The sequence below is a fragment of the Lytechinus pictus genome, chromosome 6, assembly GCF_037042905.1.
Source record: "Lytechinus pictus isolate F3 Inbred chromosome 6, Lp3.0, whole genome shotgun sequence".
Classification (NCBI taxonomy): Eukaryota; Metazoa; Echinodermata; class Echinoidea; order Temnopleuroida; family Toxopneustidae; genus Lytechinus; species Lytechinus pictus.
Window position 1 is genome coordinate 17,482,722 of NC_087250.1, and position 129,504 is coordinate 17,612,225.

Sequence of the window (129,504 nt, forward strand, 5' to 3'; positions counted from 1 at the left end):
TTATGAAATCATAATTCTTTAATTGTTTCATACATGTGTAAATGATGTGCCTCCATTATGACGAAATAAGTTGCAGCTATAAATAACTAATGCACTTAATTATTTGTCAATCGCATTGTATTAGTTCTGTAGAAAATTTTGAATAAACCTAATTTCATAAAATACAAAAGAACAAGTGGGATATGACATCAACAGCCCACCTAAATATTCACGAATATGTGCCTGGAATTGTTTCACCACACTGCAAAAACTCCGGTGTTGATTTAACACCAGCCCGGAATCTATATATGTCCAAACCAGAGAAGTATTGAAACAACACCAGTTTGGAATCAAGCCGATGCTGTTTTAATACTAATGGGTGTTGTACAAACACCTACCTGGCAAAACAAAACTGGTGTTGTTTGGCACTTCTCCGTTGTGGACATAATAAATTCCGGGCTGGTGTTAAATCGTCACCAGAGTTTTTGCAGTGCGGGAAATTGCAAATTTTTTAAATTCAATAACTTTGTTATTTATCCGATTTTGATCAAATTTTCAGCATTTTGCTCTGTGAATTTTATATTTATTTGAGATATAAATATCTCTATCCTGGACCATCCCTTTCAAAAGCGTTAGTTGGCGTACGTTGGGTCGATCTCCGTAGGGGGCCACAGCATGACTTGTGGGAAAATTTTCTAAAACGACGTGAAGTGATCAAGCAATTTTTTGTTAACTAAAATTTTATTTTACGTTTGTGATAGATCAGTATTATAAAGCATTCACTCCTTTTCCGCCCCCCCCCCTTTCTTTCCCTCAGTTCTGGAAGTTCATTTTCTCTTAATTTTGGGGGTCGTATGTATAGGATTGTGCCGTCACGTTTAGAGGGAATTCCACCCAAATAAAAAGTTGAATTTCAATAAAAAGAAAAATGCAAAATAGGATAAAGTGAGGATTGAAGTTACGTCATTTTAAAATGTGCATGTATTCATTCATAATATTTTACATATTATCATGTCACCGTGGTTGCATTTGCTGCCCCACGGAAAGTCAGTTAATTCCATCGACTTCTAACTCATCTGCCAGGGGGGGGGGGGCTAGAGAATTTCTATAATTTCTCTTCGCACTGCGGTTTTATGTAGTTTTACTTATTGTTTTTTTTTTTCATTTTAATTATGTATGTTATTTGTTGTATTATCTATTTTTTGAGGGGCCCACATTGTACAAGCATTGCTTTTTAGTGGGTCCCCCCCCCCCCCATTTCCATCTTAATTTAATTTCTATTGAAAAATAGTATACATATTTAAAACCTACAATGTGTTGCCCAAATTGTCTAAGTGTTTTTTCACAACATATGTATCATTAATTTTTTTTTTTTGCAACGGATACAAATATTTATGTTTATATATGGTATACAATTTGTTTTTGTTTGATGGAAGTGAAATAAATAAATTTGAATTTGAAATTTGAATTTGAATGTTTTATTTTATGTGTTACTGTAATTCTTTTAAATATTTTCATATTGTCTCACTTTAAATGTTTTTTGGTTGTTTTTTTATGTTCACGGACTTGCTGAAAAGCAGTCTGTTATGACTGAATGTAAGTTTTACCGTGATTAAATAAATACAATACATACATACATACATACATACATACATACATACATACATACATACATACATACATACATACATACAATTTTAGCGACCATCCCATAGTCTATACGTAAGAGCAAATCGATAGGGAACATGGCATACAAATCTGAGAAACTTGCATCATTATTGTAGCGAGAAATGAATTGCACTAATTGTAATAAATACAGATCTTTGACTTTCAACACTTTTCTTCCGAGAAAAAGTGGTTAATAATTCATACAATGAATAATTAATACGATTTGTTTGTTTGTATTATTCATACAATTAAACACTAATAGATATAGTGAGTGAGCGACATTAACTCTCCCATTTCCATATCACTAAGCTATGCATAACTAAGTTAACAAAATAAGCGAAAATTTCACCCCAAAAATCGTTACATAGCTTTTTTTATGTTACGATTATGATGAAAATTTCCAGCATTGTTTGATTTTTCTGAATTGGTTCAAATCAACGTGTAGATGGTGATCTTGACCTTTAAGTCAGCAATTAGCTCTTTTCTCAAACTTTCAATGAATTTGTTTCTGGATTTGTCTGTTTTCACCTAAGCTATTATTTGTTTCCTTAGTTTCATTTTCCTTAAAAAATATGCGAGCATTTTATGATTGTTTGCAGGAATTCAGGACGAGGATTCCTATCTCACTATTCAAATAAAGCGAGAAACACGAGCTGATATAAAATACAGACCTGAAAACAAAGCATATGATCCATATCTCACTAAATAGGTAATACGAGCTCGAAGTACGAGCTTATTTATTAGAAAATGAGCGTTTATGCACTGTTTTTATCATCATAATTATGGTCATCATCATTATTATCATTATTATCATAATTACTATTATCATTGATTATTACCATTAAAAGATACATAGTACGAGCACGAAGCGCGAGCTGATTTGACCTGAAAACAGGCAAGTATTCTTTATTCATCATGAACTTAATGTATATATCTCACTCAGCAAAATAACGATTAAACTCGAAGCTCGAGCAGAAGTATTTCTGTATATATATATATCTACATGTATATTGGCCCATTGACTTGAAAGCGGGATGTTTTAAACGCCATTTCAAATCTTCATGAACATGATATGAATCTCATATATGTATTATATTTTTTTTATATGATGACCTGAACGGTTTTCAGTTTTGATATTAAAATTCTCCCTTTTTCATGTTCTTCCTTCCCTTAATATTATTTTTCGATCCTCGGACCCCCCCCCCCCCCCCATCAGCACTGGCCGGGTGCGTGACCTTAAGTGCAACTTTCTGAAAATCAGAGCGCAATTATTATTTCTTTCCTTTTGGTAGTTGTTTACGTAGGAAAGTTACCCGGGGGGAGGGCAGTCAAATATATTGCTGTACACATGTGTGACAACAACAAAAAAACGCGTTTAAAGGGGTTGGGTATTTTTTCAGTTTTGGACGCTGGCCGCGCGTGCACTCGTTAAGGGAATAAAAAAACACCGATATTAAAAAAAGGGGTGTTCTTGAAAGCCTGCATGGTCAATTGTCAATTAAGGACTCAAACGTATCTTAGGGTATGGTTTTTTCCAAAGCTATTTTTTTTAAAACGTACTATAGCCAAACGTGTTTAGGATATGTTTTTCCCCCAAGCTTTTCCCCGGGGCTTTTTCCTCCTCGTTTCTGAAAAGTGTTCGGGCCGAAACAAAAATTACTTTAATGTTTGGGGCTCTACAACTTGTTTAGGGGCCAAAATTTTGAAGCCCGCGAAAACTTGTTTAGGGGGTTATCTTGCACACAGAGAAAAAAGTGTTTGGAAATAATTTGGTCACGCATGTGTACAGCAATACATTTGATAGTTGGAGGTGGCGTAATGAGCCAAAAATGTTGAGGGGCCAGATATGGCGTATCGGGTAAAATTTACGAGCGAGCAAAATTTTTTTTTTTTCAAAATCCAATTTTGAGATACTTCAGTAAATAATATCATATTTTCCCTCCTCTCTTTCCTTTCCTTTCCTTTTCTTTTCTTCTTTTATTTTTCTTGGTCATCGAAAATTTGGGGAGATCAGTGAGCCCAAGCCCACCCCTCCCCTCATTTGTAGTACATGTAATGTATTCATTTCCCTATTATGGCTATGGAGGGATATATCTCTTCACACAATACCGTAGTATTACAAAAACCACCTGCCGATCATGATAAATGACAAGGTGCCGCTAATTGATCTACGCATGCGCACTTCCTTAGCAACCTCCAACGGTATCTCGTTGTTATTATGAATGGCGTTTTTTCACACGTGAAATCCCGTGGTCATCAGCATACACATAAAACCATCGCTTACGATTATAAAAATCAACTTTGTGGCCAGTTTATTGGATTTTGGATAGGATATATTACAGCTATATACTCTGAGGATACGTAGGACAATTTTTGGTGAGTTTCAAATTGCATTTTGTGGCACAAAATGAATTGTTGATGTGTTTTTGCTTCTTTTTCCGGTGGCGGTGGGTTTGTGCGGAGATATAATTATAACTCCGTGGAATGCACTGTGTGTATTTGTAACGCCCAGCTGAGCTGAGCTGTGCTCTGTGAATTGAGGTGGGGTGATCGGTCATGCATGCATTTCGAGACGGGAGAGTTCTGGCTCCAATTCTTGTGGGCTACCGCTAAACTCCTCAGCAGGGATGTACAAGTAGGTATTGTTAAAATTGTTTAAAGACGAAGTTGTTAAAATTGAACTTTATATAAAGCCAGACACATACCGTAGATCTTTTCAGATAATTTATGCCCAACTGTTATGATGACTGTGATGGGGTAACCATAATTTGCACACATTTAATGTGAAATTATCATGAAGTTGATTTTCAATAAAAATATTCTCACACAAGCAGGCACACAAGTCACAGACACATTCACACAACATGCACAAAATTAATAAAATCATAAATATGGCAGTGAGTCCAAACTTCGCGCGTGTCCATACTTCGCGGACGGTCATTATCTAAAAAACTAGCCAATATCCTTAAAATCTGACATCATCAACGTGAAAAGCGACCTAAAATTACCCTTTGGTGTAAGTTTCTTTAGGATGAGTTCAGTATTCATGAAAATATTGGCAAAAGATCGGCAAATTTGTCACCGTTAGCGCCCGTTTTGAAGAAATCTGATATTCTCAACAAGCATTACGATATCACCATTTTGCAAGCAGAAATCATCAAAAATGTGAGTTAAATGTGGTACTAACCGATTCTATAGCATTTTGCCATCAATCTGATATAAATATTTCACTTTTTGAGCTTGGGCTTTTGTTTAAATGTCCACAAAAATTTTGGTCCGCGAAGTTAGGTCACACTTTTTCTGAACGCTTTTCCAGCACAGCGCGCATTCGCCGATAGAATAGAATTTTGAGATCGCGATACCGGCGAATCCCCTTGACCTACTTTACATTTTCGTCCATGATTTTATAGTTTACGATCTTGCCGTCAATGTGGTAACTATATTTTGACTTGGTTTTGTATATATTGTGAATATTTTTTGAAAAAATTTAAGCCTGATGAATATTTTTGAAAAGTGCGCGAAGTTTGGACACCCCATCATACCAAACAGAAGGCAAGATCCCAAAGTCGAATTAGCTTGATCAAGTTGATGGAATTATAAAGTAGGCAAAGGCAAGAGTTTCGCCGGTATCGCGATCTCAAAATTCCATGACGATCGACTAGTGCGCGCTCGGCTGAAAAAGTGTCATAAAAAATTGTGACCTTAATTTTAATTGCGCACGATCGTTTTGCAAAGCTTCAAATTTAAATCAAGAAGACAAAGGTACAGTGTAATATTGTAGCAGATGGAGGTTAAAATGCCATAAATTTGGTAAGTAAATCATTTTACTTACATGTACTTGTTTGGAGCCCTTTGCTTCCATACTGGCGATTTCTTAAAGCTTGTCATCTATGTCGAGAAGTTTGGATTTTCTCGAAGCGGACGCAAAGGTAACAAAATTTGCCAATATTTTCACAAATTGAGACCTTACCTTCAAGAAAATTACCATACATGTAGGCCTAGGCTACTAAGTAATTTTGGGTTGCTTTTTCTGTTGGTGATATACATGTAAGTTTTTCAATATTTTGATCGATATTGGGATGAACTGTGCGCAAAATTACATGTAGGTAAAGCGCAAATTTAGGTCACACCACCATATCTCTAACGCTTCTCTAACCCAGGGAGCTCCGGCCCGCAAAGAAGGAAAAAAAACATTTGAAGCAATTTTTTTATTTAGAAGAGACAACAAAAGAAGAAGTTAAAAATAGACAATTTAAGTTGAAGAAATGAAGCTCAAAGAAATACAGAACAATCGATAGAAGAAAAGATGAAAATCAAAGAATATAAAATGAAAAGGAATTGAATTGAAGTTAATAAAAGAGGATAAATTAAGGAAAAACAATTCAAATTAAAACAAATAGATCTAACATTGAATACCTGTACCAGGCCTCCTCTATCAAGAAAGCCATTAAACTTTAAAGATATACCAGTTGTGGTATTTAATGTTAGATCTATTTGTTTTAATTTGAATTGTTTTTCCTTGATTCATCCTCTTTTGGTGGTAATACCGGAATGAGTTCAAACAGAATTAGATTCCGGAATTACCACCAAAAGTATTTGTAATGTAGACCTATGAATAAATAAAAAATATGTGCCAATTAGCTCTGGAAGAAAGTACAGACCTACTTGCTGAGAAATTTGCAAAATAAGCATGGAATTCCATCAAATGTCTGGTATTTTTCGAAGCAATATTACATATATGTATAAATACAGTGTCCCACTGCCGCATGCTTTTCTGTGTTAGTCATTGATCATCAGAACTATCGAGTTTGAGCTAAGATTTTATGATTTTACTATTTTTACAAAGATTACTGCCAGATCGAGATAATATTTTGACAATTAACCTTGATGTATTCAAAGACTTGCTCATGAAATAATTGGTTGCTGCAATGACTGTCTTTTACCTTATAATCCCATCGGTTTTGCTGAGAGCACAGCAGATTGCTTGGACCATGTATTAAAGCTGATCATGAATTCTGAAGTGTTTAATTATTGTTAATGGAGAATGAAACCCTTGAAACCAGCTGAATCCATATCAAAGAGAAAAATCAAAGAAACATATTGTTAAAAGTTTGAGGAAGATTAAATGAATAATAAGAAAGTTATGAGCATTTGAATATTGAGATCACTAATGCCATGTAGATCCTCCCATTGGCAATGTGAACAAGATCTGTGATGTCACACACGTACATGTACAACTCCCTCATTACTTTAGTACTTATTTCACTTATATTCTCACTTTTATAGAGTCTATCACAAGGTGAGGTGTTCTCTTTATGAGAGGACAGGTACAGAGGTTTCACAACATTATATCATTGATGAATCGTTTGTCATATGATTAGAATGAGCAAAAAGAGATGTTTTGGGGTATATTTCAGTGTCCAAAAGGGGAGAGTTGTTCATCTGTGACATCATAGATCTTGGTCGCATTGCCAATGGGAGGATCTCCATAGCATTAGTGATCTCGACATTCAAATGCTCATAACTTTTCTATTGCTAGTCCTATTTTACTCAAACTTTTGTTGATCTTATTCTTTGATTTTTCTGCTTTTACAAAAGCTAACTTGCTCCAAGAGTTTCATTCTCCTTTAATAGTGGCCCAAAGATGAAGTTGTGTGTGACTGTGTGTGCAGCGCTTTGAATTAAACCGAAAGGAAAAAGCGCTACACCTGTATCAAATGACTATTGGATTTGAATGGATTATAACAAATGATATAAAAGAAGAATAAATAAAGAAAAGAAAACATAGGAATCCATATCGAGGATGAAAGAAAGACAAAAATAAGAATTAGTGGAAGCTCTGTTTGTTATCATTTCTTTACTGGATTGTTGTCAAGATTCGTACTGTATTCAGTATTCTGTCCTTTTCATTTAGTTTGTTGCTTTTAAATGCCAGACTCAATATCAGGCTTTGACTTCTCCTTTAAGTTCCATCTCTCGATTCCTTTCCTCCCTGGGCATACTAATTTGGGGAAATGGTGAGATAAATTGTTTTGGGGATCAGGTTTCTCTTCCTCTTCAGGGAATGATTTCTTTTCCATGACTGCTGTGGCAAATCGATTGGGAAATGAGGGCTACGTGTACAAAAACAGGTTTTCTTATCACAATGATCATCACTCTAGGAGAATCAATCTGTGAAACCATTTTATTTTTATTCATATGATGGGACTAAAGTTTTATTCCTCCTTGAATATGTGGAACTGCCATTGAGGATTCAATTAAAGAGCCTCGTTACTGTCAAATTGCACCAAAAAATAAATAATCCATGCAATAAAACTGAAATATTGCGGGTGACTGTGACACCATAGACTTTATTCCTTTGCACTGTTTTTCGAAGTGAAACCTGAAAATGTCCATTTATAAATATGATTTTGATGAATTTTACTTCATCAGGATTGTTTTATTTTCCCCTTTAGTTCAAATTCACTTTCTGTTGGTTGACATTCCCATTTCAGTCATCTCATTAATTATGCAATCCTGAAATTTCTCTTATCGCTCTTCCTCTAGTCTCATTAAAATATTCTAATTGTTCCTTTTCTTTTTATTGTTTTCATTTTATCATCTCTTGTTGAAACTATTTATACAAAATTGTATTTGTTTTTCCGCTTTAAGTTTAATTCAAATTAACTTTCTGTTGGTTGACATCCCCATTTCAGTCATCTCTTTATATGCAATCCTGAAATTCTGCCCTTTGGCTCTTCATCTATATATTCTCATTCTTCCTTTTCATTTTGTTGTTTTCATAAACTGTTTTTAAAATGACAAAATTGTAGATGTGAATCTCATTTGTCTCCATTCTCTTCTTGGACTCCTTCTCTGTCCAGAATGCCGACTCCATTCTTTTTTTTTCTTGTTATCTTTCTCTTTTTTTCTTTTTTTTATAGTGTTATTTTTCCCTCCACAGGGATTTTATTAATCGTTCAACATAACCAAAGACCTGTTCAATGACAAGTCACATTTATTGCAATAAAATTTGATACAACAGTCAGCGCGCGACACTGTCCGACGTTCCAAGACCAGTAAATATTGCTGTTAGGCCAGTATTAAACTTTTCACAAAATAGCCAGATTTACGTGTCTGACGTGACCACTGACCAGTAATAAATCAAACTGATACAAATGTGTGGAGTCTCGCAACAGTGATTTGACATTTTTTTTATTGAACTGTCAAGTTCATGTAATAATTGTAAAGAAAAAAAATAAGTTGCACAGGGTCCACAATTGACAGTTTGCTTGCAGGTGATAATGATAAAGGTTTATTTACCCAGGGAAGCCACTTCAGTTCTGAAAACTGTTCTCCATGCGGGCCCTGCTATTATTATTACCCCGGCTTTAGCTGGGCTGCCTAGGCGCTCAAAGCATTCAAGGAATAAATTCCTGCCAGGTACCCATTCACCTTACCTGGGTTGAGTGCAGCACACTGGATCAATTTCTTGCTGAAGGAAATTACGCCATGGCTGGGATTCGAACCCACGACCCTCTGTTTCAAAGTCAGAAGACTAATCCACTGGGCCACAACGCTCCACTGTCATGTGATGATTATGTAAATGGTCATGTATGTACTGGAGTCAGGGCTATCTCCCCTTTTAAGCACAAAACAAATTACTGTACACTGTACTCTTGTAACCAACATTGGATTTTGAATAAATCGGATGGATCTTTTCTTTTTCATACTTTATGTAGGCCCTACATGTAGATGTTGAAAGGGTACCAGTTTGGAGGATCATTTCTAATGCACATGTATTTGGAGTGAGCGTGTTCATCGGATCTACAGTGTAATTGCGGTGACCATTTTTCATAATCCTCAATATCTTGCGTCTCATTACGTGAACAACGAGTGTAGCGCACATCATTGATTAATTGCCAATGGCATTCTAAATTGCGTGTGTCCTCTGTAACCATGGTGATTGATTAGTAAATTGAAGCGCTGGTTTTGTCTGGGTCTGTTGTTATTGTAAATGTAAACTACATACTGTACATGTAGGTTGTTTAATACCCAGTCAGAGAAATAAGGATGTACATGTAGACATGCAGTACTGTGGTTAATGACATTTGTCTTTACTGTTATATTATTAAGGACAAGTCCACCCCAACAAAAAGTTGATTTGAAAAATCCAACAAACTGAAAATTTCATCAAAATCGGATGTGAAATAAGAAAGTTACGAAATTTTAAAGTTTCACTTAATTTCACAAAACAGTTATATGCACATCCTGGTCAGTATGCAAATGAGGGAACTGATTACATCACTCACTATTTCTTTTGTATTTTATTATATGAAATATGAAATATTCAAATTTTCTCATTGTCCTGTGAAACAAAGTCTTATTTCTCCCTGAACTTGTGGAATTACATGTTGTTTAACATTTTATGGTTCAGTCAAGTTGGTCATTACTGTCAATTCTGTAAAAAATAGAACTACAGTATTGTATATAAATTCAAACAATAAAAAACAAAAGAAATAGTGGGTGAGGGACATCACCGATTCTCTCATTTGCATGTGACTAAATTGTGCGTATACATAACTATTTTGTGAAAAATATGCGAAACTTTAGAATGTCATAACTTTCTTATTTTAGATCCGATTTTGATGAAATTTTCAGCAATATGCTTGTCTGATTTTTCTCTACTGATCCAAATCAACATTTTTCTGAGGTGGACTTGACCTTTAAGAATATCTTTTAGTCATTGATCAACTTCGTTTTCTCCAGTTTGTCTACACATGTATGTCACAGAAACAAAGGCTGATATTGGAATGATGTTGTACATACATGTATGACAACAATTGCAATAATGATGATGGAGATGATGATATACTGTACATGATGAAGTGGTAGTGGTGGTGATGATGATGATGGTGATTTTTTTTTCAAGTCTTTTTATTTCCCTCGGATAGGGAATATATTTGCATAAACATTTTAACAGTGATATAATTGAAATAAATACCAAGCATATCTAACACACATAGTATAATTTTGAACAAAGTATAGGCCAACGGGGCGTTTCAAACAAAAGGCAACCGATCCCTATAGAGTGGCCATGCCCTACGCCCATCCGTTCCGCCGCCGACACATGCAGCAGCAAAAACAAATGAGCACCGAACAAGGCCCCTCCAACAATAATTGATCACCTCTCACCCGAAACACACTGCATATTCATCATGAAAATATGTTTACATAACTATGGACGGCCAGCAATGTCAACATAATATGCAAGTTTGTTCAAAATATTTTCTAGCTGTGATGTATATTCATGCATTCATTGTTTTCTTAAAAATTCACTGTGCTTCTCTTTGCATACAAAGGATATTGTGCAAATTTTCGTAGAAAACAATTATGACACTGATGGATTTCCATAGAATTACGATTGATCGTATCAATTGTAACTCTTTGTATAACGGGGGCCCTGGGGCCCGTCTTACAAAGAGTTGCGATTGATCCGATCAATCACAACTATGGAAAGCCAGCAAAGTCATAATATATAAAATGCATGTTTGTTTTAAAAAAATTCTAGATATGAATGTATACATGTATATCCATAAATTCATTGATTTCTTGACAATTTGGTGTGTTCTCCTTTGTTTACAAAGGACATTTTGCAAATATCCTGTAGAAAAAATTATGACAATGATGGATTTCCATAGAGTTATGATTGATTGGATCAATCGCAACTCTTTGTATAATTATTAGATGGGACCCAGATTGTCCATCTTGATTGTATGATACAGTATGTACAATGTACATGTAGTTGCACAATAGTACAGTATAGCTCTTGTATTACATGTCATTGTCAGTATCATTATTAGATTAAAAAAGCATTGATGGTTTATGAAGGAGGTGTAAAGATATCAAGATACTTATCCCATCACTTACGTACATATCTCATTCATCCTGAGCCCGATTTGGGCATCTGCCGTCTCTTATCGCCATGGCAACAGAGCATGGGCTAGGGATGACTCGGAATTGAAGTGATGATGTTTTGATGGTTGTCAGTGAGGCCTGTAGGATTCATGGCACTGTTGTGTTTGGACAGGCGTCTGCTGGGGATGTGGCTTGGTTGAGGTTAATTGAATGGAGGATTAGAGAAGAAGTGGAGGAGAGAATGTGAAGAAGAGAGAATGGGGGAGGAGGGGTGATGCAGATTGAAAGAGGGGAGGAGAAGAAGAAGGAGGAAGAGAAGAGGAAGAAAAAGGGGAAGAGAAGGAGGAGGAGAAGACAGAAAAGAAGGAGGAAGAGAATGCGAAGAAGAAGAAGGAGGAAGAAGAAGATGAAAAGAAGGAGGAGGAACAAAATACAAAAAAAAGAGGAAAAGAAGGAGAAAGAGGAGGAGTAGAAAAGGAGAATGAGGAGAAGAGGAAGACAAATGAGAAGGAAAAGGAGGGGGAGAAGAGGAAGAAGAAGAAGGAGGAAGACAAAAATGAAAGAGGGAAGAGGAGAAGACAAAAAAGGAGAAGGAGAAATAGAAGGAAAAGGAGAAGAAGACAAAAAAGAAGGAGGGGGAGAAGAAGGAGAAGGAGGAGGAGAAGAATAAAAATGCTGAAGGAGAAAGAGAAGGAGGGCAGGAGGAAAAGGAGAATGAATGCAGAATGAATGAGGAGTAGGGGAGATGGAAGAGGAAGGAGAAAAAGAAGGCAGCGGCAGAGGAAAAATCTGATACAGTGTACCGGTATTGTATTAAATGTACCGGTAATGTAATGTAATTTTGTGACTTTTCATCACAATGCCCAGTTTCTCTCTTTAAACATGTACAGTACTTCATCATTTTAATTTTACCATTCTACCAATTTTTCTTTGGTTATAGGGCTGGAGAGGGGCGGGACCAGGCCAACATGCATAACTCAGAGGCCGTCCGGTCCAGTATGGTCCACAACCCTACTTGGGCTAGGCCTGTTCCAACGAGAGAACCACATCCCCCTTTTGCTGTGGATAGACCAAGACCACATTCAGGTAATTACAGTGAAGATCATGGTAGCAATGATGGAAATGCTTCTGATGATGTGGAGGGGAATGATGATTACGATGATGATGATGATGATGATGCTGATGCTGATGATGATGCTGATTATGATGATGATGATGTTGATGATGCTGATGATGGTGATTATGATGATGATGATGATGATGGTGATGATGGTGATTATGATGATGATGATCAATGATAATGATGAGGAGGAGGATTGTGGAATTAATGATGATAAGGGTGATGATGAAGATGATGATGAAGGAGATGGTTACATGTACATGTATAAGGGTGTTGAAGGTGATGAAAGTCTAAATAAGGTTGTGGAGGGGATGCTGGTGAGGAAGAGGATGTTGAGGCTGGCATTGATTATGACGAGGAGGATGAGGATGATGCATAGTCTACATGTAGATAATCAAAAATGAAGATGTTGATGATGACCATGATAATGTTGTTGATGTTGATCTTTTTCTGGAAAAAATAACAAGTTGTTTCATGAGGCATACACTACAATGGGTAAATTGCCTATTCATCCACTGCCAACTCGTCCACTCGCCTCATGATCTACCTTCATGTAGTCTAAAGCCATTTTGTCCATCAACATTTCGTCTAACAACTATTTGGTCCAATCATCACTTTGTCTAATCACCAGTTCGTCTATTACCATTTCGTCTAATAAGTACTTGGACTATATAATACCCATTTTCTTTTCACTCATTTTGCACAATTAACACTTTAGTTTAATTAGACCAAATGGTATATGGACTAAATGGCTATTGGACCAACTGGTTATTAGATGGAACATTGGCATAAGACTAAATGAAAGAAGACCATGTGGTGAGTGGATGAACTGATGATAGACCAAATAGTGGACGAGTTTGCAATTGGACGAATTGGTATTAGACGAATTGGAAATAAACCAGTACAGTGTACAGTACATGCCCATCTCCCCATACTGTACCCACTTTGAACAGTCTACATGCAACTCATGAACATTTTTCATGATGATTTTTTTACAGCTCCCATGAAGAGAGCTGCAGTAGCTGGCAAGCCTAATTGGCGGGATGCCCGATCCAATGATTTCACCAAGCAACAACGAAAGTTTAATCTCTCCTTACGACACACCAGCAACGATAGCCACATGAGTCGAATTGCTCCCTATGCAGGTAAGTAATGATTGTTTCATTTGGGAAATTCCATATTATAAAATGATCAACCTTTTTGTGCGTCCAACCCCCATTTTTCTCAAGTCTTACTTTACTTTATAAACTAACCAAGTCATGGTTCTTTGAGAACATTGCAGATTGTCAAAAGAACAAGAAATCAGAGATCAGAAAATTTCATGAAGTTCCTACACTGTACATATAGGGGGTCAGATGTATATATTTTATGGAATTGCCCATTTGCGTATTGTAGTGCGCCATCTTGTGGCCACAGGGAATAATTTTGCTTTTTAAAATTTGATATTGGTCGTAAGGGAAAAGAAGTTCTGCACAGAGACATAGGCCCGAATTCACAAAGGTGGTTTGGAAAACCCACGGTTGAGTCCATGGTTTATGCAGATTTCCTGTATAAATTATGCTTAATTTAGCGCGTATCGGGCGCGTGTATAAAAAATGTCCAATGCTGATATGCGCTTTTGTCACATTGCGCCATATTGACGCCTGTTGCCATGGTTAGATACGCTATTTTATTCATGAGTCCACTCATGAATATAAAGAAATATAAACAATGGACTCATGAATAAAATAGCGTGGATAACCACGGCAACAGGCATCATTTTGGCGCAACGTGACAAAAGCGCGCATCAGCGCTGGACATTTTTTCATACACGCGCCCGATGCGCGCTAAATTAAGCGTAATTTATATAGGAAATCTGCATAAACCATGGACTCAACCGTGGGTTATCAAAACCACCTTTGTGAATTCGGGCCATAAAGTCTTGAAAAAAATAGGGAGCAAATTGCAATGTGGTACCAGGAAAATTAATCCCTGACCCAAATCATAGCATACAGTTCATTTCTATTAATACAAAAAAAATATTCTGTTTCGCTTTTTAGTATACCGGTACTGTTCATCCTGACGTCAATCTACATATAGTTTTCATGATCATTTCTATTGATGTGTTGAAAGCCAATTATGCATGCTGTCATGCTGTGGTTTTGTGGTATTACTTTACAGTGCCCCTTCTCGTAGCCAAAGTGCATATTAATAAATACTCTAGTTCAATCTACTTGCATCTCAATGAAATTCCTTTAATCTTTTATTGCCACAGATTCAATCTGGTTTTGACGAATACATGTACATGTAGAAGCTTTGAATATGATTATGCTGACATAGTTCGTAGAATTTCTGCAATTGTTTTTAGATTCAAGATTTTTATGCGGATATTGAGAAAGTTTTTTCATATAGAAATAACATCTACATTGTACATGTATAATACCTGCCAACCAGGTTGCCATGATCGTCTGACTCTGATTACGTGTATTATGTTTTGCATCACAGCTCGACGATTGGATACACTGAGTGCCGATGCCAGGATGCGAGCTGCCATCTACCCCCGTGTAGAGAACGGCCGTAAAGTAGCGCTGCCCGAATACAACTCGTTTAGTGATCCCCACCTCACGGAGTACTATGCAAGAAAGTTTGGTGTCCAGCTACCGAAACCTCCTTCAGGAATGGTGTGTAATGCTCATATTGTTTTGATATTATTTCTTAGGTATAGCAATTAAAAACATTGGCATGTATTCTGAAGTCTGGCATAACCTTGGATGTGTTTGCAAGATCAACTGCAAATATTATGTTGCAGTTTTATAAATTGATAGATCAATTTTAACTATAGAAAATCAGATTACACTGCCTGTTTCAAGGAGCAGATTAGCAATTAATCGCAAATTCACAATTGATTTCAAAACTTATGATTGATTTAAAGACCGAAAATAGACTTGCAATTGATCACTATTTTCTTGAAACGCCCCATTTATAGACCATGGTCTAAAAAGTCAGTGCGAAGATTATGAGAAGCTAAAAATGTCAAGATTCTGTTTACATTGTATTCTTTGTGTGGTTATTGCATTCGTTTCCATGCATTAATGGCATATAGGAAACTGGTTTTATTCTCATACAGTTGTGAATGATTGGAGTGGAGAATAAGGTGATGAATTCAACTACTACATGTACTTTCAGATACTTGGGTCACGTTTGGCTATCCATAGTTAAATCACAACTTTAGACCAAGTTTTAAATCAAACTTGAGTTCAGAATTCACATTGTGTTCATTTCATTCTGATACACTTATGATGGATACAGTGTACATGTAGCTACAGTATCAAATTGGAGTGCATTCTTCATCAAAACATCAATGAGCAGAGCATTTTTTCACCAAAATGTCTTCTAAAACTCACACAGAAAGAAGGAAGACATTGGTGGTGTTTTTTTTTTTACCTGATTGCTAAGAAAGCATGAATGCTTGTAAGCAAGCAACCAGAGGACCGACGGCTTAAGGTCCCCTCCGAAGGACATGACAGGATACCTCATTTACCATGAACCACTATTTCTTAGAAAGATACATACGCTCATGAAATATGAGAGGTGTACTCACTTCTGTTGGATACTTTTTTTTAAGTGTATGAAAATTTTGCCTGGTAGGCCTATTGTTTGTATGTGGTCTTCATTTCACTTTTTTCTTCACCCAATTTCAACTTTTGCTGATTGGAATAAAAATGAGTATCTTGGGGCTATTTCCTATTAAAAGCTGTTTCATAAGTCTCGCATGACTTTCACGAATGACCGGTGAACCTTTTTTTGTGCTAAATGATAAATCTCTATGAAGCTGATTTAGCACCTAAGAACATGTTCCAGTCTTGCGTAAATTTGCGTATAAAGGCCCTGTCACATCGTTCCGTGCATTTTGCGGGTAATCACCCGCAACAGAGTTGTTAGCATGCTCAAAAATTTTTGCATGGAAATCAGACTTGCCTGCGCTTCTGCAGGCAACAAATAGTCACCCGCAAGTCACATGCAATGCTTGCAGGGAACAATGTGACAGGTTCTTAAATTTCCGAACAGCTTCATAAAATAGGTCCCTGATGTATTACCCAAGAATACATGTAGGTCACAAGTGTTGCATAAAGTCATAAACGGCTTTAAAGGAACAGCCTCCTTGAAGATTATTTTTTATTTACTTATTTATTTCTGATATTTTGACAGGGTAGCCCATTCACCAATAAGTAGTGGTCTTCCATGGGGCCCTGAATAACAATAAACATATTTACAAAATGCATAACGTATGTACAGAATGTTACGGCATTAAGATTCACATTAGGATTTGAATGTAAAACGAAACATTAACAAACTTAGCAGCAAACAAAACGCAGACGGGCACTCGTTTGACGTATAATCAAATATCAATAAATCAAATAACTAAGAATGACATCTTGAAAATAATGATAATATACAACAAATCATCAAGGTCATGCTAACACAAAATACGCACAACAGTGGATGTTCCTCAAGTTATTTATAAATTACAAGTTCTTCTAAACATTCTCTTAAATGAAATGACAGAAGGAGCTGTTCTAATTGAATTATCAAGCTTATTCCATTCAAACATTGAAGATACAATTGGACTACACTTATAACAATCAGTGCGAAAATTGGGCACGCGTAAATATCCACTGTCTCTCTGTCTGGTATGATGTTCATGTACATCATTTGGATTGGTTAAGTTTACCTGAAGGTAAGAAGGTGCTAAATTATGAACACATTTATATATCATCAAAACGCGAATGAGCTCAAATCGTTTGTCTAGAGTCATCCATTTAAGACTTGCGAACAAATCAGCCGACCGTGTTTCGTATGTCTTGCTCAATATTATTCTTGCAGCCCTCTTCTGAATTTTTTGCAGCTTGTGTGGGATTGAAATCTATTCGACCATACAGCAGAACAGTAATCAAATCTTGGCAACACTAAACTGTTATAAAGCAACTTTAAGGACTGCACAGGCAAAGAACTTTTCGCTCTCTTTATCAAGACACTGTATGTAAAACAATGTTCCATTTTTTGTTTCTTCAGAGGAAAAGACCACAGAGTGCAAGCAGTCGTCTTGGCAATGGGAGGCCCAAAGGATCAGGACCAGACGTGACCTACCAGGTCAAAGTTCAAACGGGTGATAAGAAGAACTGTGGCACCACAGCAACTGTGAGTCATTGGTTTGTTCGGATTAGCACAAATGTGTATTACAGTTTATATGTGTCCCATTTGCCATGCCTGATAGTGGTAACAAAATATCTCAGAATGAAATGATAATTAAAAGAAAACAAGGTTCATTATGCCTAAAATATCTTATGCAAATGCTTTATCAAACAAAGGAGCTAAATGTCTCCTTTCTGTATGATTCGTATTAAGGGTAAATGAAAAGTATGAACAGTTTGCCTATGTATTTTGTTGGTAATAAAATTTCATATGGGGGTGTCATGGTCTAGTGGTTGGGATTTGAACCCACGACTCTCATCTTTCAATCAGACATTCGTGGGTTCATATCCCATTTTTGTCTCACCTGCATAGCAGAGTGAGACTATAGGCGCCGCTTTTCCGACGGCGACGGCGGCGGCGGCGTCAACACCAAATCTTAACCTGAGGTTAAGTTTTTGAAATGACAGCATAACTTAGAAAGTATATGGACCTAGTTCATGAAACTTGTCCATAAGGTTAATCAAGTATTACTGAACATCCTGCCTGAGTTTCATGTCACATGACCAAGGTCAAAGGTCATTTAGGGTCAATGAACTTAGACCATGTTGGGGGAATCAACATCAAAATCTTAACCTAAGGTTAAGTTTTTGAAATGTCATCATAACTTAGAAAATATATGGACCTAGTTCATGAAACTTATACATAAGGTTAATCAAGTATCACTGAACATCCTGCATGAGTTTCACATCACATGACCAAGGTCAAAGGTCATTTAGGGTCAATGAACTTTGGCCGAATTGGGGGTATCTGTTGAATTACCATCATAACTTTGAAAGTTTATGGATCTGATTCATGAAACTTGGACATAATAGTAATCAAGTATTACTGAACATCCTGTGCAAGTTTCAGGTCACATGATCAAGGTCAAAGGTCATTTAGGGTCAATGAACTTTGGCCAAATTGGGGTATTTGTTGAATTACAGCCATAAATTTGAAAGTGTGTTGGTCTAGTTCATAAAACTTGGACATAATAGTAATCAAGTATCACTGAACATCCTGTGCGAGTTTCAGGTCACATGATCAAGGTCAAAGGTCATGTAAGGTCAAAGAACTTTGGCCACGTTGGGGGTATTTGTTGAATTGCCATCATATCTCTATAAGTGTATTGGTCTAGTTCATAAAACGTGGAAATAAGAGTAACCAAGTATCACTGAACATCTTGTGCGAGTTATAGTAGTTTTCAAAATCAGCACTGCTGCTATATTGAATCGCGTGATGCAGGTGAGACGGCCAGAGGCATTCCACTTGTTTGTTTTGGTTGGACTTTTGATTATTTTGAGTTGTTATTAATGAGTTTGTCATTGACATTGTCATTCACAGGTCAGCATACAGCTCAAAGGAAGCAAGGGTAAAACACCAAAGAGAAAGCTAACCAACACGCCAAAGAACAAGCAGTCCAAGACAAACTCTGGCCTACCATCCGTCAAATTCAGCCGCAACTCCACCAAAACTTTCAAGCTAAAGGGCCAGGATTTAGGAGAATTGAAATCACTGACGATTGAGGTAAGCAAGCAACAGGACATTCCTCATGCAAGGCCTTCATCTTGACTCTAAACTTAGTTGGGATTTGTTATTTTTTGAAAATGATTTTACATACCATTTTATTACACAAAAATCTACTCCGCAAAGTATTCTAGGTTCCATGTACATGTAATAAAGAGACAGAAGGAAAGAAAAAATACAGTTATGCAAGAAGAATAAAATGGTATAGGTATCAAGATGTACCCTATGGAAAATGATAATAGCATGAGTTTCTTTGTAGTCACAGAGGGCATAAGCTGAACCTTATTAAACTGTTTATCCTAATTTCCCTGTAATTTAAAGTGATCATTTCACTTTGTTCTGATTTAAAAAATTCTCCTTTTGGTTCCTGAAAATGGGCTAAACATTAGGCTTATAGTGTAAAAATACCATCCCAAAAGTTTCAAAGTATTATATTTACAGGATCAATTTTAAAACCTTGGAGATGTAAACCAAAGTTTGAAATAATTGGGAGTTGGTTTCAATGACTATGTGTATACAGGGAATCTGTGCACCACAACACATTAATTCTAGATGAACACAGCATGACCTACATACAGTGTGTACAAGGTATACACTGAATGTACAGTGCAGCTAATAGTGTGTGTATAGGAGATACACACAACAGAAGGCAGTCAAAATAGCCAACGGACTTTTTGAATTGGAGAAAACTGGTCATAAGCTGAACCCGTCTACTAGACGGTTCTCAAAATCAGGCTAATAAATTGCTACTTGTATCTAAATTAGAGTTTTTCATCCTATATTGTGGTTTGTTTCATGGTTTTTGAGGACAAATACAGGCACTCATACGCACGTTTCAACTCAGTTTGAGAATTTTTTTAATCAGCTGCTCACAAAGTTAAACGATCCCTTTAAGCATTGTTTATCAATGTCATTTTTTTTTAGCATGATGGTCTAGAGAAGAAGCAAGGTTGGTTCCTAGAGTCTATTGAAGTCACGCAGCTGACGAGCAAGAAGACGTGGATCTTTCCATGTAGTCAGTGGCTTTCGTTGTTTGAGAGCGATTGCCAACTGAGTAGAGAATTAAAGGCGTTGGATGCCAAGAAATATGGCAAGACTGGTAAGTTGATCGTTGGTGGAACTGAGCTTCATTATCAAGTTTTTAGTGTCGGTCAATGTTCCAATTCATTACATATTATGAAAGCGTATGACCATAAACAGTTATATCGCCCGATCCATATTACTTGTTATAATAATAAATTCGCAATAACAGCTTAAAGCTACTGAAATTATTTGGCTTATAGTAGATTTGTTAAAGAAACTATAAACATTTGTTGTAATGACAAGTAGTTGTGAAATCTCTATTTGTCAGGGTGGACTTGACTTTTAAGCCCCCATCACACTTATTCGGAATCAGCAGGAATCAAGCAGAAGTTGGACGAAAAAAATATTTAAAAAATCTAAGAATTTTTGGGAGGAACCTATGAATTCACCAAACTGGAGTTGAAATTCAGTAAATTGACCAGGTGAATCATCATACACTAGTCAAAATGAACTGCAATGGAGTCAGATTGATAATTCGTGCTACATTCTTGGACATTCTAGGCGCATTCTAAATATTCTGACTGCATTCTGAGTGCATTCGAAATATTTTTGTCATTTCTTTTGGCTGTCCCGAAGGTTTTGGTCATGTTCAAAACATTCGAGGGGTATTTTCGAATGGTGTTCGAAGTAGATTTAAATGACCAACTGGTGGTCAAACAATTGTCCTTTCATTCAGGCCAATTCTGCTTGATTCGGAATAAGTGTGATGGGGGCTTTAAATTGCATGTTGTCTGGAAACGCCAAATATACTGCATAATTGGTGTTTATAGTTTTGAATGACTCTGCCACTCAATAGCATAATAACACATGCCAAGAAACATAGGACACATTCCTACCAAACTGTATTCATTCACTGCCATGCGTAGGTCAGTTTATGAGGTTGTCACCATGATTTGAAATTAGAAAGGGACGGGGACTGACTCCAATGTTTACATAACGCTGTTTGGTATCCATGGCAATACAAAATTAAGGTCTAATTCATTCATATTTCAGGTTATGAGGTTGTCATGGTGACTGGAGACAGGAAAGGGAATGATTCCAATGTTTACATCACTGTTTGGTATCCATGGCAATAAAAATCTGGGTCTAATACATGTTAATTTGTATTTCAGTTTACGAGGTTGTCACGGTGACTGGAGACCGGAAAGGGTCGGGGACTGACTCCAATGTTTACATTACGCTGTTTGGTATACGTGGGACCAGTAAGAAGATGCAGCTTCCCACGAAACCCGGGTCCAATCCGTTTGAACGAGGAACCAGCGATATCTTCCAATTGAAATGCAACAATGTGGGACCCCTCAAGAGAATAAGGTACGGTTAATATTTTTATTTTATTTGTATAATGATGATAGTAATAATAAGAATGGAAATAATAATAATGATGATAATAATAATATATCCATTTATATATGCAGTCACTATATGGATATACTCTACTGCGCTTGATAATTGGTATCATAATACCTGCTGAGCCACCATATAGGCGTTAAAGCATTCAAGGAATTAATCCTGCCGGGTTCCCATTGACCTCACCTGGGTCGAGTGCGGCACATTGCAGATCAGTTTCTTGCAGAAGAAAATATACGCCATGATAACAGATAGTATTCCAGAGCAATTAACCATTACGTTGTTTCCAATACATTTTTTTATCAACAATGTTTTTTGTAGAAAATCATGTTATTCAAACTTCTCAATGGTCCCTTTCACACTTGAATCTTGAATCATCATTGTAATGATGATTGCAATTCGTCTTTAGAATCTGCGGAAAAATTTGTAAAACTTAATTGGAATTCACCTCCAAATTAGCGTTTGTGATTCTAGTTTGGTTTCACACGTGCTAAAAATTCGTCATTAGCCTTATTTTTCACTGGAATCATCATGCAAATAACAAATTTTTTACTGTGTGAAAGGGCCGTATGTGATTTCTGATGATTTTATAAAATTGCACCGAGATGGTGTTGATTACTAGTTTCTGGTTATTTTTCAAAGCGTCAACCTTCATACACCTACATGTAAGTATTGATGAAAAATGTATTAATGGTAAGAATTAATTTTTTTGGACATAGATTCCCTGTACAGAGTGTAAGAACAACTTCAGTCTAAACTGGACCTGTGATATGAAATGTGTTTTGTTTGCCTCATTTTCTTTCTAGAATTGAGCATGACAACACTGGGTTTGGTCCTGGCTGGTTCCTTGAGCGTGTGGTCGTGACCGACTCCAACAACCCGAAGAGAGGCAAGTTCTACTTTCCGTGCAATCAGTGGCTTGCGAAGGATGAAGCGGATGGGAAGATCTGCAGGGATCTCATCGGAAGCAGGGATCCTCTAGCTGTCAGGAAAAGTAAGTGTGATCAAGTTCCCTGTGATGTGACAATGATGGTGGTGGTGGTGGTGGTGATGATGATGATATTGATGATGGTGGTGATGGTGATGGTGATGGTGATGATGATGATGATGATGGTGATGATGATGGTGATGATGGTGATGATGATGATGATGATGATGGTGGTGATGGTGATGGTGGTGATAGTGATGATGGTGGTGGTGGTGGTGGTGATGGTGGTGATAGTGATGATGGTGGTGGTGGTGGTGGTGATGATGATGATGATGATGGTGATGATGATGATGATGATGATGATAATCAACAATGATGATCACTGATGATGATCAATGATGATGATGATGATGTTAATGATGATGATGATGATGATGATAATGATATTGGTGTTGGTGGTGGTGGTGGTGATAATGATGAATGAAGCGGGTGGGAAGATCCGTAGGGACCTCATCTGAAGCAGGGATCCTCTTGCTGTCAGAAAAAGTAAGATTTTGATTTGTCTGTTAGTTGAATATCGGTACCCTACGATGTTATAATGATGATGATACATGATTAAAAAAAGCAGAAAATGTAGTATTGAAAGAAAGATACTGATAGAGATCTTGCTAATTATGAAGAATTAAAGCTAGTCAAAAAGGGGCTCCTAATTATTAATTGTTATAATTTAGGGAATTTATACTCATTAAAGTTTGATGTATGTATTTCCACTTTTTTTTACCAGCTCACAAGTACAAGGTCCATGTATTCACTGCCAACAAGCGTAACGCTGGCACAGATGCAAATGTATTCATCACTGTCTTCGGTGAAGGTGGGGATTCCGGGGAGCATAAGCTGGACAACTCCAAGAATAACTTTGAAAGGGGAAGGTGAGTGAAGGTGTTCAAAAGTTTCCTTTATTTACCCATGAATGTTTAAAAATATTTGTTATGGCATCTTTCGCACAATTTATTGATTACTTTTATTCCGAAGGTTCGTTATTCAAAAGGTTTTGAATGCTATAAAGGTTCATTCTTCTGAAAGACACAAACTGCATATTTATACATGTATACCAAGATATTTGTTATTTCATTAATTAAAAAGTTTTATTTTCTATCAGGAGCGTTTTATTAAAGGACTTACCGGACATTTCATCCGACAAACCCTGTTTTATCTGACGATTACCATAGTATCAGTGCATCAAACCCAAGGAACTGACTACTTTTCAGCTGAAAACTGTTAATAAAATCCACCCCAGAACACATGTCTAAATATTTGTTGCATTATTCCTAATACTCTCAAGGTTTGTAAATCATGCAAAAATAAAGGTTATATTATTCTGAAGGTTTGTTTATCTGACAGCAAAATTAGGTTTGTTATTCCGAGATGCTATAGTCCAAAAATTAATTCAGGTTCATTAGAATAGAAATAAAACTTTATTTTTGTTATCTTTATTTTTGGACTACTTAACCTTCACAATTGCAAACCTAGTTTTATTTTCAGATTAACTTACCAAAACAATGTAGAACCTTATGTTGTTTATGACTTTTCGATTCCCATTGGTTTACAGGGAAGATGAGTTTGTGATAGACTCCATAGCTCTGGGACCATTACAGAAGGTCAGGATAGGCCATGACAACACTGGACCTGGTCCTGCTTGGTTTCTGGATAAGGTTAGGACCTGGACCCATATTTTTCATAAAAACTTGTAAAAATAACTAATGCATAATTTATCTAACTATTAGCCAATCAAATTGAATGATTTTATTTATAGTTTTAGATTGTTATTGCAAATGTATTTTTATAACAAGTCTTTGTGAAATGAGTCCAGATCAAAATTAAATGAATCCAGGGGTCTGTTTCATAAGACTTGTTCTAATAACAAATACATAATTTCTATAACAAGTTCACTATCTGCCAATCAGATTGCATGATTTCAGTAGCTTTTAACTGTTGTGATATTTTTAATTATATAATCTTTATGAAACAGTTTCAAAAGATCACAATTTCACAATGTTACATCCATCAACCGACACAATCAGCACATTTTTTGGTGGCGATATCTACAATATCAATAATTTTGTTGAAATTGATTTGATTTCTTGATGGAATCTTTTTTATTATAGATTATCATAGATGACTTAGAGCTGAATGCTACCTATGAATTCTCTTGTGGACGATGGCTAGCAAGGGATGAAGACGATGATCTTATCACGAGGGAACTATACACCGGAGGTCAAGGGTCAAAAGGTAAGATCAATTTGCCATTTTGAGGAGGATTAATGATCAACTTGTGTTGACTTTCACAATGTCATTGTGATATTTAGTTCAACATCAGAGCACGCAGTTAACATTGTAAATTTTTAAGATTATTATGAAGATATAAACATTGTGGTAACAGATATTGGAATGAATTCAATTGTATGAAATGCTAATTGTTTGTTTGCAAACTATCTTATTCCTTTAAAAAAAACTTATTGAGAGTGCAGATGAGTATAAATAAACAGGGAATGCCCTTCACAAAATTTTATTTTTCAAATGGGTAATAATACGCTAAGTTTTGAGTCTCTTGGGAAAGTGCTTTTTTAAAATAAGCTGTTTTTAAATATGCTCTACTTTATCTTTGTCGCAGGCATTCCGTATGAAATAAGGGTGACCACTAGTGACAAGAGACAAGCCGGCACCGATGCCCGCGTTTACATCGTCATGTACGGCGGAAAGGACGGAGAGGAGACGAGCGGCAAGATCTGGCTGGACGGGAACTTTGATAGAGGGCGCACTGCGATCTGTTCTGCGGAGATCGGATCAATGTTGAGCCCCTTATCAAGGATCGATGTCGGCCACGATAACTCGGGTCCGGGGGCTGGATGGCATTTAGATAGGGTAAGACTATTAGAAACTTTAAGTTGGAGAGTTTCCTCAAAGTGCCCTCAAAATGTCAAACCATAACTTCATAAATTTTTACAAGAGCCATTGTAGCCATTAGGCGCAATATTAATTCACTACCTCTAATACCATAAATTTTAAATTTTTACCTTGTAGGATTTCTGCTATATATTTAGTTTAATTTTTGTTGTGACCACTGCGGATTCAAATTCAAATTTATTTATTTCACTTCCATCAAACAAAAACAAATTGTATACCATATATAAACATAAATATTTGTATCCGTTGCAAAAAAAAAAACATATGTTGTGAAAAAAAACACTTAGACAATTTGAGCAACACATTGTAGGTTTTAAATATGTATACTATTTTTCAATAGAAATTAAATTAAGATGGAAATGGAGGGACCCACTAAAAAGCAATGCTTTTACAATGTGGGCCCCTCAAATGATAGATAACACAATAAATAACAAAATAACAAAGTACAAATACAGATATATGTAATCAAATGAGAAAAAAAAATGATTTTTTTTATATCAATAAAATTCATTTTTTAAATGTATTGATTGAAACCATTTCTTATGCATTTGATTATTTCTACAGTTAAAAATATCTACTATACGCTTTTTATATTAGCAGAATTTATTGTTGAAATGATGCTATCATTGGTTTTATACTTCAAGATTGATATTTGTTTTTCATTCATACTTCCAGGTTGTATTAGACTTGTATCTGTCATTAGAAAGTTTTGTGAATTAAAACACTGCAGAGAATATCTCTTTATAGTTTTCCCCTTGCAAATTCTAATATCTTTTCATATTGTTTAGATACATCTTCAAGAATATCTTCATGAGTTTCCCCTGTAAAATCTCATTTTCTTATAGGTCGTCATAGACTGCCCTGCAGCTGGTATTGAACAGACCTTCTTGTGCAATCAGTGGCTGGCGGACGACGAAGGAGACGGGAGAATAGAGAGAACCTTGCAAGAAACTAAATCAATGAGAAAAACTAAGGGAAAACGTAAGTGCTAGATTGTTTTTAATGTACTTTTTACCGATGCAATTACATCATTGAATTGAATTGTTGTTTATTTCTCCATTTGGAAATTCCTCTTGTTTTCATAAACATATCATCAAAATAAATATACATTAATCATCATTCATAAATCAATATTATTTCACAAATATAGTGAAAAATGGGGTTATATCCAAAGTAATAAGTGATTGAAATGAATTATTTAGAAACATTGAAAAGAGGCATCAGAATCATATTCAAATCATAAAAATCATGTAGATATGAGCGGTTCCATAGAATTATCACCCTCTTGTATGTCTGAAACCGTTTGAACATGTATCTCTAATTTTTACTTCACCTCAAGGACTGTTAAACCGGGATTTTTGTCGAGTAATCACCGGATCGTCTTCCAACAATGGGGAGTTTTCATCATCCATGATGCAAAACGGATTCAAGAACATACTTAGAAAATATATTATCAAATGCCCTCCATGACAATGAACAACCAAGAATTCTTAGTCGATAATTGGTGAATCAACACGGCAGTTTCGTCCTGGACTTTGGACAAACAGCATATTCACAATTTTTCGTCAGTTCTAAAATTTAGGATGAAACTGTGGTTCCGGTTTGGGAATTTTTCGACAAAGACCTTCCAGGTGTTCATTGTTATTTGACGGGCATTTCTAATTCATTTACTGTGTTCTTGAATCTGTCATGCGTTGCAGAGCAAAAACTTCCTACCATTCAAACCACTGATGAAAGAGCCCTTAATTTGCTTTATAGTAAAGATTTATCAACTTTGTTTTATACATGTATATCCTTCTAGGTGCTGTGTGGAACGTAACTGTGCACACCAGTGACACTTCCAACGCCGGGACGGATGCCAAGGTTTCAATCTGTCTCTACGGTGACAAGGGCAAGTCTGATGAGGTGGAGTTGGAGAGCCAGAGCGATACCTTTGAGAGGGGCGAGAGCGACACCTTCAAAATGGAGCTCGCACCCGTCGGGAAACCGTATAAGCTTCGGGTGTGGCACGATAACGGGGGCAGGGGACCTGGCTGGCATTTGGATAAGGTTGGTTCTGTTTGAGATGATGATAATGACAATGATGGTGATAATGATGGTGATGACGATGATGATAGGATGATGATGATAATGATGATGATGATTGACGATGATGATGATGATTGATGATCATGGTGATGATGAATTTATGGTGATGATGATGATTATGATTATGATCGTGATGATGGTGCAACCTTCCAGAAATTTCAATTCAGCTACTCCCTTTTCCTACATGTATGTAAGCAGATATTTACATTATATTTATGATGTCTTGGACTCTGTTTTACTTTTAGATTGTGATGGAGAACGTTGCCACAGGGAAGACGTACACGTTCCCATGCCAACGGTGGTTAGCTAAGGATGAGGATGAAGGTGAGATTATCAGAGAGTTACCGGCAACAGCAGACAATATCAAGAGGCCGTTACCAGGTAAGAGATTGGGGCCCCATCTTACAAAGAGTTGAGACTGATTCGGTCAACCACAACTATGGAAAGCCAGCAAAGTCAACAGATAAAATGCATGTTTGTTCAAAATATTTTCTAGATATGTTAATTCATACATTCTTTCTTTCCTTGACAATTCATTGTGCTTCTCTTTCTTTACAAAGGAAAGGACATTGTAAAACTTTCTTGTAAAAAATATCATGACACATATGGATTTTCATACATTTGAGGTTGATCAGATCAATCATACTTGTAACTCTTTACAAGAGGGCCCCTTCTTACAAAGAGTTACGATTGATCCAATCAATTGTAAACCTGTGGAAATCCATCCGAAGATGTTGATGTTGATGATAATGATGATGATGGTGATGATTATAATTTTGATTATGATAGTGATGATAATTATGTTACCCTTTCACAATGTCTTATCTCTCCTATCAGTTGTGAAATACCAAGTCAGCGTCCACACTGGTGATAAGTTTGGAGCCGGTACCGATGCGAACGTCTTTTGTATGCTGTTTGGCGAACTGGGAGACACAGGTGAAAGGCCCCTCGCGAAGTCTTCAACCAATCGCAATAAATTTGAGCGTCGAGCTGTAAGTTTTTACCTTATCAAATATCGATCTAGACCCAGATCCAATCTTTTACCACCTTAATGTAACTACTGTACAGGGTTTCCAGCACATCAGGGAAATAAGAGAAAATTATTTTACTTTTTTCCCAGTAAGGAAAAATCAGGGAATTGTGAATTTGACAAAAAAATACCTCAGATGAGGGGAAAATGCATCAAATGAGGGAAAAATCAGAATTTTGATCAGCCCAAAAGTCGAAAGCATGGTAGTCAGTCAGACTCTGTTATATATTGTTGCATATCAAAACAACATCCATTGAAAGACTGGTTATGGTGGTACTAATTAGTTTTACATTATTGTTTTTATACTGAAAATACATGTAATTCACTGCAACAACTTAGAAAACATGCAAAACTGGGAATGGGTTTGAATAATTATCAGGGAATTTTTAAACTTCATCAGGGAAAAATCAGGGAATTTTTTATTTTTTTTATGCTGGGAACCCTGAACTACAAGTATTTATTATTATGAAGCATTTCTGTCTTTGTTTTTCTCTCTTTTTATCATCTATTCTCTCAGTATCTTCCCTTTTTATAAAACCATGTGCAATGTTCTTTTCAGAAAATCATTATCGTATAAAAATGAATTAATTTGAATAAAATGCACACACTTTAGGTTACAACAAGTAAACAGAGCATTTTCTCATTCAATGCAAATCATTGAATCGTAAACATAGACTACATATACATGTTCCCAATATATAATTGTTCTTCTCCTTTTCAATTGTTACTTCTTTAATGCTTTCAAAATCATTGTATACCAAACAGGCGGTGAGTATAGAGTATAGTATGCCATATTGTACATGTATATTGCTGCATTGGTTTTTATTTAGCTAACCAACCAGTGTATTGGAGATACATGTAAAACAAGTGTTCTTATGTACAGATTGTGATTATCATTATTATCAATGTAATTATTTTTTGCTAATAATCCAATTATATGCAGCATTTCAATAAAACAGCTCAGAAGTAAAGGGGAAGATAAAAAGGGCACCGAAATTGATCAAAATTGATTTTTAAAAGTGTATGTCTGTTGATTGAGAATGGCAAAATGCACTGCATAGGAAATGAATGCACAAAGTCGTAGCATTCCTTAGCAAAAAGAAATTAAAATACTGCGAAATGTCACTATATAAATAAAGTTAGTAGTGGACCTGTGATATGCTGGGCAATGTGCTTTAAAAGTTGCAGAAATTGATAGCCTTGTAAATTTTATCTTGGCTGTGAATATAATTTTTTTTAAATCCGTTTTTTTTTTAAATTCTGGGTGACAAGAAATTTGGTAATTATTTTCATTATTATTTAAATAAATGTAGTATCTGTATGAGTGAAAAACCAGGTGAACAAAATTAATATACAGTATGTCTGAAAAAAGTAGGATGTTTTTGGCTTTCCATAATTTTGGCACAGATTTAGACCATGGCTTTATAGTTACACTTGAGGTTAGAATACAGAGGCCTGTTTAATAACAGATTTGCACTAAAAGTTTAAAAGTACTGAAATCATTCAAATTTGATTGGCTGATAGTGCACTTGTTATAGAAATGATGAATTTGTTATTTTAACAAGTCTTTATGAAATTAGACCCAGGTGTCTGTTTCATGAATGCTTGGTAATTCAAGCTCAAAGTCATCTCTAAGAAAAGCCAAGCTGTTCATTAATCTTCTGTGAACAGGCGTTATGCCTTTCACATGCAAATGCCATGCGTTTGAATTTTGACCACTGAAGCGTATTGTCAAGCTTGGCTTTCCATAGAGCTGGCATTGTGCTAGAATTACATGTATGGTGCTTTCATGAAGCGCACACCAGCTATTAAGTTTAGCTGTATTTATACAAAGAGAAGACAGTCTTGGAATTTTGGGGCCAACTAACATTAGACCTTACGGCTCTTTAATACTGACTTGATATAGATTGCTATTAACTTAACCTCATATCTTTCGCTGTGATCTGTGTGGTACTGAGACTAATTAAATCTTTACTCTGTAGGATATAGACATTCCAATGGAAATAGATCTAGATGTATATTTACGAGACGGCGAAGAAGAAGGGATGAAGGTGACCAAAAAAAAATAGAGATCCACGAATTATTCCACTCTCATTAAATCTTCATCTTCATCCGTTTGCATTCATTTTAGAGGAATCATTTTTGTCTCACCTGCATAGCAGAGTGAGACTATAGGCGCCGCTTTTCCGACGGCGGCGGCGGCGTCAACACCAAATCTTAACCTGAGGTTAAGTTTTTGAAATGACAGCATAACTTAGAAAGTATATGGACCTAGTTCATGAAACTTGGCCATAAGGTTAATCAAGTATTACTGAACATCCTGCCTGAGTTTCATGTCACATGACCAAGGTCAAAGGTCATTTAGGGTCAATGAACTTAGACCATGTTGGGGGAATCAACACCAAATCTTAACCTGAGGTTAAGTTTTTGAAATGACAGCATAACTTAGAAAGTATATGGACCTAGTTCATGAAACTTATACATAAGGTTAATCAAGTATCACTGAACATCCTGCATGAGTTTCACGTCACATGACCAAGGTCAAAGGTCATTTAGGGTCAATGAACTTTGGCCGAATTGGGGGTATCTGTTGAATTACCATCATAACTTTGAAAGTTTATGGATCTGATTCATGAAACTTGGACATAATAGTAATCAAGTATTACTGAACATCCTGTGCAAGTTTCAGGTCACATGATCAAGGTCAAAGGTCATTTAGGGTCAATGAACTTTGGCCAAATTGGGGTATTTGTTGAATTACAGCCATAAATTTGAAAGTGTGTTGGTCTAGTTCATAAAACTTGGACATAATAGTAATCAAGTATCACTGAACATCCTGTGCGAGTTTCAGGTCACATGATCAAGGTCACATGATCAAGGTCAAAGGTCATGTAAGGTCAAAGAACTTTGGCCACGTTGGGGGTATTTGTTGAATTGCCATCATATCTCTATAAGTGTATTGGTCTCGTTCATAAAACGTGGAAATAAGAGTAACCAAGTATCACTGAACATCTTGTGCGAGTTATAGTAGTTTTCAAAATCAGCACTGCTGCTATATTGAATCGCGTGATGCAGGTGAGACGGCCAGAGGCATTCCACTTGTTTTAAAATGCACCTGCATTGCATGGGATAATCTGGCTGTGCGGCAGAGGATTTTTTTTTTCTCTCTCAAAATCAGGTCTGGATTGTATAGACCACTCCCTTAACCCTAAACTGACCGGGGGGGGGGGTTGAATCAACCCCCCCCCCCTCAACATTTTCTGCCATAATTTCGCCGTGCGAAATTTTTTTACTGCGCCACTCACAGAGATTATACTTTTAAGTCTCGCGCATCTTTTGAGACCAAATTTGCGACGCCCGGGCACGCGGTTCCGAAATTACGCAACATTTCGAAAGTGCATGTCAGACCAAAAATTGTTCCAAAACGTGATTTTGTGTACAAAGTCAATGCAAATTGAGTTTTCTCATCTTATTCATAAAGATATGATTATTTTTGCTTTAAACTGCTGATATCAATTGATTTTAGCATAATTATGCTTCAAAAAGGTTGTGCAATAAATCTGGTGAAAAAAATCAAAGAAAAACAAAAGGTTGAAAAACAAGGAAATACATAAGAAATTCATAAAACAATAAAATACATAAGAAATTGATTTTCAAACCGAAGTTTTTTTCAATTGTGATTGTTAAGAATGCTACAAAGAATATTTTCACAAAAAATTAGCATTCTAGGAGCTTTATTTAGTGAATTAGAGCAAAAAGTATGTTTTATGCATAAATTAGCATAATTAATTCATATAAAATAAAATCTCATTATTTTGGAAAATTTTACCATACAGCCTTGTAGATTACATCGCACTCTACCAGCGTGCAAATTTTTGCGGCGCTCGCGCGATCGGCGACCGAAAAGCCAAAAAAGCCCGGTCTAGTTTATAGGGTTAATCCCAAGTAAAAGGGGACAGTATTATGTCTCCTGTCAGACCATCTACAATTTAACATACTTGGGACTATTTCTAACTAATTTTCTTCTGCGAAAAATTGAGTCCTCTGCTGTGATGACAGGCTATTTCCAAAATGCACATGTAAATAAAATTCACCCTCAGCAATACCATGTTCCACCAAAACTGCATGTACTAGATAAATTTCACTACTTACTGTATGAAAGTAAGTTTGACATGATTGCTAGCACAACTTATAGACTGGTTCTATAACACATATTCCTTTCAAGTGGGAGACACTGGGTGATTTTAAGTACAGTGTTGGCCTTGGTGTTGATGTTGGAATTTGGATTGCTTCCCCTAGCTCCAAAACCTATTTAGAGTCTGTAAAACCGAACCAGATCACACATTATTGACATCTCAACAGCTAGTGAGTGCTTCATTTTATGTTTGGTGTTATAATCGTGTAAAAATTGACCTAACATTAACACCAAAAGGTCAACACTGAACTTGAAATCACCCATTTTGGTGGCTACTAAAGACAGGTTAATTTCCACCATAAAAAAAGACAGGTGGCCGCCAGAACGGTTTGACTGTAGTAGATTTCCAGCAGGATGCACCGTTTCATTATCGTGTGTGATATTTCATTATTGACCTGGCTGGGGCCTGAACCTGTGATCCTCAGACTACATTATATGACACCTAGATAGATCCTTGTCATTTGATTGGTTGTTTGATATCGATCATCCAGCCCATTTTACAATGATCCATGCAATCCATGCAATTTTGGATACATCCATCGTGCAATTTTGGATCCATATACGATTTGTCCATTGCACGCGCGCACCGAGACAGCAGGCGCCACAAACCACCCGTGTTTGAACTGCACATGTTGTATGTACGCGATAATCAGCAGACTGAGCTTGCACCGCATGACCATATTTCGCATCGATATTCATAAATTTCATATGAAAAAGAAAAAAATTTTAGGTGTCATATAAACCACATAATGAACGTTCTTTTCATCCGTGCAATGGACAGAATACTTCATTCTGTGAAAGATTAAATGATCCATTCAACTCAGCTACGCCTTGTTGAATGGATCATTTCATCTTTCACCTCATGAAGTGTTCTGTCCATTGCACTCATGAATATTCATTATTTGTATATTGTAAGTGCCAGTTAGTGAACCACAATCCACCACACCCGTTAACTTTATATATATATATATATATGTGTGTATATAATCATGTACATTATATTACAGACCCTAGTTTTCTGGTTCCTAATGTATTTAAAAAATGCTAATTCTCACATCCCAAAACATAACCTGGATTCAGCAACTGTTAATGACGAAAATTTGAGAGAAAAAAAATCAAATTTCCATAAGCACAATTTTAAAACAGGGAAACAGTTTGATGGGCCAACTTTTCCCTTTAATGCACAGTCTTGTTTTCTTTAATTTTTCTTTGGTTTTCATGATTTTCACTGCAATTTGTTGCCATTCAAATTGTTTTGCTTGAAAAACGTTTACTGTGAAGTGTGTGATTCTTTTCTGTTTTCTGGATCAGAAGAAAACTAGGGAATTTAATGTATTCATAGACAAACAAACAAATTTTGTTATCATACCTCCATGACATAGATTGTTCCATAGGAGTAAACCGAGAACCCTTTGTAACATTTACGGATTTTACTTTCACCTGAATGAAGTCATCTACATGTACAAGTCACTTTATAGTTTCAAGGACAGTTCACTCCAATTTGCACTTTATTGAAATCATATCATACAACGTGATATACATGTATGGGTTAGCTGCTTGCATGTGTCTTCAAAATACTAATATTAAAAAATTTTAAGTTTCCGTAACTTTATTATTCATCAATGAATTTTTGCCAAACCTCAAGGTGTTTTTATAATTTTTCTGATTTTTGTAAAAGTCTTTCAATTACCAACATATGCATACTATGTTTTACAAAGTGATTGCAAGGTACTTTTATCACGAAAGAAATGGTAGCACTCAAATGTCATCCAAATAATAGATTTTTTACAGTTTGAATTTTTTATGACAATTTCTGTGGCCTGTGGCATAGAGTTACTATTGATATACTTTCCAATTTCATGGAATGCTTTATTTTGATTGGCATCTTACATTGTAGGTATCATAGTAACCATCATGATGGTAGTTACCATTGGATGGCAAAGTTACTCCATGATGTGTAAAAATAGCTTTTATGCAACAGGGTTTGTTAACTGTAAAGTTACGAGTCAGATATTCTAAAGATTTTATGGCTGATTTTATGTAATTGTAACTATAAACATGCAAATGTAATTTGTTTACACCATTTGCGAATTTTTTCCCTGAAGTTGCATGGTAAAAAGAGTTTTTTGATTTATGGTTTCACATTCCACAAAAACATACATCTTGAACATAATTATGAGAAGATGACAACAAATACATAGCTCTAGTGTTTTACAAAGAAATACAATATCGTGAAATATGAGGAACCTATTAAAAAGCAAAGCTTGTAGACATATAGGTTCCCAGAAGAAAATAATCAAGGATTAAAAACTCCTAACGCAATGAAGCGAGATAAATCAAATGTAGAAAAATGATACATTATAAAGAGTTCTACATGATGGTAGTTACTATTGGATGGCAAAGTTACTCCATGATGTGTAAAAATAGCTTTTATGCAACAGGGTTTGTTAACTGTAAAGTTACGAATCAGATATTCTAAAGATTTTATGGCTGATTTTATGGTAATTGTAACTAACATGCAAATGTAATTTGTTTACACCATTTGCGAATTTTTTCACTGAAGTTGCATGGTAAAAAGAGTTTTTTGATTTATTGTTTCACATTCCACAAAAACATACATCTTGAACATAATTATGAGAAGATGACAAAAAATACATAGTTGTAGTGTTTTACAAAGAAATACAATATCGTGAAATATGAGGAACCTATTAAAAAGCAAAGCTTGTAGACATATAGGTTCCCAGAAGAAAATAACCAAGGATTAAAAACTCCTAACGCAATGAAGCGAGATAAATCAAATGTAGAAAAATGATACATTATAAAGAGTGATGGTAGTTACTATTGGATGGCAAAGTTACTCCATGATGTGTAAAAATAGCTTTTATGCAACAGGGTTTGTTAACTGTAAAGTTAATAGTCAGATATTCTAAAGATTTTATGGTTGATTATGGTAATTGTAACTAACATGTAAATGTTATTTGTTTACACCATTTGCAAATTTTTTCACTGAAGTTGCATGGTAAAAAGAGTTTTTTGATTTATTGTTTCACATTCCACAAAAACATACATCTTGAACATAATTATGAGAAGATGACAAAAAATACATAGTTGTAGTGTTTTACAAAGAAATACAATATCGTGAAATATGAGGAACCTATTAAAAAGCAAAGCTTGTAGACATATAGGTTCCCAGAAGAAAATAACCAAGGATTAAAAACTCCTAACGCAATGAAGCGAGATAAATCAAATGTAGAAAAATAATACATTATAAAGAGTTCTACATGATGGTAGTTACTATTGGATGGCAAAGTTACTCCATGATGTGTCAAAGTAGCTTTTATGCAACAGGGTTTGTTATCTGTAAAGTTACGAGTCAGATATTCTAAAGATATTATGGTTGATTATGGTAATTGTAACTAACAATTATCATTTATGGCTGAAAATATGTGTGATTTTTCATTACTATGCAAGAGTTCATTTCATTTCACTCCACACATGTGACGATACCCAACATTTCTGCTCGAGTTGTATTGATTTGTTTTTTTAATACATTATGCATGCTGCTACATGTACATATTCAAAGGCATATTGACTGTATGATTTTTTTTTTATTAAATCATTTGAAATAAAATATGTGTATACAATATGCATGCTAGCTTTGAAAAGCATACATGTATTTTTATTATTATTTGCTATGATATAAAACTAAAAATGTATGAATCTTTGTAAAAATTAAGCATTTCAAACTCGCGTTTCACTTGAGTAATTCATATGTACATGTATTTTGTACAGCTTTATTATGTTCGTTCATTTTCTTAAAAGACATACATGTACATGTATCTCATTGATTCTTTCAATTATCATTTATGGCTGAAATATGTGTGATTTTTCATTACTATGCAAGAGCTTTCATTTTGCTATTGTATAACATGATTTTAAAAAAAAATTTATATGCTCATTGGTTGTATAATTTGTAAATGAGGAGCAAGTCATGAAAGGACTCTTCGGACATTTTATCCCTCGAGGCCCAATTTATCCAACAGACTTGACCGTAGAAATAACGCTTACATTCTCAGCCAATCAAAAACAAGGAAAGTTGTCAGTTGTGGAGCGCGTTTCATCAAAACTATTGCCCAGCAGGTATTCAGATCTGACAAGTTTCCTTGATTTTGATTAGCTGAGAAGCACTCATGGTAACTGTCGAATGAAACAGGACTTGTAGTATAAAACTGTTATCCTACAAGTCCTTTTCATAAAACGCTCCCCAGTTTATCCGACAGACTTTATCTTAGTAACATAGCTTCTCAGCTAATCAAAATCAGGGAAAGTTGTCTGACGAGAAATGCTGATGAAACTCCCCCAGGCAGCTTGCCATAGACAAATATTGATAAAAAAACACCTATGTTATCATTATCCTTTACTCCATGTGGTGTTCAGGCGGACGTGTTTACAGTAGAAGCAGTGACGTTGAGGCAGCTTGCCATAGACAAATGTTGATGAAACTCCTAGTTATCATTTTTCTTTACTCCATGTTACAATCAGGTGGACGTGTTTACGGTAGAAGCAGTGACGTTGAGACAGCTGAAGCGGATCAGGATCGGTCACGACGGGACCGGGGCCGGAGCAGGTTGGTTCCTTGATAAGGTGGTGGTCATAGAGGAAGGCAAGAGTAAATCCCAGGTGGTATTCCCATGCCAAAGGTAAGATCAACATTTAAAGGTCAACCCCAGTAAAAAGTGAATTTCAATAAAAAGAGAAAAATCATGCAAGCAAAATGCTGATGTTTTCATCTAAATTGGATGTTTAATAAGAAAGTTATGACATTTGAAAGTTTCCCTTATTCTTCACAAAACATTTACATATTACGCACAACATAGCTGATATGCAAATGGGGGAACAATGATGTCACCTATTCGCTATTTTATTTTATTTTTATCTAATGTTGTGACTTTGAAACATGATTTGCATACAAAAACAATTATGTTCAGGACTTGTAGGATATATAGTTCATTTATATGATTTTCATGGTTGGCAATTTCATCATTTACCGTAATAGTTATGTTCTGGATTTCTAAATACTTCCATTCGAAGGTTTGCATTTTCATAACTGAATTGTTTTCTTCATTTTATTTTCCTTGAATTTGTCAGATGGCTTGATAGAGATGAAGATGATGGCCTGATCGTCAGGGAGCTTGTTCCTGAGGGAACCTCACAACTATTAAGCAGTAAGTTATGTTTTCATGATAATAATGATTATTTTATTTTTGTTATACTGCATTAGCAGCAAAGATCTAAACTCATACAAGCAATAGTATGAGGCAATAGTTTTTTGTTTTTATGAAAATAGATATTTCTTTTATATTGTATTCAGCATAATCAGCAAAGATATGAAGAAGAGATACAAGCAAAAAGATGAGGCGAATGGTTTGCTTGAGGAAAAAACTCAAATTAGCAGATTTCGTAAATAGGAAACATTTTACGTCTATAGAGTAAATCAGATTTATATTATTTCTTAAAAATCAAAGATAATTCATGGAGCTAATCTCTCTTCTTTTTCCACTCAGCTACCTCCTACCACATATCCGTCAAGACCGGTGACGAGCGTGCTGCTGGCACCGATGCCAATGTCTATGTGAAACTCTTCGGTGAAGATGGCGACACCGGTCTGATACCCCTCAAGCAGTCAGAAAATACTAGAAATAAGTTTGAGAGAGGCAGAGTGGACAAGTTCACACTAGAAGGGATGGATATTGGAAAGGTAATTCAGATTATCTTTATAGTATGAACATGTCTTTTGTATAGTCCTCTTTACTCGCACATATCATGTATTACCATCCACTTGGAACTCCACCAGTAGTCGCCAAAAGTAAGATTTGATGAGGTCTTGAATAAGTTTAAAAGTCATATGGGCGATAGCTTTCATGGGAAGTGCATTATTATTTGATGACCCTACACTTTGTTCGAAGCATTGGGAAGAACTTGTAGCAGAAACTTCTTTGAGAGAGGCAAACTTGATGCACCGGCAAGAAATTCTCCAGCTCACCTTGGCCTCGGGATATTGTCAGGCTAGTATATATGAAATAATGAATTTGCCATAAGCCAATTTCCAGTGGCATCACATTACATACAATGGTCATAAATATGCATAATTGGCATCCAAATGGTTTCAAATCCCTCCATGAAAGCTGAGACTCATAGGCCCGAATTCACAAAGGTGGTTTTGAAAACCCACGGTTGAATCCATGGTTCATGCAGATTTCCTGTATAAATTACTCTCGTTTTACCGCATATATTAACAAATTTCCAATGCTGATGTGCGCTTTTGTCACAGTGCGCCAAATTGATGCCTGTTGCTGTGGTTATCCACGCTATTTCATTCATGAGTCCACTGTTTTGAATAATGAGTCCTTTCTTCAAACAGTGAACTCATGAATAAAATAGCGTATCTAACCATTGTAACAGGCGTCAGTTTGGCGCACTGTGACAAAAGCGCGCATCAGCATTGGACATTTATTTTACACGTGCCCGATACACTCTAAATTAAGCGTAATTTATACAGGAATTCTGCATAAACCGTGGGTTTACAAAACCACCTTTGTGAATTCAGGCCATTTGGCTTTAAAAAGGCAGATCCTAAGATTGAAATGAAATATAGCTCGTCAAAATTGATCAACCATTAACCACACAAGTATTTGATAGAATGAAGGAGAATTCTAGTGAGAGCTTCAACGAGTATGGAGAAAAGAAGGTTTGAAGGTTGTGTTTACTCAAGCATTGAACGTATATACTGCGCAAGCTGGGCTAAACTTTCATCAATCCGGAAAAAATGATGTAAAAACAACCCTTGCATTTTGTTTTTTGGTTAAACTTAACGAATTACAGGTAACGTAAGATAGGCTTATGGTTTACCATGTGGTGAGTTAGGATGGTGGAAGTCTTTTAGGGATTAATCTAATCACGGTGATGTCAACATATCCATTGATATATTTCATCAGATTGACTACATGCGGATCGGACACGACGGATCTGGACCAGGAGCCGGTTGGTTCTTGGACCACGTTGAGATCGACATCCCGTCCCGCGGTGAGAACTACATGTTTGCCGCCCATCGTTGGCTGGCCGAGGATGAGGAGGACGGCGAACTGGAGATCGAACTCCAACCATCCAACTTCAAGAAGACTAAGCCTCGTAAGTCATTTGTGTATCTTCAACGATAATTTCTTGTGATCTGTTTCCACTTCTGTTGATCAAGACAAGCCCAAAGCCTGGAATACTCTCTCTTCCTCAAATTGGGTGACCTACTTTATCAACTAGTACTGCTCCATCTATCAATTTGTCGGGGTTTTTTTTTGCTTGTCAGGTTTTTACAGAGATAAAAAAACCTCAAACTTTGATCGCTGATACTTTCTTTCCCTTATTTTTTTTGGTTTTACTTGTGAAGCTTTTTGGGGGACAAGACGCACCCTCCGTGGGTGCAATAAATGAAATGTTTCTGTTTCAATGCGTTTTGTAGAAAAATTAATATTCCCTGGTTGCCTGTAAAGATATGCAGTATTTGTGTATCTTTTTTTTTATAGTGTTTTCCTAGTTTATCCTAATGCCCTATTATGCACAGTTGAGTATATCCATTTCGAGATTACACAATATATTGTTATTACAAATGGAAAGCACCACAATTTGGGAGCTAATACGTCCGTATATAATAATAATAATTAAGACGATACCATAGTGGAAATTGGATGACCACTTTTATCCCATTGTTTATACATAACACCTCTCATAATATTATCTGTACATTTCAAGTTATATGCAATAATTAATTAATTCCATTTATATATCCAATTCTAATTAGAAAATTGATTAAGTGGGGTTTTTTTTCAACGTGATATCAAAGACAGCTTTAACTGATTATTTTCCTGCATTTATGTTACTCTAAATAATTTTCTATATTGGTATGTGTTATTTGTTTTGTAATCCATGTATTGACCTGCCATTTGTTTGGAATGGAAACGGTGGACTTGGTCTCTTTATGACTGTATATACATGTATATAGTATATCATTGTCTTTGAACTTGAATAAAGTCATGATGAAACAACACTAACTCTCAGGAACATTTGCCCATGACTTTGAGGTATTGATTATAATCCTAAGATTTTTTTCTCGATGTATTTCCATTCTAGGCATCCCTTACGAGATCACCATCATAACAGGGGACAAGTCAGGGGCTGGCACCGATGCCAACGTCTTTCTGAGGATGTACGGTGACGACGGCGCCAAGACTGAGGAGTTCTCCCTCAGAAACAGGACTGATAACTTTGAGAAGAGCATGACAGATAAGTTCAAGGTTAGCATCTCAAAAATATCTCTTTTCCTGCAAAATTGAATTTAAATTTTTCTTTAATATAATAATGATAATAATTATAATGGCACATTTACCCAGGGTAGCCACTTCAGTACCAAAAACTGTTCTCCCAGTTATTATTATTACCTGGCTAATGATAAAGTTTATTTTCCAATTAATCCTGCTAAGATTTGCTGATTTTTCTAGATTGCTTTTAAATACCCATTTGGTGAAATAGTTTGGTGTTATGTATATGGTATCTTGCATTTTAGTCTAATACTAACTCAAATAAGGGTTTGCAGGTTGATTATTGGCTTTCTATAGAAACATCCACCACTATTTTTGTTACACAAGAATCTACTGTATTTAGTTTGTTCACCTGTCCCAAGCAGGTGTGTCTTTCATGCATTTTTTCCCGGGGTAGAATGCATTAAAAACATGTATCTTTCAACTTTTTTTTGTAAAAGGAAAAAAAAAGACTTCATATTATGAAGAGAGATAAGTTGAATTTTTTTTTTTTTTTTTTTGGGGGGGGAAGTGACACTAAATATGACTTTTGAAACTTGTAAGTATGATGATGGGGGGGGGGGTTATTTAAAAAATAATCGGATTTGATATTTCAAAATAGGATAAAAAGAAATAAAGAATAGGATTTTTTCACAAGTAAGGTTGCCAGCTCTGTTACAGTTTTAATCTGATGGTTTCTTTCAGGACAACTCGCAATAAATAAGATAGAAATAGATTGGAGTGGAACCCAAATTTGATCAAAACCACTGGGTGATGTGTAAATTGTTCATTCTAAGTTTCGACAGCGCTTTTCTTTACTGTAAGTGCACATTTATGACTTTTATTTTTTCAGATTGAAGCTGAAGATGTTGGACCTCTTTCAAAGATTCGAATCGGCCATGACGGAGCTGGGCGGTTTGCCGGATGGTTTCTAGATAGGGTGAGTATTCATTAATCTGTGTATGTTCCTCAAATTGGCAACTCCTGTTATTTTTAATAAAGAGCTGATATGGCTATATCACCATTTAAAATGAATCATAAAAGCAAAATTACAACATAAAGATGCCAATTTGCATTTTTGGTCAATTAAAATGAATGAAAAAGCAAAATATCAATAGAAAAATGTCAATTTGCCATTTTGACCGATTGGGGTACATCTTTTTTAAGAATAAGATTATTCTATTTCTGCTACTCAATTGGCAACAACCAGTAATGTGTTATTCATTTTCATACTGTTAGAAAGTTGAACATGAATGTGAAATAAGATAAAGATAGTTATAATAGAAAAAAAAATTAAAAAATTGCTAATTTGCATATTTCTTGTACTAGTGTATATATATATATAAACAAGCTACAAATATAAGCAAATCTACTTATAATCATTATTAGGATGGCATAAACTTTGATTTGAAATCCGTACCTAACATTGCAGAAGGCCAAAATGTGCATTTAACTCTCCCTCTCTTTTTTTCTTCAATTTGTAGGTAATCATTGACAGGTTCCCGCCCAAAAAGAAGAAGAAAAAGCACTCGAAATCCAAACCCAAGTCCAAATCAAAACGGAGAGAGCGCTGGAGCGATGAAGAAGAAGACGACAACAGCTATGACAAGGATGACAAAAGTTCGGTTTCTGACGGATCGAACGATCCACCGGAAACGGACAAGTGCATCTTTATTTGTAATCGTTGGCTGGCAAGGAGTGAGGATGATGGGCAGATTGTTAGAGAGTTGGTACCGACGGATGAACACGGCAAGTTGCTCAGGAGAAACTCACTTTCATGTAAGTATGGATAGATGGATGGAGGTATGGATGGATGGAGGTATGGATGGGTGGATGGATGGATGGATGGAGGTATGGATGGATGGATGGAAGGAAGGATTGTTGGATGGATAGAGGGAAGAAGGATGGATGGATCGATGAATGGATGGATGGAAGGATTGTTGAATGGATAGAGGGAGGAAGGATGGATGGATGGATGGATGGATGGATGGATGGATGGATGGATGGATGGATGGATGGATGGATGGATGGATGGATGGATGGATGGATGGATGGATGGATTGTTGGATGGATGGAGTGAGGAAGGATGGATGGATGGATGGATGGATGGATGGATGGATGGATGGATGGATGGATGGATTGTTGGATGGATGGATTGTTGGATAGATGGATGGATAGAGGGAGGAAGGAAGGATGGATGGATGGATTGTTGGATGGATGGAGGGAGGGAGGGAGGGATGGATTGATGGATAGATACAATAAGTTATAAAATAAGAAAATAAGTAAAAAGTAGATCATGTTAATTGGTACATAGATGGAACGAAAGACGGCCATGTGTATGTATGTGTGTTATTGGATTTTTACAGACATGTAGCAATCACAAGTGATTATTAACGTCTGCGACCAACCTGCACATCACCATTCAAAAACGTGACCAGGGCTCGAACTTCGAATGAAAATACCTTTAGTACCAACATGTGCATGTTTCTTAAACATGTATTAGAAAATTATTAAGAATGATGAAAACTAAAAAAAAATCACTTGCATTTGTTTTTGTTGCAGTGAGTACGTACAAAGTACACATCTACACTGGTGATATATTCCAGGCCGGTACTGATGCTAACGTTTTTATTAATGTATACGGTGAGAAGGGAGACACGGGAGAGAGGAGTATGAAGGACTCAGAGACTAATATGAACAAATTTGAACGTGGTCAGGTAAGTTTCTGTATAAAAATATGAAATGTCGCTGCCATGATATTTGACGATTAGAATTTTGTCATAGTAAGATTGGTGTATGTATTAACCAATGATTGTGACCTGATGAGTGTTTCATAAAGCTGTTTGTAAGTTAAGAGCGACTTTAAGAACGACTGGTGATCCTTTCCTTTGGTAAATGGTATATTCATTGGCGATGGTTTAGCGCGCAAGAAGGATCACCAGACGTTCTTAAAGTCGCTCTTAACTTACGAACAGCTTTATGAAACGACCCCCTATCGATCCATTTGTCGACAATAATTCGCACAAGAAGGCCTACTGGATTGAATGTAGAAGGCACTGAGATATTCAAACAGTGTGAAGAAAACAAGGTTTGAAGTTTGAGTTTTGGGGTTCAAACCCCAGCCATGGCGTTGTTTCCTTCAGCAAGAAATTAATCCACATTGTGCTGCACTCAACCCAGGTGAGGTGAATGGGTACCTGGCAGGAATTTATTCCTTGAAATGCCGAGCGCGTGAAAGCTGCTTGAGCTACAGCAGGGGTAATAATATCCAAGTCCTTTGGAAGGGCATAGAGATGCTATTCATAATGTGTTATGCGCTATACAAGAACTGACTATTATTATTTTGAAATTTTGGATCCCCCCTCCTCCCTCGGATCGTCCACGACAAAAATCAACATGCACATTTATAAAATTATGCTGATTAATGCATGATGTAAACTGTGAAAAGAGAATGAAATCCTGAGAACAAGTTAGCTTGTGTGAAAACAGACCCATACTTCATCTCTGTGTGGAGGCGTCGTGGTCTAGTGGTTATGACTCTTGTCTTTCAATCAGAGGGACGTGGGTTCGATTCCCAGGCATGGCGTGTTTTCTTTCAGCAAGAAAATTAACCCACATCGTACTGAGGTGAATGGGTGCCCGATAGGAAGAAATTCCTTGAATGCTTCAGCGCATACCAGCACAGCTAAAGTTAATAAGAGCAGCTGTTTGTATCCTCGGGCAAAAAGCGCTTTATAAATCCAGCTATTATTAATATTATTATCTGACCCATATTTCATCCTTCTCTCGTACTATATCAGGAGGATGTCTTCTCAATAGAAGCCGCCGATCTCGGAGCTTTGAAGAAGATGAAGATTCGCCATGACAACGCCAACGTTGGCTCTGATTGGTTCCTTGATAGAGTGGAAGTAGAAGATCCAAAGAAAAATACAAGGTAAAAACAATAAACAGGTTGTGATTGGGAATTCCTGTGCCTTATACACATAATTTATATGGAATTGGCTCTTTGGAAATACACTGGTCAGTAATCTGGAGTTCAGTTTATTTAGATCATGGTCTAACTCTCTGCCAAAGTTATTGGAAGCCAAAAATGTCTTCATTTTGTTTACATTTTTTTTCTTATGTTTACTGTGGTCTTTCCTCATTCTTTAAAGGTGAAGACAACTGTCTTGTATTTTGTAGAAAGTTGAATGATTTGAACACACCCTATGATCACTCATGTCTCTATTCACACTTGATTTTAATCCTGTATAGATACTTCTTCCCATGCCAGTGACAGCTAGCTACATGTAGCTAGCTACAAAACATACTACAATTATACTATGATTACACATCCTATGTACAGTATTTATGTCTCTGTTCACACTTTATTTTAATCCTGATCTATTCCCCTGCCCATGAAGGTTAGTTACAAACTGTGATATACATTATGTATATATTTGAACACATCCTATGATTATTCATTTCTCTATGCACACTTGATTGTAATCCTGCACAGATACTACTTTCCCTGTCAGCGATGGCTAGCTACAAACCGTGATGACGGCCAAATCGCTCGTGAGTTGATCCCCGTCGATAAAGACGTGATAAACAGAGCTCTGCAGAGGAAGAAATCATCAACATCAATCAGAGAAGATATTGGTCTGGAACTCAAATGTAAGTGATAAACATGAATACCAGTGATGGTAGCAATTTAAAAAATAACGTTTGAACAAAATCCTATATAGCGACCACCCAAGCATTTGTATGTACACCTGTACATACATACATTTTGACATTCATTGCGCTTTCTAATTTAATATGCTCAAAGCGTTTAAAAATGTAAAATACCAATCGATGATTCTACTCTCCAAGTGCTTACGATATGAAAAGTTGATATAGATTAAGTAAAAAGGATGTTCACTTGTTTTTCAATAATTATACTAACTAGCATGAACATATACTGCGTTGGAACCTATTCCAAATACTAGGATCAGTGGAAGATTTGTATTGTTAACCTTTCTTAGAGTTCATTTTAGGAACTCACACTTGTGTAAGTGTAAAATATGTTCCAAATGATTCCGGTTGAACATATGTAATTACTGAGAAATTAACAAAATATGCATTATATTGTAACCAGATGTAAGGCTATTTTCAAGCAATAATGATACACATTTCCGCTTGTGCTTTTCTGTGTTGGATATCTTCAGTGTGATTCTTTTTCCATCTTGAATTAGATTAAAGATTAAATTAGTTTAAGATTAATTTATTTTATCACAAATCAATTCTAAACATTTTATTTTAAAAAAAGTCTTTCATTATATCACAAAGATGATGATATGGGACAATTAAACTTGATCTAAAAAGCTTACTCACGAAATCATTGTTTGCTGCCAAGACTGAGTAGTATCATGTTTATCATCAAGTACGTGTATATGACTGTTTTCTCTTTGTTTTCCGTAGCTACAATGCAAACGTTCAACATCTCAGTAACGACTTGTGACGAGCGCGGCGCGGGAACGGACGCCAACGTCTACATCACCCTCTACGGGGAGAACGGCGATACCGGTAAAAACTTCCTGAAATCATCCAAGACGTACCGTGACAAATTTGAGAGGGGGCATACGGATGAGTTTGTCGTTGAGGCCGTGGATATTGGGGAGCTGGAGAAGATAAGGTAGATATCGCTTTCAGTGTCCTTAAACGCAAAGTTGGCGATTGATCGTACAACTGATTTTCACGATTGATAGTGCATAGTTTTCAATGCTATCAATCATAAAAAAATTGGTCTGTGATCAGTCGCTGTGTGCTGTGTTACGGTGCCCTGGTCTAGTCTTTAAGTACTAAAATAGTTCATTTTTTACCAAGAATGCAACATTTTAATATCTGATCTAATAAGACATGCTTGTGAAAATGGTTACATGTACTGTAACTAGATATGTTTTTTGTACTCTTTGCAAAGTCCGTACTTGATTCTTAAGTAAAGATCAAATTTATACCAGAATTCATATTCCCTTTACCAGTTGTTGTATGAAAGGGTATTTCAAGACTATTGATAAAGCACTGCACTTTGATTTTGCTTATCCTGGCAAAAGTTATGGAATTTGTGTAATTATTTTCAGAAGTAGAGATTTAAGGTAGATTTAAGGTAAATCCAAGCTGGAAACTAACCACACTGAAGGTCACCACCACAGATAAGCTTATGTGGGATAGTGTGTTATTAAGGGCAAACATCAGGAAAAACTTTCTGTGGCTTTGCATTTGACTACGCTAATAGTACAAACTTCATCCAGACTCGAAATGGCTCTTAATCCTGCTGTTATTTCTGTTAACCATTGTAGAATTGGTCATGACAACAAGGGAGGCTTCGCCGGCTGGAAACTAGAGAAGGTAGAAATAGATGCCCCCTCGCTTGGTAAGCGTTGGTGTTTCCCTTGCGGTCGTTGGCTTGACAAGTCATCGGACGATGGCCAGATAGAGAGAGAGCTCTTGCCGGTTGAATCAAGGATGGAGGAATATGAAAAACGTAAGTTAACTGATACAATTTTGATAAAAAAAATTGTTTTGATTTACTGGAGGGAGGGTAGTACTCGGTGTTCAGGTGCGATCTCTGTGGAATGTGTCTTGAAATTACTTGTTGGATATTTAATCCGACAAAATCATTATTATTATTGTTACTTGTTTGGTGTCACCTGTGCCTGGGAGATGAAAAGCGAACTGAATCACTATGACCCGCCGATCTCTCCTGATGTAAGTGTATAAGTGATTGGGGGAGTGCATGTGGACCAATTCTGCAGTGGGTCCTTAATGTGCATAGCTGGTGACTCTCCTCTACTCGGGACCTTCATTTAACATCCTCTCCAAGGGGGAGAATGTTTTCCTCTGTAACATAGCCTGCATCTATGGAACAGAGGAGAGACGTTTACACACAATGCAGGCTTCAGTCAGCCGCCTTGGTTGGACTTGAACCCACGATCCTTGGTGCGACAGGCAGACGCTTTACTGACTGAGTCATAAAGTATGTTTTATCCGACAAGATACCGCAAGAACTGTGCTTCCCAGTCTGTCAAATTTGACAAAATTTGTCGGATTTAAAACTTGTTAGACAAAAGATGCTTAGGTTGTCAAAATCATCACTTGATATATCTGATTTTGATTGGTCAAAGTTGCTTACCTAATTTTCAGATTCTTTCTTTGCTAATTTTAACCCCTAGATGCAGACAGAGTACACGATAAGAGTGTGTACAATGTTCTTCATGTTGGTGTAAACCTGCAGATATCAAATTCAAGAATGAATGTCCAGGGCTCCGTAACACAAAGGTTTGCGATGAATCGCAAATATGAAAGAACCGCACTGATTGGTCCCTGGTCAGTATTTTAAACCTAATGCGCGTGTAACATTGATATTGATTGGTCAGTCCATTTAGCGATTGATCGTTAATCTTTGTGTTACAGAGCCCAGAATACTCTTTATGATATGGGAAAATTAAATCAAATATGTTTATCGTAGGATTGTAGTCCAAAGTTAACTACATTCAAATCATAATTAAATCTTTCTCCTTTCTTTCAGATGTCCCTTATGAGGTAACAGTCTTCACCAGTGATGTGAGCGGAGCCGGGACAGACGCTGATGTTTTTATTGTCCTGTATGGACGAGAGGTTGTTACAACTCAGAAGAGTCTCTGTGACAATAAGAAGAAACGGAAGGAGTGCTTCGAGAGGAATTGTGAAGACATGTTTGTTGTGGAGGTGAGGTTATCTATTTTATGATTACAATAATTATACTTGCTTATAGAGCACTTAACAATTACTTTATCAGAAGTCCCTAAGTGCTTTATAGTAATGTAGAATGATTACTCTGGATTTAGTAGAGCAGCTGTTCACAAATAAGTGCTGAAGGAAATTGACACCCGGGGTATGTTTTGAATCCGCAAACCATTGATTAATAAACAGGAGTCAGAACCACTACACCATGATGTTACCTTATGGAATAGGAATATACCATTCTTAGTCAAACTGTGAAATTAAAAATAAAGTAATATTCTCATCGTGAATTAAATTGAGGAAGAATTTATCTAAATGTGGTTGGAAAATGATGTCAATCAGTGTATGCTGTAAAATTTTGGAATCGCCTAAATGATCAGTAATTAATTGTATTTCACTTTGAGTCACATTTTCCATCTTAAATCGTGTATTGCTTCCCCTTTTTCTTTCCTGCACCATATAATTCATAGACAGAATTTTCTTTAATCACTTCTTGTTTTCTCTTTTCCTCCACCATAGCTTGAAGATGTTGGCGATACCATTGAGAAGCTGAGGATTGGGCATGACAATGCTGGTTTCGGGGCTGCTTGGCATCTTAACAAAGTAGAGATCAGGAAGCTCCTTGATGGCAAAAGGGTAAGTTATACTCATCCACCTTAGCTTGAAGATGTTGGCGATACTATTGAGAGGTTTAGGATAGGGCATGATAATACTTTGTTGTAAAACGTCTATTACATGTCTTCCTATGCAAATGATAATATTAATAAGAATGGAAAAAATAATCATTATATTAATAATAAAATAAACCCCTGTTCTATGGATAGACTTGATGAAAGTGGCAATTTAAGTAAAATATGTTATGAATTTGGGAGTTGCACAAGTGTGACATCACTCATGTTCGTCACATTGTCAATTTGAGGATTCCCCCATCATTCAGGATCCCAACATTCTAATGCTCATAACTTTCTATGATTCTTCAATTTTTCTCAAACTTTCATTGATTTGATTCTCTGATTTTACTGTTTTTGCACAAGTTATCTTTATTTCCAGGGCTGCATTCTCCTTTAATATACTTTATTTTTCCATTATTGTTCTGAGCAGGGTTCTAGGACCTACGTCTTCCCGTGCAACCGCTGGTTCTCAAGGAAGGAAGATGACGGGGAGATCATCAGGGAGCTGGTCCCGGACCAGGTCACGGAGGAGAAGACCAAGAAAGATGGAACAACCAAGACCAAAGAGATCAAACAAAATACACTCACAAGTAAGATTGTTATTTTTTAAGTCTTTTCATGATATGACTTAAGGTGTGCAATATTTGCTCATGTGACTTTGAGTACACAAACCCAAACAGGTACAGCCAAGAGTAAACAAATGTGAGCAAAACAATTGTCAATTGTGGTAGCTTCAAAAGAACAATGTAGCTTTAAATGTCTTTGAATAAATGTATATTTGTGTTTGTGAATTTTTAGTATCCTTTAAAAAAACAAATTTCTGTACTGTGATTATATTCTATTCAATTTAATTATGTAGCTATCAGACTTTCTCAGAAATCAACAATGGTAATTTCTTATTTTCTATTTCAGAGCGTCAGTACAGATTGCTTGTGTATACGGGGGATACGTTCCGTGCTGGGACTGACGCAAACGTTTTCATCACGGTCTTTGGTGAGAACGGGGATAGCGGAGAGAGACAACTCAGAAACTCAGAGAGTTACAGCGACAAGTTTGAAAGAGGACATGTAAGTCGGTTTAACTGTTCCATTTTAGAAGGATTTGAAGGAAAAAAATGGATTGAGTACACTGGAATACACCCCAGGGAGTGGAGAAAGTGCATACATTATGTGCATTCAAGCAAGAATTTAATGATTGAGAGAAATAATGTATTTTTCAAATCTTTAATAGAGAGATCATCTGACTTATTGAGTATTTGGGACATTATTGAAAGGGAGCTTTCGCAGCAGCTACACAGACGCCTTCTGGAAGGAAGAAAGTCTATTGTCAATTGCCCTTCACGACAATCAATAAAGTCTTTGTCGAGGGTCTGTGAATTGAAACAGCAGTTTTTGTCAGGGACTTTGGACAAACAACATTTGAGATCTTTTGTCTGCTCTGAAACGTCGATTCACCGACCCTCAACAAAGACGTCATTGTGATTTGATTTGCATTTTCAATGCATTAGCTGCTATGGAGGATTCATTCCGTGTCACTGAGAGATAACGCGCTAATATTGTTTGTTACTACTGCATTTGTGTGAAATTAATGTTATGAAAATGCTGTTGTTTGCAAATGAATATGAATAATGAAGATTTATTGACGATTGAATCTTTCAGTGTGATAAGTTCACCATCGAAGCTGTCGACCTCGGCAAACCCTTCAAGGTCAAGATTCGTCATGACAACTCGGGGTTCAACGCAGCCTGGTTCTTGGATAGGGTGGAGGTGATCGATGATGATAACGAGACTTATCAATTCCACTGCGAGAGATGGCTTAGTAAGAAGAAGGATGATGGGAAATTGGAGAGGTCATTGTATGTCAAGGTGAGAGGTCAAAAGTCATTGAATTTCACACTTCTGTGATGTGTCAATTATACATGCTAATGTTACTTTGGTGAAGATCTGTGTGTATGCGAGGTGTTACAGTTGTTCTTCAAATATCTGAGGCAGGAAGAGAAATAGGATGAGAATTGAGGTGAATGTGGGGGTGCATCAAGGTTCTGTACTGTCACCATTCTTATTTGCAGTAATGGTTATGAGGTTATAAAGAGTACAGGGGGCAATTGATGGGGGAGATGTTCAGGAACCTATCAGAAATCATATTAACTTTCAATCGTAAATCTTTCTTTATGGGGCCCTATTCCTTCTTGTGTTGGTTATTTTAAAAAGGAAGGAGGAAGAGAGGGAGAAAAAAGAAAGAAAGGAAGAAAGAAAAAAAGAACAAATTAATGATTGGCGAGTGAATCAATATTTTTGACTGATGGTTGCATTGACTAACTAACTACCTTACTGACTAATATATGATGAACTAATTGACTAACCAGCTGACTGATTGAATGAGCGAATCATTATAAGAAAATCATAAAAATTTTCATCTACGTTTTAGGGATATGATGGGGACATGTCCAGTACCAGTACCCTAAACACCCTTCACAGAAGCAAATCATCAAGTTCGTTGAAATCAAACTCCTCTGACAGCCCTCGACAGCTCACCAGGAAGAAATCAATGCTGGAAATGCCCGAGTTCGATGGACCTAGTAAGTTCAAGTGATTTCATTTGAATCATCAATAATAATAACAAAGATGATATTGATAATAACTGGATGTACATAGGCCCATATTCTGAACTCGGGTTTAAAGTTGTGGTTTAACTATGGAGAGCCAATTGGGGTTCAAAACCCAAAGAGTACACATCCAATTAATTCATATGATGCCCAAATTGTCTGGGAATGATAACTGAAGTATTTTGAAGTATTTTTCATCATTATGAAAGCAAAAGGAAAAAAAAATAGTAAACATAAGAAATACACAATATAAACAGAATTTTGAATTTTTGGCTCCCCATAATTTTAGCACAGAGTTAGACCATGGTCTAAGTTAAACCTGACTTCAGAATACGGGCCAAAGAGTTCTTTTTGCCTGAGGATTCAAAGCGCAACTATTATTACCCTGGGTTAAGCTTGAGCTATGGCTTTTTTAGCAGTGCCCAGTGCATTCAAGGAATTAATACAACCAGGGACCTGTTGCGTAAAACTTTTGCTATAAACAAAAACTCTGGCAAACAAAACTATGACATTGACACTTGACACATTGAAAATCTCTGGCACAAAATTGCCAGTTTTTCTTTTATGCAACAGGTAGCAGGTACCCATTCAACTCACCTTGATAGAGCACAGCATAGTGAATGAATATTTTGCTGAAGGAAAACACGCAATAGCTAGGATTTGAACCCTAGACCCTCTGAAAGATGAGAGTGAGAACCACTAGACCACAATGCTATCACTGTGTTGTGGAGTAATGTAGCCCTGTGAATTATTCTCTGGACTAAAAAATAGAATTGTGGGTTTGAATCCAAGTCATAGCATTTAAAGTTCAATATTGGATAATAATAATAACTCAAGCTCATATAGTGCCTGAATTAAAATGCATTAATCTCTCGGTGCTTTACAGAAAACAGGTAGGTACAAATAGATATAACATAATAAAATACTGTGTAGAGTTTCTGGCCAAAAAATAAGCAGTTTAAGACCTTTGATTAAAGATTTGCAGTCAAAAGTCTTTTCAAGCATAAATTAGTGTAATTAACTAGTTAAGAATAAAATTATATTTTTATATTTACTTTTATTTATATTTATTTATTTTATTTTTATATATATGATTATATTTTTCTTGTGATCTTTGCAGCTATCCCATATACCATCAAACTTACGACAGGGTCTGAGGTGGACATGGGTACAGAAGCTAACATTTTTGTTACCATCATCGGCTCAAAGAAGAAGAAGACAACAGGTAAGATGTACATCATTCATTCTATAACCCCGTATTCTGAAACGCTAGTCTCAGGTTGTGGTTTTAAATGTTTTAAGTCTTAAAACACAGTGAAGATATACATATACATACATACATATCATCTGTTAATTTCAGGTTGTTACTGTAGGTTTATGGAATGTGTATTTTAAAACAATAATTTTTTAAATCATCGACTGAACTACCATGCCTGTACACAGCGGGGGTCAGGTTTTAAAACTTAACATATTTCTACTGAAAATTCTCACAAAATTCACCAATAGTGTGTGCAAAATTCCTTCAATTTCACTTTATAGCCCCCCAATGACAAGCGAGGTCACTTCGCTCCGTCGCTTTTTAGTTTTTTTCGGAAAAGTTTACACGTCCTGCCCCCTCCCCAGCAAAAAGTTCTGTGTACGGGCCTGTGAACCACGCAGTAATCTTGCCAAGATACAAAGAGGATAAATATCCAGTTATAATAGATGGAGATTTTAATATGATTAGAGAAACTGAGTTTGATTATAACAGACAGTCTCTAAATAGGGTTTTGAAGAGATGTAACAAAAAGATTGACAAATTAATGAATCGATTGGAAATTTGGAGATTAGACTCCTATTAATAAGACAATATACTTATGCAAAAGAACCCTTTGTGCAAAGTAGACTTGAAGGGATTGACTTTTTAAAACAGCGATAGATAAAAACACCAAATTGCAAATACATGTACTTCAGAAAAATTGAAAAATACTTGATCAATTAAAAGCACAGTTGTGTATTATATGAAAGCAAAAAGGAAAACACCTAACAAATTTGATTCAATTTTATCTTTCTTTCTTTTAGGTAAGGTTCCTCTTCAGTTGGTTGGTAAGAAGTCACTGGAGCCATCATCCATAGAGACGTTCTCATTAGAAGCCCCTGACGTTGGAGAGGTCCACAAAGTTGAGGTATGTATTGGTCATGGATCATATCAAACATCACAAATTGGCAACTCAAAACTGAAATATAAAAATGTTCATAGAAGTTTTTAGAGCCATCATCCTTTGAGATGTTTGCATTAGAAACCCCTCATGTCGGAGAGGTCCATAAATTTGAGGTATGTATTAGTCATGGGTCCTATCAGTATTGCAAATTGGCAACTCGAAACAAATTTTTTTTCAAAAAATCCATAGAAATGGATGATGCATTTTGAAATCTATGTTTTTATAAATGATCTTTAAATTGACCATGATGACATCATGTATTTTTTTTTTTTCAAATTTGCTCAATCTCTGATTTCCCGACTCCTCCTTAGATTGGCCACGATGGCGTCACCCCTCAGGAAGGCTGGTTTCTCGAGCAGATGGAGATAGACACGCCCACCCTCGGCAAACACTACCTGTTGCCATGCCGACGGTGGTTGTCACGTGACAAAGATGATGGCCAGACTTCCCGTATGCTGATTGTTGAAGACGGCCAGAAGGTTGAATATAAACCGAGTAAGTTTTGATTTCTCATTCCTTTGCCTTCCTTGCAAATAAAGAAAAATAAAATGTTTTTCAATTCTCAGTAGTGCTTAGAGCAGTCGGGTTTGAGGTCAAATGAGTTGATACATTGAACCTCTACTGCTACAGATTTATGTCACAATTACTATTCATAGTTAAACCAAAGCTGTATACCAGAGTTTAGATTAAACTCAACTTCAGAGATAAATGGCCAATGTAATTTCTTATATTTAAATATATGTAATCCTTGTATTTTCTTTGAATCAAGATTTCCATATTGCACCATTGATACTGATAATTATGTTATAGATAAGAACTATAGCCATTTATTTTTGCTTTGCCAGTATAAAAGTAAGGGGAGAAACTGATTATTACAATTGTTGAATGAATGTGTAAAATTGCAATATTAGCATGCTAAGGGTCAGGGTCGCTTAAGTTGATTATAATTTATTCATTGCAGAAATCACGTATGAGTTGGTGCTTTTCACGGGAGACGTTCAGAACGCTGGTACCGATGCCCAGGTTTCACTGACAGTGTTTGGAACAAACGGTTCTAGCAATGAGATTTTCCTTGATAAGAATGGAGATAGATTCGAGAGAGGCAGAGAAGACTTGATCAAGGTAAAACTTTCTTAACCCGTAGAATATTTATGAGGTCAAGATTGATCTCTTATTTTAATCTTCAAATTGGCAATAGTACTTTTTTATTCAGTTTCAAACTTTGTATCAAATAATGTAGGATATAATATGAATAGAAATTAATGATATCCAAAGTGCAAAAGGATGTTTCCTATTCACACTTTTATGTGGTGATTTTGTTGTTATCCTGTTGCCAATTTAGAGTATTTGATTTCATGATTAGCTTTTAAGACCTGATCTAGGTAAAGTACTCTTAACCCACATAGGTACACAGCTGTCATAAGTTCAAAGTTATTCTGCTTTGGTACTCAAATTGGCCACAATCTCTTTTTTTTTTCATTTTCATACTTTAAAAAAAATCATGCATAGATTTAACACCACTCAAAATAGATGATAATAGCATATATTAACATGTTTCTAATTCACATTTTTAAACAGTGATTTTGTTGTTATCACATTGCCAATATGAAGTGTTAATATTGATTTTTTTATTACTTGGGTTATTTTCAATCATCATATTTTTCTCTTTTCAGCTTGAACTAGAGGACATTGCCCCACTAAAGAAAGTCAGGATAGGACACAATGGCAAGGGAAGCAGAACTGATTGGTATTTAAATAAGGTAAGAAAAATATCACCTTTTATATAATGGAATATCCCAATGTACACATACATGTACTAAGGATGGATGAGTCAATGTAAAGAATAGGGGTGCTTGATTCTCAAGAGGTTATAATGGCAGATGTAGCTGAAGAGACTGATTATCTAAACAAGATAAAAAATATCACCTTTCATAGAATGGAATATCCCAAGTATACACATACAAAAACAAGTTGGATGAGTCAATGTAAGTAACAGGGGTGCTCATTACTTGAAGTTAGAATGGCAGCTCAAGAGACTGATTATCTTAATAGGGTATCACCTGTTATAGATTAGGATATCCCAATGTGCACATACAAGTATACAAGTGATGGATAAGTCAATTTAATGATATAGGGATGGTGCTTTTATTATGAGGTTACTACTATGTTAACAGAAGGAAATAGAATGCACTTTTTTCTTTATGTGTAACAAAATATCACATTTTTTATAATGAAGTCACCAAGTATATATTAAAAATGACAAAGGTTGTAGCTCAGATTAGGAAATAAATGTATCACCTTTTATTAAATTGAATATCCTTTGATATGTTTACAAATTACAAGATTGGTGATTTTAAACAATCAATCTATCCATCAATCAAATTACAATCTTCCTATAACTTTCCATATTTCTCTCTATCATCGTGAAGGTGACTTTGAGGAACATGGAGACCGGTGACCTGACGACCTTCAAATGTGAAGGTTGGCTGTCAAAGACGATGGGAGATAAGAAAACAGTTAAAGAGCTTGCTGCTATTGTCAAAGGAAAAGCACAGGTCAAAAGTAAGTCACACTTCAGGATGTTAATTGATAAGTAAGTAATGATAAATGATAAATCCATAATTTATTGTTCGAAATAGTCATGAAATGAAATACTCCGAAAATTTGCTTTGCCCAATTGATCGTGGGCCCGGCAGCCGCTGTGCAGCGCCAGATCGACGAGGCTCTATCCCTTTAATCGTTGAACGCCAAACAGGGTAGCAGCAACCCCCATCTTTTAACGTCTTTTGGTCTGAAGCGGCCGGGGTTTGAACCCCCGACCTCCCGTTTGTGAGACGGACGCTCTACCAACTGAGCCAACACACCGGTCAATTGGCCTTATTTAGTGCATACATTGATAAAAGTTTCAAATAATAAATGTGTGCTTTGCTATAGGGCACAACTTGGAATGTTAGTGGCACTTAAAGTCATTCTTAAATCAATAGATTGCCAGCAAGGGAGTGTCTGAGTATCAAATCATTATTTTTTTTAAGGGGAAACCGTAGTGAACAGGGACAACAAAATTATGATTTTAAATTTAATGAAATAGTAGACTTGGGTCGTATTAATTTCAAATTGGATGACATTAAAGTATTGATTTAGTAGACCCTAGGTTAACTTAGAGCACACATTTTATGGAGTGCCAGTTGTCGACTCATTCACCAAGTACCAATTTTTAAACTTGCAATTAAACGTCTTTTATTGATTTGTTTTATAAAATTAGACATAAAAGGGTAATATATTATCATTCAATGAATTTCAGTGAAGTAATTATTACATTATAATTTCTATGATTGTTGAATTATGGAAGATCAAACCTAGGATTCCATATACGTATGGACTAAAATGCTTGTCAGTCAAGACTTAAACCCAAGTTTATTTACAGAATATCATCCTGTGTTAATCTCTCTTTGATTCAGACTCAAACTACAAGATAATTGTCAAGACGTCGGACAAGCGGGGCGGTGGAACCGATGCTAACGTATCGATGGTCCTCTTTGGTCAGAATGGGGCATCTGATGAACTGAAGTTAAAAGAATCGCAGACGCACCGGGACAAGTTTGAACGCAATCAGGAGGATATTTTTGTCTTCTCCATGTTGAGTCTTGGAGATTTGATCAAGCTTAGGATATGGCATGATAATGCAGGTTAGTAGATGCATTTAGTTGGTTCTTTTCTCTTTTTGTCTCTGACTCGACAAAGGATGTAGTATGAAAGATGGACAGTGGCAAACAGTTATGATATTCTCCCAAAGTCGTCTATTATTATTATTATTATTATCATCATAACAACCATTTTCTTCATCATCATCATCATATCATCACCACCATGACCATCATCACCATCATCATCACTATCATCACCATCATCATCACCATCATCAACATCATTTGTCATCATCATCACCATCATCATTATCATCATCACCATCATCATCACCATCATCATCATCATTATCATCATCACCATCATCATCACCATCATCACCATCATCATCATCGCCATCTTCACCATCACCATCATCATCATCAACAACATCACATCATCTTCATTATCCCCATCATTATCATCGTTACCATAATTACCATCATCATCATCAACCTCGCTATAACCATCACCATTATCATCAACATCATGATCACAATCATCATCACCGTCACCATTTCCATCATCAAAATTATCATCATTGTCATCACCATCACCACTTTCATAATCATCATCATCATCTTTATCATTGTTTATTTGGGATTTCAACAGAGTACAAAAAATGATAACATTACAAAATATGATGCCTTGTTTTTCTAACAAACATTGTTTTCCTTTCTTTACAGGTCTAAAGGCAGGCTGGCATGTGGATAACGTGAAGGTCTTTGACGAGACGGCTGGAAAGGACTACTCCTTCCCGTGCTCAAGATGGCTGGCGAGGGACGAGGAAGATGGACAAATTATGAGAGAACTACTCTGCTCCAATGCACTCACTCCTAGGGATGACAAGGAGAAAGTCAGTAAGTTTAAAGTGGAATAGCCTTCCTGTGGTGTGGTTGTGCATCAAAACTGGATTACTCCATTGTTCAATAGGTGTTGTTGGAGGTACTTGTAGGTAGGGAGAAAAATGATGGACAAATTATGAGAGAAATTCTCTGCTCTAATGCACGCAGGTAGCCGTGCTAAAGCCGGGGTAATAATAACATTATCATGTTAAAGGAGGGCCCGCTGGGAGAACCGTTTTCAGAACTGAATTGGCTACCCTGGGTAAAATATGTTATTATTATTATTATTCACTCTTAGGGATGACAAGGAGAAAGTCAGTAAGTACATCCCTATTCTTTAAAGTGGAATAGCCTTTCTATACTCTAGTTGTGTACAAAACTGGATGACTCCCATTATTCTATAGGTATAGAGCTAGGAAGGGAGGAAAGTGAATGGGTTGAAAGAAGATAGTGAAACCCCTATGTTATGAAGTGGATCAGTCTTACTTACACTTGATTCAAACAATGATACTGGGTTTTCCATTTCATAAACAGTGAAATAAGACAAAAGGATTTGAGCATTTTGGGGCTAAATAATCGCCCCCCCCCCCCTGTGGCAACAAAATATGCATAATTATGTACACGACATCTGCATTTGGATTGTATCATGATATAATTGAAACCTCTTCTGAGAATATGAGATTTTATATTTCTCTGTATATTGATGAACATCAAACAATCTCCCCCCCCCCACACCTCTTTTTCACCATATAGCATATGACATCACCGTTACGACGACCGACAAACGGGATGCGAGTACCACTCAGAATGCTTACATCATACTAGAAGGGGATAGACGTACTTCTAGAGAGTTCCTGATGGAGAATTCACCAAAGAGAAAGATTTTGAGAAGGTCAGTGAATGGAGGTTTTGTTTTCTTGTTTATTCACATGTGTAATATATATAAGAGGACGTATTTTACTTGATGGATTGTTTTTCATGTGATAATTGATTTCTTACAAAATTAAAGGGGAAGTTTACCCTGACAAAAAGTTTATTTTTAAAATAGCAGAAAAAATAATAAAAAATATTGACCAAGGTTTGAGAAAAATCCATCAAAGAATAAAAAAGTTATGAGAATTTTGATTATTTGTTTTGTGACGTCATATGCGAGCAGCTTTCATGCATAATGTATTGTGAAAAATCAATTGATTGTCATTTTCTCAGAAAATTGAAAATGGTTTTTACTGTACATTCAGTATATCAATACTCAAATCACTTCACACCCGTTTCTTAAAAGAAAACTAAAATAAGTCATCACGAACCATTACAAATTTGAAATTTATGCTTATTATATTACATAGCATATGGGGCAGCTGCTCGTTAATGACGTCACAAATCCAAAACTTATAATTCTTATAACTTCAATAACTTTCAATAGATTTTCCTCAAACCTTCACAAATGTTTTTTATCATTTTTTCTGTTATTTTTACAACAAACGTTTGTTCAGGGTGAACTTAACCTTTAATTCCTTTAGATATTGTTTTGATTCAGCTATTAAAAGATTATGTAATTGCTTGATGGAATGAATGAGTGGATGATATGATGACTCATTGATAGTGAATTTACAAGAAGCACTGTTAACACTGGTTGGTGGTTGAATAGATTGAGAAATTAAGATCCATAGAAAATATCAAAATAATAAAAAGATCCCCCCTTCTCTCTTTATAATCACATGATTTGCATTTTATTTTTAATGATATGTTTGAAAAAACTTGAGGAAAAAAATGAATATTTATTTATTTACTGATTGGTCGGATGATGAATGAAGTAAGAAATAATTGAGAGCCATAGAAATAAAATAATAAAAAGATCCCCCTATATTTTGAACCATGTGATTTGCATGATATTTTTACTGATACATTCATTAAAAATCTTGAAGGAAAAGAAATTATTTGCTGATTGGTTGGTTAATGAATAAAGAAAGATTGAGGTCCATAGAAATAAAGTTACAAAAAGATTCTGCCATATTACTTTAATCATGTGATTTGCATCCCCTTTTTCCTGATATGTTCATTAAAAAACACGAAGGAAAAAAAAGAGGAAGGTTGATTTTCCCCCATTTATTTTTATCTTGTGATATGCCGTATATTTTTACCGATATATTCTTTTAAAAACTTGAAGAAAAAAAAATTTGTTTATTTTCTGATTGGTTGGTTTGTTTCCAGAGGAGAGACGGACAATTTCAAATTCACCACGAGAACTGTGGGTAAAATTGACAGTATCGTCCTGGGTCACAAGGAGAGAGGTGATGGGTCACGACCTCAAGGTCAAGGTCGCGATGTTGATTGGCATTGTCATGAGGTCGTCATCACAGATAGCAACGACGGTTCCAAGTAAGTCCTAAAACTTTATTCTAGACAGTGCTGGTCGATATTTGATTTCAATGTTAGTCGATTCTCGCCAGCAAAATAGCCGAGTCTGAGAATTCATTATATATGTTCATTATGATCCGCAGTTTGCTGAGAGCAGGGAGGGGGGAGTGGAAGTGAGGCATTCACCGGTGTTTGTCCATAAAAAGCAGGCTTTTGGGTAACAACTTTACAAAGTTCAAAGTTGGTTTAAAGCAAAACAGAACAGCATATCGGTCATGATTATCTTTTCATAATTGAAAATATTTTGGTAATATCATGTACCTGCGATATATCAACATAATGAAACCATTATTGAATATTTAATATTTTTTCAATATCACATGATTTCAATAATATTGAGATATCGCCCAGCACTAATCCCAGATGATTTTTTTTTCTTAATACTGAAACATCTTTTGTCATGCAGATAAATCTTCTTTTATTTCCACTGTTTCTAGTACCATTTGGTCTTATTTCCAGATAGTCTATTAAAGAGCACTCTCAGTTTACCTCAAAGTACTCCACAGGGAGTGGAGTGTGCATTATATACAATTACCATAGTAACAGTACCTCTCAGCCAATCAAAATCAAGGAAAGTTGTCAGATCTGATGACATGTCAGACGAAAATGTTGGTGAAACGCTCCCCTGGACTTGTCAGATAAAACGCCCGACAAGTCCTTTCATGAAACGCTCCCCAGAAAACTGCTTGAGGCCAGTTTGCATATGTCACATTTTGTTTTCTTGATTTATCAGATACGTCTTTCCATGCAAGAACTGGGTCACTTTTAGCAATCGTAAAGATGAAGCGAGGAGATTGCAATGTAAAAAGATGGAGGAAGGCATGGTAGCAGCAATAAGAAGTAAGTCACAGTTAAATGTTTATGTGAATTAATTATCATAGATGTGAATTAATTATCATAGATATGAAAGAAATATTTGGAGGCTGTCCCTCCTCCACACATTACAAGTTCTTTCAAGAAACAAGAAAAATCTGGCCCCATTGATTATCTAGTGGTCTAGTGGTTCTGACTCTCGCCTTTCAAACAGAGGGTCGTGGGTTCGGATCCTAGCCATGGCGTTTTTTCCTTCAGCAAGAAATTTACCCACACTGTGCTGCACTCGACCCAGGTGAGGTGAATGGGTACCCGGCAGGGTTAATTCCTTGAATGCACGAGCGCTGAAAGGAAGCTTGAGTTAAAGTCAGGGTAATAATGATAACACCAATGCGCCTCGGAATTGATTGTTTCTAGATAGATGGCGCTGTACAAACGCCTATTATTATTTTTATTATTAATAATGATGATTGAGTTATGAAAAATTATGATTTCAATCCATCATTATGAAATATGATTCTTTAATGATGATGAAACACATGATGATTTTTTATAACTGTTCCATAATTATTATTCAACTCAGATCTTGCGCCGGTGCAATACGAAGTGATTGTTGTAACGTCAGATGAGAAGGGAGCTGGGACGGACGCTAACGTCACTCTCACCATCTATGGCAAGAATGGCGACTCCGGAAAACAACCACTCAAACAACGATTCAGGGATCTCTTTGAGAAAGGTAAGGCTTACAATGAAAATCTCTGGTAATGTTGCTTTTGTTTTGCCAGTTTTGTTGTTGTTAAAGGTCAAGTCCACCTCAGAAAAATGTTGATTTGAATCAATAGAGAAAAATCAGACAAGCAAAATGCTGAAATTATCATCAAAATCGGATGTAAAATAAGAAAGTTATGACATTTTAAAGATTCGCTTATTTTCACAAAATAGTTACATGCACAATTTAGTCACATGCAAATGAGAGAATTGATGATGTCCTTTACTCACTATTTCCTTTGTTTTTTATTGTTTGAATAATACAATATTTCATTTTTTTACAGATTTGACAAAAAGGACCAACTTGACTGAATCATATAGTATTAAACAATGCTAATTCCACATGTTCAGGGAGGAATTAATCGTTGTTTTACTTGACAATGATGAGAAAATTAGAATATTTCATTTTCATATAATAAAATACAAAAGAAATAGAGAGTGGATGACGTCATCAATCTTCTCGTTTGCATACCGACCAGGATGTGCATATAAGTGTTTTGTGAAATCCGATTTTGATGAAATTTTCAGTGTATATGCTTGATCGATTTTTCTTTTTTTTTTAATTCAAAAAAGCTTTTTGTTGGGGTGGACTTTTCATTTAATGGTGTTGAAGATCATGTTCTTGGTGATGTCATTTCTTTGTGGTAAGGGGTGTGAAATTCCAGCATTTTTGTTGATTTAGCTATTTTTGTGCTTTTATTTTCAAGGTATTGTCAGCTTTTTCTATGCTTTTTCTGTAGGAAAGTATAAGAACTCTTGCAATATCAGCTAATATAAACTGAAGTAAACCATCAATTCTGCATCCTTCTTTTCGTAGGTCAAACAGACAAATTCAAACTGGAAGTCCTTGATCTTGGGGAACTGGAGAAGATACGAATCGAGCACGACAACGCTGGCTTCAGCGCCGGCTGGCTCTGCGATCACGTCGAGATCATCAACTTGGCATCGGGTATGAGGACCATGTTCCCATGTCAGAAGTGGCTGGACAAGAAGAAGGGAGACGGAGAGCTCTTCAAAGAGTTATTCCCTGCAAAAGAATAGGATTAAAATGTGAGCGTGAATGCAGCCATTCTTATTCAATGGTAGTGTTCACACTGTCTTTGCTTGGGCATTTTTTGTCCTGATTAAAGTATAGAGGTCCCCTATTTTGAAGGGAGATAGATATCTTCATGAAGACTTAGAGTAAGAGGGATGCGGTTACCACTTAGTGCGCAGTGAAGTGAGCTGTGCAAAATGGACAAAATTCACCCCTTTTTTTAGCAGTTGCCCTATAAAAAAAAAAAAATTTTAATGGCTTTAAAACAATATGAGAAAACAGCTACAATTTGCCAATTTGTTAATTGTCTTACAGTTTGATGGTTTCATTTTTAAGATGCCCGGGATCAACAGAAAAATAGTCATGGATTTTTTTACTGCCGAAGAATGACATTAAATTATAATGTGAATGTACCCAAAGGATTTAAATGGGAGTATTCTCATTATTATTATTCCAACATGTCTTACCTCGGCCTGACAACGGTGGATCAATATTTCAAAGAACAACGTTCTAGTGCAATTTCATTTTATCAGTATATTCATGTACAGATAAAAAGTAGATGATGGCATTTTATGTGAAGAGTGTGATTAGACCAATAGGTTTTACATGGAAGTGTTCATACTAATCTTACACAATGTATATATGCATGTGGGAATGTAAGATTTCCCATTTTGTTAATACCAACAAGTACAAATAGATTCTTAGGTATAGTTCTATGTACTACAATATACAATAAACGTCTTGAAAAGTACAATACTTTGACATTAGTACTTATTGGTACTTGTGTTGTGTTTTCTATATTTTGGATACCTTAAATGAATGATTTTCAAATCATATGACAAGTGCTTTTTTTCTAAATTATTTCTGCCTTATTTTTAATATTAGGTATCATGAAAATTTTCAGGAAATGAAGACATTTCCCTAATTCAGTTTCAATACTTTTTATGCCAAAAGATTATTTGTAAAACCGGTATTCAAATGTGATGTATTCTTATGCAGTATGTTGTGATGCACAAATAATTATTTGCTGAATTGCTGCATTTTTTTTTTTCAAATTTGATTTTCTAGTCAGTAGTGGCTGAATGAATACTTATACGGGCATAAGATATATATATTTTTTTTAGTTTAGATTGTAAACGCTTTTTAGAGGTTTAACCAATATTTGGACATCGAGTCATTTTGGATATTTTTGTATTTCCCAGTAAGCTCTTCATTGTCTCCATCATATTCCATTCCATTTTCACGAATTTTATAGTCAACATGAATTTCTAAATTACAATGAAAATCTCTAATCTTACAATGAAAACATCTCTTCTTACAGTCAAAACCTATAGACGTACATCGAAATCTTAATTGAATTATTTTATCTTTCAAATTGTGTATTTCCTTCTTTCATTCTATCAAAAATACATTAGGAAATGTTGACTTATGATTATTCATGAATATTGTTATATATGAATGCACATAAATATTCCTATTTGAGTATATTATCATTTATGAATATTGATGAAGAACTGCCCTTCAAGCTTTGCATTAAAGATTCTATGTATTCATTTATGGTTTGAGTTTGTTTTGTATGACATTTTCTCATTTTGTCCTATTCTCCATCATATTCATGTTCATTATAATCCATTTTGGAGCTTACTATTTCACCAAATAATAGCTGACAACTACTCAGGATTAATATTATTACATTTTATGTATATATAACACTGTATCAAAACTTAAAATCTATTTTATTGTAAAGTAGTTCATTTGTACTGTCTATGTTTTGTATATATTCCAAGTAATGTTAGTGTATTATAGTCACCATACTTGTTACTTAAAAATGTATTTGACATTGTAAGGAAGTAGATTTTTATGTCATGTAAGTGGTCTGTCAAGACTTAGCCGATGACTTAAGGTAGATATGGATAATTACATGGGCAATTCCATAATAAAATCAACCAATTTTTATGTCCGACCCCCATTTTTCTCAAGTTGAACTTCACTTCATAAACTGACCAAGTCATGGTCATTTGAGAGCATTACAGACTATCTAAAGAACAAAAAAACAGAGACAGAAAATTTCATGAAGGTCCCACATATAGGGGGTCGGACGTACATAATGTATGGAATTGCCCACATGTTAAAAATGCTAGAATTGTAGTAATATGAATTTAATAATTATTAAGAAGATTTCTCTGCCTTTAGGGATAACTAATACCTTGGTCACATTTGCTCTACGGCGGCCGTACGGCGAGTTGAAAACAGCCGTTATATTAATTTTGATTCAAACCACCTAAATGTAGTTGGACAAAAAATGTTAAAACGGTTGTTTTCGACTCGCCGTACGGCCGCCGTAGAACAAATGTGACCATGGTATTAGCTAGCATATCTTATTATCTGTAGAATATATATATATTTTTTAATTCATTCCTTTTGAAGATTGCTGATGAAACCTTGAGTTTTGGGTGTTCCTTTTGAGCAGGACAAAACACACCATACAAGAGATGGAATGTGTAACTTGAATTGATGTGATATTGATTGATGTTAAGTGTTGTAATTTGTTATGTGTCGTGAATTACATTCCAATTATTTGTAATCTGAGATTAATATATTTGATTTGTAAATATATTTTGAAATTCTTCGATATTTTTTAATGTTCAGTAGTTCTAGGCAGTATGATAGGCAGGACTCTAAAGAAAATTTATCATGATGATGATGGTAATCATGTTTTTGTCATGGCTCAAACTACTGCAATTTGAACTTTCAGTATGTTGCTAGAGCTAGTCTTGTAAATTAAAGAGATAGTACATTTCTTTTGTTAGTGACCCCCTCTCCCCCTTCTCTCCCTTTCTCTCTCTCTCTGTCTCTACATCTCTTACTGTCTCGATCTCTGTATATCTTTACCTATCTATCTCTTTTATTATTGAGAATGCATGTATGTCATTTCTTAAGAATTTGAGTTAAATGCTTATTTTTTTATTAGTGAAGTTATTCATTTGGTAGCAAATATATGTAGTCTTTTTCAAGGTTTAACTTAGCAACTGAAATATTTTTGTTACTTTTTATCATATATGTCAAAATATTTATGAAAGCATTAGAAATGTATTCTGACTTTTTAAATATTTCCAGTCTGTCTGCCAAAATTTCAAAATGGAAATTGTTTACATATTTGGTTTGCTTTCGGTCTATTTCAGAACGGTTTGAAATATATGTTTTTATTTTTGTTTAGTAAATGTTTGATCTATATATATATATATGTTGTTTGGTATCTTAGGGGGCAGGAAGAGGTTTGTAGATATTCTTCATGTCCACACAGTTTTGTAGAAATTTGTTTCCTAATAATTGCAATGTAAGAGAATGCAAGAAAATATATACATTGTAATTCATTCTAATTTTAGTCCCCAGAAGTCTAAGTGATAACGCACTGTGTATGTGTATGTTGTTGACTTGTTGGGGGTGTTTCTGTTTTTACTTTTTTTATATTTGGTTGATATTACATGTTCCTGTAAATTTTGACAATGAAGTTAATTTATTGCTTGTGATAAAGTTATGATAAGGAGAAATTCTTACACTATAATTAGTGAGCTTCTGGGTGATGTTATAAAGTTTCATTCAAATTATTTTGTAACCGATAAAGCTTCTTTTGCTCTTCAAATCGGCAACAGTCACTAATACTTTTTCCATTCATTCCATACTTGAAAAGAAAATATATTGAACAAAATATTGCCAATTTGCACTTATAAATAGTGATTTGTTATTTGCATTGAGTTGCCAATTTAGAATGTGTAATAATTCTCGCTTTGATTGGTCAAGTGGCTTTTATTCAGTATATTGCAATGGAATTGATTTCAAATTTTTGGCATATATTTCCCCTTTTTATTATGAGTGCTAGTATTGAAGATAAAGGAAAAAATGTCTCAAAATGGATACTGTATGGTGTACTTAAAACATATGCTGAACTGTCTTGAAATGTTTGACTTAGTAACCTTGGCCACAGATTGTGATAAAAATTTAACGTAAATTCAACTCAGGTACAGTAATTTACCTTACCAAGAATTTTTTTTTAATTCATTCATATTTTCATGTCTATGTATTATAGAGAGTGCTTAAGGTTGTGAGTTTTCCACTGTAATAGACTTGATATATTTTCTGGAAGAATGCAAATGATTTTAGAATATAAGATGGTGTAAATTATTAGTGGTAGTACATTCCAAATAGAAAGCCATGATGAATGATATGCATTTTCAAGAGGTAAAGATCAGAGAGCTTTAGTGGTACAGGTTTCGTGATCCATTTCTTTATGGGCTGAATTTCCTTCCGTTATGCAAATATTTGTGACCAAAAGTAATTAAATTCCATTTATATTCATTGGGAAGAGTTTTTATTTGCATCAAGTTTGGATAAATTAATTGTAGTCCATCAAGTATGTTACAAATAATTGGTTTCCCGGTATTTCTCTGTATTGTAGTATTTTGCTAATAGATGAAATGTAATCATATCAACAAAAATTGAAATTGATCTTATACTTGGACAAGATGTAAAATTTTTATTTTTTTTAATGATGGTTCAAGAAGATCAAATTTTAGTTATTTATTGGATTTTGTGCCAAAGGTGTGTCAACAAAATGTGAATTTTTGTTGGTTATATGAAAAAATGTCCATAAGTTAATTTTTATATATTTTTTAAAATGTTTCCCTTATTCAAGTAAGTCTAGGTTGCTTGGGTTTTTTTAGGACAAAGCACAGGACTGATGTAGTCTGCAGACACAGACCCTGATTGAAACTTTGCTTAACAAGTGGGTCTCCACACAAAGACTAGCACATGTAAAACTTGCTGTTTCAATTGAGCGAGAGGACCTTCAGTACACAAGGCATTATAGGCTGCACATTCAGACCCTTAACTCGAGTGAAGGGTCTGCACAGTAGACTAGGACTGATGTGTATGTAGGAACCATTATTGGTTGATATCAATCGTATTTTATTGTGTATTTAGAATCCCTAAAGGCTCGTAGACAAGCCCATATAGTATATTACATTTGGTAACATAATTCTGACATTAACCTAAGTGATGATCCAACTCTAATATGTCAATCATGTAGTAAAACAAAATGATAAAAACCTCTTTTTATTCCTTTTAAAGGAATTTTTCAATGTTGTACATTTTATAGCTTTTGGACAATGAATTGATTATTGTGTGATTTTATCCTGTATTATACCGTTTGTATGATTCCATTATTGTACTGTGGAATATGATTATAGTTCTATGGTGTCTTGATAGTATATATACGTGGATAGTACTGTTTTGTAAATGAAGTAAATGACTCTACACTTATTGTGTTTGTGTTCTATATTTGTATGATTTTGCCTGTAAGATTTAAAAGAGGATACCGTCTATAGGCTATTAAAGGGAAGTCCACATTAATAATAAGTCGCATGCAGGGGAGGATCCAGGATTTTCCAAAAGGGGGGGCACAATTTCTCAAGGAAAATTTGACAAGCCCCCCCCCCCCAAAAAAAAAAAAAAGTTTTCACCCAAAATTTAAGGTCATTTCATCCAACAAAAATTTGACAAGCCCCCCCCCCCCCCAGAAAAAAATGGCATATTTACATTGCAAATTTTGATTATGCCTATCAAAGGGGGGGGTACGGGCTGGATGTGCCTCCTGGATCCGCCACTGGTCGCATGTGTTATAAAAGCAGAAATAAAGAAAGTTTTGTTGATCTTGTGAAAATTCATGAGAGAATTATGAATTTTTAAAGTTTGTAATTTGTGATACATATCTGAGCAGCTTCCCCTTGTATCATGTAATACAAATCCCATGAATTCCTGTTTTAATGGAGTATGATAGAGAAGATTTGAAATAATAATATAGGTATCTTTACCCAGGGAAGCCACTTCAGTTCTGAAAACTGTTCTCCCAGCGATGTGTCTGATGATATATCCACTACACAAATTAAATCCCTTTCAACTTTCTGATTATAAAACTGCACTCAAAATAAAATTATATCATATACGACACATGCATGGAGGAGCTGTTCATTTGAGACATCACAAAATCAACATTACAAATTTATACCTTATTCCTTTACATTATTTCATCACGCTGTCACCAATATCTTTCTCATATTTTTCTGCTTTTGTTAAAACAAACTTATCATTAGGGTGAACTTCCCATTAAAACCCTTGTATCTCAGAATTTTAGAATTTGAAGGCAGCTCAGAAATGGCAACCGTACATTATATGAAAACAGTCTCCCAATTTCTTCAAAGAATGCTTTCAAGGCCAACGAGACTTGCCACTTCATTCAACTCTATATTCTTTTCTGAGCTTACTGTCCTTAAGTTTGATAAAAAAAAAATATATATATTTAAATGGGGAAAAATGACTTACAAGGTTTTTACAGCCCACCAATTATATATTTTCTTTGTTTTGTGGCACGGGGCAGAGCTAGATGTTGAAAATTTCTAAATAATTTCTATATGGGGAGGGGGGTTAAAATTAAAGGAATGATATAGATCAACTTTGAGAATTGGGAGGATAGATGATGAGTGGAGAGCCTGTCTGAAATTGGTGTAGATAGGAAGGGGGAAGGAAGAAATTGATAGAGAAACAGAAGGGATAGATTATGAGAGAGAGAGATGGGGTAAAGAAGGAGGGGGGAAGACAGGACACTAAAAGGTACAGAAAGAGAGGGAGCGAGATATATGGGAGATCAAAAGAGAGATTGATGGAGAGAGAAGGAAAATCAGGATGAAGAGAGCGAGTGTGTTTGAGAGTAGAGAAAAATGATTCATGAGCATATCGGAAAAAGAGGAGGAAAGGGAGAAAGGAAAAGAAGAGGTTGGAAGAAGGGAGGGAAATAGAAAAAGGGCGAGGTTCAAGATGAATAATGTGGAGCGAACTACCGCAGATGGCGCTATTCCAATTGCGTAATTTTGTGTATTATGGAATCATCACGAAGTCGAAGCAGACGAAATTCTGTTTTCTCCCGGATTTTCTCCACCAAAGGAATTAGTAACGATGTTTGCCGTTGACTTTAAAAATGAGGATGAAGTCAAAGATTACATCAAGAATGTTGGAACAGAATATAGTTTTCAGTGCTACAAGGAAAAAACGCCTGATGGTAAGAAAATTGTTTAGTCCCGTCATCACGGGCTGCTCAGCTCAGCGAGACGCCGGTTATCAATGAGGCCGCCAGATCTGGCCACTCTTTAGACTTTACTATCGGTGTCTGTACCGCTGCCTGAGGCTGAGACTGAAGTAGACAGCTTGCAGCCGTCTGTTTCGAGGAGTTTTTTCACATTTTTCTTTTTTTAATTTCTCCTCATACACAGACGGCTCACTAGCGTGCAGCCACCATTAGGGGACTTGCAATGCAAAATCCCCCCGTCTGGGCTCTTCAATTTTTGTCTTTAATGAATAAATTTTTTGAAAATTAACACGACCAAAATGCATTAATTGCCAAAAAACAGAGAAAAATCAAGTTAAAAGGAACAAAAACAGTGACTTACCTCGGCTGTCACGCAAATTCACTTCCCCGTTTTATCAAATCTAGTTAAGTACATAAACATATGGCCATTGAGTCCCCTGTACAGATCGCGCTAGAACTTCGGTCTCTGTATTTGGTGAGTGAAGCCAACAGAGTTCAGCTGAACAACCAACATAACAGAGACCGAAGCTTTTGGTCTAAGACTGAAGCAGCTTTTGATGCACGCGCACTGCCACTGGCTGCTGCTACTGAGTACTAGTGGCAGTGCATAGTCATAGACATAGTGCTAGAGCTAGCTGCAGTGCAACTGCTTCATTGTCTGCAATGTAGGTTTTAGTTACTCATTCAATGAACAAGGTAGTTTTAGTTAGATCCTATTGGCATGCCGATCCTATTTTCGTTTGAATACGTGTGTGTGACTTTCTCTGTGAAGAATGATCATGATTGTGAATATGTTAATGTATTCATTCAGACATAACATTTAGGGCATATTAATTTTTTAATGATATGTCTATTCAAAATCAATGAATTAAAATTAATTATTTTGTCCAACTTATTGGATTTGGAATCGATCTCCATTTTCTTCAGACTTCCTGTTATAACGTTGGCTATTCCCATTCCCCATCTCTCTATTTGTATTCTTCATTTTTCATGACTTCCCCCTTTTTCCTTATCCTCTTGGGTTTATCCTAGCTGTTGGCCAGTAAACAGTCATATTTTTTTTTCAGTTATGAATTGAATAGGTGTCTGGTGTGTGTTCCATTGAAATCATTCCTGATAATTTATTCCAATAAAAAATTTTAACTTCAAATCCCACTGCAGCATTCCTCTTAACTTGTCATTTGGCTTTAATTGGCAAAGCGTTTACATTTTCCACTCTCCACCCAGGCCCAGGTGTATTAATAGATTTACAGTAAAAAGCACTTGAAATATTTACAGAAGCAGTATAAAAATATTACATTATTGTTATTATTATTATAATTATCATCATCATCATCACCATCACCATCATCTAGTATGCCTCCGTCTTTCACCTTCTCTCGTCTTTAATGCAGGTTGTTACAGACTTGGGGATTTCTTTTCTGCCGTGAAGAAGGATTTCTCCCAGGCAGCCAAGGCTTATCAGATGAGCTGTGATGACTTCAACCACCCGAGGGGGTGCAGCAAAACTGGAGCTTATTATCTTCATGGAAAAGGTACATTGGTTTTACCAAAGTTAGTGGGGCATTAGCAGTGGCGTACCTCGGATTTTCCACAGGGGGGGCAAAACCGTCCGCCAAAAAATTTGACAAGCAAAAAAAAAAAAAAAAAAAAAGGTCTTCGATCACAAATAAAGGATTACGTACCAGAAAAAAATTGACAAACAAAAAAAAAGGTCTTCGATCACAAATAAAGGATTTCGTACCAGAAAAAAATTGACAAGCAAAAAAAAAAAAAAAAAGGTCTTCAAGCTCGTCAGGGGGGCATTGAAGGTCTTAAAGCTCGTCAGGGGGGCAAAAAAGGTTTTTCAAGCCCGTCAGGGGGGGGCAAAGATACGTTTTTGCATTGGGTTGTGACTCGTCAGGGGGGGCAGAGTGCCCCCCCTGCCCCCCCCCCGTAGGTACGCTAGTGGGCATTAGCTTTCCTGGGGAATATATTATTTTTTGCTGTCTCGAAACTTTGTATAAAAAAAAGCATTGGAAATGCCTCTAACAGGGACTTCTTTTGGGGAATTCAAGCAAACTCAGTGTTCTAGGGAGATATCTTTGACCAAGCCTCATTATCATAGCTTTGGGCAATAGTGTCGGGCCAGGGAAAGTGAATTTAAAAGTTAGCGTAATTGAGGCATCAAGATTTATCGCTAGCAAACATTATGAGATGCCTCTGGACTGTAATGTGTGCTAGTCATAAACCTTGGGCCCCGTCTTACAAAGAGATATGATTGATTGATCCAATCAATCGCAACCATGGAAAGCCAGCAAAGTCAACATATAAAATGCATGTTTGCTCAAAAAAAATTCTAGATGAATGTATATCCATAAATTAATTGATTTCTTCACAGTTCAGTGTGTTCTCCTTTGTTTGCAAAGGGCATTTTGCACATTTCCTGTAGAAAAAAGTATGACACTGATGGATTTCCGTAGAGTTACGATTGATTGGATCAATTGTAACTCTTTGTAAGACGGGGCCCAGATCTACCATGGTTAGACTATGTGCGATTTTTATCAAAATGGTGTCAAACTAGGATTAAGGTATCCAAAAGTGGTCTGTAGACATTGCACCTAGATGTGTAATGTTTTTAATAGAAATGGAATAGAAAATAGAGATATGAAAAATGGTAATACCTCATACTATATAAAGTTAAAGGGTAATGAACTATGTAAGATAATTTAATGTAATTCCTGTTTATGTTCTATACATATACCTGAATAGTTCAAATAGGCTTAATTATGAAATTTAAGTTTCATTTCAATTATCTTCAAATAATGCAGGTTTTGAGAAGGACAGAGAGAAGGCGCTTCATTACTTCATCAAAGGCTGTAACCTAGGCAATCAAGACGCTTGCTTTGGGGCTGGATCTGTTCTCATGTCTTCCAAGAATGGCACTAGTACCCCAGACTCCACTTTAAAACAAGACAGGGATAAAGGCCTCAAGCTGCTCGAGACTGCATGTAAAAAGGATCACCAGGCTAGCTGTTTCAACCTGAGTGCTGTCTACATCAAGGGGTTGAGCGGAGTGGAGAAGGATATGAAGAGAGCGATTGAGTATTCAACACGGAGCTGCGAACTGGGGCACATGTACGGTTGCGTGAACGCAAGCAGGATGTATAAACTGGGGGATGGCATCCCAAAGGATGAAGCCTTGGCGATTAAATTCAAGGAGAGGGCGAAGACGCTACATGAGGAAGCCCAGGAAGTGAATAGGCAGCTTCAGTTTGGTCAGACGTCATGATCAAAGACCTTCAGGGGTGTGAGAGTTCAGATTTTTAGCTGATTTCTGATTTTTTGTTGTTTGATTTTCAGCTTAATTTCAGCTTATTTTTGGCTTTCCTCTGTACAAAAAGTATGGGAGCTCTTTCTATTTCAGATTTTTTCGACACCCTTCAGCTTTTTTCAGATCTTTTTATTTGTGACCACTCACACCCCAGGACCTTGCCATTCACTAGTCCGAAGGTGACTCTGCGTATAAAGTCAAATCTCTGGAGACTACGAAATTCTGTTCAACTTGAATGAAATCAAACTTAGATGTTATCGTTTTGCCTATTCTGGTCTGAAATAATGCTTCGATTTAGACGATTATGGGACTTACGAAGAACGGCTTTGGCAGAGTTTTCTTTATTATGAACTTTTTGTATGTGCATGTACATGTAAGTAGTATAATCTAGACGGAGGCTGCAGTGATAACTTTGCTGTTGCAGGAAAAGTAAGCGATGTGTCTGATGCGGCAAGACTACAGAGGATGAGAAGCAACTACCAGCTTAACCCCATCGTGTTGCTCAAGTTGTTTTTTCCTTATATCAAACGTAATGCGGTTCAGGTTGTTCATTTTTAAAGAAAATTTCACTAGTAATTAGTAATTTTGTCAATTAAAGGAATACAAAATCAAGACAGAAGTGTATAAGAGATGGCCTCAGCCACAGTTTGTAGCCTCGTCCTATCGGACATATCGCTTTGGTTTCGCATCTAACAGCATCAGACTGTTAAATACAAAGAAAATAGTTGCAGTCTCTACCTACATTACAGGCTATCTTTAAACCAATGAGCAAAAATTGGAACGATTTAAAGAGGAATTACCCCCTTACCAGATTTTTATCTGAAAAGTAAGGTGAAATTCATCTTTAACACTTTGTATAGATTTGTGTGAGTGTTTTGGGAACATATTAGCCAGGCCTAAATGATGCATCTTAGAGTCGATCGACAGTTTGTTTGCAATTGATCATTACAACTTTTAACATCATTTCTTTCATATTAGTGGCCCATGTTCGGAGTTCAATGGGAGGGGGGGTCACAAAGATGTGTGACTAAACATTGCATGTATATTCTCAGTTACATATGATTATGGCAGATAATATATTACCGCATATGTATGCCTTTTCATTTTTTCCCTTCCTTTATAGTGCCCAATTAAATAATGGCCTTACCTCTATGAATTATTAATTCGAGCCCTGCTAGACCATATAAGGAATGATCCAACCTACATTGGACAAAGTGGGTATACACTATGGCCCGTATTCTGAAGTCGGGTTTAACTTAAACTCAGGTTTAAAGTTGTGGTTTAACTATGGAGAGCCAATTGGGGCACGAATCCCTAACAGTAAACATTCAATTTATTAACTCATATGACATCCAAATTGTTCATAATTGTCTTGGAATGATAACGGAAGTATTTTTCTTCATTATGAAATGCTAAATGAAACAAAATAGTAAACATAGGTAATATAAAATATAAACAGAATTTTTGGCTCCCGATAATTTTAGCACAGAGTTAGACCGTGGTCTAAGTTAAACCTGACTTCACAATACGGGCCTATAGGTTTAAAGAGACAACTGGTTGTCAATGATAGAATGAGTGTTCATTGTCATGTCACTGACAGTGTGTTTTAATAAGATGAAAATTCATTGAATTGATAATAAACTGTTTGAATTTATTTAAAGCAAGATCAAGTTATATCATTTCATTATACATGATGTATAGATATGTGTACAAAGCAAGTGGTATAATATTGAAGATTCAAAGAAATTCTGGCCAGCACCCAGTAAAGGAGATTGTAAACTCAATCTGAAAAATAAGTCAGAATTTTTTTTGGGACCAGCGGGACTTTAATCTTTCATCACTGGTCCATTCATGGCTCATTCACAATAATATACAAATATCTCAGTACCTCCGATTTACTGTACATGTGCAAGCCAGAAATATGAGTCTTCAGTGTCGTACTTCCTAAGCTATCCTTAACATTCAAAGTGGTATATTGTAGAGTACCGAAGTGATGACGTCACAAAAAACTTGTTTTGCATTACAGCGTTTTAGATACCATATTCTGGTAGAGCATATTGAAAAACCCACACTTCCAAAATTTGGTGAGAATCGGTCCATGGGGGTCTGAGATATGACCTCATGAATACATAATTAGCCCCATTGAAGTCAATGTATTATTGGCCTGGTTCCTAACATTTAGAACCAGGCCAATAATACATGACTTCAATGGGGCTAATAACATTTAGAACCAGGCCAATATAAATACATTGACTTCAATGGGACTAATTATGTATTCACGAGGTCAAATCGTCCTGGGGGCCCCATGGACCGATTTCCACCATATTTGGGTTGTGGTGGTTTTTTATCATGCTTTACCAAATTATGGTATAAAAAATGCTGAAATGCAAAAGGTGAAAATTAATAATCACACTTCGGTACTCTATTATTCATCGGTCTCATCCCCCTTAAAAATGCCATGCTCCTTTTCTCTTTCACTTTTCTTCTCCTCTTTCTTTCTCTTCACCCTCCTTTCCCTTCTAATCCTTTTGTTGTACATTCTCCAGGGGTGTGAGTGGTCACAAATAAAAAGATCTGAAAAAAGCTGAAACTTGTAGAAAGTCTGAAATAGAAAGAGCTCCCATACTTTTTGTACAGAGGAAAGCCAAAAATAAGCTGAAATTAAGCTGAAAATCAAAACAAAAAAAATCTGAACTCTCACACCCCTGATTCTCTTTGAATTTGTATATTCCAAATCAATGTGTGAGGTTCTGATAAAATATAATTTATACAAATTTTTTTTTTTTTTTCATGTGTTTCATTTCTCGTTAAATTTTCAGCGGCAATGTTCTGATCAAAACTAGGCAAAACCAGGATTTTATCGATAGATCTTGATCACTAGTAGTTTGGGAAGAGATATGTTCATGAATATCGGCTGACGTCCTTATTCTTATTGGACAGAAATATGAAATCACTTTTTTTTAGCTGTTGCTACCTGTAATGGTCCAATGAGAAGTACAAATTTGTCGGTGCCATGAAGTCACAAATTTTATCTCAAAAGATATGGTGGACTTGAAAGGAAAATATAATGATCATAGATCTCACACACTTGCAAAACTACATGTATTACAAACATTTGGTTTGGGATTGGGTCTATCTTGGTTTCACATCTTATAAAAAACAATTACATGTTGATAATACATTTTGTTGACAAATGACCCACCAAAAAATATACAGAAGAAAATGACACTCATAATATTTTTTTCCAAGACATTTAATTCAACATTTTTTGAAATATTTATGTTAATTCTATTTATGTACAATGCAAGATACACACAACTTCCATGAGATAGCTTTAATGAGTGGTAGCATTAATTTGAGAGGTCATTTTCACAAGTGAAGTAAGGGGCAGGCCATTTCACATGCTCTCCTTATACAATGCATGATGAAGATACACAACTCCAATGAGATAGTTGATCAGCAAGGGATCGAGCTATTTTGCCTGCTCTCCTTATCTAACAATAACAATGCTTGCCAGAGCTGTGTTACCACGGTAACAGTCAGTAATTTTGATTTTTTGATTTTGATTGGCTGAGAAGCACGACTGCAGGAGAAAAGACTACATGCCGGCTCGATGCTATTTTGTCCCCCAAAATGCCCAAAACAGCTCCGGAAACTAAAAAAAAAGGAGCCCTGGTAAATCCCATTCATTGCAATGATAAAGCTTAATCCAATGTTCCAGAATTAGGAAGTAAGTTGGGAAAAGTAGCCCCGGAAAATTAAAATAATGATAATTTTTTGCCTGCCATTTACTGTTATCCCGTAGGAAAAAAATAATCACGGTGGGACATCTGACAAGTGCTTCAGACCTTCATGACATGATCCTCTGGTATGAGAATTGCTTCCACTTGGCCATTTATTTGACTGAATGAATAATGAATAATAATAATATAGGTATATTTACCCAGGGAAGCCACTTCAGTTCTGGAAACTGTTCTCCAAGCGGGCCCGGCTATTATTATTACCCCTGCTTTAAGCAATTGTACAAATTGAATTGTACAAAGACTCGGCAGACTGAACTGTAACAGATGAGGATATGTATGTACAGTAACTCTTTCTTCATACTCGGAATTTACCTCAGGGACCCACTTTTTAAAGTACCGGTATGTGTTATTCACATACCTTCAAAAACTTTAAAGTCATTGGTTAATGGTGGCTTTGGAGAATTAGATAGGCCCCTTTCCTGCCTTAATTTGAAGTGCACCATTCTAATCCAAAATCTAGCTAAAAAATGGCTGGTAAATTGTTGAGGAGGCTAAATAAGGGGACCCATTTGAAAAAAATATGTGCCATTCACATCCTTTTCAAACTGAAAAACCATTAGTTTATGATGGAGGTATTGGAGAACAAGAGCACCTTTTTCCATTCATTTACCATGGAACATTTTCATCTGATCTCGAGCTGAGAAAAATATTTGACTCGTTAAAAGAAAATGGCAAATACTGAGGAGCACTCTTTCTTAGTCATTCAAACACGAAGTTTACATATTTTTCCTTTTTGACTTCAAATACCGGGTGGTAGGCATTGGTTAGCTCCATGGTATTTGAAAGGAGGTCACAAAATGATTCCCATCTTTTTTTTTTTTTAATCTCAAACTCTCATTCATCATGCACCACTCTAACCAGAGACCGATTTCATAAATCTTGTTATAATAACAAATTTGTAATAACCGTTTAAAGCTACTGAAATCCATCCATTTGATTGGCTGATAGTAAACTTGTTATATAAATGGTACATTTGTTATTATAATAAGTCTCTATGAAACAGGACCCTGATATAACTTGACCCATTGACTACCAAATTATGTAATCCCATATGATTTGTACTTGGACTACCCGACTCCGGTAGGCAATGGGTTAAAATAATTAGATTAGCAGTAAGAATTAATTAATATTTTGGTGGTGGAATAAAGGGTCCCCACTCGTTGATTTTCCAGTATTTGTAGAAGGCCCCTAAGCTTCCGAAGGCTGCACATGCACCGGAACCGACTCCCATACTTTGCACTGTGTGAGGAAGAAAAGGAGAGATGGATCAAAGTATTAATCAAATTATCCAGTCATATTAAAGAGATAACGAGATATTGGATTCATGATGAGATGAAAGGTCTGGGCAATTTAAGAAATCAATCCTCATCTCCACTATTACCATAACCATCAACCTCATCATCACTGTGGTCGTCATCATTATCATCCTCATCATCACTGTGGTCGTCATCATTATCATCCTCATCACCACTGTGGTCGTCATCATTATCATCCTCATCATCACTGTGGTCGTCATCATTATCATCATCATCATCACTGTGGTTGTCATCATCACTGTGGTCGTCATCATTATCATCATCATCATCACTGTGGTCGTCATTATCATCATCATCATCATCACTGTGGTCGTCATTATCATCATCATCATCACTGTGGTCGTCATTATCATCATCATCATCACTGTGGTCGTCATCATTATCATCATCATTGTGGTCGTCATCATCTTCATCTCCATCATTATCATCATCACCATCATCATCACCGAGGTCGCCATCATCATCATCATCACTATCTTCCGGGGGGGGGCCACTTACATTGACGAGTGGATACCATGCGCGACCAAAAAAACAAGTAAAAAGGACGTCTTTTTCAAGATAGGGCACATTACGTACGAAACGTAATAAGGGTGTCAAAAACACTAAAATAATGAAAAAAGGGTATCTATTTTCGCCGGGAAAGCTACGTGTTTAGGGTCAAATTTGCGAGGGTGTACAAAATTAAGACTAATATGTTTTATAAAGGATGTACTTTTTGCCCCAACAGTCAACACTGGTACGTGTTTAGAGTACAATTTTGCGCGAGATGTGGCTGTACTAAACACAATCAGGTAAAGGTAAAAGCGACGACAGTGACATAACAATAAAAATATTGTTGTACTTGTTTAGGGGGTCAATTCAGGGAATACTTGCCAAGAGTATCGTTTTGTTTCCAATATTTGTTAAGGGTAGGGTTTCACACGCCAATACTTGTTAAGGGGTGCATTTTCAGAATATGAAAAAATATGTGTTTAGGGTGTTTTCGAGACCCCCTGGTCGCGTATGGTATCCACTCGTCAATTGAAGTGGCCCCCCCGGGCACCATCAACATCATCATCAACACATGTGTCCATGATAAGTTCAATATCATGCCTATGTTCGCCAAAAGAGATGAAGGCCACTTACTCCTAGCTCCTAAGAAGAGGCCTGATGTACATCCACCAATGAAATAATTGAGGGGCGTGTCCTTTCCTCTGAATGACGCAGTGGCACCTGTCGTCGTGGCAAAGATGGCACCTACAGCAGCTGTGATGAAACAAATACAAAATAAATCAAGGTAATATTTTCAAAAGAACAAAACTCGTACCTTAAAAACAAGTGACTGAAATGCTTGCACCTCACTGCCTATTAAAGGGATGGTCCATGCTGGAGATAATTATATCTCAATGAATAGAGTAAAATTCACAAAGCAAAATGCTGAAAATTTGATCAAAATCAGAAAACAAATAACGAAGTTATTGAATTTTAAAGATTTGCATTTTTCCGATGAAACAGTTCTAGGCATGTCTTTTTTAATATTAGGTGGGCTGATGATGTCATATCTCCACTTGTTCTTTTGTATTTAATATGAAATCAGGTTTATTCAACATTTTTCTGCCAAGAACTAAAATAATTGGATATACAAGTGATTAAGTGCATTAGTTATTTATTGCCACAACTTATTTCATCATAATGGACACACATCATTTACACATGTATGAAATAATTAAACATTTATGATTTCATGTAATAACATAAGAAAAAGAAAAGTGGGGATGTGACATCATCAGCCCACCTAATGAATATTCATGACGATGTGCATGTAACTGTTTCCAAAAAATATTGATAAACATAAAAATTCAATAACTTCGTTATTTTTTATCCCATTTTGATGAAATTTTCAGCATTTTGCTCTGTGAATTTTACTCTATTTATTTAGATATAAACATTTTCAGCCCGGACCATCCCTTTAAGAGCAAATAATTTTCACAAAAATCGAACAAGATAATGCACAAAGATGAAGAGGGTTACCCAAGCTTGCCAAGAGAGCTTTTGTGTGAAGGACTGGTGGACTAGATGGAAATGTTATATGAAGGGGTGGATACAATAATCATACACAGTGTAGGGTAAGTGTGGGTGGTGGCTGGATGTAGCTGTGACAGCTAGAGCAAGGTTTGGATGTGAAGTTTAGGGAGTATTCATTTGCAGATGAAACAGTTTGTTTGATGGAAAATGAGATGGGTATTTTGAGGAGGATGGAGAGAGCAATGGCGAGAGCTAGTCTGCTGTGCAAGCCCTTCACACGAGTTAAGGGTCTGAACGTGCAGCCTACTAATGCCTTGTATACTGAAGGCCCTCTTGCTCAGAAGTGAAACAGCAAGTTTTGTATGTGGTAGTCTTTGCATGAAACCCACTTGTTGATCAAAGTTTCAATTAGGGTCTGTGCCTGCAGACTAGGTGAGGGCTATGTGTGGTGTACGTGTAGATAGAAAGAAGACAGAGGACTTGATGTATATGTTGGCTCTGGAGGAAGCATTGGGCCCATGTGTACCTTAGATCTAAGGCTTGAGTGAACGCCTAACTTTAAGCCTTGTTTTTCCTTTTTTCTTTGTATTCTCTCACTGAATCTCTCCTACATTCAATTTTCAATTACTTGTGAATGTTATTGTTGATTAATATTGACAAGTTAGAAATCTGGGTCCACACTAACCCACTAACTGTCGGACCAGTAGATACCCGGTTTTTCCATTTTTTACTGGTCTGAACCTAAAATTTACTGGTCCCCAAAATAAAGAAAAACATAACAAAGACTCAGGATTATTTTGCTGTCTTTGTGTCTTTTAATGCTTTTATTGCTCCACCCCCCAAAAAAACCCATATGTACAAACAAACAGTACACCCACACTAAGATAATTCATAAGAGCCATTTCTCAATTTTGGAGAGCCATTTTTATAATTTACAAAAGAGAAGAAAATGTCATTTGTATCACTTTGATATTTTTTTTACTGGTCATGTCAGACCAGTAAAACTGGCTATTTCAGAAAAGTTTTACTGCTCAGGGACTGTCGGACCAGTGCCAGTGTTGCGCACTGTATATATCATTTGTAAGGCTTAGGATGTGCTTCTTCATTTTTCAGTGTCAATAAAAATCCAAAAATTCATTTTAGCAACATATCGCTGGTTTTGGAGGGGGCTAGCTATTAAACTGAAGCTTCAATATCTTACCACATGTAGCTGTGAGTGAGGCAGTCCTGAGCGCTGATTCGGCCAAGCCCTTGGGGCTGATGGCCAATGATAGAGCACTGGCACCAGCACCTGTATAAAGATGGAAAATGACAACTTTTATCATTATGGAAAAAATCAAGGTAAATTTTGATACATTATACCAGGTGGGTGTTTCATTAAGTCAGTAATTCACAATATGCAATAAATGAATCTTTCGTGTGCTATTGGGTCTGATTCTCAATAATTTGTATTCTCATCAGCTTATTAATGTTGAATTTTTATCTTTGAAATTCTAGAATGTATCACACTGCTACAGCAGTGTTGCATGCACATTGGATTGGGTTGAAAAGCACCACTGTTACATAATTGTACATTCAAAACTGATGAAGCAAGATCAATAACATTTGTTTATACATGTAGTTCCTAGCTCTGAACATTTATTCAAGAAATTTTAGAATTAATGCAGCCGTAACAGAGCGGCATCGGGTCTGGGGGGGTTGCACGGTATAAAAGATCGGCCCCACACTACATGCAGTAGGGTCAAATTTTGTAAGGCATGTAAAACTTAAAAGAAAAGATCAAAAAATGTATCCAATACTCGCATTCCTACTTCTTGCAATTGCCAAATTTTTAAAACAAGGGCATTGATAAGGGTTTAGGTAGGGTGTCTGAAGCCACACTGAAAAGTGTCAGCATAAGAGAGGCTGATTTAGGGGAAAATATGGCACATTTTTTGGGGGAAGTTCAGGCTACTAGAAAAATGTGATCTGAATTGATTATTAACTTGTGTTGGGCATGTATGGAAAGAGAAAATTCAGGGGCTTCTTTTGACAGTAAGGACAAGTTTATATGATCATTTTAACTAAGGATTTAGAGATAAATTGCAAACCCTTATTTTTGTGTGTGTTGAGATTGCCATTTCCCCATGCGTTTTCTATGGGAAAATGACATTTCTGTTTTGCACAATTTTTTTCACTTTGTCGCAATTTTTCATTGTGATCTGGTTTACAAATCTAAATAAAAATCATACCATCAGAAAGAGCATAAAAAATCCTATTGGACTCTTTATGGACAAGTTTTTGGCATTGATAATAAATTTATAACAGCTCTCGGAAGCTAAAAATTTGGATTTGTGTGTGTCCATTTCTTAACTACACAGTCTATGACAGAGAAATGCTGAAAATTGACCTAATTTCATTCTTCTTTTTTGCAGCCAATAATCGGATTTTTTTCAAAAATGTTACATTTCTGTCAGTCTGAAGGTCATTTCTCTTCAAATTCACAATGAAAATGTGATATTTTCTTGAAATAAGAAAAATAATATTTTTCTCCAGACACCCTAGTTTAGGATTAGATCAAAATCATCAAATGTTATTATGAATCATGAATGCCAGAGTGACTTTACAATCCAATGTCATAATCGATCATGAGAGCTCGATCTCGAGAGCATAACTGTAAGTGTAACGTTAGTCGTTACAGTATTAGAACAAGGAGTCACATTAACGCACACGTGCACACAATACATTAGGATCATGGTAATGTCAATGAATACATTATTATATCACATGATTTTGGATTCTAAAGATAAGCCTGAAATCTAAATGCCTATCAAAAAAGTGCAAGTTAGACAGTATACAAATAAATTTTTGCACTCAAAAGTCTCACTCTCGGACTCAAAATTCAATTCAAGAAAATTTCAACTTAAGTTCAATGTCTTCAAAGTTCAACTTCAAGATTTGTGGATTTTGCTTTTTTAGATTGGATTTTTGTTAATGTTCATTTAGAATATACCAAGCCGTTAATAAAACAGATGAGATACAGGGCTTATGACACATTCAAGTTAAGCTTTAAGATCTATTGTTCTAGATCTATATCTTTAGTGCAATTTCAATATTTTGTTTCAAGTCAAACAATACACCAACTGCGGTATGTGGGACAACACATTTAACGTGAAAATTTAGGAAGGGATAACTCACCTGCAATGGACGAGAAAAACGTGATCTCAAGGGTCCGGATGGCCGTATCGTTACCATTCAGTGAATCAAATTTCGGACGAATCATTTCTTTTATTTTCGGATCCATTTTGGAGATATTAATTGCACACAATTTCAGAAAATCTGGGCCAACCTCCGGCTACAGTAATTCTCTCGCTCTGCTGACAATGCAATCGATCGACGAGCGTTTGTGCAGGTGGGGGGGGGGGGGGGGGGGTCGGGGAGGCAGCCCGCAATTGGGGGAGGGGTCCATTGCCTAGACCGGGGACAAGCTATCATAGTAGTCTACTCTAAAATGAAATATCAATCGTGCAGATATAAACTTGCATATTATGATCAATTTCATATGGCCACCTCCCTCGATCGTTGATCATCCAAGATTTTTTTTTTCTTTTTTTAATTGGGAGGGTCAAAACTGGTTCACGCCAATATAAGGTTTGTGTATATATTCAATTGGACATTTGTAGGGCGGATCTGCATGGATCAAATTGGGAGGGGTCAGCATTGGTTTACATGTTCGCCGGCCATGCAAAAGATCGAGAGAGAGGTCACCACCAATATACCATTAAAAAAAAAACCTGATTCACCCCCCCCCCTCCGATTCACTCTTGGTAGACACAGCCCATAGGTATCAAGGACTTCATTATTTATAGGCTTCTAACAAATCCGAATTTGTAGTCTTGATGTAGAAATAACTATTGACACAGATTTAGCTTAATTCTTTTCTCTCACGTCACTTTTTTAATTCCGCATCCCCAGCTACCCCGGGCCTACCCTACCCCCCCTTCTATCTCTGTTCCTCTCTCTCTCTCTTCTCACAATTAGGCAAGCTCACCTCTTTATATAGGGCACATTTTGAAAATACAGCATGAATGGTAAATAGAGCTGAGCACATAAAGTAGAGAGGGTCAACATATGGCGGAGGGTTCACGTACGAGTCGAGTGTTAGGCAAGGTTTGTCTACATCAAAATATTTTGTGCTTTAATAGCCTGGTGCCTGTTTCATAAAACTTTATATAATAAGAATTTGCAAAAAACAGTTAAAAAGCTTCTGAAATCCTTCATTCTGATTGGCTGATTATAAATTTGTTACAGACATTGTGCATTTGTTATTATAACAAGTCTTTATGAAACGGGAACCAGATCTTTGATGCAAACTGAAACAATATAAACTGTAACTATTTCAACAAAGTTCATGTGCGTAGAAATCATCCACATGTACAGTATGCACATTCAAGGCATGATTTGAAACCAAAAACAAGGTTTATAAGATTAGACTATTAACAAGGGCTGCAGAAACGGGGGGGGGGGGGGCTGTGGGGGCTTCAGCCCCACCCCACTTTTTTCCAAAACCGTGTACAAAAACGTAAAAATTACCATCTGATTATGATTTTTGCATGTTCAGCCCCACTTCCAAAACCGTTCCGCTGCTCCTGATTAAAGCAGAAAATAATTTTGATGTAGACAAAAAAATTGTTGGGTTTGTGGACCCTCGAAATCAATAACTTGCTGAGGCCAAGGACATCACACAACAGAAAATTATTTTGTTCTACACATTCATTTAATAATTGCAATAAATATGAAAATACACGTTATGTCTACAAATAGACTTATATGGCAATAGCATGATCATATGGATACAGATATTACTCAAGGTTTTATTTTTTGATTTTGATAAAACACCTGAAAAAATTATTAGATTCTCACTTTTCCAAAAAAAAAAAAAATGTGTTGGTCTCCTTTTAGGATACATGTTTGCAGTTTTATACTCAATGCTCTCTTAATGATTACATGTGGAATGTGAGCAAATGATGGAAAAGAGACAAAATAAACTTAAGAAATTAATACCATTTCCAGTGCAGTATGAGGAGTCAAAAATATAGAGAGGAGGAAGGGGAAAGAGAGAAATAGAAGCAGAGAGAGAGTAAGAAAAGGAGATAAAGACAGGGAGTGAGAAAGAGACATAAATTGAGAAAGGATAGACAAAGACAGAGAGTGAGAACGAGAGAAAGCGAGAGAAAGACAGAGAGAGATAGAATGATACAGCTATACATGATATTGAAATTAATTGTACTGGATGTGCACATTCATGAAGTGAAAAAAATACAAAATAAATACCTCAAATTTTAACAATAATTTAGCACAATTACATTTTTTTTTTCCCTTTTGAACTCCATTCATGGCAAGAAATTATTTGATAACAAGCGTATAAATGCCCAATAAAGGAATGTATTGTATTATTTCAGTTGATTCTGTATCAGTAAAACAAAGTATCACAAGATAAATAAAACTGAATTAATCTGAAATTAAACTGTGATTACCAATATGCAAACATGTGTGACAGATGTCAGACTAGGTTGAAAGTTCTATTACACAAAGATACAATTTCACTTTTTATGATTTTATATGTACTCAGCTTGGGGCTAGCTCAGACTTGCGCGTGCTTCTACATTGTATGTGACTTTTCTCCAAAGTATATGTATATCATGTACAAAGTGTAACGTATATCACAAATAGCAGTTAATGTACAAGCTGTATTGTATGCTACTTTGATAGTATTCTGCAGGCACAGACCCTAGGTTCTCCCATTTGCATAATGCATAAGTAGTGCATAATGCAGAGTCTGGAGTAGTGAGACTAGGTTCACTATGTACTGTGGCATTACTTACTTGACACAGACAGAGCCTTTGGCGTCTAGTCTTCAATCTAGAATCTGTGGACCGTATTCTGAAGTCGGGTTTAAAGGAGAATGAAACCCTTGAAACCAGCTGAATCCATATCAAAGAGAAAAATCAAAGAAACATATTGTTGAAAGTTTGAGGAAGATTGAATGAATAATAAGAAAGTTATGAGCATTTGAATATTGAGATCACTAATGCCATATAGATCCTCCCATTGGCAATGCGACCAAGATCTGTGATGTCACACACGTACAACTCCCTCATTACTTTAGTACTTTTTCACTTATATTCTCACTTTTATAGAGTCTATCACAAGGTGAGGTGTTCATTTTATGAGAGGACGAGTACAGAGGTTTCACAACATTATATCATTGATGAATCGTTTGACATATGATTAGAATGAGCAAAAAGAGATGTTTTGGGGTATATTTTCAGTGTCCAAATGGGGAGAGTTGTTCATCTGTGACAACATAGATCTTGGTCGCATTGCCAATGAGAGGGTCACCATAGCATTAGTGATCTCAACATTCAAATGCTCATAACTCTTCTATTGCTAGTCCTATTATACTCAAACTTTTTTTATCTTATTCTTTGATTTTTCTGCTTTCACAAAAGCTAACTTGCTCCAAGAGTTTCATTCTCCTTTAAGCCATACTTTACTAGCAGTCTACTTGTGAACAAGCAAATTAAAATGCCCTCATGATGGTTTTAAGTTGTGGTTTCAACTATGGAAAGCCAGTTATTACATAAATCTATAACAGTAGAGGTTCAATGTATCGGCATCCATCAAGAGAGTCAATCGAAAAATCTGTACCCAAGGTAACTTTAAACATGAATATAATTATTGGCCCGAATTCACAAAGGTGGTTTTGAAAACCCATGGTTGAATCCATGGTTTATGCAGATTTCCTGTATAAATTACGCTTAATTTAGCGCGTATCAGGCGACTGTATAAAAATGTCCAATGCTGATGCACGCTTTTGTCACAGTACGCCAAATTGACGCCTGTTACCATGGTTAGATACGCTATTTTATTCATGAGTCCACTGTTTGAAGAGTGGACTCATGAATTCTAAACAGCCAACAGTGGACTCATGAATAAAATAGCGTGGATAACCACGGCAACAGGCGTCAATTTGGCGCACTGTGACAAAAGCGTGCATCTGCATTGGACTTTTTTTAATATACGTGGTAAAATAAGGAAATCTGCATAAACAATGGACTCAACCATGGGTTTTTAAAACCACCTTTGTGAATTCGGGCCCTTGTGTTTGTAGTGCATAATTTGACTAGTAATTTTTAAGAAAAGTCACACTCTTTTACGCATACTGCTTTAAAGTGGTATTTCACTCTTAAGCCTGACAAAAGTAACAAATTTTCAGTCTGGGACAAATGAACTACACTAGCACAAGTGCTTCATATCATAAACTGGCAAGTATAGCGGTACAAACGGCATTATACTTAAGTGTGAACATGACTAAGATGAAACCCTGTTTCTTCAGTTAGAATGATAGTAAAATACATACACCCTGTTCATACTATTCATTTGATTTGAGTGAAACTTTGATCACAAGTGGGTATTCACACAAGACTAGCATATATAAAACTTGTTTAAATTTCAGGTACAGACCCTAATTAACAGTCTGGGGCAAATGAACTACACTAGCACAAGTGCTTCATATCATTAACTGGCAAGTATAGCAAAATAAACAGCATTAAAATAAATGTATAAATGTATGAACATGACTTAGGTGAAACCCTGTGTCTACAGTTAAAATGATCGTAACATATACAAAAACCCTGTTCATACTGTTCATCTGACTGAATCAAACTATGCTAGCCTGACGTAGTCTGCAGGCACAGACCCTAATTGAAACATTGATCAACAACTGGGTGTTCACACAAGACAAGCACACAAAACTTGCTGTTTCAATTTCCTGAGCAAGAGGGCCTTCACTACACACGTGATTGGCGGAGAACAGCGAGTCTGCATATGCCGACTAACCCAAGACATGACAAGACAAGATTGTAGGCTGCGTATTCAGACCACTGAACTCGAGTGAAGGGTTTACACGGCAGACTAGGCCTGACCCTTGATGTGCATATCTGAGGCTGAAGGAGGAGACAATGGGATCCTACACGAGTGCTCCAGTTCCGGCAGGATTTCCACAAGCAGGCGTCAACTTTTCATGGATTGTATGTGACGCTAATACACACAAATACATGTTCGTCGGGCAAACTCCTGAAAGTCACGTCATCATCATTCACATTCTCATTGTGCACAAGGTACGCACCATATTGTGCCTTCTCTCATTGTGCGTACCTAATATCATATATCACGCAGAAGCAAAGAGCTACTTTGTTATCATTGAAGAGCCGGTATGCACTAGATCAAGCAATCTTGCCAGTGTGAACAGGGTTGGGATACATACAGTGTATATTGAATACTCTATGCTGTGAAAACCATGAATACAATATGCTAAACAGGAGAATATGACAATAATATGTGTTACAACTACACAACAATACTTTTACAAATCACAAATGTTATTTCATAGTCTATACATAGTTCTTCGATCCTTACAGATACAAATACATCATGTGACCAGCAACCCCAAAACCATCAATAGGTCGCCTGGGAAGGTTCTCTGTAAATAGCAAAAATAGGGATTTGTTCTTCAAAAAGCAAAAAAAAATCATTTAGCTTATTTGAAAGAATGACTCTTCTTCATACTGTCAAAATTTCAAGTTGTACAGCTGTATAGAAAACAAAACAAGAGTTTCTTTGACACAAGCTTTTGAAAACTGCCTGGAAGTTTCATTGAATTTGCACAGGGTGCACTCTCATAAATGAACCCTGAAATTCAAACTTTGTTTTCTCCTTTTTCTAGAAAGCTGTCACTTAGCATCACTTACATTCAATCAAGTACCGGTACTCTTGTAGGTTATTGTTGATCAATTTTGACAAGTTTTATATTATTTTAAAGCTTAGTATGTGCTTTTCAAACTCAATAAAAATCTTTAAATTTATTTAGGCGACTTGTTGTTGGTTTTGGGATGGTTGGTCACATATGTTTCTGATACAGGTTGACGGCAGTGACTAATGGGGTGGGGGGCACAGGCCGGATGTCCCCCTACCGGATGTACCATGTTGTGGTTAACAGCTTACAGCTGAAGTGGCTACCCTGTGTACTTACTATAAAAAAAGGTTTACCCAATATTAATCAATAATAATAATAACAATGACTTATAAAGCACCAAATCCACTCTGTAGAGTGCTCAAGGTGCATGAAGAGCTTAGAGTTAAATAAAAAAGTTTTTAGATTTTTGAAAGTCTCGACAGAGGTACATTATCTTATGCCTTCAGGAAGGCTATTCCACAAAGTGGGGCATGCAAAGGCAAATTATCTTCCCCCCAAGTTTTTGAAACTTTTGGAATAACAAGGTAGCCAGAAGTGGATGAGCGCAAAGACCTACTTGGTCTGTATGTTTGTTGGGTAAAAAGACACCAAATATTTTACGCAATGCTGCATTGACATTTTACCCTTCAAACGTGCATTTTGCCCAATACTGAGGGAAATAATTACCCAGCAAACATGCATGTTCCCTTTCTATCCAATATTAGGTAAAATTTTACTTATATCTGCCACTGGTAGAAGCTTGCAGCCTCGTAAAGGCTCACCAAAAACAGGAAAATTCATCCGGATTGTGAAAAAAAAAGGTTTTCTCCAACTGTAGTATTGAATCAAAAATTTACAGATTAAAATTATAGAGGTAGACTGGTAGATCCAATGGGGAACAGAAGCCAATGAAAATGTATTGATCCTTCAAGGAGGTTACTTGGGGGAGGGGTATTTTTTAACTGGTAGAGTACAATACTCTTTTTCATAGAAGTATATTAAAACAGAGCATATGCTATATTACATCATCACTTGCTATTTCAGATAAATATTGGCAATCTAGGCTGAACATTTAAGTAACACATCTACACTTTACATGTACTGGTACGGTACTACACAAATACATTACACATACTTAGTAATTTATACTATGTACATTCTAAACAAGAACATTAGAATTAAATGACGTAAATGAATTTGTACACATGAAATATACAAAACTGGCACATGCTAATGTACAAATTAACCCAATCAATGTAAACAAGAACTGCATGAATTATATTATAATAATATAATATTATAATTATAACCAATAAATGAAATGAAATGAAATTGTCGGGTTTGAAAATAAACACCTACTTGTGAGGAACTTCCTACAATAGAAATGAAAATTAAATGATCGGAACATGATACCTCAATTTCTAATACTTACGACAGTTTAAAAAAAAAAAATCAAATTTTAACTCTGACCAGTTTGTCTCAACACTAAAACTGTATCATTGGTAGATAGACAAGGGTAGAAAATATGTAAACCTATGTAATACACATAAATCAATGTAATACACATTTAGATCACAAATTAATAACATAAAATTCATCATCTAGAGAACCTAGAATATTCACAATTGTTTGATTGAATAAGGTCCATTGTCATGATTTGATAGATTGAATACTTTGATCTTGAAAATGGGACACGACTTGAATATGCCAACAATACGCATTGTCATAATTCAATGTCAAATGAAAATAGATGTGGTGTGTTTTTTAAGGTTAATATCTTCTTTCTTCCTTTCCATCCATTAATTTCATTATTTTACTTCAAAACCTTTAAAAATATATCATAAATGGTAATGGTCTTTAATTAGTTCACATACATATCATAAATCTTTGGTAAGGATTGGTGTAAAAAAAGGAAAAGTTCTTACTTTTAACAAATCATAACATTGATTTTTGTTATTAATTTATTTTTTATTTACTTCAAAACCTTTCAAAATATATCATAAATGGAAATAGTCTTCAATTAATTCACAAACATATCATAAATCTTTGGTAAGGAATGGTGTTTAAAAAAAGGGGGGAAATAGGGAAAAAAAGGACAAGGTCTGATCATGAAATTGATTTTGTTTATTTTATTTTTTTCAAAGAGTGCTTTCAAGGAAAGGAGTGTAAAGCTGCCTTCAGTCCCTATTATAAAGAGAAGATTGCTCTATGACCAAGAATTACTAACACCTCACTGTGTGTCTTTGTAGGACATCCAATTGAAAAGTATATTTTTGATGGACACGCTTCATGAATCATTATTCATTAATATAAGTTTTCAGCTGTAAGAGAAACAAAATATTGTTTCTTAATCACTTTAGAATGAAATAACAAAAAACAATATGATTTACAGGTAGCAAAAATTAAAATTCTCATGAGGTAAAATAGCAAAAATATTGAAAAGTATATTTTTGATGAACATGCTTCATCAATCTTTAATAGCATTTTAAGCTGTTAGAGAAACAAAATATTGTTTCTTAATCACTTTAGAATGAAAAAAAAATAATACTCAGACAGCCCAATTTTATCCTAAGTAGCACCAAAATAGACGAGTGATAATTAATTTTAAGCAAAACATTGTCAGGGTGGGACCATTATCAAAGTATAAAGAGAGGAAAAAAACCCAGTAATTATGGCGAAGAATGGGCTTGAGAGAAAGACGGAAAGACATAAGCAGTGCTGCAAAAAACTTTGCAAAGGACTTGCAGGTCTGTCATACGATCTAAAAATCAATCTCAAATCTTGTAATTGGCTGCAATTTTACAATCGACCACTGCATGGTCTGCTTGTTGCAACAAAAATTCTAGTTGATTTTAAAGCTCGGCAATCAATTACAAATTTGCAATTGATTGCCACTTGGTTTCTTATTTCATTCCTATAAACACAGAGAATGAGAGATGAATGAATAATGTATAGAAAGAGAGCACAAAAATTGGACCAATATTGAACCAAAAATGGAAGTAATGTAAAAAACAATTCTATAAAACGAATTTTCACCACAAGAGGGAGCCATGTAGAGAACCGCCTATCGGGGGCGTGTGAGGAGGGTGAAATTGAAGTGCCGCGTCTCGGGAATCGGATGCGAGACCTCGCCGAATGCTATCTTTTCGGTCTGCGAGAATATGATCATGGCGGCGGTCAAGAATGCGATCCAGAGGAAGAATCCGATCGCGAGACCCACGTAACAGAGGCGCCGGGTCGTACCCGAGGCCCGCTGGGCACCGATGATGTCACCTACCGATGCACGATCACGAACCTGTGGAAGGAAACAAAGAGTAATTGTGAGCAGATGACACCTGAAGAAAAAAAAACATAAGTTGAGTAGAAAATTTAAAATCCTGCTCTGTACTATTATTTCCATAGCTCTGATTAAGGTTTGTAATATACTGTTGTATCAATGTTTTGATAATGATAACTAGATCTAGATAAAAGGAAACAGGTTTTAAAAGGGATTTTTTTTTTTTTAGTATTCGATGTACCAATGACCGGCAGCTTCGGTGGACTGGACTGCCGGCTTCAACTCAGCCCTACTTTAAACCAACCAGATTCAAGGATTTCAGTGTATTATAACAAAAAGGCTCTACTATAAATAACTTGGTTCAAAATTGCATTTGAAATTTGCAACTTATCACTTTGCTTCTACATTTCAGGGGCAGGGGGGGTGACCAGTAAAAGCCCATTTCCCCATGCTTTGGTAGATTTGGGAACAGACATTGCTAGTGTTGGTCTGATGTAAAGATAGAGAGCACATTATGAAACCTGGGATCTGTTTCATAAAACTTTTTTACATTAATAAATTTACAGTAACAGTTAAAAGCTACTGAAATCCTTCAATCTGATTGGCTGATGGTAAATTTGTTATAGAAATTGTGCACTTGTCATTATAACAAGTCTTTATGAAACAGGACCCAGAAGTCAGTGATTTTCACTAACTATTTTCTCGGAGCCAATCAGATGCAAGGATTTCAGTAGCTTATAACTAAACGGATCTCGATCTCACCTGTCTGGACTTGAGGATAGCGACAAGTCCAATGGGAGGAAAGAAGACCAAGACGAAGATGGCTAGACCAAGATAGTCCTTGCACGGAGGACCATTGTACTGTACCCCTATGACAGAGATATTAGAAACCACTGGCCGTACCTGAAAACAAAAGAAACAGAGAGATTGATTGATTCAATATAATTTTCTTATTTTATGCCTTAACGCATAGCATAATTATCAGCCTTTTACAGCGCCACCAAATTAATTTTTATTTTGATGGGCTACCCTTTCACAACTTACTGGCTAAATCTGCAACATTGTTGTAATATCAGCTTCAACATGGCAAAGGGGGTTTTTCACAGGCTCTCTTTTTATTTTCCATGGCATTTTTTTTACATTTCAGGGGCAAATTACACGGAGACCCTGCTTAGATTTTCCTGTTATATTATACTCACTACACCGATCAATTATTTCCTTCTAACATGTTTTAAGTATGCTTCCAGAAGTTCCAGGCATTTCCTCTTTAATAGACATGAAATAAATGTCCATAATAGTTTAGAAACCAAAATTCACAATTACTTCCAAATGTAAAAAGGGAAAGGGAATATACATTGTAATTGCATAGCCCTGTGGTGGGAGATTAACTGTGATCAGAATTAGTTGCCCCCACCCCTTTTAATTAACTAAAAATAAATAAATTAGACTTACAGCTTGGGTATATACTCCAGGGTACGAAGCATAAGGTGACCGCATACCATGATGGAAGTTGTTCTCTTGAAGCCTTGTGTATGCTGCAAGAAAATTTGAAAGAAAAAATACCTTCTGCAAACGTATCACAATTCACACAAAACAGCACAACAATTTCAAGACATGTTGCAAAACTTTGAAAAAGCCTAAAAAAAAATCAATGATAAGTTAATTGAACATTCCAGGGGGAGGAGATTGGGGATTTCCAATTACTGGTACGTAGGAAACAAGTGAAATATTAATGTTTTGAAAATAATATTCAACCATCCATCTTCAATATCCATAATTCCATAAAATAATTTTATATTCTTCCCAAGTTTGTCTTTACCTTCAATTTCATTAAATTTGTTTTTTGTTTCTATAGACTATGTATGGAATCTAGTTTTGGTTTGGGGGCATGCACTGCAGGGAGGACATTAATTTTTTTTTTACACTCAATTGACATATTCCATTGCAATACATTTTTCTTCCCAGACTCTCCTCGATTTGCATGAGCAACAAGAAAGAAAACAAGGGCATCCGCGGCGCAGGCAAGTCAACAAGGCCAGGTTTACTTTAACGTGATCATTTTCTGCCCATGAGAGGCAAAAACTGAGGTAAAACTGACACAAATATTTGTAGATACAATGCTTGAAAAATTAGGTGACCATAGGCAATACCAGTAGTAGCAAGGCAGGGGTACTAGGCATGATGTGTTGGTAGGTCCAACAACAATGAAATGCCTTGACCCTGCCTGGCCTGGCCGCATGCTGGCTCACACTCAGTCGTATGAAGAAACCACTCGCACGCACTTGTTGTGTACATTGTCAATACAAATGATGCGACAGATCAAGTCTCATGACATGTCCGTCGTAAAATCAACATATCTTCACACCATTTTCATTCTAGACAATAATCCATTCATACATTGACATCGTTGAAGAGATATTGATTCCATTTAATCAGCGAAAATTGTATTATTCGACTTACGGGCAGACATTTTGTAATGTATTTCGTCCGAATCAGCTGAAAGCTAACCTCTGTTCTCCATCATCCATCGCATAGATCTTTATTTACACCCGAAGGTGTTTACTACTAAAATATAGGTAAATAATTGAAGAACTTTTGTTAATTAAGCATTACTTTGAGCCATTTAAACGGTATTTTCATTAATGTATAGATTGAGGAATAAAATTCCAAAAATATTATATCAATAACTTTTATTTCAAATGGACTTATCACAGTCTAGTAATATTTTTAAAAACCTTAATGTACACAATACCCCCATTTTTATAATAAAATAGCCCAACGTCGGCCTCGAACGTGAATATGGATGCATCTCATATCAAAGGATCGGTAGATGCCGCATATGCATCTAATTTTCAGAGAAAATCCTTCGAATGTGATTTGGAGATGGAGGTCCGGATGTTTTGCGAAAGGGATATCGGGAGATGCCGCATGCATTAAATTTTCAGATAAACTGTCCTTTCGAATGATTTAGAGATGATAGAGGTCCCGATCAAGGGGTCCCGATGGAAAGGGATATACTTGCCCAGTTACGAAGAAATACTTATAACAGGGCCTAGAATTTCCATAGGTGGATAAAGAGGGGACCGCCAGAGGCCCGCCCCCCCCCCTTCCCCAATATTGGCGGAGCAAAAATAGAGGGTAAAAGGGGAAAGAAGGAAGAAAAAGAACAGAAGGGAAAAGAGGAGGAAGACGAGAAATAAAATAAGATGGGGGAAGACTTGGAAAAAATATTTCATGTCACTACAAAAAAATTCACTCGCGTTTCTCGCTCGCATTGCAACATGAGGTTCGATGTTGTTTAATAGGCTGATATTGAGTATAAAATGTATTGAAGTCAATAAACAAAACATATTTCAGTCCGGACATCGAGCTTTAATTCAGTATTTTGTTTGATTTACAAATTGATTTTCAAAAAGTTCTCTGTAAAAGGTCAGTTTTATTGTCTGAGTATCACATTTTCAGCTCGGCGCTGCGCGCACTCGCATTCATTTGATTTGTCAGGTTCCTATATAGGCCTATTCTCTGATCTCGAGTTCCATAAAACTTTCAAAATAATGTATCCCTCTTCAGGTTTGACTCAAAACCAATCAGCTAGCGCTCGCATTTTGATTAGTGAGTAATGTATACCTTTATTGTAATTATATATATAACAAACTGCTTAAAAATCCAATTTTCCTGACGTTTTATTAAATATTACGGCTCGCGATTTGCGCTCGCATTAATTGTTAAAAATATATTACCCCATGCATCCTATTCATGATTACAAAAGTACCTAACATGTTCAGTTTTCAGGCCTTAACAAATTTCGCGCTCTCATTTAGGGTTATTAGATAGATAAGATAATAACATTTTCATGAATTCTTATAATTGAATTGTCCCTTTTTCAGAAAGGAATATCGACAAGTGCTATCTCGCGTTTAGAAAGAGCTAGTATGAAGATGGTTATCATTTTCATATGAATGACAAAATATCCTTTAGATTGTCCCGTTTCTAAGTCAAATGATAATTATAAAAAGATCGCGCTCGCCTCATTCATTAATTGCGGTCCATATCAGATTTTTAATTTCATTTCATTTAATTTATTGGTTTTTGCAACATTTTTCATAACACAATTCTGGACAAGAAAATACATATCTGAAACTTGACATCAAGGATAATGAACAATAGTTTTGTATATAAATCCTCAAACATATCTTACATAAATGAAAATCATTAAGTAGTATTTTCTGTTACACAATAAATAGGATGGTTGCAAGGGTCGTCACAAAAGCAAAGCTTGAAAACGTAACAACCCTGGAATATAGCCAAAATAATTAATATCTATTGTCATTAAACGTGCAGGTGCATTATGAGGGACTGGGGGGAGGGAGATGCTTGGTCCTTAGCATGGAATTTTAGAAAATAACACGTTTTGTTGTTTGATTTTAATTTATACATGTTCTAGATAAAAATTTTCCTACACAATGCTTGAAATAGTGCTTATAGTTGATCCTTTTTCAGATCGGAATATCCTATTTTCAGCTCGCGCTTCGCGCTCGCATGGAAGGGGGTGGGGAGGAGAAAAAAACCGAGTCGTCCGGTTTTTTTTTTTTTTTTTTGTCAGAATAGGCCCAGCCCCTACACAAAATTAAACTCGCGGGTTTGAAACTTATTTTAATCTGCAAAGCCTACTTTGATTTTCTGATGGGGGCGGTCTAAAAAAAATTATTTTGTTAATATTTGCTCCTCCCCCGGACGGACAGGTATCCCCGTACCGCAAACATCTTCCCGAAGTGCCCCCCCCCCTTAATTCTTCCCCACGGGGAATTCCCACTGATCTCTCCCCCCGGGGGGGGCACTCAGTATATAATGCATAGTGGGTATGTGCCGCGGAGGGGACCCCCATTTTTACACTCAAATTTCCGTTCCGAGGCATAGCATTTTTGTCTTATTGAGAAAAAGAACAAAGAAAGCCGCTCCAGAGCATAGCATTTTCTTCTTCTCGAGAAAAAAAGAAGAAAAAATCCGCTCCAGGGCTTCGCATATTTTCCGTTACGCCGTTCCGGTCGCAATTTTGGTGAAAAGCGGCCGCAGCTCGCTGTCCGACCATCGCCTCTGCGCTAGCGCGCCCGTCAGTCGTGCCGTCGAGCTAGCTGCACGTACGTTCCATAGGGATGCATACGCACTCGCACGCAGGCGACCCGTTCCAAGGACCCCCGTTTTCACAAACATTTGTAGTTCCGAAGCCCGTTCCGAGGACCCTCCTTTTTACTATGAGCCCGCTCCAAGGCCCCCGTTTTTTGTCTCGCCCGCGGCACACCCCTACTACTTTTTTGGTCGAGTGCCCCCCCCGGGTCTCTCCCTTATCCCGTTAGTGGAGAGATCAGTGGGAATTCCCCTAGTCGATCCGATCCCAGGCCAAGCCTAGCTAGCCTAGCCCAGAGTTTCATGATTTGTTTGGCGACGTCACGTCAAAATATTGCGTAATGATCACAGCTAGCTGACTGACGTGGTCTTGGACTTGGATGATCATGATTGATGGGATAATGATGAGCGACATTCCGGATTGATTCGACGGCTTCAGCCTAGCCCAGACTAAACCCCCTCTGTGCTAAAACTATGAGTATGTGGGCCAAATTAAGGTAATTTGGGGGAACTTTGAAATGTTTGAAGTGAAAGAAGATTGATATTTATGGTGTAGGGCCTAGACCCACTCGTATATTTTTTTGTAGTGAATGTCAGATTATCGTGTCTTGCAACTTTACTGAAAATATGACGGGGACCTTAAAGCTACACATTTTTTTTTCAGCGGTTAATTTGAATAGATTGTCTTACTGTAATTCATGGTAAATATTTTAAATATCATATTGCAAATTTTTGATTTAAAATGCTCAGCTAGTTAGTTAGTATTAGTAATTTGGTTAAAAAAGAGAACAAATTCTAGGCATCAAATTGACAATTCTGCATGCTGACTGTTGTGTTTTAACACAGGCATGACACTTTTGACCACTCCTAGTACCAATGAGGTCCAACATTACATGTATGGACCTCATAGGCGACATCAGTAGTATTTTTGGTTAGAAATCTCTGAGAACAGGATATTTAGGCAATTATATCACAAGTACAAGCTCTATTCCTTTCTCTTATTTAAATTATAATTTTATAGTGTAAATGCATCGTTAGCAACAACAAAAAATGAAAGAAATGAAGGGGAACTTACATTTTCACGGCTTTTTCCTGATTTTCTGGGCAGCTGCTCTTCTCTTCTGACTCGCGATCGAAGCTGATATGAAGATCACGTGATTCGCGTTCTCGTCAGCTGATCGGTTGGTTATTCTTTTCGTCAGACGTTAATAATATATATTTTATAATGCTAGCATTCATCGCTAATTTAGGTGAAAGAGATTGAAGTTAAACAGCGCCAGGTCGGAATCATAATTATTTTGGAAGAGTGTATTTATACACTCGATCTCATACCTGACGTAGACGGCGCTATTCAACAAATGCACAATCTTCAATATAAAAAATAAAACAGAAAGAACGCCTTGAACACAGGCCAAAATGCCTAACGATTTATCCGCGGCATTAACAACTATCGTAAAGGGCGCTCCATTTATCAATAGAGATGGACGCTAAGCTGTCTATGGCGACAAAATTTGCCGCAAATATTTACGAAGAATTGTGAGAAATGGTCTGAAAATGCAACAAAAGAACCGGTGAGTACCGATTAAACATTATTAAAGTTATAAATAGATTATACATACCTTGTAGATTTAGTTTTTAAGGTGATATTAGTGCTTAGTTCTAAGCTAGGGAGGCCCAAACGCGCGTGAGTGGAGTCCCAGTTTATTAGCACGGGTAAGTATTGGGGTGTCGCCTAGAGTGCTTTTGACAGGCTATGGACTTGTGCCTATATGTTGCATGTCATCATCCCCATCAATCATTACCACCATCAATCATTTTAATTCATCACCACCATCATCGTTCATCATAATAATTCATAAAATATAATAATCATCATCATAAAAAATATCCATCACCCGGCCCCATCACCAGCTTCATCATTTATATCACCATCATCTTCATTATTATCACCATATTCATCATCATTATCACCATATTCATCATCATCATCATTATCACCATATTCTTCATCATCATTATCACCATGCATATTCATCACCATCATCATTATCACCATATTCATCACTATCATCATTATCACCATATTCATCATCATCATTATCACCATGCATATTCATCATCATTATCACCATATTCATCATCATCATTATCACCATGTTCATCATCATCATTATCACCATATTCATCATCATCATTATCACCATCTTCATCATCATCATCATTATCACCATCTTCATCATTATCACCATATTTATCACCATCATCATTATCACCATATTCATCATCACCATCATCATTATCACCTCATATATATTCATCATCATCATTATCACCATATTCATCATCATCATCATTATCACCTCATATATATTCATCATCATCATCATCACCATATTCATCATCATCATTATCACCATATTCATCATCATCATTATCACCATATTCATCATCATCATTATCACCATATTAATCATCATCTCCATATTCATCACCATCATCATTATCACCATCTTCATCATTATCATCATCATATCATCTTCATTATCATCTTCATCATCATGATTGAATGTTTAGGAAGAATCATCACTATCATTATCAGGAATCATCATCCTCATCAGTATCACCAGTTCACCACCACATCATCTTCATCTTTCCTTGTATCATCTCCTTGCATGCTGTTATACCTTGTAACTTCATCACAATCATGTCGATGAGCTGTCTATATAGAGTCCCCTTTAGTTTTATCCAATTATCTCATTCTTCCCTATCCCTTCTTCCATTTACATTTATTCCTTTTTTTTGCAAGCCCTATCCTCATCACCATCAACATGCATTCTGTTCACCATGTGTTAATATATGATCACCATTAATTTTTTAATGATTTTTAAAGGACAAGTCCACCCCAACAAAAAGTTGATTTGAATAAAAAGAAAAATATCCAACAAGTATAACACTGAAACTTTTATTGAAATAGGAAAGTTATGACATTTTAAAATTTCTCTTAATTTCACAGAACAGAACACATGTATGCGCTGAAAAATGCACATCCTGGTCGGTATGCAAATTTAGGAGACTGATGACGTCATCCACTCAATATTTATTTTGTATTTTACTATATGAAATATTCTAATTCTCCTCATTGTCAAGTGAAACAGATTAATTCCTCCCTGAACATGTGGAATTAGCATTGTTTTTATACTATATGGTCCAGTCAAGTTGCTCCTTATTGTCAAAACCTGTAAAATTGAATAATTCAAACAATAAAAAAAATATATATTGAGTGAGCGACATCATCGACTGTCTCATTTGCATACAGGTAGGCTATAACTGTTTCGTGAAAAATAAGCAAAACTTTAAAGTGTCATAACTTTCTTATTTAATATGTGATTTTGATGAATTTTTTTACTGTTATGCTAGTTTGATTTTTCTCTATTAATATAGAGTCAACATTTTTCTAGGGTGGACTTGACCTTTAATCATTGTTTATGTCACTTTGTTCTTTTCTGGCTCATTTTTTTGCATGAATAGAGAGAAATGAATTGGCTGAGCGGAATGCAAGACACAGCCAGATAACAAAATTGCTGGAATGCATGAAGCCAGGCTAGATGAATTAGATTGGAGTTTGGACTGTAGGCCTATTTAAGATTTAAACATCGATGGCCAAATTATGATGACAGGAATCGTGTATTTCATATCTTCACCAAAAATTTTGCTTTAATTATTGAATGTAGGTGATGTACTGCCTTAGGCCTATCCATCTCTGAATCTACCCCATCCTGCCATCAAGGTCATGCTCAAGGTCATGTTGAAGGGCAATTTGAAGGTCATAGTCAGCAAATAAAGAAGTCATGGCATCACACAGCAGCAAAGAGAGCATACGAAGAATGATTTGGGATTATCTTGAAGAGAACGACCTAGCCGAGTTTCCACGGCCGGTACATCACAGGATACCAAACTTCAAGGTGAGGATCTGGTGTGATAAAACAATGCTAGACGTTACCGGTGGCCTGGGGCAATCATGAGAGTCGGCCACCAAAATTCTGAAAAAGCCCACAGTACTTGGTGGCCTGGATGGGCTACCAAATATTTTAATAAATTGTAATGTTTTGTATTGTTTTAGGGCCACCAAATTTGAAAATTATGAAATTTATGATTTTGATGGACTAATCGGGCCACCATGAAAAAAAAGTAAGTGTGGAGCCTTGGCTGAAATGATCTATTCATTTGGCTGTTTGGCGAGTGTGAACATGAACATGATTTTAAATATATATGGAAGTGCAATTCCTCTTTGCGAAAAGTTTTGTTTCAAACACTTTTCATTTGAAATTAGTGATGGTCAGAAGTAGTGTTTACCTGATGAGCTACAGTATATAAACACTGATGTAGGGATTTCGCAATTATTTAGATAGGAAGTATAGTAAATCCACTTCTTTGGTTGATCGAATGCTAATATGCTATTTCATTTTCTCCATGTAGGGAGCAGCTGAAGCCTGCAATAGACTGGGTAGAATGGAGATCTTTCAGAAAGCTAAGACGATAAAAGTAAATCCAGACAAGCCGCAACAACAAGCAAGATTCCTTGCTTTAGAGGTCAGTATATTCATCATTGTATTTTGAGTGTTTATGAACCAGGGGTGGCCTGTAACACAAAGATTAGTGAATGATCTTACAGTTGATTTTTAGGATTGATTGCACATCAGGGGTGTGAGAGTTCAGATGTTTATCTGATTTCAGATTTTTTTGTTTTGATTTTCAGCTTAATTTCAGCTTATTTTTGGCCTTCCTCTGTACAAAAAGTATGGGAGCTCTTTCTATTTCAGACTTTTTCAACACTCTTCAGCTTTTTTCAGATCTTTTTATTTGTGACCATTCACACCCCTGTTGCCCATAATAATCAGTCCTGAGATCAGTCTTTTAGTTTTGTGAAACGGGACCCTGGACATAGCTAGGTACTTGAGCAAGGCTTAGCGCCAGTCTTATTATTATAAAAGTAAAAGATAATTTACCAGACAGAGTATTGATTGGGAGTGTGTGGTTTATTAACAACACGGCCTCTTGGCCGGATAAACGGATATTCGCACGCTGTACAGTGTAGCGACAATGCAAATCAACATTCATAATCAACACCTTGGCGTAGGAAAGATGGCATACAATTCGAGTGATTGATTGTAAAGTTGACGTGTACCCTTGATTACACATAATGATGATACATTCAAGCATTGAAATCGGCCCGAAGCTCAAACTATAAGCAGTACATTTAGGACAGTATACAGCTATGCATGTAACAGCAGTGCTTCCACTCTTCAAAACGAAACTTCCTGGAATTTACACTGAAGTGAAAGTTCCTGGAATTGTACAAAATATCCTGGAATTTTACAAATTAATGTTCTCCAGTCTTCCATGAGATGTTATTATTCTCTTCTATACACAAAAAGATGAAATATAGGGCCCAGTGCCGTAATAAGCCAAACATTTTGAGGGGTTGAAACCTGACCCTCGGGCAAAATTTATTAAGAGTTGAGTGCGAGCGAAGCGAGCAAGCAAAAATTTTGACATTTTAATTACAAAGATCCATTTTGTGACAGATTTGACATAATATTTAGAAAAAAATAGAAAATAATATCATTCCCAGGAATGATATTGAATTCCTGGGCCCAGTCTTACAAAGAGTTACGATTGATCCAATCAATCGTAACTCTATGAAAATCCATTAGTGTCATAATTTTTTCTACAGGAAATTTGCAAAATGTCCTTTGTAAACAAAGAAGAACACACCAAATTGTCCAGAAATCAATGAATTTATGGATATACATTTGTATCTAGAACAAATTTTGAACAAACATGCATTTTATATGTTGACATTGCTGGCTTTCCATAGTTGCGGTTGATCAGATCAATCGCAACTCTTTGTAAGACACCCTGCTGGAAAACTTCCCGGAATTCCCTGGATTCCGGGAAGAGTGGACGCACTGTGTAACAGTATGAATATTGCACATTCAGCCTCCCATTTGCTCGAGTATGTAAAACAAGCTAAGTATTTCTTGTACAATAATGAAAGAATAATGAAATTATACTTTACATGAAAGAAGAAATTATAAACAACTGAACGCTTCCTTCATAGATTTGAAGATAAATGAAAGTAGTGGCAGTAAAAACTGATTTTCCGAGAAAGTCTAAAACCAAAAGTTATTGTCAATATATCGCTGAAGATTGTCAACACAGATAACACACGTGTGGGGCAGTCACATTGTATTATTATTTGAGGTAACAATCTCATTCTGGGAAAAGCGCTATATAAATATTCGCTATTATTATTATTATTTCTTGGAAAATGACACAACATTTGGCTTGAATCCCATGCTTAATTTGCCAATTTCTACCAAAATCCTTTAGCACAAAAAAAGACACTTGGGGTCATCTTAGCAGATTCTATTTGAACTCATTTTGAGATTGTTGCCACAACTGTCATTTCTCTTTGATATCCTCAGGCACATAAAACGCTGTTAGTCCCTACTCCTCGGCTCCGGACCGGTCTGTTCAATAGGATTACCCCTCCAGCTGGGGCTAACAAGAAGATGCTTAGAACCTGTTCATCTTCACAGGTAAATATCTCCTCTAGCCCCCCCTATCACCACCACGAACATCCCTGTGGCATCGATTCACCCCCCTCCAAAAAAGAAACTTTGTTTGCTGTAACCCTTCCAGAGATGTCAAGTTCGAAGACCAGCTGAGCGTGAGATATTCTGTGACTTGGTTAGAGATCACAGGTATTGCATGTAATATGGGGATAGGCTGTGGTACATCATGCATGAGAAGGGAATTGGGGGGAATGAGTGAGAGCAGATCTGCCAACCAGTCCGATCTAGCCGTATTTAGTACGTTTTTGCAACCAAAATATGGCAGTACGTTTTTTCTTTGAAAAATACGTTTTTTGTAAAAAAAACTAAATCATAATTTATTGAGAAAAATAATCTCTTCATGTCTCTATTTCATAAAACGTGCACAAATATGGTTATTAGATCAATGTAATATCAGGTAACTTGTTTTTTTTTTTTCAATCATTTTGTTCAAACCAGGGTGAAGATATACACATGTTTTAATGTTTGTTTTTTCATCTGCAAGAGCAGTGCACATTTTAGCTTGCATGCAGCTTGAGCGCCGCGATGAGCGAGTGCGCCAAGCATTTTATTATGAAATACACTCTTTTGGGGAAAAATACAGTTTTTTTTATCACAGAATACAGTTTTTCATTCCCAGAGGTTGGCGGTCTGTGAGAGTCCCATAAGCTGGAGTCTCATGCTTTACTCTAGTAAAACCTGCTGAATTTTATGTTATATTCCAATTTGCCCCCCCCCCATAAAAATATAACAATAGAAATAAAAATGAATAAATAATTAAAAGTGTGGTGACTGCTCCTAATTTCCATCATGATTTTGTTTTTACAAAAGTGGTTTATGAAAATTTGAAATGAAAAAATAATAAATACAATCAATCAATCTATCAATCAATCAATCGAACGATCAGTCAATCAATAAATGAAAATATGGTGAATAGCATGGTAGAACATAGTCCATATTGTGAACAGAGGACACTTGTGTTGTCTTACTGACCCTTTTTTTTTTTTTTGGGGGGGGGGGGTGAGGGCTCAATGTCTTCAATGAATATCTGACTACGTCTACTAGCGTATCCAGCATCAACTATGACAAAGAAATGTATGGGCCCATGCACAAGCATAATAGAGTCACTATTGTCCCCAGACAATTGGGTCCATGAAATGCTTTGTACATGTAGGATCTGATGCTGGATATACGCACCTGACATCAGTTTGAATATTCATGTTTACGGTAAGCTGTATTCTATGCTCCTGGGCTTTTTTACTGCCGCATTAATGTTAAAAGGCAATCTTTTCCGTCAGTTGGGTGACATTAAATTTGTTGCTTTTGATCAAGACTTTTGCCATGAGAGAGAGAAAGAAAGATGCTTCAATCAGTGGCGGACCTGCCGGACCATGACCCGGAGGAGACAAAGCATTAGAGGGACACAGCATTGTTCACAAACAATACAGTGCCCCTCCAATCATTGTCTACTCCGGGTCACGGTCTGCCACTGGCTTCAATAATATAGCAGTCGCAGCTCATTTTGCTTCTTTGTCAGTTATAAACTTATTTTACATGAATTTTTATTCTAAAATACAGGGTGTAAGGCAATACAGTGCACCAGTAGGCCTGGATGCAGAGGTCAAGGTTGACCTGGTCATCATCGGGTCAGTCGCTGTCTCTCCTAAAGGTAACACTGTCCCTCACTTAATCAATTGAAAAAAAAAGAAAAAAATCTTCATTGATCAACTTTTGTTCCTCAAATTGGTAACACCAATATTTTTCTTTCATTGCTACAGTTATTAATTTCGACATTTTTCCTAAAAATCAACTGTAAGATCAGTTTTCTCTATCACTTTTCACTGGGAATTTTTATTTGTTCTATTTTTCTAGCCCATTTCATTTTTCATAGAGAGTTAATGTCAGTTGAGATCATCCTACTTCAGCTATGACTTCATTTCCCTTTTGATTCTGTCACCGTGATATCAATTTAAACCAAATCATGTATCCTGTGGGTAATAGCATAACATATCACATTCAACCACAAGTATAGAGATGCAGCATCTTTCTGAAGTTATTCATATTAGTTTTCTAGTTCATATGAGTAGTTGTGATTTGCTCAAATCATCATGGCTTTAGCAGTTCATGAAATAATGTAATAGTGGAGAAAAATGGGGTAGGACGTAAAAAAAAAAGATAGTTATGAAATTTCCCTATATTTTTTTTCTCCCCTTGGTTTGTCCAGGTTACAGAATCGGGAAGGGTGAAGGATATGCAGACATGGAGTTTGCCATGATGTCATCAATGGGTGCGGTCAACAAGGATACAGTTGTCATAACGACGGTCCATGACTGCCAAGTTCAAGATGACCTCCCTGATCATTTATTCGGAGACCATGATCTGGGCGTCGATCTCATCATGACGCCGACGAGGACCATTGAGTGCGAGAATAAACGTGCGAGGCCAAAAGGTATCGTCTGGGAACTGCTGACGAGGGAGAAATTTTCGCAGATTCCGGTGTTGAAGGTTCTTAGGAGACAGGAAGCAGAGATGGGCATTGATGTCAGGCTGAAGGAAGAAAGATCTGAAGGTGGTGTTGAATGTCACACAGCAAAGGAGCGTATAGACAGAAGAGTAGAGGAGAGTGGTAGATTTGTAGACTCATCCACAGCCGCTACTGCAAAAAATTATAGCAATGATGAAGCGTCACTGTTAAGAATGCATGGCAAAATGCCTGGTGTGGAGTCTAGTTTCAAAGAAAAAAGATATACATCAGACAGAATGGACGCAAGAGTTTCTCAAGGATTGGGGGATAAGAAGAGTGGAGACAATGATAAAAATGGGACAGATGAAAGGTCAAAAGGATATGAAATGAAGGGTCAAAGTGCAAATAATAGTAAAAGGTCAAAAGGTCATAAGCCAAACTCTGGAAGAAGAAAAGATCTAGCTGGTATGTTTGCGTGGAACTAATCCTTTTCGGTTGTTTTTCTTCTAGTTTCACTGATTATATGTGCAAAAGTGAGCCACCAGCATTACATTGGTGATACTGAACAAATAATTAATTTGCAAATTACCCCTCTGATGGATATAAATAAATAATAAAATAATATAGGATTTGTATAGCACACGTATCCACCTTACTAGGTGCTCAAGGCGCTCCTATATTACCCCGGCTAAGCTAGTCTACCGATTCTGGTGCGCACAGCTTTTTGAGGAATTACTTCCTGTCAGTACCCATTTACCTCACCTGGGTCGAGTGCTGAAGGAAAACACGCCATGGCTAGGATTCGAACCCACGACCCTCTGTTTGAAAGGCGAGAGTCAGAACCACTTGACCATGACGCACCCTAATATCTAAGCAACTGAACTGAACTGGACTATTTTGTGAATGCCTTATAGTGGTGCATTCAGCCACTTCTGTAAAGCCTTCAGTTTCATGTTTCACATGATGGCATATTAGTTCAAATAATAATAATAATAATCCGCTTTTATATAGCGCTTAATACATCGGAACAACATGTCTAAGCGCTTGTTCAAAGGCCATAAAAGTCATATTTCTTTGATTCATCAAATCCATTATTGATTATTGTATGTTTTTATTATTCTTGCATCATGGTTGAAACACATGTAGTTTAACAAACAATGCTACTTCTTCTTCTTCTTCGACTACAGCAGAGGAAGAAGAAGGAGAAGTAGCATTGTTTGTAAAACTTGAAAGATTTTGATCTGTAATTGAATTAGGAGTGAATATTTTTTCCTTAATGATGAGTATTTTGGCTGCCATTTCTCTCTCAATGGACTCAGTGGAGCATGAAAAAACATCTCCACCCCCCCCAAAAAAAAAATGTGCAAATCAGTTCATTGATGTGGCCAAATGTCACCTGCTTAGGTTCATTAAAGGGGAAGTTCACCCTGATAAAAAAAAATTGTAAAAATAGCAGAAAAAATAATAAAATGTATTTGTGAAGGTTTGAGGAAAATCCATTGAAGATTAAGAAATTTCAAGTTTTTGATTTGTGAGGCCATAAACGAGCAACTGCCTTATAAGTTATGTGATATAAAGTGCATTATTTTCATTTTTTAATGGTTCGTGATGACTTATTTTTTCTTTAGGAGAAGGTGTGAAATCATTTGTGTATTGATATACTGAAGGTACTATAAAATCTTTTCATATTTTCTGAGAAAATGACATTTCACTGATTTTTTTACCATCTGATATGTAGGAAAGCTTCTTGCACATGACGTCACAACTCACAAATCAAAGAATTAAAATTCTATTAACTTTTTTATTCTTTGATGGATTTTCCTCAAACCCTCGCCAATATTTTTTCTTCTATTTTTACAATAAACTTTTTTCAGGGTGAACTTCCCCTTTAAATCATTGGAAATTAGCCTGGTTCCAAACAGATACGAACCAGCCTAATTTACACTGATTTCGATAAGGTCTATTTGATATTTCATCTGGCCATACATTGAACCACCATAAACTAATTCGTGAATGTGAAATTTGATGTGTGGAGGTTTTTTCATATCAAGCATTTTGATATCATAAATTATGGTCTTAAAATTGCCAAGTACCCCTCCCCTCCCCCAATTATAATTATTATGACATTTCAGTATTCAATATCTTTATATGTATTAAAAATATATTATGATGATATATTCCCACCAACTGCACTGTTACATTGTTTTGTCTGTTAATGTGCATGAAATTTATTTAAGAAAAAATGAATACAAGTACAGTAATTTATTCATCTTTTGATTTATTTTACATTTATTAATTAATTTGATAAAATCTGAAGGATTTGGAGGACTGGCCAGCATACAATGGGGAGGGGGTGTGTCTTGTGCCTTCAATGGCCAAGGAAAAAATGTGTGATATGATGTTAATTTCATAGTATGTCGAAATCTATTATAAAATTAGATTTTCATTGAAATAATCAATATTTTAGCTTGCTCACTTCGTTTGCACTAGACTTTTAAGAAATTTTTTTCCACTCAGTGACATTGTGTCCTCATTTTTTTTTTTTGCTCTTTACACCTCTGGGTTAGAGATAAATATAGCAAAAGTGGAAGAACAACATGAGAAATGGAGATATAAATTAAAGATGGACAGAGAGGGGGAAGGAATGAAGGGATGGGAGGGAGAGGGGGAGTAAGAAATGAAGGAGAGAGGGATGGATAGAGCGAAATACAGAATGTGAATGAGAGAGGGTTGGGAAGAAAGAGGGTGGGATCAGCTAGAAAAGATGAAGTGTGGGGAAATGGTAGTGAAAAATTTGTTTGTGAAAGGAGGAGATTGTATTAGCCAGTTATTAGTGTTGGCTGTGTGAAGGATCGAAGAGAAAGTGGCGGTTGTCAAAGAGAAGAAAGGAAAGAAAAAAAGGGGGAAAGAAGAATGAAAGCAAAGAGAGTGGACTGCAAAGGAAAGGGAGGAGAGGAGAAGCCCGGGGAGGGGAAGTAGAAAGGAAGGAAGTAAAGAAAAGGATGAGGAATGACAGAAAGGTATAACTTAATAAGCTACCATGGTTATAGGAAAATAGAGCTACAGGAAATGAAAGGGGGGAATAGAATAGTAAAGATGAAAGAATGAATGAGTGAAAATGAAGGATAAAAGTAAAGATAAGAGAACGATGAAAAGGAGAGGTCTGAGATGAGAAGGAAAGAGGGGGAAAGGAATAGAAATACAATTAAAGAAGGTGGGAAAGGAGACATGCATGGAAAAAAAACTAGTTAGCAAACGAGAAATGGAAAAGAAAGCTAAATGTCAAAGGAAAAGAGAAGAAAAGAAGGATGAAAGTAAAAAAAAAGAAAGTGGTTGAGAAATGAAAGTGAGGTACACTCTATAAAAAAAAAGGATTGTGAAATCAACATTTTGAAAGGTATAGGAGGAGTGACTTTCCTGAATGCTATATTTAAATTAACATGGTTCGATCCAACACTTAAAATGTTGGATTCAGCTTTGCGGAAAGTTAGATATTACATTTCAAAAATGTTGTGGAAAAGGGGCTTAAGGATTAAATGAAAAAGTGGAGAGGTATGAAAGAGAAGCAAAGAATGAATGAAAGGAAAGAAAAGAGAGGAGTGAGAACACGGCCCTGGGAAGCAGGATGCACCCCCAAGATTTTCCTTGGGGGATGCTGCGTGTATTATTGTCCATATATAGGCAGCACCTTTTGGAATTCTGGTGGTGTTCATGGAGAAATGTAAACAAAATTACCTATATATTGTAACGAAACCGTTTTTTTTTCTTGCGATACTTCCCTGGACCAAAATGACCTTCATTTTGTAGTGAAACCTTTTTTTTTTTTGGGGGGGGGGGGCTTGTCAAATTTACATCAGCACCGGGCCCTGGGTGAGAATTGTAAAAGAGATAAAAAAAATAGATAGCTAAGAAGAGTTACATAGCCTCATTGAATACCCTCCTGTTTGTTTTATTTAAACTGAATAAAAAAATAAAGTGATAAAAAAGACGGTGGTCCCCCCCCCCAAAAAAAAAAAACGCTCACAATAGCATAGCAAGAGGGCGCAATAACCGAAAAGAGAATTTATTTTCGCTAATTCTGCACATGCGCATTTTAACTCGAACTGACACTGGTTTGACGACGAGCCGGCGAACTACAGTGGGAAAAACCCTGTTTTTAGTGAAAATTCAGGTGAACTGAAGGGGTTGGCTGCAAATTCTCAATTTTGTTACCTTGGAAAGTGTCATTTGAGTAAGTACATTGAATTTTCTTTTCAATTCAGTACTCGATCAATGAGAAACTTTGAAGTATTTTGCGGTCGACTTTGTGTGCTCGCGCGAATGATCTGAACAGAGGAGTCATGTGTGTGTGTCAAGTTGGATTTGCACGGATAATGAATGAGAGAAGCAGCCTCGCCTAAGCCGAGACAGTGAAGCCAACGCAAATTAGCGCCTCAATCCTGCCGGATGCACCGGGCTGCAAAAACTGTAAAATCGGCGAGTGTCCTGTTGTGCGACATTTGTAGTGTAGAGTGTATTTGCTTGCCAAACTATGTTGTATGTGGGTGAATATGATGTGTTATTATATTTTTTGTCTGATTACTAAAAAAAAAAATCAAAATCTAAACTTTGTCTTTGACTCTGACTCTGAGTTTGATTGATTGAACTTTTGAAGGACCAGCTTGTTTAAATTAAACTTTAACAAGAATGAAAAAGACAGTTTGATTCAGAAAAGAACACCAATTCATTACATTAGTCCTAGTACTTTGCACCGGCTGACATCGTTGCAAATTTCCCCACCTGAAAATTATTCGCAAACGAGTTCCTCGAAGGCTCGATCACATTTCAACTTCAAGGGCAAGGCTAATATTAAATAACAGTAGAGGCGCACGGCCAATATTGGAGACTGTCTCCAATGTGGGAGATTATCTCCAATATCAGAGACTTTTGTAAAGAATTTGGGTATCCAATTTCAGAGACAGTCTCCAGTTTTGGAGACCAATTTCCTTTGTTTACATTTGCTGAAAAAGGATTATCTTGGCGGCAAATAAAAATGTGATAAGGAGATTCCTCATGAAAAATTACCCCTTTTCACCGTCTACTTTAAAAATTCACCACCTACTTTTGTTTTGATAAGGATTTTTGTTGTCAATCACACACAAAACAAATGGGCTTCTGACCTCAGTGAGACAAAATTTTGGGTGGAAAAAATCATGCTTTTGTTGGTGTTGTTTCTTTTGTCCTTTTGCAAAGCAAGTCTCCAATGTGGGAGATTGTCTCCCCTATTGGAGAGAGTCTCCCATATTGGCCGTGCGCCTCTACTGATTAATATCATGCCCTCCACTAATGTCTGAATATTGCTATCGGGAATGGCTGTATTTCGGCTTCGATCTTAATTTACTTTAGACTTAGTCATCGTTCGAATTCTTAATCTCAGACAGACATCGCTTCGCTTGAGCATGGCTTTGCCGTAATTTTGATATGGAATGAAGTTATTGACCAAAATCATGCAAAGAGCGTGAACAAACGGGTGAGCTGCACAGGCAAATCTTTTGGTCACTTACTTCAGTCCATATCAAAATCACGGCGAAGCCAAGCTCTTAGTCTTAGCGATGTCTGAATGAAAATTCTAACAATGAGGTTGAGATCGCAGCCGAAATACAGCCGCTCCCGATGGCGATATTCGGAAAACGGTGGGCATATTGTTTATTGACCTAGAAGTGTGACTGAGAGACTTGCCATGCCAGTGGGAAATTTGCTCGAAGAAGTCGGTCAGTGCGAAACTGCAATAGTGCCCAGAAAAGTTTAGTCTTTAGATCTAGACCTATTCTATGGCTAATGTTTGTTTAAAGTTGAATTAAGAAGGGGGTGAGTTTCCATAAATATAGGTTCTACATACAATATATAGTATATATAAGTTGTTCAAACACATAGCATGTCACAATAATCCTCTGCCTTCTCGATATTTTGCTTTGAAAGTCTATGAAATTAGCCACCTGTCAGAGCCCGAGAGACGAGTGTACAGAAAAGTCACTCGGAGTGTGACGTCACCGGGGGGAATTTAGTATAAGAGGTGCCTGAATGTCATACAGAAATGCTATGCAGAGAGAGAAAGATATTTTACAATTTTTTTTTCAAAGCAACTCAAATCAAACAAATAGGACTGATATGTACAAATCTTTACTTTCCCTGTATAAAAAGCAGTATGAATAACCACCATGAACTCTTCAATCATGATGTAAGATAGCAAACAGTGAGTTATTGAATGATATTTTCACTATTTCTCATTTATTTTATCACGATGTTCAATCAAGTGAGTAGCTGGAAAGTAATTCCGGCGGCTAGCTCAGCGCGCGCTGAACGCATAATACTAGTACACACAACACCCAGGCATTGAGTGTACTGTTATGGTCTGGTATGTCGACTTAGTTCATGGCCGTGCAGCGATCCCCTGGCGTTTTTTCTTCTTTTCTTTTGTCTTTGACTCCACTTTTATATCCTCTGGATCATTTCCACTCATAGCTCATTCCACAGAACAATCTTGAACCAAACGTATAGTATTCTTTCTCGGCCTTCTGAGTTGTTTTCTATATTTAATTACGCTAGGGGTCACCGTCACACATACAAACGCAATTCGGAAGTGAGTTGAAGACAGAAAGATATATAGTAATTAGTATACATCTCTATGGTTGAAGACAACAAGAACGGTACGGTAGCTCGACAGCTAGCTGCGCCGGAGCGGGCGGCCGGTCGGCACAAAGCAATTCCGCAACCAACTGTGTTTTTTTGCAAGAGCCGCGTCACACGCGGATAAATATGTCATGATAACACGTCTGCTACGTTATCGACTGGTGAGAAGATCTCGATCAAATTTCATATTATTCACCTTGAAATTATTCCTTTAGGGTCTATGGTATCATTCTGAGGGAATTCACATATTTGGAATAATAGTACGGCCACAAATATTTTAATCATTTCCTCTTTGCAAGTTCTATGGCTCGCAGATACAACTTCAACTGCAGTTATTCCATATGAAGGAGTACGTGCATAGTACACAAAACGGCACTGCCTTGTTTACGACACCGGGACCGAATACCCCCCGGTGACGTCACACTCAAAGAACACCCGTCTCGGTAGGCATTGCAGGAGCGAACTCAGGGAAAATGGGTAGGGATAAATCGTTCAAATTCACTATTTTGAAAAAAGAAAATGGGGGGTCGAATCACCTATTAGTGTTTGGGGGGTTGTAAGGTTGCTATTAATGTAAATATCTCAATATTTGGAATCGTCTTCTTAATTCAACTTTAATGTAAAGACAATTCCTTGATGTTACTCATTACTTAGAGTTTATTGATTTTGTTCTGTTCTCTGCCTTCAGCTTCATCGTTGAGTATCCAGCGTTGATCAAATGGATTCAGATTCTGTGAAGATGGAGACAGACGATGATGACTCATCACTTGAGGAAGAGGAGGGAGAGGAGTGTGAACCCAAACAGGAAGTCTGGGTTCAAAGTTCATCAGGTACAATTTATTTTTTCATATATATTAAGAATACACTAAAAGTTCTATTATTTTAAACGATTCAGGATTGTGTTATGTTTGACATATAATCGAAGCGAAGTCTGCAGCAAGATTTCACTGATGACGCCTTTCACTGTAACAATAAAACCCACCCCTTCTTCCACGTGCAGTTGGCCTCCAGTATAAAACAGGAGTGTAAGATTTAAGCTTTTAAGCTGATTTCAGTGGGGTTTTTTTTCAGCCTATTTTGAGCTTTTTGTGTACTTGTATGAAAGTATGGAGCTTTTGCAATTTCAGCTATTTTCAAGAAAGGGGAATGAAACCCTTGGAACAAGTGGGCTTGTGTGGAAAGAGAAAAATCAAAGAATAAGATCAAAGAAAGTTCGAGAAAAATTGGACCAATAATTAGAAAGTTATGAGCATTTGAATATTGCGATCACTAATGCTATGGAGATCCTCCTATTGGCAATGCGACAAATACATGTATGTGTGATGTCATAGTGAACAACTTTCCCTTTGATAGACTATAAAATACCAAAAAATCTCTCTTTTTGCTCTTGCTCTTATGGTGATACAAACTCTTTATCCATAATATATTCTTTGAAAATCTGCATTGCAAGCCTTCCTATAGAAAGAATTCATGATCTACTGATAGATGTGATAAAAGAGGCATTTTAAGTGAAATATATAGAAAAACAATGGGAAAGTTGTTCACATGTGACATCACACATCTTTGTCCCATTGTCAATGGGAGGATCTACATTACAATAATGATCTAAACTTCAAATGCTCATAACTTTCTTATTATTCATTCAATTTTTCTCAAAATTTTGTTGATATGTTTCTTTGATTTGTCTGTTTTCACACAAGCCGTCTTGTTCCAAAGGTTTCATTTTCCTTTAATGGTCACTCACACCTGTGAGTAAGAGTTCTGATAGAACACACTAGAAATGTAATCATTCATCTGTAGGAGATAAATGTCTTTTTTTTCAATTTTCTTCTCAGATTCTAAAAATTACAAACCAGTTCATCTGAACATCTCCTACCAAATGGGCAGTCAGGACTCTGCCACTCACTCTGGTAATGGGCAACAATCAAAGAAGGTGAGTCATAATCTCCATCTATTGCTACATTCCCCAAACTGTCAATAGAATGCGGCCAGATGCGTGCTACAAAATCAATTGTGATCCCATTTTCAAAGAAATTGTATTTTGTGTTGAATATGAAAGTTCAAAGAGGTAGAAGCGTTTTATTTGAAGTTCGGCTCAATGTTAGGAATTATACTAAAAACAGAATTCTGCTTTGCTGCAAGCCTTGTGGTTTTCAGTTAGCTCTCACCATTTACAAGAGATAGTACTTCAGTGTTCGTCAGGACCAAATCAGGTTTCCAAACGTGCCCAAAATATCCCAACTGTCTTATGTGACATCCAATTTTAAGGAATTTTTCATTGTTTGTTAGAGTTATATATCAATATTTACTTGCTTTTTATAGGGAATGGTCTTAGTCATGATTGTCTGCACTGTAAGATCAAGATATAAATGTCCTTATCCCTACTTTATACAGAACAATTGTAGCGAGGCCTGGTAGCGACTGCCAACCAAAAAATTACTTTTTTTCTTTCCAGGGCTCTTTTTGGAGAAACTTAAAAATTTTCCAGGGCTACTTTTTCATTTTCCAGGGCTCTTTTTCCACTTTCCAGGGCTACAATTTCTGGAGCTATTTCGCGGCTTTTTTGCGTTTGTGTGTGTGTGTACGTGTGTGTGTGTATATATATACACGGTAGCTAGCATATACCAGGAAAGTATAACACTTCCCTGGTTTGACCTTCGCATTGTTTCTTCGAAGTGATTGTTTATGATTTTAGTGTTGTGATGATAGATTGATTTTGATGCTTGAACGATATCTGAGTTGATTCATGGACCTAATACAGACCTATTCAGATTAAATCATGGAGGTAGAACCTCCATGAATTAATCCAAGTTTGAATGTTTGATACTTGGTTGACGTGAGCTTTGCGTGTTTACTATTTAGTGTTATAGCCCATTTGCTAAATTAATCTAGAAAGATCTGTATTCGTGTCTAAAGACAATGTAAAAGAAAAAGAAAGTTCTGAATTTGTACAATTCTGAGGTAATTTATTTTATCATACAATATAGGTACCTGCAAATGTTATGAAGTTGAACAAATATCCTTCGTACATATTTGACTGAAAGTTATTTAAATGACACTTTTTAAAAAAAGACTTAAAATTATTCATACAAAATAATGATATAAGTCATAAAGGTCATTGAATTGTTAAGCGTTCGTATAAGTTACACAGATTCATGACAAAAAGGCCTACCAGAACCAAAACTCGCAATTTCCATCATCCATCATGAATGCCTAGCCTTGCACGGCCTCTAATTGAAATGAACTTATCCACGTCTTTGCAAATTTTACCTGACCTAATTTCTCCACACAGTGAGAGAGGCCATGTGGCAGCCAAACCAAAACAGAATGAAAAGGGCGGCAATCTCGTACCCCCCCCCCCACCACCACAAGAATATCAGATTTCCAAACATGTGCTTCTCAAGATTGTGCAATACATGACGGAGACAAAGAAAGTTATGTAAACAAATTGCCGAGGGTTGATGTCCCTGAATTAAGGGGCTAGTCTACGTTTTCAGTCACTTAAAAAAATGGCGAACTGGCCAAAGGTGAAATACATCATTGAAAAAAAAATGAATGTTTGGATTAAAATAACGAAGATTAAATGAAATATGACTGAAAAATATCCATAGTTGAATCTCTACTTTTATTACTGACAGAACAATAACATCATTTTTTTTATTAACTTCTTGCCAATATTCCAATAAGGCAAGACTCCCATTTAAGACTAGCAAGCAAACGTTATCAATGGGATTTTTTAATGAAAGAAAAAAAAATCAAAGCGTGATTTTTTTTTAAAGGGATAGACGAGACTCTTGTTTTGAACAGAGATATAAAAATATTTAAAAACAAACGAGAGGTGATAAACACTTCATTAAAATTATAATGAAGTTCGTAGTGAATTACAACTTGTAAAAGGAGAAATTAACAAGAATAATAGGGAAATAAAGTTTGGAAGAAAAGAAGGAATGAGGAGAGACAAGCTTTGGGGGGAAGGATCAAGATGGGTGGCTGCAGCTCGACATGGGGCTAGAGAGTGTACATAAATGGGAGGGGGGGAGCAATCATCTATCAAGTCGCCCAAAATCTTACACCTTCAAACTTCTCACACAATCCACACACAAATCCCAGTTCATGATACAATCACAAGTGTCGCTCAACACATGCGCACGTGGTCTCTACTGGCATTTTACAGTCACACACACAGAAATACACACTACACACAATGCATCCCCATACCACATGCAGTCACACTGAGCCTAAAGCACACAAGCAGAGAAACGTTCTGCTCGAAGTGTATGACTCCTCGGCTCCAAATTCTACATTTATTTTATCTCAGTGCTTGGAGTCGGCGCTGGGGCCGATTTTCGTCCATGAATGAGAGAGCATGGCAAAGACTCGAGTCCCTTTATCTCAGAACCGCCGCCGCTTGGTACTCGAGTCTCCAGAGATCAGGGTCGACTCCCCGACTCTGGCATTGAGAATCGGGTAGACTCGATTACCCGGCGCTGGCTCCCAAGCCTAGTTGACGGGGGCGATTATGAGTTTTGCAGTCGCCCTCGTGTGAATGTTTTTAGCCCTTTTCCGGGGCTCTTTTTGGACTTTCCGGGGCGAATTCGCCCGCCGCCCCCGTGTAATTTTTTGGTTGGCGACTGCACTGGCTGTCCTGCAAAGACTCACACCAGAGTTACAGCAAGGGTATAGAATCCTGATAGATCCGATGGGTGATCCTTGAAAGAGTTTCTCTTGGTCATTCCTTTACAGGGCATTAAGTAAGGTGGTGCAACTCAGTGAACTCAGCAGACTGTATATCTCTTTTACCTACTTCAAACTAGCTGTAACCTTTTCTGCTGAAAGGTCTATGATTGTCCTTATCCCTTCTTTATACAGAACAAGGGCAGCGACCCGTCTGCGTTGGCTGTCCTGCGAAGACTCACTCCAGAGTTACAGCAAGGGTATAGAATCCTGATAGATCTGATGGGTGACCGTTGCAAGAGTTTCTCTTGGCCTTTCATGGACAAGGTCGATCCGGTGCTTCTCAAACTGCCTGATTACTATGACAGGATCAAGACGCCCATGTGGCTCACTAGGAGTAAGTAAACAGTAGAGTTGATATATTTCCAGGAAACATTTGTATGCTATGATTTTAAAGAAGAAAAAATAAAGATAACCAGGGCTCCGTAACACAAAGCTTTGCGATGAATTGCAAATATGAAAGAACCTCACTGATTGGTTCCTGGTCAGTATCTTAAACCAAATGCGCGTGTAACATTGATTTTTATTGGCCAGTCCATGTAGCGATTGATCGCTAATCTTTGTGTTACAGAGCCCTGAAAACAATCTAACTCCCATGTGGCTTTCAAGGATTGAGTAAGGTTTAATATGTTGAGCTCTTAACCCTAATTCTCCGGGGGGGGGGGGGGGGGGGCCATAATGGCCCCCCTCGACAATTTTCGTGATATATCTGATGCGCAAAATCTTTTGACCTCGCCGCTCACTGACTTTTTACTTTCAAGTCTCGCGCAAATTTTGAGACCAAATTTGTGACGCCCGGGTACGCGGTTACGACATTACGCAACATTATGTAAGTGCATGTCAGACCCAAAATTGCTCATAAACGTGATTTCATGTACATATCCAATGCAAATTGTGTATTTAGCCAAAATTCATAAATGTATCATTATTTCTACTTTTACTGATTAAACTTAATTAATTTTGCCCTTTTTATGATCAGAATTAAGTCTGGAACGATTTCCATCGAAAAAACAATAAAAAAACAAAGAAATACATAAGAAATTAAAAAAACAATAAAATACATAAGAAATCGGTCTTGGTACCAGAATTTTTTTCATTCACAATTGTTAAGAATGCTATAAAGAATATTTTCACAAAAAAATAGCATTCTAGGAGCTTTATTTAGTGAATCAGAGCAAAAAGTACGATTTCATGAATAAATTAGCATAATTAATTCATATAAAATAAAAATTTATGAATTCAGTGAAATTTACCAATGCAACTGCGTAGATTACGTCATTCTCTACCATCATGCAAATTTTCGTTGTGATCGCGCAATCCATGGCTGAGATCTTATGGCCCCCCCCCCCCCCCCCCGGGAATGACAAGAATCAAAATACCCCGGGAGATTTAGGGTTAAGCAGGAGATTACTCATGCTAGGGTTGATGGACAATGTATGTACACTGATATCAAACAATGTTCTATGTGTTAAGAGTGTAAAATGTTTCCAGAAATAATTTTTAGGGTATGATTTGATTCTGGTGTAAACATAGTTAAAACTTTGCGTGAATAGTCAATGTATGGAAGGTCGACTAACACAATGGGTGATTTCAAGTACGGTGTTGACCTTTTGGTGTTGGTGTTAGGTCAATTTTCACACAATTACAACACCAAACGTGAAATGAAGATGGTCCCGAAAAGTCACTCACAAGTTGTTGAGATGTCAATAATGTGATCTGGATCAGTTTTACAAACTCTGAATAAGTTTTGGAGCTAGGGGAAGCAATCCAAATTTCAACACCAACACCAAGGCCAACACCAGAATTGAAATCACCCAATTAGTATTTGATGAATGACTTTTCAACCTGACTCCCTGATTACTTTCATTCTCATTTTACCCCTTCCCATTCTCTCCTTCCAGTTGAAGAAAAATTTGAGGATATGGAATACACGTCGATCACCGAGTTTGTTGCTGATGTTCGTCAGATTCTTGAGAATTGTTATCGCTATAACGGACTGAAGCATTCTGTGTCGAGACAAGCTCAGATGATGGAATGCCATTTTGAACAGAAGCTGTCCCAGCTCTCGAGGTAAAACAAAGACCCTTTTTCACAAATATTGGATTCTGTGACATATTTGCTCTTGATGGTCCGGGCTGAAAATATTCATATCTAAATAGAGTAAACTTCACAGAGCAAAATCCTGAAAATGTCATCAAAATCGGATAACAAATAAGTAATAACAAAGTTATTGCATTTTAAAGTCTATCAATATTTTGTGAAAACAGTTATATGCACATCGTCATGAATATTCATTAGGTGGGCTGATGATGTCACATCTCCACTTTACTTTTTTTTATGTTATTACATGAAATCATAAATGTTTCATTTTTTCATGTACATGTATAAATAATGTGTCTCCATTATGATGAAATAAGTTGCGGCAATAAAGAACTACTGCACTTTAATCAGTTGTCAATCTAATTGTTTTATTTCTTGGTAGAAATTTTTTGAATAAACCTAATTTCATATAATAAAATACAAAAGAAAAAAGTGGGGATATGACATCATCAGTACACCTTATGAATATTCATAAAGACGTGCCTAGAACTGTTTCACCGGAATAATGAAAATCTTTAAAATTCAATATCTTTGTTATTTGTTATACAATTTTTTTGATCAAATTTTCAGCATTTTGCTCTGTGAATTTTACTCTATTTATTGAGATATAAATATTTCCAGCCTGGACCATCCCTTTAAATTGCTGTTATTTCAAAAGCTTTTAGCTCTGATTCATTACATCATAGCTTTCACGCAAGTGGACCAAAATTCTTCAAACTTGCAGTTTCTTTAAACTTGGTATCATTAAGAAATATTGATTTTCTAAGTTTCATGACAGATTTGCTCATGTTCAATCATGTGCTACAATTTCATGAGCTTTCATGATTTATTACATCATAATGACTGGATTGCTATTAAAATTGTACATATTCTCTCAGTCAAGCAAGTGTCTCACTCGAATTGTACATATCCATTACAACTTTTTATGCTAAGCTGGAAAGAACAAATTGGTTGCCAATTTAGAATTGCGTTTCAGCTTGATATTGAAAATTTTTGATAGTCTTTGAATTGAATTGAATTGGTCTGTTAAAACATCATCAATTACGCAGCTCGCAGGCTAAATATTTTCAATTTACAAACAAAAATCAGAGGGAAATTATGTAATTATACAATGCCAAGACATGAATCATGAATCAGATTCAGAAAAAAAAAGTTTGACATTGGTAAAATACAAGTTAATACTGATAAAAAGAATTCACAATATACATGTATTGATAATTAATTGTTTTTCCATTGTAATGTTGAAATGTTAGAAAATGAAGAAACAAACCGCAAATAGAGAGTTGAATAATAAAAAATATATAAAAATATTGATTGAATTTAAATTGAATTTATTGGAACATCATTGGCATCTGCCAATCTTCTTTTCAGTCAAAAATATAGAATAATGTAAGACATACAAAACATATCCAATTTGAGAAACATTTGAGGAAAAAAGAACATAAGGTAAAACAAGATATAACATCATATTAAATCAAAGTGATAAAAAATATGAACAGTTTGCTGAAGCGAAATGCAATTATATGATTGGAATAATGAAAAAAAAGATATAAAGAAAAAAGGATGTAAAGATTGAATAGATATTTATCTTATTACCATTCTTTCAGGCACATCAAGGACAAGACTAATTTCCATGTGGCCAGTGGCCCAGAACTAACAGAGTCAGAAACATCTTCAAGCTCTATGTTTGGTAAGTGTTAACATCTGAAAGATATGTTATGATTATGATAATAATAGTAATGATAATGATCGTGATACTAGTATTTGAGAAACACTATATTCATATCTGTATCATAGCACTTTACATTGGAAGGTTACATGGAACACAATAACAGATTATCATAATCATACTGAAAAAAACATATACATTGAACGTTTTGAATGTGTTCCACGTAGACCAAGCTCATACCAAGCTGATACTTTAATCTTCTCTGTAAACAGGACAGAGAGTCAGCCAGAGAATTCTAGAGAGTAAATTGTCATAACATGTATTATAATTTGTTTTTACGTGGAAATGAATGAATAAATAGATAAATGAATGTAACTACGTTCTTTATATTGACCTGATATCCAGTGTGTATAAATACAAATGACTCTATTTATATTTCTGATGATGAGGTTTGAACCTACCAATGACTCTATTTATATTTCTGATGATGAGGTTTGAACCTTGGAACATGTTCCGTTAATTAAAATGTCATGTTCTCTTCATTATTTTTGTGTTCAAGTTAATGTTGTGCTGTTCTTTTGGAAATAAATGTCATACTTTCATCTTCTCTGTAAACAGGACGGAGAGTCAGCCAGAGAATTCTAGAGAGTAAATGCTCCCTGACACCCGTTGCGGACGCCATGGTGAAGCAACTAGAGAGAGAAGAGGAGGAGAGAAGGAAACAGAGGATTATAGAAAGGAAAGCAGAGCTGGAAAGACTGAACAAGCGACTTGTAGAATGGGAGAAAACAGAACTGTTGGTTGAGCCGCTTGCAACCCAGCTAAAATCCATGTGGGAGGTAGGATACGTGGAACTTTCAAATTATTGAAAAGAAAATTCTTGTGAAACAACATTTGGTCCATCTAAGATGTAGGGTTACGGTTGCAATAGGATTTTATGTTAGATTTAGGGTTAGGTTTAGGATAGGGTGTATTGTTAAATCGAAAACCAGAAGAGTGCTGGTCGATATTTGATTTCAGCGTGTGTCGATTATCGCCGTAACACAATGTTAAGACGATATATCGCCGAGTCTGAAAATCCATCGTATCCATTCATTATGAGCTGCAATTCCGTGAGAGTGGGGAAGGGGGAAATGAAAGTAAGGGTGTCAGTAAATGCTTGTCCATGAAAAGCGGATACATGTATTTGGGTACCAACATACAAAACGCTGAGTTGGTTTAAAGCGATATAGTGCAGCATTTGTGGTCAATCAACGGTAATGAATTCTAAACCTTAATAAGACTGGGGGGCTGATTCAGCCCACTCAACATTTTTTGCAATGAATCCGCTGCTCAATAATTTTTGACCGCGTCGCTCGCAACTCTCGCGCAACTCTCTTAGGCGTCGAAAAAGCCCAGTCTATTTAGGGGTAATAATCAACAATATTTTGTTCATATATCGTGTTACTGGGATATATCAACATAATCATAAAACCATAATCGTGTATCATATTTTTTCAATGTCGTATAATTTCGATAATATCTAAATATCGCCCAGGCGACCCAGCACTAAACCAGAATTAATTATTTCATTTATTCAGATTCCAGCCATTGGACAGTTCCTCAAGCTGTGCTGCGAGAACATGTACTTGCCAGAGTTCTCCCTCTTTGAACTAGAGAGGGCTCTCATCCTCCCGCAATCCAGCAAACTTCTAGCACGTATCTTCACCAATATTCTCACCACGAGATATAACCGGAAAAGGTAAGTGCGTGCATATGATTACTTGACATGCATCATGGTGTAGTGGTTGTGATTTCCGTCTCTTAATCAGAGGTATGTGGGTTCGAATTCACGTTCAGGCATTGATTACCTTCAGCAATAAATTTATCCATACTGTGCTGCATTCTACCCTGGGGCCGTTTCATAAAGCTGTTCGTAAGATAAGAGCGACTTTAAGAACGACTGGTGAACCTTTCTTACGCGCTAAACCATCGCCAATGAATATACCATTTACCACAAGAAAGGATCACCAGTCGCTCTTAAAGTCGCTCTTAACTTACGAACAGACTTATGAAACACCCACCAGGTGAGGTAAATGAGGACCTTCCAGGAATTTATTCCTTGAAATGCTGTGCAAGCAACAGCTGCTCTTCTAAAGCCAGGGTAATCCGGTGGATTCACAACTTGGTGCACCATCTATCGGTTGCAGCAAACAGGCCAAAATTCTAACTTTGGGGTCGACATCTTGCGCAGGCGCAAAAGGTTGGCGATTAAGTGCAGAGCTTCCAAGTCTCCCGGATCCTGCGGGAGAATACTGGATTTCGATCCAATCTCCCGTTCTCCCGACCCCATGCCAATTGTAAAATTCATACAAACGACTGTTTTACGAGTCTAGCATGTTCAACTCCCTTTACACCCACGTGGAAACTCCTTATCACATTTTCATTTTACCCAGTTACTTTTACCAGTTTTTGTATAATCGTACATTGATTTCCAAAGTAAATGAAGATAATTTTACCGAACGACTGGTGAATTAGTCTAACAAGCAATTTTTTTTTCTGGTTCTGCAATGTGCGTGATGGAAACACTTCAGCAGCACTCCATGCACATGCCCCCCGACGCGCCCCGGCGCGGCACTGCCTGGTCTCCGGCAAACTGCGCCGCGCCAGGAGGCTATGCGAGAAGGGAAGTCCGATGCATTTTGCGGAAGCTTGTGTGCGCTTTATTCGAGCTGAAACTGTGGATCAACGATGGGTTACTATTATAATTACACCCTGACTTTTAGGAATAATTTTATTGACAATCCTGAAGAACAGAAGCAAAGTGGAGATTTTTTTGCCTACTTTTACTTGGGTTGATCGGATTCGAACATTTTCTCTTTCGTGAGTGAGCTAGCCTGGCGCTGGCTGGCTGTGCGTGCTTGCTACAAAAAGGCAATTTTCACAGGAATCCCTCGGCCCTCAGAGACTTTAAACAGGCCACATATAAGTCTTTACAGGGCCAGGCAAGCTCATCTTCCACTACTGCAGCCCTTTCCCCCTCTGGACAATAAAGGTATTTTCATGTTGAATGCATTCTTTTATGAATCATTTATGTTCTACTGACAGTACTGTATTGCCTGAAGCTTGAACTTATTTTTTTAGTCAATGACAATTCATGAAATCTCTCTAATATGCATTTAATCTATGTGCCAAAAATTTTGATGGTTTAGACAGCTGTCGGATACTATCAAATGTTGTTTCTTAATGAGTTTTGCTACCCAAAACTCCCGTCTGTGGGACATTTCGCCGCGCGCTCCCTCACAAAATCATACCTCCGCGAAATCTTCTGGATTCTATCATCCCAATGTTGGCAGCTCTGTAAGTGTACATAATGTAATTGTGATGCTTCAGAAATGAAAACCGTATGGCAAGAATTCATCAAAAACTGTCTAATCTTCGCAAAGAAATATGCGGGCAAATTTCTCTCCTACCTCCTGGACCCTAGTAAACAGCATATCCGGTTGAGCTGCGTCAGCCAGCACTGAATAATCGCATGCATGCATGCACTTTAGTACTATGGCGTGCAACAGATGTCGACATTTTCCCATGAGGCATTGCAAATTTTGACATGTGGGCTGCAACTGATAGATTGCGCACCGTATTGTGAATCCACCGAATTATGCTGCATGACTGCAGAGCGTTCAAGAGAATTCTGTTAAAGTAAGTGTTATGCGCTATACAAAAGAGATAAGCAAGTATTAATATGACACTCGCCTGTCAGACAGAGGATTGTGGGTTCCAAATCCAGACATGCCTTATATTCCTTCAACAAGAAATTCATCCACATTGTGCTGCACTTGACCCAGGTGAGGTAATAGTCTGCAGGCACAGACCCTGATTTAAACTTTGATCAACGAGTGGGTCTTCACTACAGACTAGGCCATGTAAAACTTGCTGTTTCACTTCAGTGGACAAGTCACTTTAGGCTGCATATTCAGACCACTTGAGTTGAGTGAAGGGTTTGCCCAGCAGAACTGGTGAGGTGAATAGGTATCCAGTATGATTAATTCTGAGAATGCATTTTGCGTTGCTGATGAAACAGCAGTTTGAGCTAAAGCTAGGTTAATGTTACTTCCCCTTTGTATCCATTAAAAAATGGGCTATATAAATTCAGCTTTTCTTTTCTGTGGGGGCGTTGTGGTCTAGTGGTCAACAATCCTGTCTTTCAATCAGAGGGTAGCCTATAATCTAGGCGGAGGCTGCAGTTATTGTCTTTGCTGTTATGCTGAACGCAAGAGATACGTCTGATCTGGGTACCGGTAGGATGTAATTCCTTAAAAAGCTGTGTGCGCTATGAACGCCTAGCTTAGCAGGGTAATATAGGAGTGCCTTGAGCACCTAACAAGGTGGATATGTGCGCAATATAAATACCCTATATTATCTGGCGAAGACAACGCATTTGTGGCTGCAAAGCAGCCACCGCCTATACACTCCCGTCTTGCTTTGGATGTTTTTTTTTATATTATCGACTTTGAAATGACGCCAGTTTTTCGTACAAAAAAATTTCATTTTTGTCAAACTTTCTTTGTTCTTATTCTTTGATTTTTCTGTTTCGACACAAGCCTACTTGTTCCAAAGGTTTCATTCCCCTTTAAGAATCTGCCATTCGTAGCATTATTGACGACGGGAGGGATGTGGAAAAAGTGAAATCTACCAGGCAATCCTTCTGCGTAACGATAATATCTTCGCTTTTATGATATCAAGTCGTTGGCACACGACAGCAATACAGGTACCGGTACGGATCCCGGTACCACAACACGTCCAACGACGAGAATACATGAATATTGATTGGGCAGACGGGAGTGTATAGGCGGTGGCTGCTTTGCAGCCACAAATGCATAGTCTCCGCCAGATCAGACGTATCTCTTGCGTTCAGCATAACAGCAAAGACAATAACTGCAGCCTCCGCCTAGATTATAGGCTAATCAGAGGGACGTGGGTTCAATCCCCATGTCACATTGTGTTTGATGTGAACTTGACTTATTAGTCTAAACAGGTTGTTTGACCACCCAAGAATTAAACTATAAGATAAAATTGTACCTTTCAATCAAAATGAATTTATTATATATATCAATATTGCCATTATCGAGGCTCACAAGCTGTCAAAACATAAAGTTCAATAAACCAGTATCAATAAGTTTTGGAACAATCTGTCTCAATTCAAATTAGTATAATGTAAATAAACTAAGTATTGTGACCTGCTATTCCTATTCAAAGGAAAGAGCATAAACTCTGTGTGTGTTCATGAAAACAATGTATATACTATACATATACCGACTTTATATTATGGGGAAAGTTCAGTTTCTCAAGTCTTCACTCATCACCCGGTGTCAGACGCAAATGGATGAGCAGTGCCGAACGGAAGACGATATGAGGATGAACTCGCGAATGCGATGAACTTGCCAAACTAGAAGAAACCGGATAACCTAGATCTCGGGACTTTCCCGTGGATAACGTAGCAATCGTAGAACGTCGTAAGACGTCGAAGAGGCCGTGAACGTCACAAGACGTAGGACGTAGCTAAACGAGGAGAACTTTGGCGATACATGGAGACACGGAACGTCAAAAGACGTGGATAAACCATGGAGAAAAACGGCCGTCTGGAAGAGAATACGCAAGGATTAACAGCCTACAGTCCATATCATTTCTGTTATTCAAATGGCTTATAATAAAGTAAATGCAGAGTACATTCAAGCAGGTCACTGAACTTTCTATACTTGCTTTCGAGTACCTAATAGCAGTGTCCTAACTCTGAACAAGTGAAACATTAATCCTAACAAAGCGTCATATAAAAATCTCCACTCTCCTTAGTTGACAAGTGTTTAACATTTGTAGTAAATAGACTAATTGTCTTGATAAATGACAAAATAGCTTTCAAGTTAAAATTATTGGACAGTTAAGTCACTTCCTAAAACAATCATTTCATGACGTGTGTAAGGCATAAAATGTATCATAAAGTGTATGACATAAATATAATATCCGATATCTTTACATGTATGTCTTATATCTTAGTCTTTAAATAGCATAATTATCCTTCGTCATGTTCAATTGTAATACAAATTAACATAACAGTTTCTAAATGTTATCAAAGCCTTCCATAATTATATGGTAAAATAAAACATCAACTTACAGTCTGGACCTTGAATTCCAACCAGTGAACCAACCACTGCTGGCTTACATGCCACTCCAAATATCAAAGGCGTGGCACCAAAGTGCTGGCTTTCCCAGCCAAGGAGCTGCTGAAAGGTGCTGCTGCACCCTATGCTTGCTTATCTGCAGTCTGCTGAGCATTTGCTTGCATTGCCCTATGCAGTGC

At 36.4% G+C, this 129,504-nt stretch overlaps 6 protein-coding genes across 6 annotated transcripts; 4 read left to right on the top strand and 2 right to left on the bottom strand.

Moving 5' to 3' along the window:
* The first annotated feature begins 3,859 nt into the window (after positions 1-3,859).
* Positions 3,860-66,249, top strand: LOC129263747 (lipoxygenase homology domain-containing protein 1-like). The gene is made up of 48 exons (XM_064101078.1): positions 3,860-4,023; positions 12,485-12,630; positions 13,663-13,809; positions 15,149-15,324; positions 17,717-17,842; positions 19,217-19,399; positions 20,324-20,498; positions 21,595-21,793; positions 22,636-22,823; positions 23,542-23,686; positions 24,367-24,469; positions 24,923-25,046; positions 25,429-25,679; positions 26,567-26,702; positions 27,523-27,770; positions 28,055-28,190; positions 28,647-28,801; positions 37,577-37,734; positions 38,183-38,259; positions 38,599-38,792; positions 40,030-40,222; positions 41,216-41,379; positions 42,236-42,322; positions 42,867-43,161; positions 43,945-44,099; positions 45,183-45,316; positions 45,881-46,038; positions 46,825-47,038; positions 47,703-47,887; positions 48,932-49,110; positions 49,645-49,761; positions 50,227-50,386; positions 50,709-50,863; positions 51,455-51,661; positions 52,224-52,374; positions 53,522-53,626; positions 54,463-54,566; positions 54,914-55,097; positions 55,564-55,724; positions 56,276-56,362; positions 57,032-57,164; positions 58,061-58,288; positions 58,973-59,146; positions 59,885-60,023; positions 61,340-61,507; positions 62,280-62,386; positions 62,943-63,095; positions 63,945-66,249. The coding sequence occupies exons 2-48, from the start codon at positions 12,513-12,515 to the stop codon at positions 64,166-64,168; spliced, it is 7,560 nt and encodes a 2,519-aa protein (XP_063957148.1). The 5' UTR covers positions 3,860-4,023; positions 12,485-12,512; the 3' UTR covers positions 64,169-66,249.
* Positions 66,250-71,069: 4,820 nt separating this feature from the next.
* LOC129262895 (cytochrome c oxidase assembly factor 7-like) lies at positions 71,070-76,278 on the top strand. Its single transcript, XM_054900872.2, has 3 exons — positions 71,070-71,274; positions 72,696-72,836; positions 74,112-76,278. The coding sequence occupies exons 1-3, from the start codon at positions 71,172-71,174 to the stop codon at positions 74,570-74,572; spliced, it is 705 nt and encodes a 234-aa protein (XP_054756847.2). The 5' UTR covers positions 71,070-71,171; the 3' UTR covers positions 74,573-76,278.
* A 1,125-nt stretch (positions 76,279-77,403) lies between these two features.
* On the bottom strand, positions 77,404-85,124 carry LOC129263748 (NADH dehydrogenase [ubiquinone] 1 alpha subcomplex subunit 11-like). Its single transcript, XM_054901655.2, has 4 exons — positions 84,915-85,124; positions 82,939-83,028; positions 80,859-80,978; positions 77,404-79,656 (listed from the first exon to the last, which is right to left on the bottom strand). Exons 1-4 carry the CDS (start codon positions 85,018-85,020, stop codon positions 79,541-79,543), a joined length of 432 nt encoding a protein of 143 aa, XP_054757630.2. The 5' UTR covers positions 85,021-85,124; the 3' UTR covers positions 77,404-79,540.
* Positions 85,125-91,473: 6,349 nt separating this feature from the next.
* On the bottom strand, positions 91,474-96,337 carry LOC129262896 (uncharacterized). The gene is made up of 4 exons (XM_064101079.1): positions 96,251-96,337; positions 95,243-95,325; positions 94,553-94,693; positions 91,474-93,808 (listed from the first exon to the last, which is right to left on the bottom strand). Exons 1-4 carry the CDS (start codon positions 96,258-96,260, stop codon positions 93,578-93,580), a joined length of 465 nt encoding a protein of 154 aa, XP_063957149.1. The 5' UTR covers positions 96,261-96,337; the 3' UTR covers positions 91,474-93,577.
* Positions 96,338-99,003: 2,666 nt separating this feature from the next.
* Positions 99,004-110,180, top strand: LOC129262897 (methenyltetrahydrofolate synthase domain-containing protein-like). Its single transcript, XM_064101080.1, has 6 exons — positions 99,004-99,411; positions 102,646-102,876; positions 103,391-103,504; positions 105,403-105,516; positions 107,110-107,200; positions 107,756-110,180. Exons 2-6 carry the CDS (start codon positions 102,763-102,765, stop codon positions 108,478-108,480), a joined length of 1,158 nt encoding a protein of 385 aa, XP_063957150.1. The 5' UTR covers positions 99,004-99,411; positions 102,646-102,762; the 3' UTR covers positions 108,481-110,180.
* A 1,893-nt stretch (positions 110,181-112,073) lies between these two features.
* Positions 112,074-126,276, top strand: LOC129263750 (uncharacterized protein KIAA2026-like). Its single transcript, XM_064100441.1, has 9 exons — positions 112,074-112,226; positions 115,353-115,494; positions 116,500-116,597; positions 119,534-119,735; positions 121,300-121,468; positions 123,106-123,188; positions 123,786-124,006; positions 124,748-124,908; positions 126,255-126,276. The coding sequence occupies exons 2-9, from the start codon at positions 115,383-115,385 to the stop codon at positions 126,274-126,276; spliced, it is 1,068 nt and encodes a 355-aa protein (XP_063956511.1). The 5' UTR covers positions 112,074-112,226; positions 115,353-115,382.
* Positions 126,277-129,504: the final 3,228 nt, after the last annotated feature.

Bases quoted from the DNA above. Each gene is read 5' to 3' on its own strand.
- LOC129263747 (XM_064101078.1), top strand. From the start codon at position 12,513: ATGCATAACTCAGAGGCCGTCCGGTCCAGTATGGTCCACAACCCTACT. The intron at 20,499-21,594 runs GTAAGTTGATCG...TTTGTATTTCAG, and splicing joins CAAGAAATATGGCAAGACTG to TTTACGAGGTTGTCACGGTG. The intron at 25,680-26,566 runs GTAAGACTATTA...ATTTTCTTATAG, and splicing joins CTGGATGGCATTTAGATAGG to GTCGTCATAGACTGCCCTGC.
- LOC129262895 (XM_054900872.2), top strand. From the start codon at position 71,172: ATGTTTGCCGTTGACTTTAAAAATGAGGATGAAGTCAAAGATTACATC. The intron at 71,275-72,695 runs GTAAGAAAATTG...TCTTTAATGCAG, and splicing joins CAAGGAAAAAACGCCTGATG to GTTGTTACAGACTTGGGGAT. The intron at 72,837-74,111 runs GTACATTGGTTT...CAAATAATGCAG, and splicing joins TTATTATCTTCATGGAAAAG to GTTTTGAGAAGGACAGAGAG.
- LOC129263748 (XM_054901655.2), bottom strand. From the start codon at position 85,020: ATGGATCCGAAAATAAAAGAAATGATTCGTCCGAAATTTGATTCACTG. The intron at 83,029-84,914 runs GTGAGTTATCCC...ATCTTTATACAG, and splicing joins GTTTTTCTCGTCCATTGCAG to GTGCTGGTGCCAGTGCTCTA. The intron at 79,657-80,858 runs GTAAGTGGCCTT...TTCCTCACACAG, and splicing joins CCTCTTCTTAGGAGCTAGGA to TGCAAAGTATGGGAGTCGGT.
- LOC129262896 (XM_064101079.1), bottom strand. The intron at 94,694-95,242 runs GTAAGTCTAATT...TTTTGTTTTCAG, and splicing joins CTGGAGTATATACCCAAGCT to GTACGGCCAGTGGTTTCTAA. The intron at 93,809-94,552 runs GTGAGATCGAGA...TTCCTTCCACAG, and splicing joins CTATCCTCAAGTCCAGACAG to GTTCGTGATCGTGCATCGGT.
- LOC129262897 (XM_064101080.1), top strand. From the start codon at position 102,763: ATGGCATCACACAGCAGCAAAGAGAGCATACGAAGAATGATTTGGGAT. The intron at 103,505-105,402 runs GTCAGTATATTC...TGATATCCTCAG, and splicing joins CAAGATTCCTTGCTTTAGAG to GCACATAAAACGCTGTTAGT. The intron at 105,517-107,109 runs GTAAATATCTCC...TCTAAAATACAG, and splicing joins GAACCTGTTCATCTTCACAG to GGTGTAAGGCAATACAGTGC.
- LOC129263750 (XM_064100441.1), top strand. From the start codon at position 115,383: ATGGATTCAGATTCTGTGAAGATGGAGACAGACGATGATGACTCATCA. The intron at 116,598-119,533 runs GTGAGTCATAAT...TTCTTTATACAG, and splicing joins ATGGGCAACAATCAAAGAAG to AACAAGGGCAGCGACCCGTC. The intron at 119,736-121,299 runs GTAAGTAAACAG...CTCTCCTTCCAG, and splicing joins GCCCATGTGGCTCACTAGGA to TTGAAGAAAAATTTGAGGAT.